Consider the following 144179-nt stretch of genomic DNA (forward strand, 5'->3'; position numbering starts at 1 on the left):
GGGGAGGGAATGTAAATTTCTCTGAAAACGAATCCTTTTATTGGTATTTGCTTAAGGTTGAAGAAAGTCATTCTAATTTTTGACTGACAGAAAAAAAGCCTAATTGAAAATTAAAATAATTTAGAAGAAAATACCATTTCTTGTAAACTAAATTCTCGAATGATTAAAGTTGAAATAAGACATGGAAATTGCCTGTAGTCAAGAGGAGTGCTTTGAATCTCTCGAGAAAATTTGATTTGATCGTATAGAAGCAAAGAGTCTTTAGAAGAACCACATGCTGTGAATGTGGGGAACACTAGTTTGAAAGAGGTTTCTTCCTCAAAGCTCATAAACTGTACAGCTATGAAATACTGAGCCATGCATGCATGAGTAGTTAGATTTCATTGTGTGGAAGACTGTGATATAAGGGTACTTTGCCTCTAATCCAGACTCTTCACAAACTTGCCTCCATGCTGAATACAGTGGGAATGGTCTCATTGTAAGAGACAGAGGACAATATTTAACATATCCTCTTAGCTTTTTCTGTGTATGCTTTTTATTAAATTACACAGCTCTTAAAAGTACAAATCTGCTTTTGTTACTGCTCTTGAATTTCATGCAGGAAGCTAGGGTAAAACTACACAGTATTGTGCAGTCTGATATATAATCTGAAAATGCATTAGGATGCATCGTTGCCCTCTTTTCTGATGCCATGCAGTTGTACTATACATGCAGTTTTTGAGAAATCGGTGAAGTGAAATTCTTCCTTTTGTAATTTCCATGAGCCACTGCTACCTTGAGGTTGCACACCTGAGAAATTCTTCATAGCTCATTTTTCCTATATGCACGCTCAGACCCAACATCCTTATCAAGGGAGGGTTAAGGTTGCATGCTAAATCATGGGCATTGTGTAGCTGTCTTCATTCTGTGAATGTTGTTTATCACTAATATTGTCATCTTTATGCATTTGCATGAATGCATGCTGTTTCTCAAAATACACACAGTGCAAATGTACACAGATATTACAATGCATCTTCCTGTGTATGTGTTATGTGCCAGCACATCGCATCTGACTTATGGTGGCCCTATAAATTAATGTCCTCAAAAATGCCCTATCACTAACAGCCTTGCTCAGGTCTTGCAAACTTGATTGAGTCAATCCATCTCATTTTGGGGCTTCCTCTTTTCCTTCTGCCTTCAACTTTTCCTGGCATTAATTGTCTTTTCAGTGTCTGGTCTTCACATGGTGTGGCCAAAGTACAATAGTTTTGTTACTTTAGGAAGCATTCAGGCTTGATTTGGTTTAGAACCCACTTGTCTTTTTATTGGTCCATGATATCTGTAAAACTCTCCTACGACGCCATGTTTTCATCACTCATTTTTGTAACTTCAAGTGATTATTTTGTGTGAATTGGCCATACCATCACATAATAATCAGTAGAAGTTAACTCATACACATTACTTTTAAATGGAGAGTGTTCACAATTTTAAATGGAGAGTAAACAAGTACTGAATAATCAAGAGGTAGGAAAGGGCCATGACTCAGTGATAGAGAATCTGCTCTGCATGGAGAAGGACCCAGGTTCAAATCCCAGAATATTTAAAAGGATCAGATAGTTAGTGATGGGCAAGATCTCTACCTGAGACCACTGCCAGCCAGAGTTAACAGTACTGACATTAACAGACCAGTGATGTGACTCAGTATATGGCAGCTTCATGCGTTTATGTGGTGTATGCTCATAAGCAAATGCATCCTCAAAATAATAGGGTAGATTTAATGGCAGGTATTCAGTTATCCAGCAGCATCTGAGGCAGCTGCCCTAGGTCTCATGCTGTTCACGGCTCTGCAGAAAACTGGCCTGAAGCAGCCCATGAGGTACAGGGAGGCAGTGCTGGCCGTATGGGGAGGAGGCACCCAGCCAGCCAAGTCCTAGAGCCACCCATGCAGCACAGAAAGAAGGCATCCTACCAGTTCTTCTCTCTTTTGGGGACTGGACACTTCCCCCCGCCCCCATGATTCTGGGGGCCCCATCGTTGAGTTCTTCCTGGGCCCACCACTGCATTCATCCATAGACTTTGGAGAAGAAGACTTTACCACTTCCCCCTCTGCAGGCCATTGAATTCTCTGACATTTTGTTCCTATAGGTCAGTGGACTCTCATGCATAGACAGCAAAGTACAGATCTGTAGCAGGAGGGGACAACCAACATAAATTGTTGCATCTTTTTTGCAAATGGAAACACCTTGTGGTTAGATACATTAGAATGACTAGTGTGAGAGAGTCCATTTCTTGCAGCCATTCTGATGAAGCTTCAGGGCCTCTTAAATTAATTATGAGTGAGGATGGACTGCCGAGAACTAAGTGTACATATGATGGCAGGCTCTCTCCTTTGTTCCAAACTGCTAAATAATATTAAAACAAGTATGTATATTTATATATTCATTTGTAGAAGTCTGTGCAAGAGTGACAGATACGGAAAACATGGGGTATGCAACTGAATAGTCTGGTTGACTCCACTGACAAATAGCATTAACCTCTAATTGAAAGAGGATGATGAGAAAACTATTTGCTGAACTTGGCAGAAAGGAGAGTGAGAGAGAGAGATTTGGCATAGTACAGTGCAGCCAATGGAATAGCAGTGGACAGTACGAATGAAAAAGGAATGCAGCAAATCTGGGTTTCACTAAAGAAACCTAGTTCTATTTTCACTGGGCACTTGCTACCTGATCACTCTTTATCCTTTCTGGTTTCCCCGCGGAGTCTTTTAACTGGGCTTCTGTTTCTTCCCATGCTAGTGAAGTAAGTTTTAAATTCATTTGAAAGACCAAGTTTTTTAATTTTAATTTGATATAAAGATGAAGGTGTTAACTATCACTTATTAAGGTCTGCATCATTTAAAATTTGAACAAATGTATTCCTTTAAGGTAAAATTCCTTTAAGGCAAAATGGCTGTTGTGTTTCTAAAATTGTAGTCCCCTCCCCCAATTTCAGTAGGACATACAGTTCCTGTTCTAGAAGAAGATGCAGAGTATTTCTTCTCTTTAAAAGAGTACTTGATATGCACTTGGCTCATGGACATAGATAAGATGACTTTGTCCTTGCCAAAAATCAGTAGGAAGGACACCAATAATATGGTTAGTACATTCTAAACACCATGCTCATGATTGCTCGATGATATACTACTGCTGATTGCCTCTCGGTTAGGTAGTTCCTGAGCTTTATGTTTGCCAATACTTTATTTAAAAATGAGAGACGGTATTGTGTCTATTACCGTGGAACTGAAGTACAGGAAAATGGTGTAGAGAACCAGTTTGGTGTAGTGGTTAAGAGCGCGGGACTCTAATCTGGAGAGCCGGGTTAGATTCCCCAGTCCTCCACTTGAAGCCAGCTGGGTGACCTTGGGCTAGTCACAGTTCTCTGGAGCTCTCTCATCCCCACCCATCTCACAGCGTGTTTTGTTGTGGGGATGACATACTTTGTAAACCGCTCTGAGTGGACATTCAGTTGTCCTGAAGGGCGGTATATAAATCGAATGTTATTATTAATATGGGAAATAAAATTGAGAGGCTTTAGGATATTCATTTCTGACTCGTGTTCTTATCTTCCATAGAAAACATTAACTAAATGTTACATCTTCACTAGAGACTTTTGACCTTTGAGGGTACCAAATGGTTTTTCTCATGATTAACAGTGCTATCCTAAGCAGAGTTACTCCAGTCTAAGCCCATTTAAATCAATGGGCTTAGACTGGAGTAACTTTGTTTAGGATTGCATGGTAAGTGTAAGCGTAAGCAAAGTGCATCCATTTTCTATATTATGTGGTTTAGGATACAATCCTATGCACAATTATTGGCTACGTCTCACTAAAGTTTCTGGAGTTTACACCTATATATATATATGTAATATATTTGGACTTAAAAATGTGTTTCTCCAATTGTAGACAGCGCTATCCAATTCCTAGCTGTTCCTTCAATCAGTTGCCCCCTTAGTCACAGAGGCAGCAAGGCTTTCCCAACTCATTGTTTCTGAAATTTATCCTTGTAAGATGTTGGCATAGGTATGCAACCACACACACCAGACAAAGGGAGGCAAATATTAAAAGCGCTTGTAGACTAGGACTGAAGACTAGCACCTGCTAAATAAATAGTATTTTGGATTCCAGTTTCAAAAGGTGGCATTTACTAGCTAAATTGAAAAGCAGTGTACCTGCTTAGCTGCCCATTGCATCTGCTTAACTGCCCTTTACACCTGCTTAACTGCCCTTTATCACACTGATTTTAAAGGCATGGGAACTAATAACAATAACAGTGTGTTTAACTTTCTTCATGTCATGAACCAGCAGTACATGTTGGGCAAATGTCTCTTTCCTTGCCTTGTTTCTAGAAGCAGCAGTTCGCCTCAAACTTCTGTCTATAATTATGTGACTAACCGAGGCTTCTTTGGCGCAACATTGGGGGTAAGTGCAGAGTGACAAGAAGAGGCAGTGAAAGAAGATAACATTTGACCATGAATGTGAGAGGCGATGAATTCAGTCTTACTTAGGATGTAGCAATTACTCCCAAGCTGCCAAATGTCAGTGCTTCAGTAAACAGCGGTATAATTTTTTACCATTCCAGTTTTAAAACTCACATCATCTGCCTTTACAGTTGTCTTGGTGAAAACCAGTACATAAGAAAGAAACAAAAACCAATCTGGGGGTTCAGCCGCTCTTTTTTGCAAGTCAGTTTGTAGACTGCAGATAATCAGCTTGCACACTTGGAGTAATCATGAAAAAAAAGGTGAATAGTATTAGGAATGGTTTGGAAGGAAGTAAACGTAAAAGTGTAATTTTCACTTACTGTTTCACAAACTGCTGGAATAGTCTTCTACAACTTGGATAATTTGTCTGGTAAATGGCTTATTAGGCATCATTTGATCTTTGTCTTGTTTAATTATTAAAGATTAGCACAGCAGTCTATGCATACTATTTAGCCAAAATAATTCTGTTCAGTCCCTAAAATGTGAGCATTGTTGGCTTATGAGCAAGTGTATATGCAGTCTACCCTAAACTTTAACACCTTCATTATGCTTAATTTTGCATTTTTGTAGAATACAATTTTAAAAATGCCAAAGAATGCAAGTTTTGAGAACGGTATTATTTAAATCAATATTATATAGTTAATTATAGAAAACTATGCTATGTGCATTTAAAAGTAAAATGGATTTCTTAAAATCAAGAAGATTTTCTTTCTCCTTACAAGCATATATTTTTCAAAAAGACTGTATTTTATCTTTGTTGCGTGTTAGCACAACTAAGATCCCAATCTATGCATATTTAACATGGGAGTGCCATTAACCTCAGCATGACATCTCAGTAGGCGTACATAATATTAGGTCATAAGAAACTACCTAGGATGGACTTAGTTTGACAGTGTATTTTATAAATGTTGATATCTGTCGTATATACCTGTATTCTGGTTATTTTAATAAATTTATAATTTAAAAAAGAAACTACTTAGGCTAAGAAAACAGAAATATGAAAATGTCCAGATAATAGTAATGTATGTTGAATTTTGTTGTACAAAGTATATAGGCTCAATGAGTAATGCTGTTTGGGGGCGGGGGTAGAAAACCTACTTAACCCAGAAACTAGGGTTACTGTGGGCATGTTTAGTTCCCAATTGCAGTGGAGATCCCAAATATAACCTCTGATCTTCCCAATAAGTGAATTGATGCCATACATCCAACTGGAAAATGTAAAGGTCTGCATTTGGGATAAAATGGATGAAAGGAGAATGATGCAAGCTGCTTTGAGTCATGATTGGGAAGAAAAGTAAGGTATCAATGAAAGGACAAAAATGGAGGGGGCATTGTTGCAGCAGGCACAAAATGGAGGGGGGGTGTCTCAGCTTTCAGCTAAAAGGAAGACCAGAAGGTATGCAATGGGTCTCAAAATGCAATTGTATTCTACATAGGTTCTTGCAGTTTATGAGCTCTTGCTGACCTACCAAAATGATGGTCATCTTGTTAGTAACATTATATACAAGCTAATTCTAAATGTTCTGTCAGAAACCAAGGGTGGTAATAGTTGTAAGCCTAATAACTGAAATATTATTCTTGCTTTCCAAAACTGTATTCACTTTAAGATAGCTATAGGTATATAGACATGGATATATAGATATGCCCTGACCTAGATAGCCCAGGCAAGCCTAATCTCATCAGATCTCGGAAGCTAAGCGGGGCTAGCCTTGGTTGATAATTGGATGAAGACTTCCAACAAAGACCAGGGTTGCAAGTACAGGCAATGAAAAACCACCTTTGTTCATCTCTTGCCTAGAAAACCTCAGCAGGGGTCACTATAACTCAGCTTTGGCTTGACAACACTCTCTAACACATAGATATAGATGTAGATATAATATGCTGTATTGATGTGGTTTCATTGTAAACAAGAATGTAGATAATACTTTAAGTAAAATTTTATGAATAGCTCTTCTCCCTCAGGGGTCTTTGTTTGAAGTACAGTAAGATGTTGAAGAAATTGTACTCTTAAAATTGAATCACAACGTTTTGTCTTAATGTAAACAAATTTTAACTTTCACAGAATCATACCTGTAAGAGGTGGTTATTATTTCTCCATGAAATTGAAATATATGTGCGTAAGTGTAAACAAAGCTACCATTTTATAGCATGAAAGACATGATGGTATTTTAAGGAATTTAACATAATTCTTAGATGTTTAAATTAATTTCAGAGGTTCACTTATACATTTTTTAATGGTGGGATCATCTTTTTCTTTATAGTGCAGAATGCTGACACCCTTCCATGATGCCTAGTTAGACAGCAATAGACTTCTTGCTGCTTCCAAAACATCCTTGAGATTAGTGTAAGAAACACTTCTCTGCTAGTAAGGAGATGAAAGGATCCCTGTTCATATTCATACTGGAACTGAAGTTCAGTACAGCATCACACAAGACCCCATCCCCTCGCTCTGGAGAAGGGCAGGGTTATGGCAAATTTTGGTGGGCTGCAAAGGCCAGCCCACATTTATGGGCCTTTGATTATTTAAAATTAATCTCTTTCTGTCCCTTTCAGCTCATTGCATGCAGCATGTTGACTGTTGGACTAGGATCTGGGAAACTCAAGTTTGAATCCCTGCTTTGCCACAGAAGCTTGCTGGGTACCCTTGGGCCAGTCACAAACTCTCAACCTCACCTACCTCACTGGGTTGTTGAGAGGATAAAAGAGAACCATGTAAGCCAGCCACTTTGAGTACTCATTGGGGAGAAAAGTGGCATATAAATAAATTAATCAATCTAAAACGTACTGTAAGCAAGTAGGGTATATTCATTTTTGTATTTGCAACACTATTTCTTCCAACCTTTTACATGGCATACCAAGAAGACAGCCGACTCCTTACGATGTTTGTAGGTGTACTTGCATTAAAAAAAAAACCCAACACACTGGTGAAAGGAATCAAAATCACTGCAGTGTAGGGTTGCCAGGTTCAGGCTGGGAAATTCTTGGAGATTTTGGGGGTGGAGCCTGGAGAGGGTGGTGTTTGGGGAGGGGAGAGGCTTTAGAATGAAATAATGCCATAGTGCCTACACCCCGCCCCCCAAAGCAGCCATTTTCTCCAGGTGAACTGATCTCAGCTGGAGATCACTTGTAATTCCGGGAGATCGCCGCCCACCACCTGGAGTGCCATTGTTAGGCCTGCAGTACTCATCACTGGCAGAGCACTGATGATAGCAGGAGACTACAGAAAGAAGGAGCAGAAAGAGCAGAGACATGGTGAAACAAGAATAAGGTTCTTTGGAACTCTGTGGGCTCAGATTCTCCTCCCTGTAGTTCAAGTTAAATGTGCCCATTGCAGATAGCCCCACACAACTGCTCCTTCTTTGTTCCCTCAATGCAGGATCCAGCGATTGCAGGAGCCAATCATAGCACAATGTCAGGTGTATATAAATTATGCCCAGTAAAGTAAGACCCCTCTTATATCAAGATGCTTAGTGTAGGTTTATTTCACTCTCCATGTTCAGATTACTGGGAGACTGTGGATATATCCAGAATTAAAACTTGGTGAAGAACATTGAAATCTTTCTGTCTTTGGACAAGTAAACAGTCAAGGCTAGCAACAAAGTAGAAAGCAAAAGTTTAAAAAACTCTTGCATGCTCTTAGAATCCATTCAGATAATCTTCCACTGAATTCCAGATGGAAACACCCAGTAAGAACCTAATCTCCAGTCCTGAAATGGGGGGGCTGGAAGGTTGAGGTACTTCACACAGGGAAGCAAAGGAGGGAGGGGAAAGTCATGCCTACGTAGGACTCCTGAGACTGTCCGCTATTGCTGTTTTCCTGAGTACCCCAAGATGAGCAGAAAAATTAAACATCAAAGTTTCTTCCATTCATCCCTCTTAAATATAAGGACATTCTTTTATCTGGTATAAGACATTCTTTCTTACTCAACAGTTAAGAGCAATGCTCTCACACAGAGGTTTTAGAACAAGAATTCAGTCTGTAGTAAGAAGGCCTCTGTTGGTCACAAACCCTGAGGTGCCTTCATGTGTTGGTGAACATCAGTGCACTGGTAAGCACAGCCACCTGTATTGGTAAACATCTAACCCTGGCCCCCAGTTCTCCTGCCACTGTTGAGTAAAATTTCATGAGTATATGTCCTTCCAGGATGAGAGCCAGAAGGCATGGAGCAGTACAGACAGAGATACTTCAGCACACAACTTCCTAAAAGGGACAAGTAAGTAACAGCTGTACTGTGTCCGCCAGTAAGATACAACTCAAAACGGTGACATCAGGAAGATAACAATGGGAGAATGGGGAGCTGCAGCCTGAAAAGCACCCAATTAGCACCCAAATTACTATCCTCGTATTTCTTGTGTCTCCTCACAGGCCTCCTGCCCGCCTGCCAGCAGAGAGGCATGAACGTCTCTCCAGCATCCCCCGTGCCATGCAGAGTGAAAGCCTACACCACCACCAGCCATTGAAAAGCTAACAGCTCTTCTATGGGATGTCTCTCCTTTTTAGCTGTACTCCTATGCCTTTCACAACTAATGTAATGGATGCAGCAAATCCCAGCATGGAGATGCATTGATGGGGAGAGAGAGGGGAGGGAGGGAGGGCTGCCTGCTACCTTTCGTGCATTGATCTCAGACACAGGGAGGGAGCCTGCAGGAAGAAAGTGGCAGGTTATCCCGACCTTGTGTTATTCTTTTGAAACTCACTGTACCAATCATGTCCTTCAATAAAAGCCATGACTGGCCCTAGCTGTGTCTCTTTTATCATAAGGTAAGGGCCCTCGATAATCAGTCAGCCATCTTGAGGTTGGGACACAGCACAGTAATAGCCTCAGGGATTCTCCTTCACAACAACCAAAGCTGAGTATCATCCACCGTCTGGTCACCACAGAAGGACCAGCAAAGTGAGGGATGGGCTCCAGCAGCTCATTTCTTCCTGCTTCTGCCCTTGGTTACTGTGGGTGTGATAAACTCTGCAGTTAGATTGCATGAAATGGAGGGCAGGGAGATGGATAACAAAGTCCCATAGAAAAATAGCCTGTACTCACCATCAATCCACCAGTGAAAAGGTAGCAGGTGTGACTGGAAAGAATAAAGGCGACACTATAAAATGAAAGGTGTCCTGGGGTCTACTTGGTGCTCAGATTTCAGAGGTCCAGCCCCCTGCCTCTTGTAGGGACGTAAGAGTTTCTGACTATGATGTAGGAGACCTGGGTTCAACTTCCCACCCTGCCGTGGAAGCTCGCTAGGTGAGCAGTCACTCTCCCTCAGCATAACCTATCTCAAAGGGGTGTTGGGAGGATAAAATGGAGAAGGGAAGAACAGTCTTGTGAGGTCCTTTGGGTCCCGTTTAGCCTGTACTCACCATATATTTTACAACTGTGATGATCTCCCTTGGCTCCTGTTTTAGATGGCGTGGGTGGTATGATTTGGTCTCCCTACCTCCATTCAAAGATTCCCCATGCCCAGATCTCTTTACTGTGGCTATCTGTGGCTATGTGCCTGGCTGAGCCCAAAGAGTTCCAGCCACCTTAAGAGTCTTCTACACACACCAGTTGAGGGAACTTTCTAGCCAATTAGAAAGTGCTTTACTGATTGCTTCTTCTATAACTAGGCCATGCCTAGAGGAACAGTGGACATGCTTTAAATCTAGTAGAGAAATTTTCAGTGTTGGAGAACTCCAGCACTAAAGGCCAATTGAATCACACAGGGATCCTACATGTATGGACCTAGAAGATGAGGAAATAAGGAGCAAATCTTCTGCCCCAGAAGAAACGCTGAGGGATATAACTATAGAGCTGGGGATATAACTTACAAGGACCAGTGGGATGGGCTAAAAATTGAGTCAGAAAGTGGGGCTTATGAATTTCAATAAGAGTCTCCCATGCCAAATTTTTCCCCATATAGTTTGAGCTCCAGGTACACTTGGGGCAGACAGCTACCTCAGATGTGTGAATATTCCTTTTCTAGTCCTTTCCTTTGGGCACTGTATGCCCAGGACTAAATATGATGACTCTTATTGATAGAGATTGTGCAGGTGTACATAACTCTCCTTTGATAGTGGACTGTAATGGCTAATGGGAAGGAAGGCAGTGTGTTACTGGTTTCACAAAAAGTACAAAGGTTCCGGTTGTGTGATCTACTGGGGTTCTACTTTGTGAAGTGAGTTGTAGATTCTGTTCCTCCTGCCCTTTTCCATCTGTATTGACCAGAACTGCCCCTCCCCCAGGTAGGCTTTGGCATGACATTTCCTTCCCCCTGGAATGGAAAGCATTTGAACTTTTCCTCTCCCCCTCCCAATCCTATTTCTCATTGCCCTGCTGATTCCTGCTGTGCTACTGGACAGTTTGCGGGGTTACATTCTGTGAGAGCGTAGATGCTATTTTTCATGTCCAGGTGGCTGCTGTCCTTGTAAAAAAGCTTGTTCCTTTCATACAGGCTCATCATGTTTATTGTTTGCTTCTTCTCTATAAAATATGCCTGAAGCAGCTTCAAATAAAATCAATAAAAGCACTGGAATACATTATAAAAACAATACACAATCATATTAATAAAACAGCGACATAAAAAAACGCAGAGAGCAAATTCAGCGGGAGTTACAAGGGTAATAAAGCAGTTCCTGTAGTAAAGCATTCTCATCCATGGACACAACACTATTAACAAAAAATTGAATGTTTTTCTTCCTTGGCATCTAAAATCTAGGTGAATCTCCATGGGGAGGGCATACTATAGCTGAGGTACCAAAGAGTCCTGTCTGTGACTGCCACCAGCCTTGACTCAGAATGTTGTTAGCATTCTTGGTATTGAATCCTTGATTCTACTGTTGGACTTAAATTGTTCTGGGTTTTGTGGGGAGGGGGAAGTGAGATTGGCTGTACATCTATATGCAGCATTTCTCTTAGCCATTGGGTCATAGAGTTGGTTGTTGTTACTGGAATGAGAACCCTTTCTTTATATATTGGCTGTTAGCCTTGCACAAGATGGTTCTGTTGCTGTCTGTGTTTGGTGTACTGGGTTCGGAAATTCTTGGAGATTGGAGGGTAGAACCTTTGGAGAGCAGTGTTTAGGGAGGGGATGAACCTCAGCAGGGTATAATGCCGTAGAATACACAATCCAAAGCTGCCATTTTGTTTTTTGGGTTTTTTTTGCAGGGGAACTGATCTCTGTAATCTGGAGATCAGTTGAAATTTCAGATCTCCAGGCTTCTTGTGTGACAGCAATGGCATTGCTGAAAAATATCCCCCCACCCATGTCTGAGGCTCTGTAGTATTTCTGTAGCATGCACCGTGCAGATCCACATAACCACCTGCACATTGTAGGGCATTCCATTTGTCATACAGAAAGTTGTTCATGGCCACGTCTGCAGCCCATGATAGATGAAGCGCTGGCAAAGAGACTTTCCATTTGAGGATCTTATTCAAATTGTTAGAGGTCTAGATATGTTATGGCCCACGCATGCTCTAACAGCTGTTTTTGTGACTGCTGTAACATATGAAGTGGCCTAAATCCGAAAACAGCCTTGCAAAAGCGATTAAAACATTTCATGTACAGAATCTGCTAATGTTCTCTCCTATTCAAATGTGATCCTCCCTCCTCACTGACCCTCTGCTCCTAGCTGCGAATCTGAATAGTCAATTTTCCTAAACCTCTGTGTTTTAGAGTCTCTTTCAGTTTTACTGTCTCTGTGCACCCCACCCCCCTCCAGCAGCTTCAGGTAGTCAGCTACCCACCTCCAATTAGGAAAGTGGATCAGTTATGACTTTCAGGTATCCTTCAGTGTGCTGGAGTGCCACTTAGTGGCCACATGTCAGTAATGTGACTATACTTTCAGAAATACATAGTGAAATGTTTTTTCAAAGATGCTGGTTTTGCAGTCTCAAGTGCTGGAATGCTTTATCTGAGAGTGAGTAAGTCAGCTGTGCTTGCATGAGTTGGGATGCTTTATATAAGCGGATGTTCAAACTGCTTCTGAGAGCTAAGAAAATACAAAAGACCTGCCACTATAGTCTCATATTCCTGTCTGAATTCTCAAAGGTGACTGGTAGACCTGGCTCTTTACCAATTGCCCTCCTTTTCCACTGCCTGCCCTCCCCCCCATAACTTAAATATTTACACTGGCACAGCAAGCAGAACCTCCATCCTGTGAAAGAACAGGCTTTGCACTGGACCAGGTTAAGAATCTACCTTAATATTTGAATTTTCTGTGGGCAGCCTATTGACAGGGTCTGTGCAGCCTCAGAATATCTCCTTAAGGAATATAGTGTCCCTTTCAGGAAGTGTGGGTGTGGGTGAAAACTTATTACAACATAGGAAAGTATGATTTTGAAGGGCTATGTGGATAATGTTTAACAGAACTCCAGGATGAGAAAATTGTTCCGTCTCCATCTCCCCTGTGCCAGTGTGCTTTCCATGTATTTAAGCCCTACAAATAAAACATTTCTGACAAATGCATGATTAGGTAAGCCAAGAGATGTGGAAAAGGCTTTGTGCAGTTTAGTCTCTTGAGTAAATAATCTACATTTTATGGGTTATGTAGGTTTGAGTCATAACTTTAATGTTATTTAAATGTAAGGATTTCTTGAGTGTGGTCAGCTATAATAGCATATTGATTTTTGAAGATGCAGCAGGTAATTGCAGGCACTTGGAAGCTTATTCTCCCTTTGATGTACTCTTGTAACAACCATCAGTGGTAGTCATGCATGCATCGAGCCAAGAAGAATAGGCTCCTTTGTAGCTGAAAGATTTTTCATTTTTATTTGCAGAAGTGGAAGGAAAAATCTAAGGCAAAGGAAAGTCCTGGATTTTATTCCGTCAATTTCTGCATTTAAATTTCTAAATGATGCAAAGTTCATTGATGTCAGTGACAGAAACAGATATGGGGGGCGTGTTATTTATTTCATTGTATTTTATTTATTTAAAATATTTATAAGCCTACTTTTCTCCCAGGCAACTCAAACTCAAGATGCGTTTAACATATTAAAAGCCAGAAAAAAACACAAAAAGTTTAAAATATCAAACAATTAAAACTGCCACCAGAAACTTTATAAATAACATCCTCAAGACTAGACATGGGCACGAACCAAAAAAATTTAACGAACCAGTGGTTCGTGGTTTGGTGCTGCCGCCGAACCCGAACTAACAAACTGAAATGAACATTTCCTGCTGATGAACCGGTTCGAGGTTCGTGGGGCTCAGAACGGCCCCCGTTGGACTTAGAGAACCCATATTCCCAGGGAGTGTTTAGCAGGCTGTCCTCCAGCCAGCACCCAAGTTTGGTCAAGGTTGCAATAGGGATCTTGAAGTTATACCCTCTCCAATCCGAGGCCCCCAGGAAACTCCCATTCGATACAATTAGAGGCACCAGTTGACGTTGGCCCAGTGTACAAGGGGTTGGCCATCAGAACTGCCTATCACGGTTTGCAGGGATGAGATTGGAGTGCCCATGGCTACAGAACACCCCCCTTCCCGCTCCCTCCCGCTGGGTGTCTTCTCCCATGTAACCAATTGTAACCAATTTGCAGCTCCATGGTTGGAAGGAAGACCTGCCAATCAAGGTAAGCTGGGCTTCAATTCAGGTTTCCAGGGCGACAGAAGGAGTGCCGAGAGTTCAGGCATTCCCCCAGTTCCGTTTCCAAGGGAACTGATTGATGGTGCCTGACTGTCTCGCTTCACAAACCGCGGGCGAACGCAACAAACCGGGCTTTCCAACAAATGCTGGTTCGTTGGCCATGGACGATCAGGCGGTTCATGGGGTTTATTTGTTTGTAATGCAGTTTATGCCCATGTCTACTCAAGACCCTCTAAAGTCCATTAGTTTACAGAAAGCATAAAGGGACTCTAAAGGCTCTCTTTAAAAGTTCCATTTTAGAATCCTTGTGAAATTGTAGAAGAGATTGGGGCCTTCCTCTGGAAGACTGTTCCATAGAACTGGAGACGCTACAAAGAAAGTCCATGGGCAGAAATACAATACCCAACTGGTTCAGGAGTCGCTTCATGGACTCATATTGGGAGAAACAGGCCTTCAGGTGTGTGCGTCATAGATCATGAAGGTCTTTAGAGGTAAGCTCCAGCACTCTGAATTACATTTAGAAACTAATAGGCAGCCAATACAATGACTGCAAACTAAATCTGATACGATCTCTGCAGTCCACCCCAATAACAGACCAATTGCTGCATTTTGCACCAATTATACACCAATTTTTGCATGTATGGCTGGTGTCAGCCATAGGTGCGCATGACTTCCTATAGACCAAGAAGATAACACATGAAGGAATTTCATGTGCCTATCCTGGTGAGCTGAGTGGTCATGTGAATTGACTAAAAGGATAAAATTTGTATAACTGAGTTATATGTCATTTCCTAGTCATGGGGGCATTATCTTAACTCCTGACCTATGCCTTTCTGTGAACATATAACCCAACTTGCTATGTGCGCAGTTATCACTGTGACTTAATTACTGCTTTTACCTAGAAGTTACGACATTGCCTTTTCTAAATAATTCAATTATTTATTACTTTGAGTCTATATCCTTTTATTTATTTAATGTATTTTTATCCTACCCTCTTCCATTTTTACCATCACAGCAGCCAAGGTTAGGCTGAGAGAAAAAGACTGATTCATGTTCAAGTAGTGAGTTTCAGTGCAGGTGGGGATTTAAACCTGGATCTCCTCAGAACTGTTTCAACATGTTGGCTGCAGATCTGCCCATTTTATTCAGTGGAGTTTGCTCTCACTGAATTAGGATTGCATCTGCTAACTACAATGCTACACTGGCTCTAATCATGAATACTTTAGGGATTGGATTTGTCTGAGGTTTTTTTATCATTGTGAAACTTCTAGTGTAGCTGTTCCTAAACTGTATGTTGAAAATACTACCATGTCATTGAAAATTATTTCTTTAATTTAATTTAATTCAAATAAATTAAATACTGGAATCCAGTGCAGTTATTCACAGAGGTTCATCTTTGTGTGATTTACTGCTGTGGCCAGCCTCTTTTAAATCCGCTGAGTGCAGGTAATTCTGCCACTGTTTTGCATCACTGGTGGGTAAATCATTCACTGTTAGCCAATGTAAAAATGCAGTGTCCTTAGAGGAAAATATGAGATGTCTTCTGCCACTTGGGAAAGTTGTTCAGAAATACAATGAATAACAAAAGGGACAGTTTTGTCTGGAGATAAAAATGCCTCATACTTTTACAATTAAAAAGTGGGTTTTTAAATGTTGGTTGCTTCATGTGGACCAAATAATCCATTAAGGAATGAAGCTTGCTCCCAGTTTTAATTTGCAAAAGAAAAATACTTTCAAGAGAAATTCTAAGCACGTGTACTCAGAATTCTACTCAGCTGTATTTAATGGGGCTTACTTTCCTCTGAAAGCATTAGAATTGTGCTGTTGGTATGGGAAAATACTAATCTAGAGTTTCTGATTTTAAGTATTCTGTTCTAGCTCAAAGTTTTAAAAAATGAGAAACAAACATTTCAGTCCTTTAGAATTCTTGCATATCAGTCAGCACAAGGTCAGCTTGTTTAATAATAGCTTGTTTAATAATTGTTTTTTCATTTCTTTATGAGCAGGCTGCTTCCACCATTAAAATGTACAAACAATCCAGTTCATTTTGATATAACAATAACATAATGATGTGAGAACCACAGTCCTAAATACATATGAACTGATAAGCTACTTTTGTCTCACTAGTATAAGTTTTCCTAGTGTGTTCAAATGCTAGTATATATTGTAGGTAATGAGGTGGTGCTAATGTAGCACACATATTATTCACTTACAGTAACAAAGTACCCTTAAATTAGTCAGAGGCACTAGTTTTTGCCAAGTAACATTAAAGCAAGTTTTAATTTTTCAAGTCCAGACATTTTAAAACTATAGTGAGCCAAAGGAAATTAGGAAATTGTGCAGAAGAGCATCTTATGTATTGGAACACTTTTATTATCAAATGCCCAATGCAATATATCTCAGTATTTCGGAAAGGAAAACAAAGCCCCAAATTTGTTCTGTTTCCTATCCTTTCCTGTAATGGTTTGTTGTTTGTTTTAATCTTAAACCTTTGCCTTTGGGCCTTTAGTCCAGGGCCTCCTTATATTACCTTAAATTTTTACCTGAGTCAGGAAGGCTCTGGTCACAACCAAGACTATTTCTGCTCACACAGAGTTTCAGGTGTTCTCTACCCAGGCTTATACCTCAGGAATGCCTTCACTTTTTTGTGTGTGTGATTAATGCCTCCCTCACTCCCTCAAAAGGTTCTCTTCTCACTGCCACCAAAGGCTTTCTTCTAGGATTACCAGCCTCCAGGTGATGGCTGGAAATTTCCTGGAATTACAACTGATCTCCAGCAGACAGAGATCTTTTCCCATGGAGATAATAGCTGCTTTTGAGGTGGACTCTATGGCATTATACTCTGCTGAAACTCCCCTAAACCCCACCCTCTCCAAGCTCCACCCCCCAAATCACCACGAATTTCCCAATTTGAAGCTGGCAACCCCACTTTCATCTTAGACCTCCTCAGTAGGGATGTGCGTTTCGGCATTCAGAATGCCGAAAGAATGCCGAAACAAAAGTATTTCGGCTTCTTTAGGGGAATGGCGAAACGTTTCGGGGAATGCCGAAACGTTTCGGGTAGCCGAAAGAAAAAAGCCGAAACGTTTCGGGATTCTTTCGGCTTTCTTTCGGCTTTTCAATGGGAAAATGCCTCCGTCTTCCCGGACGTCTGGGGGAGGCATTTTCCCACCGAATAAGCCCAAAATTGGTGGGGAACTTCCTCTAACCCTTCTCTAACAACCACCCAAGTTTCAGACAGATTGGACTTTGGGGGGCCATGTTATGGCCCCCCAAAGCAGGTCCCCCCATCCTCCCATAAGAAAGCGAAGGAGCAGCATATTGTTAGCATGCTGCTGCTCATCTTTCTTCATTATTTCCTATGGGGAAAAAATGAAGAGGCAGGCTTCCTTTGCCAGGGGTGGCATTTTGCATGCAAAATGCCCCCTCACCCTCAGGAGCCCTTCTCCCACCCCTCCTCCCACCCCCCACCAAGGCTCAGCCTGCTCCCACTTGGGGGGGGCCATTTCATGGCCTCCCCAAGTAGGTGCTCTAATCTCTACCACTGACAGCTGGGGGAGGATTGTGTTGCCAGGGGTGGCATTTTGCATGCAAAATGCCCCCAAGCCCTCAGGGGCCCTTCTCCCACCCTTCCCCCCACCCCCCACCCAGGCTCAGACTGCTCCCACTTGGGGGGGGGCATTTCATGGCCTCCCCAAGTAGGTGCTCTTTTCTCTACCACTGACAGCTGGGGAAGGCTTGTCTTGCCAGGGGTGGCATTTTGCATGCAAAATGCCCCCCAGCCCTCTGGGGCCCTTCTCCCACCCTTCCTCCCACCCCCCACCAAGGCTCAGACTGCTCCCACTTAGGGGGGGCATTTCATGGCCTCCCCAAGTAGGTGCTCTCAGCCCCTAAAGTCCACCCCTTACAGCCCCACACAAACCCAATTCCCCCCCAGCTGCCACACACAGACCCAAATCCCCACATTAGCCCCTCACAGACCCAAATCCACCCCCACCTGCCCCACACCCATAACCCCAGGAACAGGCTGGCAAAGGCCAGCCCTCTCCCTTTGTTCCCTATGCTGGGAACTTCTAAACTCTCTTTCCCTGGGCAATTCTGCACAGCCCAGGGGTGCCACAATGGTGGGCACACTTCTGAGTGCCAGCTGGTCCCTGTGAAAGAGCACCTGAACCACAGACACCCTCCCTCAAATTCCCCCACCACCTACAGAGATGGCTGGCCAGCCAGCCCCATTGTTCCCTATGATGGGAACCAACTGCACAACAAAGAATAAAACAAGAACAACACAAAATAAAGTTTTAAATTTTTTTTTCTCCCTTCCAAAGTACAAGTAGGCAAAGCATTATGACACATTACACCAGCAGTCCCCCCACACAGAAAAATTAAAACAAAACTCACTTAACATCAGAGAATCACAAAACACGATTCCTGTCAAAAACACTTTATTTCTTGAACAGCTTTAGGTTACACAGCAGGGGGGAACACCAAAGGGCATGGCAGCACTATCTTACACAAAAATAACACAACTCACTTAACATCAGAGAATCACAAAAACACAATTCCTGGCAAAAACACTTTATTTCTTGAACAGCTTTAGGTTACACAGTAGGAGGGCACAACAGGACATGATAGCAATGTACTACAAAAAATAATAAAACCCACTTCACCGTTTTTGACAGCAATTGTGGTTGTGTGATTCTCTGATGTGAAGTGAGTTGTGTTATTTTTGTGTAGTACATTGCTTTCCTTCTCTGTGGTGCCTTCCTACTGTGTAACCTAAAGCAGTTACAGAAATAAAGTGCTTTTGACAGCAATTTTTTGGGGTGATTCTTTAATGTGAAGTGAGTTGTGTTATTTTTGTGTAAGATACTGCTTCCATGCCCTTTGGTGTTCCCCCCCTGCTGTGTAGCCTAAAGCTGTTCAAGAAATAAAGTGTTTTTGACAGGAATTGTGCTTTTGTGATTCTCTGATGTTAAGTGAGTTGTGTTATTTTTGTGTAAGATAGTGCTGTCATGCCCTTTGGTGTTCCCCCCTGCTGTGTAACCTAAAGCTGTTCAAGAAATAAAGTGTTTTTGACAGGAATCGTGTTTTGTGATTCTCTGATGTTAAGTGAGTTTTGTTTTAATTTTTCTGTGTGGGGGACTGCTGGTGTAATGTGTCATAATGCTTTGCCTACTTGTACTTTGGAAGGGAGAAAATAATTTTTTTAAAACTTTATTTTGTGTTGTTCTTGTTTTATTCTTTGTTGTGCAGTTGGTTCCCATCATAGGGAACAATGGGGCTGGCTGGCCAGCCATCTCTGTAGGTGGTGGGGGAATTTGAGGGAGGGTGTCTGTGGTTCAGGTGCTCTTTCACAGGGACCAGCTGGCACTCAGAAGTGTGCCCACCATTGTGGCACCCCTGGGCTGTGCAGAATTGCCCAGGGAAAGAGAGTTTAGAAGTTCCCAGCATAGGGAACAAAGGGAGAGGGCTGGCCTTTGCCAGCCTGTTCCTGGGGTTATGGGTGTGGGGCAGGTGGGGGTGGATTTGGGTCTGTGAGGGGCTAATGTGGGAATTTGGGTCTGTGTGTGGCAGCTGGGGGGGAATTGAGTTTGTGTGGGGCTGTAAGGGGTGGACTTTAGGGGCTGAGAGGACCTACTTGGGGAGGCCATGAAATGGCCCCCCCCAAGTGGGAGCAGTCTGAGCCTTGATGGGGGGTGGGAGGAAGGGTGGGAGAAGGGCCCCAGAGGGCTGGGGGGCATTTTGCATGCAAAATGCCACCCCTGGCAAGACAAGCCTCCCCCAGCTGTCAGTGGTAGAGATGAGAGCAGAGCACCTACTTGGGGAGGCCATGAAATGCCCCCCCAAGTGGGAGCAGGCTGAGCCTTGGTGGGGGGTGGGAGGAGGGGTGGGAGAAGGGCCCCAGAGGGTTGGGGGGCATTTTGCATGCAAAATGCCACCCCTGGCAACACAAGCCTCCCCCAGCTGTCAGTGGTAGAGATGAGAGCAGAGCACCTACTTGGGGAGGCCATGAAATGGCCCCCCCAAGTGGGATCAGGCTGAGCCTTGGTGGGGGGTGGGAGGAGGGGTGGGAGGAGGGCCCCTGAGGGTAAGGGGGCATTTTGCATGCAAAATGCCACCCCTGGCAAAGGAAGCCTGCCTCTTCATTTTTTCCCCATAGGAAATAATGAAGAAAGATGAGCAGCAGCATGCTAACAATATGCTGCTCCTTCGCTTTCTTATGGGAGGATGGGGGGACCTGCTTTGGGGGGCCATAACATGGCCCCCCAAAGTCCAATCTGTCTGAAACTTGGGTGGTTGTTAGAGAAGGGTTAGAGGAAGGTCCCCACCAATTTTGGGCTTATTCGGTGGGAAAATGCCTCCTCCAGGCGTCCTGGAAGACGGAGGCATTTTCCCATAGAAAAAAGCCGAAAGAATGCCGAAATAATGCCGAAAGAATCCCGAAAGTCGAAAGCCGAAAGAGATTCTTGTTTCGGCTTTCGGCTTTAACGATAGAGAATCTTCTTTCGGCTTTCTACTTTCGGCTATAGCCGAAAATTTTTGGCTTGCACACCCCTACTCCTCAGTTTAAATGGTAATATAGGAAGGCTTGTTATAGATGATAGTTTGACAGTCAGATGTGAGGGTGGTTGAAGCTAAAAAGGAGTTTTTTTTCCCCTTAAGTAGTCTGTATTTATAATTCGGCCCCCACCCGGCTGGCAGCCAAGGGCATGAGGTTGGGGGCCGCATTTGCCACTGCGGAGGATAAGCGGCAGCGTTTCCCCCTGCCTCTCAGAGTCACATGGGAAGGGGGCGGGGCTAAGTGCCTTAACAGGACAGCCCTGCCTCTCCATCAGCAGGTGATGGGGGCCACCTTTTGGTGGCGGGCAACAACATATATATCTATTTATATATTTAGATAACCTGAGGCAAGGGCTACAGCTTACAGTAAGTCACCTGTGGGGCGCGAAGGCCTGAGCAGAGGCTCAGCCTTAGCATTGGCGGGATTTAGTTGGGGGGATGTTAGCAGGATGGTGAGTACCCTTGGCACATCCCCATTGGTGGGGATATTAGGGGCCTGTCAGGATCAGCTGGCATGCTTTGCGGCGGCCAGTTGAGAGGGCAGGCTGCCTGGTGGGATCTCCTGGACAAGTCCTTCCCTCATGCTCTGCGGCGGAGGTGCTTGGAGCTTTAAGGGGGAAACCATTCGCCAGGCCAGCCGGATCCCAGCCATGCATGTGAATGGGTCACATCCGGGGCAGCGGGTCTCCCCAGGGCTTGACCTGTACCACTGGTTAGGCCCTTGCCAGGGTTTTTTAGTTGTTGCAGTTCATGTTGTTGCCTAAATAAAAGTGGCCCTTTATTACCCAAGCCTTGTGTCTGCCTCTTATTCCGACTGCGGGGTGTGTGTGTGTGTGTGTGCAAATGTGATGGTTGCAGACTTTTGATTAATCTCTCACTCAGATATCCACAGACTGACCAAGGCTCACACACAGTTGGCATGATTTAGAAAGAGTTAGGCATTCAGGCTTCCACACAGTTTGCCTGATTTAGATAGAATCTTTTCTCTGAAACAATCAAAGACTGACTTAACCAGAATCTCCTGGCTGGTTAACTTTATTTTAGAAACACACAGACTCTCTCAGGCTCCACACAGTTTGCCTGACTGACTAGAACAAATACTTTCAACACTGACTAAAAACTGCCAGTTCACTCTGCCCCCTAGGGTACAGCTACTGGCCAATCACAGCACATGGCCATTCCCCCATCCACCTTCCCTTTTTGTTCCCTTAAACTCACAGTGAAAATATTAAAAACCTCACATTAGCAAACACAAATAAAATCCAAATTAAATACATTACATGCAAAACATTTCATTCTCTAGGATAAAACATTTGTGATTTGCATATCAAAACTGAGCTAGAATGATAGGTATTTCAATTCTGGCTCCATGGATCCTTGAAAGCAATTCCCACTCCACTGTTCTACATGTAAGATTAATGCAAATATAACAACCATTCTCTGTGAAACCAAACAGGGAACTACAGATTACAGTACCTGGAGCTTCTATCAGCTAATCTATTTATATCCAATTCCTGTCATAGAAACCTCAAACTTTTACTAATACTTTTAATAATTATATGTACAAAACAAGATACAATGCATTCATTTGCACCTTCTGGACCTCAGTATTTGTGCTTCATTTGCAACTGGGAGCTGGGGAAGAGAAACTAATTTTGCACCATTAAAAAGCACTAGTTGCAAACAAAAGCCAGATCAGGCAATGTTTAACAAATGATCAAGGGCTTTGAGTTGATCATGTCTTTTGATTAGGAAATTATTACATTTCGAAGAGAAGAGGGCGGGGAAGACATGATTGCAAGCTCTACTTGGCAGACAAGAATCAGAAATTGAGTATCAACATCTGCCTTGAAGGCATCAGAAAGCACAGGTGACAATGTGCAATTGTGGATCAGTGATTTTTAATTTTTTTTAATTTCTGGCTGAAAAACAAGAGGAAGAAAATAACACAAAGCAAGGGAGAGCATTTAAACTGCATTTATTTCCAATGTTTTAAAAAATGTATTTCAAACAACATTTCATGGCATCATGGGTTAAGATTTAACAACTGCAGTGACTGTCTCCAAGGGCCTCATTTTTGAAGTGTTATTTGAAGCTCATTCCTACCGAGGCTTCGTAGCTCTCGAGACTATTTTCAGACTTAGAACTCATGAAGTAGTGATAAAAGCCGGTGAGCATATACAGCATGATTTTCCATTTCACCCCACATCTGAACACCAAGGATTAGTGCAAAGGGCTACGTGGCTAAATGTATGATTTCCATACAAACTTGAGCTCTTTGGATAAAACTTGGCAAAGACTGATTCAGAATTGATCTTGGGGAAAAATAATATGCTTTTTCCTGGCATATATTTTTTATACACAATTATGGCTGATGGAGGGAGGGCCCAATCCATGCTCATGAAAATATCTCTAAGCCTTGTTATATGGCCAGTGACATCACTGAGTAAGCCAAGGGGTGTAGAGGGCTGATAAAAAGCTATAATGGCATTTTGGGTGCCTGGTTCAGATACCCCGGCTAGCTCTAGCTCTGTATTATAAAAAACCAAACTTAACAAAATCCACACACCTTATACATCCTGGATTTGATTGCAAATATTACTAAGAAATTGAGTATAGCTTCCTTTATTCAACAAGTTGTGTCTAGAAATACAGTTTCTCAGAAGAATTTTGAATTACACGTCACAAATAAGGTATTTCTGAAATGCTGTAGTTTTGAAAGTTTTAGCTGGTAGATGTTTATATTGAATAGGGATTGCATGTGCACAAAACAAGCAATAACTTGCATTGTAATCAATAGATCCAGAGGAGTTAGCCGTGTTAGTCTGTAGTAGCAAAATAAAAAAGAGTCCAGTAGCACCTTTAAGACTAACCAACTTTACTGTAGCATCTGACGAAGAGAACTGTGATTCTCTAAAGCTTATGCTATAGAAAAGTTGGTTAGTCTTAAAGGTGCTACTAGACTCTTTTCTATTGTAAGCAACACCTGCCTTACAAGATAAAATGTCTATAATTTCAAACTGTCTTTTCCAAATCCTTAGAACATCATCAGTCAGGGCTAACTTGATTTATTCAAAATACAGTTTATTTATTACTATTAGTGTGTTTCTTTACTTCTGTGAAAATAATGTTACCCTATGGTTCTGGATATCTATAGAGCATCTAGAATATTTATGGATTTTCCAAACAACTTTTGTCCACCTGTGCATTTCTCCATCCCCTTCATTCTACTTTGTACAATGGTTTGAGCATCCATATGCCAGTGCTGAAAAGTTCCACACAGGTTGCACTTTAGCTGTCCCCATGTAAAGTACAGTATTGAAGTTGACAACCTCTTCTTCCACCTCTGCACACTGCCCAGAGTTGTCCAAGGATGAAAAGTGTCTATTTAGTTGTTCATACTTCTAGAAATCAAACGTAGGAGATTAACATGGCATCCCTCTACTAATTTTATAAGAGGTTACAAACAGATACATCTCTGAACCCACCTGAACCTTCCAAGAAGGAAACTGTAATTCCTGCTGCTGGAAATGCTGGCTTCTGAACAGCATGCCTTTAGGCCTTTTCTGCTTAAGAGGTTTGAAAATACATTGTAATACTTCATCTGCATGTCCAGATTGTATGGAGACAGTGACATTTACACTGCCAGCATGCTGAGTAAGGCTGTAGCTTACCTTTTAATGGTTTTCACTGCTCATTATAGAGAGTGCAAACTCAGAACTGTGACATGAGTATTAGAGGGGTTGCTATTCACATCTAACGATACACTTTAGAAGGTCTTCTGAATTTTGTTGGTGCTTATTTAGCCTAGTATGCATCACAAACTTTTGTTTTCTGTTTGGTTTTTAAAAGAAGCCTATTAATCCCTGACACAAAAATTGAATTAATTAATAGTATGAAAACATGTTCTATGGTGAATTTATAATGTTCTGCTGTTAAAATATTATGTGAATGCATACCAGTTAATCCTTCAGACAGTAAAAGCTGTGTATAAGATAGCTTGATGGTGATGTTAAGAGATTTTTGAACTGGCTGTAAAGGCTTATATCTACGGCAGCAAAATTGTTCTTTTAAAAGTATAATTTTGATCATTTTCTTTGTGCTTAGTCAGGACTAGAGATGGGCAGGAACCAAAATTCATGACAAACCAGGCCAGTTTATGGTTCACGAACCAGCGGTTCATCAGATCCCACTTCTGACGAACCGCCACAAACTTTAGGCTGGTTCGTTTGGTTCGTTTTTTGGTTCGTCACTGCAGACAGCCTGGTGCCAATCAATCAGTTTCCTAGGCAACAGGGGATGGACTTCCTGCAGACCTTCTGCTGACCCGGAAGTGACCTTCTACTGGCCCGGAAGTGACGGTTTTCTGACCTGGATGTGATGTTTTCATGAACCAAATGAACTGGTTCGTGAACCAGGGGCGGGGCAGGTTCATGAAAGTTTGTGGTTCGTGGTTCATGAAATTTGACGGACCACGAACCACATGGTTCGTTTTTTTCTAGTTCGTGCCCATCTCTAGTCAGGACTTTCCTTCAATACATTTTAAAAATAGACTGCAATAACAGATCATTTCCATGAAACCCAAATAAGACACATGCTATAATTTCAAAGCAGCATTCCTTTTGTTCTAGTTCACTAGTTTTCAGTCATTACCGAATTAAAAAAAAGGTTAACTTAATAAGTTTCTTTGATCACCACATAGCCATGCTTATGATCAAAATTTAAAGCCGATGTTTTAAGTATTTTGCCAAAATGTGTTTTAGCTAATGAAAACGATGATTGAATCACGTTTGGTAACAGTCCATTTTTGTTACAGTAGATAGGAGAAAATTGTTAATAGCTACTGAATATCCACAGAAACAGAACTGTTTTCCTTCTCTGCATGAAGTTCTCTCTTCAGTACTCTAAATGTATAGCATAGTGATTTCGGTGTTGAACTAGCACCAGAGAAACTAGGGTTTAAATCTCTAGCACCAGAGAAACTAGGGTTTAAATCTCTGCTCAGACCAAGCATCACTGGGCCAGGCACTCTCTGAAGAATGGGACAATCATGTACTCCACCCGAATGCTGTTGGAGAGAGGGTAGGTTATAAATGGAATGAACTAATCTAAGCCATATCTTACATTTTAGTAAAGCATGAGAAACTGGAATGTACTAGTGCAATCTCTGGGGTGGATCCAGCTAGCTGTTTCGCTGGTGGAAAAGGTCCCTTTTGATCACAAAAAGAATACTATGATAGGGATCATGGGACCTGCATTTTCAAAAGTATATGTAATGGGAGCTGGAGTAAAGGGGGGATTAAATCAGATCGAATGGAAAAGCTTACTTGGCTGGATCCAACCCCTTAACTTTGTATATGCTTTTAAACATGGTCTTGCACCTTGTATTTGCCGTATTGCATAGCCTAATTAAGAAGCTCCCAGAAAGAAAATAGCTTTAGTTTACTTGTTTTTAATTGATTGAAAAAAGGGTATTGTACGCTGGTGGGAGTGTCTTTTGGAGGGTTCCTGTCTCAAGCCACTGTGAGTGGCAAGAGAATAAGAGGCATTGTCCTCGTCTGACTGAGCCTCTTCATGCTGATCCTGTAGTAGTCATTTATACTGTATAGCCGCAAGGATTTTTTTTTTTTAGCCAGGTAAGAACCATGACTAATCCTAGTGGCTTGTGTCAGGTTACATGTACAGCTGCATCACATGCAAAATAAAGGCCTCTTGATGAAAGGTTGGCTTAGAGTAGTAAATCACCCAGCCATGCATGAAACTGCGCCAGAAAGAGAGTAAATGTAAACATTAATACTACTTTATTTTCTTTGAGAAGGCCAAATAAAATATCCCAGTCAGTATTCATTGGCTTGTCATTAGCAATTTAGCCATATTGTGTGTTATTTTATTTATTAAGTTATACAAAATAAAAATAGCGCTCAAATCTAGGAAAGCTCAGGTTTCAATAATGCTTATTAAGTTGTTGGGCAACTAAATGGATCTTTTTATTTCATTTGGTAACATTCCTCTTCAATAGAGCAAAGTATCCCCTATATAATCCAATTCAAGTCAGGGATCATGGTCTGGCACTGATGATATGAACGTGTCATTTGTATGGTGGATAACATTTCCCCCCACAGGTCTGCACATTTCTTGTTTTTATTTGTAACAGCTAAATAAAGTGTGATCACAAGTGAGCTGGTAAATATTATAGGACAGGGGGTCCCCAGTGTGATGCCTGTGGATGCCACAGTACCTGTCAACACCTTTCCTGGTGTCCATCAAAGGTTTTTAGAAAGTGAGTGGGGCAAGGTGGGGCTCTTGCCCATCTGGACTTCTAATTGGCCTTTTGAAATTTGATTGGCTGTGCAGATTAAAATAACGTTATTTCGGTGGCAGCTGTCACTACAGTGTAGGTTTTATTCCCTCTTTTACTGATCTTTCCCAATGCATTTTTTAACATTATTCCTCTTGTTCTCTGCTCTCAGGCTTCTTGTGTGTGTAGAGGGGAGGGGTGCTCTTCCTCCCAAGGAAGCCATTTTGTGGTTGGCTTTGACTTCCACTGTGGTGATTTTATGGTTGCCGCCACTACCTTGTGTCAGAATTCCAAAGGTACCTATAAGGTCAAAAAGGTTGGGAATCCCTGTTATAGGGTACAGAGGAACAGGTCTGTGCCTGATTCCTCTATGCAGCTTGATGAAGGTTTAGTCAGGAGGAAATGCCACTTTGTTCAAAACATGTGTGCATGGGGTTTGCAACCTTAGTTTAAGAAAAGACTCAATAGTAGTAATGTCTAAAAAATTAAGATTACAACTTGCATTACACAAGTATCAATATTAGAAATTAGTGACATTGTCAATTATATTACTTAATTACTATTGTAATTAAAACTTTGCTATATATCTGAAAGCATCACCAGTGATGCTCTGGCTAAGAATAAGACAGAGGATTAGGGCAGAATGTTGAAATTAGATTCTCCAAAATTAATTCAAACTCAAGAGTCTGATTAATCTTCTGTTTGAAACTGAGCTATTGCCATCTTTTGAGAGGAACAGGCACAAAAAGAAAAGGCTTCAGAATAGCATTTAAACTATATATTGAAAGTTACATATTCGCAGCAATTTTATGAATAATAACAATAATAACATACGATTTATATACCACCCTTCAGGATGACTTAACACCTACCCAGAACAGTTTACAAAGTATGTTATCATTATCCCCACAACAACAATCACTCTATGAGGTGGGTGGGGCTGAGAGAGTCCCGCACTCATAACCACTACACCAAACTGGCTCTCAACACTAGGACTCAATAAGCATGTACATTTGGTTAGTAAGTAATCAAATCCAAGCTAAGCACCCCTTTTGTGTTAAACTTTAAAGATTAACCAAGATAAATTTTCCTCCAGTTTTTGAACCCAAATTAAACCAACTAGGTCAGTTCTGGCTGAGAATGGTGGGGGGAGTATTTTGTTGACATTTAAGTACTATATCTTCAGTTTCCATTCCATCATAATGTTTTAATGTTTCTGTTTCCTTGAGTGCTATGGGAGAGCAGCAAGGAAATAGAATGAGTCCCCAGATTGCTGGGAGTCTGAGAGTCCCAGACCTTACCTGGCATTGCAGGGTGGACTGTGGCATAGGATTACCAGACAGTCAAGAGGCATAGAGGTAAATTCTCATAAGCTATTGGAATCCAGGTCTGCTTTTGGCATAGCTGTTGGAAGTTAACGATGGTCACTGACACTGCTTGCCTGATCAAGCCAGGGTGTTGCCATGGCAACCATCTACAATGCCTCTGGACAGCCAGATGAGTTATGAGGGGATGACTTAAAGGGCCTTTTAAAAGTTTCATAAGCCTGGCTTAAGGAAGACCAACTTTCACAGCCAGAGAAGCTAGCAAGTTGGACAAGTAGAGGCCGGGAAACTGAAAGACTGAGGTACCAGAAACCTCTCCCCTTTGTGGTTCCATTCCATTTTGTAGAAGCCATGCTTGTCTTGTCTGAAGAGTGGGAAGGGTTTGGATGAGCAGCCCAAACCGCATTCTGATGGACAGACTGATAGCTTTGCAAAGGTGGGGTTGCCAGGTAAGGTTGGCAAATTGCAAGAGGGTTGGGGGTGGGGACATGTTGCATGGTGGTGTCACGGGAGTGAGGACATCACTTCTAGGGAAAACTCCGGAAGTGATGGCGGGAAACTCTAGGAATCACCGGAAGCTCATTACTAGAACTTCTTACTTTCTCTTCTGAGTTTTCACTAACTTTTTTTTTTAATTCCCCTGGTTCCCCTGGGAGCAGAAGCAGGTAACAGAAGCTTGCAGCCCTAAAACTAGAGGCTGTTAGACTTGCACTCTACATCAGTTTTTTTTTAAAAGAAGCACACACACACAGGGGCATGATAATATCAATAAAGTATCAGAAATTCATCTAAAAACAACCCTGTGGGGACTCAACTGTGTGCCTGCCCATTCATGCGCAGGTAGAAATAGGTGCATTTCTTATACAAAAACAGAACATGCAGGTGAACAGATAATTTGATTTACACGCCCATTTATTTTCTATATTTATACTTTATAAGTTGCCTTCCTGAACCTCTCTCACTGAAACTCAAGGTAGATTATACTGTGTCGATGCAGTCTATAAGATGCAACATCTAATAAGCAATGGACTAGAACTACAATTACATAACTATGAAATGAGCAAGAGACATAATACAGAATGCAAATACAATGCCCAAAAAAACTGGTAAAAACTAATGCAGTGCATAAATTTTCTTTTTAAAAAATAATGCAATGACAACAGGATAATAGATACAGCAAACAGATCAAACGTCCTGTACACAATGGTATAGTCCATCGTTCTTTTCCCTTTATAAGTTGCCTTCCTGAACCATTTTGTTATTGTATAACCTAATTACCTTATAGAAATGCCCTTCTGAACAATTGTGTTTTACATAGTTTGAAGACTAGCAGAAGCGTGGGAGCCATCCTGACTTCCTCAGGCAGGCAATTCCACAAAACAGAAATCACAATAGAGAATGCACATATACAAGTAATTGTTAGGGAACCAGCCATTTACCTTCTTTCCTGCCAGTTACTGGCAACCAGTGAGAGGTTTTGGGCCATCAGCAGGCATCCCAGAACACATACAGCATATGCACTCGTGGGTGTGTGTGTGTGTAATGACATCACTTCCTGAAGTGCTGCTGTTGTGCTGGCCACAGCTGTGCTCCCATGTTTCATTTGAGGCCAGATGAGCCAGAATTAACCCTGTGCAAAGCATGGGAGCATGCTCATAGCCGGTGTGATAACATCACTTTTTGGAAGTGATCACTTCTTGGAAGTGATGTCATCACACAAGCTCTGGGAGCGCACGTGCATGCAATGAAGAACACAGATGAGGCACAAGATAAGTGCCAGGTCCCCCTGCTCCCACTGGGAGGGTATAGGAACCTGGAAGCCCCATCTTGCCCATTTGCAGAGTGGTGCCCACAGAAGCCTTTAAACAGATCAACAATATTGTAGGACTGATATGTGTCCAGGGCTTAGAATCTGTCTTTGTGTAAAGGTAAGATGGGAAGAATTGTAGCTACTACTCCATTTACTTTCTCTCTAAGAGTCATTTCAATAGCTTGTAAAACAGGGAACGTTTCTCTTTATGTCTGCAGTTGGTAGAAAGGATCCCACTGTAGAGGTTTTCAGTTCCTGAGAATTTCAAGGTCCCCCCCCCCGGTTAGGGAGATTTACAAGTTGGAATATATTTCCTATTGAAACAGTAGAAATAACTTCCAAATTCATCAAGATCTTGAATATGTGAAATAGTCTTAAAGAACTGAAACTATTTTTTTTAATGAAAACAAGATGAACCTAAGTAAAATTGATGTGTACATCCTTACCATTTCATTTCTCACCTTATATTACTGCCTAGAATTGTGTGGAGAAAAAGGCTGAGTGCTTTTTTTAGCTCAGAAACAAAACACCCCGGATCTTTTTGAAAATTATAACTTGGTGGTTAAAATGTTAAATAGCATATTTCATATGAAAATTTCATTTCATTTCAACGTATCATTATATATTTGATTTGTCCTCCTCATAACTGTGTGGAAGCTTACTCCTATTCCTGTTTTACAGATGGAGAACTGAGGTTGATGGTGACTTGCCCCAGGCTGTAGAATGAGCCAGTGGCAGAAGTGTGTTCCATACCCAGCTTGCTGTCACTGGACCGCAGTGCCTTTCCAATATTCTGTATGCATAAAATTACTTTGAAGAACATTATCCCTTCAGGTTGGTTAGAATTCTGACTATGTATTCATGATGGAAAATAAATAATTTTTGAAACAATGTTTTCTTTGTTCTCATGGCTATAGATTTAAATATTTTTGTCTTTCGAGAAGCAATTTAACTTACCGGTCTCACCTGCATTTTCCATTGCTTTAATGCAAAGTAATCTAGCAACCACAAATATTTACATTTTTTTAAAAAAAAGAAAAGAAAGAAACCTTTTTTCTGTATTCTGAGAGCCCAAATGTAACCAGTTGCCTACAGGCTATGGAACTCTTTAAGGACCTGTAGTGTTTTTATTTCTAATAACAAACTATAGAGAGGCATGCCACTTACTGAGACCACAAATTTATTTATGCTGTTCAAATCTTTTAAGAGCCCAGAAATGTGTTATTTATTATGTGTTTCTTATGTGTATCTGAAGTTAAACTTAGAAGTTCATCCCAAACTTATATATGCCCATTTCTGCAGGTGTGATTAATGCAGTTCATAAAACATGCTGCTATATAGGCCTACTTTGACGCTGAATAGTTCATTCATTACCTATGTTTCTCCCAGCAACCATTTCTGGTTGTAATATAATATAGAATATTCCTCCAGTCACGCACAGTTACCCATGATGTCAGAGTAGAGGATCGTGCTGCTTTGAACCGCGTTTTTTAGCTCATCCACTCTTCTAAATTAAACGAACTAGACAGAGAGAAATTGGTTCCATGGGTGTAGGTTGAGAATGGAGCACAATTTCTTCCTCGACTTGCAAATTAATAATCATACTGTGTTAATTGACTTGTGTTTCACTTGTCCCAACCACAGAATACATAAAACACTACTGAACATTTCAGACACATGGCCAGTTTTGTACTAGAGGAACAAAATTCTGTTCACAGAAAAGTTGTAGAATAGCATGCACTTCCTCACCAGCAGACTTAATTAACCACAAAGGCTCTTGGACAGATGGTTGTAGCAGCAGCAAGAAAAAAAACCCAGATGGTGCCTGCCATAATTTTCACCCCTCCTGACCCCATACAGCTTTTGAATACTAGTATGAGTGGTCTTTCCCATTTTAAAACTGGGGATTGTTTAGTTATCTGGCTGGTTGACTGTGTGCTTCAGCTATTAAAATGGATATTCACCAGACTCTGAAATCCAGCAAATAACCAAATTATATTTGACCAAAATTTGTAAAGACAATTTGTGATTACCTTTGGAATCTGTTTGTTTTCAAACCCCAAAACTTCTGTCTTCAGTTTTGTGGAGTTAAGATTTTGAGTTTTTTAATTTAGGTATCAATGAAACAATAATAGCTAGAAACATGTATATCAGGACTCCAACTGAGACTTGTGTAACAGAATCCTCACAGAACAGTTTCCCTGCTTGGGAAAAAATTAACTTGAAATCAAGGTCGGATTGAAAGCCAAAAATGTCCTATGAAAGGGCCCCAGCCCTCGGCCTGCCCTCAGCACACCCCTCAATGAGGAGAAAGAGCAAAAGCAGCTGCTTGCCAAGTCACTTGGGCTCACTCACTGATTGTGGCTGCTGCTGTTCACCAGTATAGTCCAGGAAGCCAGTTTATTTACTACAGCAGATGCTTGAGAGTGGCTTGGACAGCCAGTTTGCTTGTTGTTGAAGCAGCTCACAGGCATCTGGCTCTCTCACCTCTGCAGTTGATTGCCCATCCCACATGAGATGATGGCTGCTGTCTCACTGCAGCTGTCACTGAGAGGGCTGGCCCAAATGGGCCAAGGTCCACTCCTTGATGGAGCTGGGATACTCCTAATATGGGAAGGGGGCTTGGCCATCAGCCCACCGGGACTTTTCCCAGTGGCCTTAATGGCCAATTCACATCTACTTGATAAGGAATTCTGTGAACCTCTTGCTAGACTGCTGTACTGTTGCAACATTGTCAATTAATTCAATAAGACTTCTGCAGGGTAACCTTATGGAAGGTTAGCTTCATAGTTTTTAATTAATTTTTACCTTGTATCCTAAACAAACAAACAGAAAAATCTCCTTGGTTGGTGATTGCTGTTTATTTGTTGTTCTGTGTCCCGCTGGTGTTTGCGTTTAGGCATGATGTTCAATGACCAGTTTAATGTCCATACTGCATTTACGTATTCTCCTGGAAAGACAGCAACCATAAATATGCTCAATGCTTTCTAAAGAAAGAATTTGGGTTGGCTTGCATATACGCAAACATCAACGATCTTTTATTCCTTGATTACTCATAATGTGTCTTCCATGGAAAAGTGTTCTATTTGAGTTGATATGAAATTTCTGTTGGTGTTTTTTGATCTGCAAATTTTCCTTATTGTTGTAGTCAGCAGGTAATAGGGCCTTAGAAATCAAACAATGTAGAGCGAATATAATTCTTTGGCTGAATGTACTGAACTTCCTCAAATTTAGGGACAATTTATATTGTACTTGAGTGGCAGAGGTGCCACTTTAGTATGTTGATTCCATTGTGTAGAAACTAATCATGTTGGAGGGTAAACTAATGTGCTTATAACAACAACAACAACAACAACATTTGATTTATATACCACCCTTCAGGACAACTTAATGCCCACTCAGAGCAGTTTACAGTTATTGTTATCCCCACAACAAAACACCCTGTGAGGTGGGTGGGGCTGAGAGAGCTCCAGAGAACTGTGACTAGCTCAAGGTCACCTGGCTCTCCAGATTAGAGTCCCGTGCTCTTAACCACTATACTGAACTGGCTCTGTCTACACCAGCTTTGCTTCTGTGCTACTAGAATATTGTATGTCTTTGGTTTAAGACCACACTCGTTCTTCTATATTTACTTGTACTGCTTTAATTCTTTGCAAAATTCTTCATAAAGTAAAATACTGTTATTGGAATAATTTGATAGGGTTTTATAATTTTTTTAGAAATTCATAATTTTGGGCAGAATATAGACTTGGGGGGAGCTTTGTGGTATTCTACATCTTAGTGTATTAGACCTGAGAAAAATTGCCGCCGTTCTTGCACTGAGCATTATAAATCAGATTCTGATTTGTCACTGCCTGGTATCCATAATCAGTGATAAAAATCACTTCAAAAGACGATGAAAGCTAAGTTGAATAAAGAAAAACAGTAGGTCTTTGTGAAGCTGAAACTTACTTTACAGATTTATGTTAATTTCACAAAATGAGAAAGGAGTATTACTTAGAAGGTGGAAATAGTGTTGGAGATAGTCAGCTGTCTGCCCTAAAAGTTGCAGAATGGCCCAATCTGATTCTTACTGTAAGGCCAGCCTTGATAAGCTCATTTATTTTATATATCCCTTCCTCTGTTACTTTTCACAGTTATCCTTGTCCTTGCATGTATTGTTATCATCAACATCACTGGAAACCTAATAAATTGTATTTTCAACTGAAATAATCAATTTGTGTTGTGGGAAAAAACCAGTGGCAATGAAACTTAGAGCAGCCTACTTCAAAGGAAGGGTCATCATATGGCAGATGGTATTAAAAGCCAAGTAGCAGCTGCACCACAGGTTGGATTTCTCTCTGTGTGTTTCTCTCCATGCTTCAAGATAAACCTTCATTTGTTTTGCTTTGTGCTGGAGAAGTTTCTTAATTCCTTTTGCTAGTTAATTCTTCTGAAACATTTTCTGCTCAATCAGGCTGCATAGCCTTCCCATCAAGTTTGAGTTTCCAACACCCTGGGAATGTCTGGCCACAAAATTCACAACCCTATGAACCCCAGGACAAGCCAGTAATTGAAAAGCTGCAATATACCCCCCTCTCTTTTTTCCAGAGGGGGAAAAGCACTGTTTAACATAACAGTGTCCAACGTAGAACATCAACTTGAACCACCCTGACCTTTAAGCAGCTTTTCTTTTATGTATTTTTTCTCTTAGCAATGAAGAACTTAACAATAGAAGCTACTGAAAAGGAGGAAAGTTTGAAAGGAATCAAGATTCTTCACTCTCCTCTTGTAATAAATAGGCCTAGTTTAGAGAAACTAAAAGTGCCTTCTGTTGCTAAACAATGGGAGTTATGGAAGAAGGGCTATAGTCAGCTACTTGAATAGGATCAAAGAAGAACTAAAGCTCCTTTGGTACAATATTTTCACTACAAAATGTTCTTTGTTGTAATACAAACCAGGAAAATATGTGATCAGTTCTTAAACAATGTACAACTTTTGCATGGGAATATCAATAACCTATAGAAATTGCTATTAAAAACCTCAGAATAACACCCAGTATTCAAATAACACTTAGTGTTCAGAGTGTTTCAGTTTTATTATTTTGTAATCCTGAGTACAACCCTGAAAATTTGTTTTCTAGAACAAACATAGTAAGGTGTGCCAGTATTAGCATACCCGTATTTCCTTTGGGCAGCCGAGAGAAACACTTGCCAAAGGTCACTAAGGAACCAATCAAAAGCAGATCTATTCAAGTCTTACTCCCAGGAAAGTGTTCTTAGGATGTCACTGTCAGTGAGTTTATGGCAGATTTGACATCTGAACGGAGACACTATACCAACTCTTGTCTTGAATTGGAGTTTGGTAAAGAAAGCCTGAGATAATCTATCAGGATCTATGTGTTATATGGGGCCTTTCTTTGATGTAACGAGTTGGGATAGTTGTCCTCCAGACCTGTTCTAGCCCTTTAATTCTATGATTAATGTAATTAAAATGTTCTAAGAATACATTTGCATGAGGCTTTTCGCTTTCAAAATTTGTGGACGTTCCAATTTATAGATTTTATTTCAACTGGATAATATAACAGTGGTGTGTAATGTTTGTGTGATGGAAGTGGGGAGAACCTGAAGTCCTTGGAGAAACAAGATCAAAATTGTAGGTAGATTTGCTGAACCACTTTACAAACGGATACCATGATACTAAGAACAATAGTACTGACTATTGTGAAGAGAACTGGGGGAGGAGGGAAGCAATTATGTGTCAATAGGTGTTTCTTATATAACTACTATTGCAAAGATCTTTTAGATTAGTTAGCTTAGTCTTTTTAGTGCTTTTATTTTATACTAAAATCTTGTTTTGCTTCCATGATACCTTCACGACAGTGCTTGACTATACTAAATATTATTTTCCAGGTTCGATTTTCCTTCATCACGCATTTAAGATACGGAGGAACTGGCACAGACATTGCCATGAAACCTAACTTGAAGCAATGGAAACAACTAATGCTGTTCGGAATATTTGCATGGGGCCTGTTATTCCTGGTGATCTTCATCTATTTCACAGACAGCAACCCTGCTGAAGCAGTTCCGAGTTCCTTCTCTTACATTGAGACTAAGAGGCTTTTGCCCATTCAAGGCAAGCAGAGAGTAATTATGGGAGCAATACACGATCCTTCTTTCTCTGAACCAATTGATGGGAATGAGGTGCTTCTTAACAAAGATATCTTAGATTCATTTAAATCAGGGAATGGAAACATTAAAAAGTGGACAGACTTAGAAGGTGGCTTTGAAAGTGAAGAAGAATTTTTCCCTTCCCAGTTAAAAAGAAAATCAAAAAGTGCTTTCTATCAAAGGGATGATGATTATTTATTTGCTGCTGGTCAGCCTCGGTCACAGAGCAGTGTTCAGCAAATAGTGAAATTAATCTCTGCAGAAGGAGAGGGTCAGAAGGGGAATCCTTTTCAGAATAACTGGCTCCCTCGAAAGAAGACGAAGAGAAGGCATACAAGACACAGGAGAAGCCAAATGTTTGAAGAATCTGATGAATGGGATGGAATATATTCCACAATGTCAAAGTCTTTTCTGTATAAGCTTTGGAAAGGGAATGTCTCTTCCAAGATGTTGAATCCTCGCCTGCAGAAAGCAATGAAAGATTATCTGAATACCAATAAGCATGGGGTTCGTTTCAAAGGGAAGCGGAACTCCAAGTTGACCTCCGAACAACTCTTCTGTGAGCTCAAGGCTCGAGTGAATATCAGGACCATAGATGGCAAAGAAGCCCCTTTTTCTGTGCTTGGATGGGAAAAACATGTTCCCCAGATATCTTTGAGTAAATTGTATCCACGTGGGTTTGGAACCTGTGCTGTCGTTATGTCTGCTGGTGCCATACTGAACTCTTCTCTAGGCGATGAAATAGGTGGGTGACACAATTTCATTAAAATATAAATATCATCACAATAGTCAGGATACCATCTGCATGCATGTGAGATTATTTTTAGTGTCTTTTTATGCTCCCGTGCCCTGACATAGATGGCCCAAGCTAGCCCGATCTTATCAGCTCTTGGAAGCTAAGCAAGGTTGATCCTGGTTAGTACTTGGCTGGGAGACAACCAAGGAAGTCCAGGGTGGCTACACCCTATTTGTCTCTGGCCTTGAAAAACCCTATGGGGCTGTTCTAACTTGGTTGTGACTTAATGGCATTTTTCACACACATCAAAAACCTCTCTTAAAAGTTGGTAGTCATTTTGGAATATCATCTGATGCCTTGCAGCAAAGGACCTGTTAGTGAAAAGAGAAAATCAGTAGTATTTGCATGTGTGCACTCTGGCATACCTACACAGGGATTTGGGGGGGGGGGGGCATAAAGTGTACTTAATGTGACTGACCTCTCGTGATGTCTCTCATGTTCTCAGGGAAATACAATAAATGTCAATGGTATTGCTTTGTTATTTTTAGCTGTTGGAAAAATACATAGGCAGCTTGTTCAATGGTTCACAAGCTTAGTTACTGGTCTGTCTATTTCATTCTATTTTTGGCTTGTTTACATGGTCAAAGGTCCTATCAGAAGCTGAATGAAATAGAAATTGAGAACAGAGGCGACTGTAGATCATTGCAAGTTATTGGCTCAGCTAAGCGGCTCTGTTTACACTCACACTTCACACTTACACTCACACAGTTTTGTGAGTGTGAGTCTGACCTCTCTGGGAGCATGAGAGCTATTCCTTGCACTATACATATTTTCATTATTGCTAGGCTAGTGTAGCAGCCTGAATAATCCAGAATAGCCTGAGATCTTCAGAGCTTGGAAGCTAAGCAGGGTTGCGGCTTGGTGGGAAACCACCAAGAAGACCTGGGTTACTATGTAGAGGAAAGCAATGGCACATCACCGCTGCTCATCTCTTGCCTTGAAAACCCCAACTTGCAACTTGATAGCACTTAATTGTTATTAGATGGCAGTGTCTGCTCTCCTACTTGTCTGAGCCAGCACAAGACAGAAATCTTTGACCCATTTGTTTATGTCGATTATTGTAGAAAAATGTGGCAGCTGTCTGTGTGTGCACATGCACGTTCATGTCCATGCATGTGCATTGAGGTGTGTGTTATTCTTACTTTCTTAAGAACTTTTGTGATGACACCCTGTCTCCAGATCTAAAAACGAGGACCTTAAATTTCACACCCTAAAAACTTACTCTTATTTTTATAATAGAGGTTTGGGGGGGAACGTTAAGTCTTCCAGTCCTCAATGAGGGGGCAGAGCTTGCTACCTAATATTCACTTGGCCAGTTATGAGGGAATTATAGTCTTGAAGGAACCACACATTTGATGAAAACAAATAAGAAGCAAGTTTACCTCAGTGGAATACATGTTTTGGTGGTTCCTTCTCCACCAACTTTTATTTAGAAAAAAGATTTTTGTATATATTGACTTGTATTTTAATTGTCATATATGGGGGTGGGCCGTTTTCCCATTCTGGGTTTTTCCCATCTAGTCACCTATTTAAGTACTATAAATTCCAATGAGAGATATTTATACAGTCCAGTCAAAATTTATTTATTTATTTTACATTATTTATAGTCCACTTTTCTCACTGAAAAGGCAGATTACACAGTGTTTGTTAGTACAGTCACTTTCAAGGTCTTCAACAAAATGCAATAAGGTCTGTAAATGCAAATTTGCAAAGATTTAAAACCAGCAAATATCTAATATAGAGCTGAAGAAATTCTGAAACAGAGCATAAGGAATTCTAAGACTGATACATTTATACTAGAGTCAAAGACTCTCCCTTTCAAGTTAGTAGGACTGGTCAGGTTCCAATGGCTGGTCCATCCACACAGTGCCGGATCCAGGTGCGCGGACGCCCAGGGCAAACCTTGCCTTTGGCAGCGCCGGGGGCAGGCTACCCCCCTGCCCCCCTTGATCCGGCCCTGCATCCACATTTACATACCATGTCATATACAGTGACATGTCATGAGTGATCATATCACAAAAAATACAGGATCAAAATGATCAGTGCATGATTTTTTGTAATCATTACGAGATCCCACTTTGCTCTGGGCTTGTCCAGGACAGTCCCCTACCTTTAGTAAAAAGTGGAGAGAATATAATATAACATAGCTAATTGATATAGCCTCAAAAAAAAGGATTGCTTGATAAATCAGAGTTCGAACAGAAAAATCATAATAGTATTTCATGGTATACATACCTACAATTAAAGAATCTAGCTATTCATATAATTCTAAAGGATATCATGAAAAAGCCAACAACTGATAGAGTAAAAAGTGTCTTCAAACAAAGCATTAATTTCCAAAATTTATAAAATCTTATTACAGATTATCAAACCCCAAACTTTAAGTTTTCAATTAAAATGGCATCAATACTGTGGCAAAATATTATCAGCGGAACAATGGGAGTGGATATGGTCATCCAAGCTACTTAATTCTACAACAGCAAATACCAAATTACAATCATGTAAGATAATAACTAGATGGTACCTTACCCCCCAAAATTAGCTGCCATATATTCTAAAAGATCACCTTTATGTTGGAAAGGATGTGGTGAACCAGGAATTTATTTACATTGCTGGTGGAAATGTTGTTATGGAGAAGAATTTTGGAAAGCAATTTTAAACCAAATAATTGTTTTGAGTGGATATAAAATACCAATTAAACCTGAGCTGATATTCCTAGATCAATGGAACAATTTAGATATTCCTCAAATTAAGCGAGACCTTATAAATATCTTTTCAATGGCAGCAAAAATGCAAATGCACTTACATGGAAAGATCATACTATACCTACAATAACGAATTGTTATTCAAAAATCTGGGACCACTTCATATTTGAGAAGATTAATGATGGAATTTATAAAGCTGAAAACTTCCCCAAAACAACAAATTTTATGGGAAAATGAGTCACAAATCCAGAGGAGTTAACTGAGTTAGTCTGTAGTAGCAAAATAGTAAAGAGTCCAGTAGTACCTTTAAGACTAACCAACTTTATTGTAGCATAAGCTTTCGAGAGCCACAGCTTTCCTTGTCAGCGCTCTTCATCAGCGTCTGACAAAGAGAGCTGTGGCTCTCGAAAGCTTTTACTACAATAAAGTTGGTTAGTCTGAAAGGTGCTACTGGACTCTTTACTATATGGAAAAATGGTTTCCTTTCTTTGAATTTATTAGCAGCAAGAATCTACCACCACCAAATAAAACTTATCAAACAATTTTGAATTTATAAAATTAGAGTATACCAGCTCAACCAACTTGAGACCTTTTAGTATATCCATAATTTAAAGCAACAGTTTACTGTAATTATATATTATTATATAATTATATAATGTAATTGAATATATTATTATGTAATTATATATATTATTATATATTATTATTTAGTAGTGTATTTAATAAGTAAGATTGGATTAACAAGATATAGCTGTATGAATAATCTGTAGTTTATTTACATTTGAAATAAATATGAAAAATTTTTAAAAAGAAAAAAGAACCAGAGGCATCTGCATTTCGAACCTATCCAACCCTAGACCTCCATCTCTAACACAGACATAAAACAAGCTCTTAGTGGTACACATGGGGAGTTGACCTGAAGGGTGGTATATAAATTGAATGTTATTATTATTATTATTATTTTAATAACTATCACCACATACAGGGCAAACAAGAGCATAATTAGGCAAGGACACAAAATGTACCCCCTGCTGATCTTCTACCACTTCCTGGCTCTCCCTTGGAAGTGAGTAAAGTTGTGCGTCCAACAGTCCTTCACAGTCATTACCTCCACGTTCCTGACCATAAATCCCCACCTGTCACTCTACCTCTTCAGTTCCATCCTCATCCAAATTACTACTCACCTGGAAATCAACCGTATACTCACCTGGAAATCAACCGTATCAGTCATGTCCAGTAAAACATTGTCACATCCAGGTATGCTTGTCTCACTTAAAGACACAGGCTCATCAGGGCCAATAACCTGAACCTCTACCGACACCTGGCTGTCAACTTACGTAAGAAAGGTTGCCGTACATTTGCACTCCTTGACCATGTCAATGCGAGTATGGTTCCCCATATAAAATAATAGGATCATTGCGAGCCACATAGATTACAGGCTGCCATACCAATACGGTAGATTAGCCTGATCACCAGCAGCATTAATTAAAAGATTAAAAAGGGAGTAGCAGGAAACATATTTGGCCAGAGAGTTACCTCTATTACCGGCGGGACCACAACATAGAACTACCTGGTAGGTTCATATCCAAAGCAACAAACAGCACACAGTAGCAAAGTCTATGGCCCCTGTCTCTCTACTGAGGCATCCTCAGTACACCCCTCCTATCTGAGTAAGAAAGTTTTCTTAAATAATTCTGTTTCCGATCGTTTGCAGAAAGCCAAGAGAGTGGGAGCTTCCCTCGCCTCTTCAGGTAGGCCATTCCATAAGGCGGAGGCCACCCCAGAGAATACACCTGTATGGGCAACTCTTGAATTTGCCCATGTGCAAGGTGGCACCTGAGGAAGGCCCTGTTCAGATGAGCAAAGCTGCTGCGGTGGAACATAGGGGGAGACGCAGTCTCATAGATATGCCAGACCAAAGCCGTGAACAGTTTTGTATGTGATAGCCAATACCATGAATTGGATCTGGTAACTGATAGATAGCCACTGGAGTGACTGCAGAATGGGAGTAACATCCATTCTTCTCCTAACTCCTGATAATAACTGAGCTGAGGCATCCTGCACCAACTGGAGCCTCTGACTTAGCTTAGAGGGGAGTCCTATGTACAAGGCATTGCATGAGGATTAAACCATTCACTTTTGCAGGCTCATGTCTTTGTGATTAAAGTTTTGACAAATATAGGTAACCCTAAATTTTACTGTGAAACTGAAAACATTGTAGTTAATTACCCCCTCCCCCAAGTTCTAACTTTCTTTCTTCAACTTAATTGCTTTGAGTCTCCAGTATCAAGGACTATTCTTCCCCTGTACTGTTTAAAACATTAATCCTCAAATCATTTAGAGTTTCACACATGAATACTCTGCTTCCTATTACAGCTTTGATTTTTTTTTTTTACCCAGATGGTTTCCCTGTATATCTGTATAACTGCTGTCATCATCCAGCCACTTTAATTGGCTCCCTGCTTAGCACTAGTGCCCTGCTGTCCTGGCACTAAAAGTCAAAATAGGGGTAACCTCCAGTTTCTGAGAGATGACCCACTGCTTTAAAAATGTTTTAGGTGGAATAGTTCCTGTTTTCCCAAACTGTGCTGTCACTAAGAATAAAACTAAACCATATCTCAAATTCAGGGAAGAAATGCAAATGCCCAACACCTCTTTTCTGAAATATGTCCCTGCTGTTTAAAGATCCAGCCGTGCCCCGTTTACTCAGTGCCGTTTCATGACTGTGTTTGAGATGTGAAGGGTTGGAGTATGCACTGACCTTCATGTAATGGGCTGATGAAAGGGCCCTGTGCCAGTGGCCTTTGCCTCTTAATAAGATTTGATATTTTGTCTCCAACATATTCTGCTGCAGGGCTTACCCTTTGCTTTCCTCTGAGTCTGTTGATGGTATTGTTGATGAGCCCCTGCTTGTTCATATCTACAGCCTTCATTGCGCATTCATAAGCATCCATTGCAGTCAAGATTTTTGGGGATTTTTTTAAAAAAGCTAGTTTAGTGGAATAGATTCCTATGCAGGGTTTTTTTTTCCTGGGAAAAGAGGTGGTAGAACTCAGGACCACACAATGACATCACAATGACTGGAACAAGGGGGGAGTTTTTTAAAGTTTAAATTGCCCTCGGTGAAAATGGTCACATGGCTGGTGGCCCCGCCCCCGTGCCACTCAGCAGCACGGAGGGCAATCTAAACTGCCCTCTGTCTGGAGATCAGGGGGCGGGGCCACCAGCCATGTGACCATTTTCAAGAGGTGCCGGAACTCCGTTCCACCGCGTTCCAGCAGAAAAAAAGCCCTGCTCCTATGCATTATTGATTCATATTGGGAAAGGGCAGGTGGTCGTTTGAGAAATTAATCTAGTATTTTTAAAGTCCTCGACTTTCACATATGCACTATAGCTTGGATTTTGCATCTTATTGCTGCTAGCTTACTAAGGGCCATTCACAAACTGTATTGTGTTTTAGCTCCTCTTCCTATTGCAAAGGTGCATGTTCATGATGGACTGCCTCGCTCTTCCCCTAGGAACCTGGATCAGTTGCTAGGAGAGTTCTGTATGAGGGGAGAGCTACCTTGTACATTGAGGGGCATAGGAATTGCAACTATAAGCTAAATGAGCAAGATACAAGACCGTTGTGACTTTGCAAACAATTGACAACCCATTAGGGAAAATGCATGCTGCCACATTCACTTCATGGTACTCTGACTTGTTTGCTCTCTTCTATTTTTGCATGGTCTTTGATTTTGTTTATCACCAGTGGCGATAAAAATACACTGTAGGTGTTGTGCTTTTTAAAATTTACACAATCTAATATTTCGATCATTACCCATTCTTGTAGAAAGAATTGCTTTAAATGTTGTTTACTTACGTAATTCCAAATTATTGTTAGTAGTAGTAGTACAGTAGTAGAAGTAGTCATATTTATGTAGCATGTTTCAAACATTTAAAGCACTGACATTGTTCCAGGGATAGCAGTTAATAGCTCCTGGTAAATGTTTATCCTTCTGTGAGAATCTCAAGGCTTATAACAGCCCAATTCTCCCACCTTTGCAGCCATCTTGATCCTCCTTCTGCCATCCTTCTGTTTCCTTCATAGACTGCTGCTCTTTGCCTTCCATTGTTGGTTCAGACAACTGTCCCTTGGGGACCTGTTACACTGGGGCATTGCACTGTTGTACTCTTCTTGTCTCTGCCACATGCTTTTCCTGTTTGTCTGCCTCCATTTCTGTGTCATGGGATAGGGTGCTGAAGAGGAAGGAAGACAAGACTTTGTTGCGCCAGCTGCACGTATTATTTATAGCCATTTTCTTGCATTGTGTAATTGAGCTAGCCTTAGTTTACATCATACACAAGTATATCTTGCTGCTTGCTGGCTGGGACATAGTCCAAAGGTTACGGTTGGATTCTTCCCACAACAGTGCCCCACAGAGGCTGCTGTCGCTGACACTGGTGATCCTGCCAAAGTAAATGATTCCGCATATAGTCATATATGACACGAGAGAAGGGAACCTCAGTGAAGCACAGTCAAGCTGAAGAGAGAACATTGGAACTGGTTTATCAAAACTCTGTTAAGCCCTTCTGTACCACATAGAAACCTGAAATGCATGTGGACAGAGACACCCTGAGTAGCTGACAATAGGATGTTTTTATATCTAATGGCCAATTGTAGGATACAGAACTGCTGCACATAAACTTCATCAAAAAATAAGCATGTGATACTAGGCTTGGCAATCTATGCAAAGAGCTGTCCTGGTATACTTATTCCATGGCTGTTTTCTAGTACATTGTTGGTGAGCCTGATCATATTAGTTAAGTCCAGGATTTGGAGACTTGAACATAGTAGCCAGAATTGGGTATATAGCATTCCATTAAAGTCCTGCGAAAGCAAACGACCTGATTCACAGATTAACTACCATATGGGTTTTAAAGTGTGCCAGTAAGCTACAGGCTCCCCCTTCTGTATTTCTGTTAGAAATGCTGGAATTTGGTTTTGGCTTTAAGGCTTTTGTTTTAATGATTTGACGGAAATGTGCATGGGTACAGCTCACACTTTGATGTCAACGCCAGTTTTTTTATTCAAACAGATATGGTTACTGTAGACTTAAAGGCTAACAGACATTGATATAAGAAATTTTGAATGTGTTGTGCTAATATTACTCCCAGTTTACTGATGTACTGGTGGTGGTGATGCTGTTGAAACGGATGCTTTTAAAAATGCTAGTTTCAGTAATGCAATGAGATTTTTTTGAATAAAATATATTGAAATTAAACCTTTAGTAGCCTGATCTAAATGCCTAATTATATCTTAAGGCAATACATGGTATTTAGTCTTTTCTAAACATGGAGCACTTTGATGTCTCTAGTTTAAATTCAGGAAGTGTTTGTAGAAAAAAAGGAGTGTAATCTCATTGGAATAAGTCTTATGCAGACTCCCAGAAATCAGAGTTGCCAGTTTCCCCCTGGCAACTGGTAAGAAACTTGCCTCACTGAGAGGTGCCTTGCCAATGCTGTAATGTCGCTAGTTGATGTGTTGATATCACCAGAGACATGCTGATGTCACTTCCTGCATACCCAGAAGTGACCTCAGTGCATTGCTGGAGATGCTCTAGCATTTGGGCAAAACTCTATGATTAAACTAAAATATTAGTGTCCCCGATGTCCCCCAGTGATGCATTCACATCACTTCCAAGCACACATCGAGATGCTGCCAATGTCCCCCCAGTTTCCCACCATTTTACCGCCTTCCAATCATGGGGTATTCATCTTTCAGACAACAAAATTTAAATGATTTTTAAAATGACATTCATTTATTTGCGTAAAAACACATCTAATATGTCCTATTCTGCTTTTAGATTCCCATGATGCAGTTCTACGATTTAATTCTGCTCCAACACGAGGTTATGAAAAAGATGTTGGAAATAAAACTACCATGCGTATTATTAACTCTCAGGTAAGTCTCTTGAATGCCTCCATGTTTTCAGTATCTCCTTGGGATTATGATTTTATTTCTGTTAACATAAAGGAACTTATCAAATGATTTTACACAAAAAAGGGCTCATCAATCATGCGTTACTGGCGTCAGCCACACAGTGTAGCATCTTATGCCAGCAGAGAATTTGTTTTTCTATGAAATCGTGCGTTTTGTTTTCTAGGATAGTATCTTTCCCTTAGGATTATGGGAAAGGAGTTTTAAAACGTTAAAAAGAAATTTTAAATTGCGCAGACAATGTTTCTTGGCATAAAAAGGAGGCCAGTGGAGTAGGGAGACTTACATCTGTCCCACCGCTTTCTTGGCCTTTATTTGCTCATGCTTTTAAAATACACAAGATATAAAATTCTGTTGTTGTGCAGTTTGAGAAGAAAAAGCCAGAGATAACATTCATGTAAAGTGAACTTTGGAAGACAGTGTAAGGTGTGGAAACTAAAACAAAGAAGACCGGCACTATTTTTTCCAAATTCTGGGTTTGAGTAGATTAAGATTTTTGAATCTGCAGTGCCCTCTTGTGGTTATTATATTGTAGGTGCGCACTTCAAAATTATTGATACGTATTTTTCATCAGTACAATGACACAGTTAATATCTGCTTCTTACAGCCCCTCCTCTCCCCATTCCAGTGATTCCCTTCTCCCATCAGCAGGAACATTGGACACACAGATTGGAAGTTCCATATGTGTGACAATACCAATAGGATCTCTATGCAAGTGTAATACATCAGGTTCATTATTTCTCCTTCCACTCACAAAAACACCCATGGGACTTCTATACATGGGTAACACATGAATTATATGGAAGTTGGTTGAACAGATTGCCAGAAATATTTTCATATATGTATACTAAAGCAGGCATATTGCAATGCAGAGCAGGTGGCCCACATACTTCCTAAACAGCTATCCTCATCTTAGCATAGAAAGGAACATCTCCATGGCCAAATGTTATGCCCAGTGTTTCCATAGAGTGAATTAATATTTGTAATGACCATACTATGAACAGATCTGAGAGTGAAAGACAGGAATATTGGCTGCACCTTCTCCATCTCACCTGAAGGCTGATAGCTTCGTCTTGCCAGCCACCTAGCGATGCCTGATCTTATCTGATCTGGAAAGCAGAGCAGGATTGGACCAGATCGGTACTTGGATGTAAAAAGTCTACAGGAAGAAGCACAGCAATCCCCCTTATTATACAATTAAGCCATTCACTGAAGGGCAGAACTATACGTTACATGTTGTTTTACAATTTTTTAAGGCATTTGGGGGAAAAAAACTTTTTAGAAAATGCAGCCACCAGGAAATTAGAAGGATTGCATTAAAAGGGATCTCCAGCAACTTGGAGCTGAAAAAAACCCCCACATTGTGCTCTTTTACCAGAAGCTTCATATGTGGAAATGGGTGGATGAAGCTCTTCATGGCACAGAGCAAAATAATATCACCTGGTCAATAGGATCAGGTTAAGCCTCTGTTTAAAGGGGCAGGCCATTTTTTTTCTCCAGGTCTTTGGCAATCCAGATCATTGGCAACCTTTTGCCCACAAGCTGTGAGAAAACAGCTTGTGGGCAAAAGGTTAAGAAGCACATCTCTGCACTGATCCACACTATCATAGGCAGCGTCAACAACAGTATTTCATTAAAATAAAACCCATCCCTTTAAAGTATCATTGAACTACTTTTTACACGTAGCTCCAATGTAATTTCCTGCCAAACTCTACTTCCATAGTAACAGGGACTATGTGAGCGTTTATTTTATTTTCATTATGTTCCTCCTCCACGCAACTAAGGGTGGGGTTCCTCAATTCTTTCTTCCTCTCTCATTTTTTCACTCACAACAATACTGAGAGGTAGATAGGCCGAGTGTATATGACTGGCTCAGAGAGCTTTCATGGCAGAGGGATTTGAGTCTGGGTCTACCTAAATACTAGCTTGACACTGTCCTGTTTCTGAAGTACCTAAGGGAGAATTTTCTTTTGTGGGTCACCCTGAGATAGCGGAGGTTAAAGAGTACCTTCCTTGTAATGGGGCTGAAGTGCATAAGAAGAAAGGCATGTAAGAAGAAAGACTTTCACAGGCTGGGCAGAATTGCTGCCCTAGGCAGCTTCCCTTGTTAAACATGCATAGCTTTTAATGGCAGGTATGCTGATTTCAGTAGTGTTGGATGGAAGCAGATTATAAAAATTATAATGTTAATGATATTGCCGTGATAGGTTTTTTCCCTCGTGAAACGTAATAACACTAAAGCACCACTGATTGTTACCTATGGGGAAATGAAAATATAGGCTAATTGATCAGTAGATGTGCTCAAGCATCTTTACTCAGAAATAAGCCCTGCTGAACCTGAAGAAGCGGTGATGCTTTTATGCCTCATAGATTTCAGTGGTAGAGTTTCAAACATCTATTTAACTCTCCCATTGATATCTCAATGGGATTTTAAATTTGACTGGATCAAGTAAGACTTCTCTTTCAACTGACACCAAAATATGATGACATAGCCCATCTTTTTTCTAAAAAAAAAAAAATGAGGTAAAGCTCATTTGGGTGGTAACCAAGAACTGTGGAGCTCAGAGTACTCCAAGATGTGAAAAGGTAACCATTTGGAGAATACAAAATACATTAATCTTTAACTCTTACTGATAATTTACCAAGAAAAAGAAATGAAAATGTTGGCGTGATAACCTGTCCCCATGTAACTGAGTTGAAAAGAATATACTTGCAGTCTTGAAATAGCCTTTTTTCAAAAAGAATGGAGATAGTTTTCTTTAAAGATATGCTGGTAGAGATACAGATAACAAGGTGGAGGTGGAAATATTTGGTATAAGAGTGGAGCCAGAGTCGCAAAATGGTGCCTGGCATGTTTATATTTCTTTGTCAATGTCACAAGTACTAATTAATAGTCTATTAACTAGCTCAGTGAGCAGAACACTTGTGCTCATATTCATTGCTGCGGGGGAGACAGAATGTTGCATTTGTTGAGACTCAGTATTTCAAACTGAATACTAAGAATGTGATACTCTCTCAACCAATACAGTTGTAAATAAAATTTATTTATTTAGGAAATGCTGTTTCTCCAGAACTTGTTTGAGGCGGCTCACAGCAGAACGATAAAAATTGAGCCAATAAAAATTTCAAATGAGTTAAGCTCATAAAACCAGTAAATAAAAACCTGCCGGAACATAAAAGAAGCATAAAATAAACAAAGCAGTCTAAAATGATATTGATTAAAAAGTTGAAGACCATAAAATAGCTAGAAAAATAAAGATCCTCTTAGTTTAAGATCCTGAGTAAACAGAAGTTATGACATAAGCCCCAGTCATTCAGTGAGGCAGGTTTTTTCTCCAAAACTGTCAAGATTGCTTGCTGAGCTGGGCGGCCTCTGGTAGTATGTCTCTGAGTGTAAGTTAAAGGTCTTTTTTTCTCACACTTTAAGCTTATGTATTTATGGCTTATATCCCAGCCCATATTTGGTAGGGACGAAGGAAGAGCCTGTGTCTTCTTCAAATGAAATGGCACTAGAGGCTGAGTAAAATTCAAAAGGAAACAGCAGGTTTATTAAACAGGCAGGGTTGGTATATAGGTAGGCAGGGAAAATAAAGCTGAGGTACACCTTGATTGTAGAACAGAATACTTCACAAGCATTAGGTACAATAATCTTCTTAGTTTCAGTAGTCACAGTAGTTTCAGACTTGGCTTACTTTAACAAGGTTTCTTCATAGATTTCACTTTACAGCTTAGATGTTCTGAGTTCAACACAGCACTCTTTACCATCTACATCAGATCCAGGGTCATCCTCAGAGTCAAAACCCACTTTTAGACACTGGCCAGGAATTATTCTTCTCCAAAAGACATAACTCTGATCATTTGGCTGAAAGGGAGTCTCCTTTCACTACCCGCTTCCTCTGCCAGCAACACACCCCCAGTTCTATCTTGTCTGTGTAAATCAGTGCTGGTTTTCACACATTAGTTCCTTAACTGAAATATTTCCATAAACCTAAAACTGTCCCAGTTAGGGCAAACATTTTCCTCACATAGAGGATTACTAGTCTGACTCTTTGTCAGACTCCAAACTTCAACTCCCTCAACAATTCTGTCAGCACCAATTGTTACTTTCTCACTGGCCAACCACAGAGAGGGGGGAGCAGCCTGTCAATCATTCTCCCTTCAGGCGGTTTTTAAAAAAAAAATAACCCTTTCCCTTCCAATCTCTGGGTCCTACACTTAGTCCCTTTCATTTAAAAGCCCATTCCGTCACATAAGTGTTTTGTCCAAAAAGAAAGTAAGCTAGGTGTCAGGTAAGACTCAGTGGGGAGGTGTTCCAGGTGCCACCACAAAAAAAAGACCTGTCTCTGTTTGCCACCCACCTTACTTCTGCAGGCAGGGACACACTGTGGAAGCTTGAGAAAGGGATCTTAATTGGTAAACTGATGGGAGAAGGAGTAATTTTTTTTTACTAGAACATGTTAGAACCATATTTAAACCATAATCATATATCTTTTAAAATTAAAAGGAGATTTTAAAAAAAAACTCTTGTGCTGCTTTTTGCCATTTTTTATCAGAATGATTATACAGATTATTTTGTCAGGTTTGTAACATGCATGTTTTTTATATTTATAGATTCTTACTAATCCTAACCATCACTTCATTGAGAGCTCCTTATATAAAGATGTTATTTTAGTAGCTTGGGATCCTGCTCCGTATTCTGCTAATCTGAATGTGGTAAGTTGAGGTGGTGATCCAAGTTCACAAACTTGGATCCCATCCCTCATTTCCAGTTGCGCTCCTCTTTATCTGCTGCGGATCACCTTCCTCTTGTGCTAGGTGCTTTTCACTTCTTTGAAAGGTTTCTCTACTTTTAGTCAGGATGTGGGACTTGTCCAAGCACTTGTTATTTATTTACTGCTCAGACAGAGCGGTACAAAAAGTGATTTGTATAGCTCCAGGGAATTGTGCAGTTCATGAGCTATTGATTCAGAGGGCAAGAGAAAATTGCAAGCTTTGGGTACCAAGAGCTCTAATCATTTCTAGCTAAGTTCAAGAAAGGTCCCTGACCCTCTATAAAGCAGAGACCCTTTACATATTCCCCAAATATTAGAAATGGAGGTGAGGTTAAGAAGGAACAATATAGTGAAGAACAGCCAATGTTAGGAACCAAGAGAACCCTTGGGGAAAAGCTGAGAATTTACTTCCTGAGAAAACCCATAAAAACAATGCCTGTTCTAAATCAGATAACAGGAAGTTTGCCCACCAGTAGTGGTAAACCACTAACTAGAATGCTTCTAATTTTGCAGTTCTGTTGGGTTGGATTCAGCCAGCTTTTTTGATTATTATAACAGGTGCCGTCTCTTTTGACTGCCTAAAGAAGATATGCTATTTATCATGGGACCTCCAAGGACAAAAGGCATGAGAAGGGGGCTGATGTAAGAAGGAGAATTTGGGGGCCTTGACCAAAAAGGCTGTCTGGATCCAACTCATTGTTTAAAAAGATGGCTCTATCTGTTTCACACTTAGTGCTTCCTTTCAAATTGAAGAAATATGAAGGAACTTTTCCCGTAGATGACAGCAAAAAAAGCAATGAGAACTGCAGTAGGTGAGAGTTAATGCTCAGTTCAGTAATTCGGCACAAGTAGGCTAGCAATAATTGGCACAGATATTGGCTGAGGGAACACGCAGTGACAGTCTCTCTGGAAGCATCATAAGAGCTAGGCAGTGTCAACAGCATCAGTTTTAAAAGCCATTGGGATACAACCTTTTCTCACCCTTTGACCAATTTTAAATTTGGTCATCATCAATGAAAAAAACACGGGGGCGTCAGCGTGTATGCTAGACGCGTGAGTTTCAGGCTCCTGGATCTTCCCTTCCCCCGACTGAATTATTAGCTCCTTAAAGTGATCCTAACAAGCTACAACTATGGGCAAGACAGGAGGAAATAAAAATAAATCTTCAGAGCCGATTTCACAATCAGTAAAAACCTTTTTTTCGGCGGGAGAGCACAGAAACAGCGCTGCAGCTGAACCCCACTCTACAGCCAAAATGGCCTCCGTCATTGCTGAGGAAATAACTGACACAGAAACCCAGGTACAAGAAACAAACCTAAGTATTAAAATAGATCAACTGGAAGATAAAATTGCCAATAGAATGGAGAGACTTCTGAAACCTATGAAGGATCAATTGACTGCAATATCTGAGTCTCTCCAGCAAGTAACTCGCACTGCAGACTCTGCTTTAGAGCTTAGCTTGTCCTTGCAAAAAGAAACACGCACTCTGCAGGCTAGCGAGAGCTGGATGAGAAATAAAATCATGGACCTGGAAAATAAATGGAAATCAAATAATTTAAAATTTCGCGGATTCTCAGAATCAGAAGAAGGCTCAACTGAGTTAATAGTCTTCCTTTCAGGATGGCTGGCTCAGGAACTACAATTGGAAGACGGTGTGGCACCAAATATTGTAGCTGCGTATAGGATGGGCTCCCTCCGCAACTTAAGAAAAAACACTAACAGAGATATTATTGTTACGTTTATGGACTCACGTACTAAAGAGAAAATCCTTCAAGTGGCTAGAAAAAGAGGCTTTTTCCTTTTTCAAGGGCAGAGAATTCAAGTTTTCCAGGACTTGTCAAGCGAAACCCTTTTGCAGAGAAGAGAGCTTAAACCCATAACCACTCAACTAAACAGCGCAAACATCAGATACAAATGGGTGGCTCAGGAACTACAATTGGAAGACGGTGTGGCACCAAATATTGTAGCTGCGTATAGGATGGGCTCCCTCCGCAACTTAAGAAAAAACACTAACAGAGATATTATTGTTACGTTTATGGACTCACGTACTAAAGAGAAAATCCTTCAAGAGGCTAGAAAAAGAGGCTTTTTCCTTTTTCAAGGGCAGAGAATTCAAGTTTTCCAGGACTTGTCAAGCGAAACCCTTTTGCAGAGAAGAGAGCTTAAACCCATAACCACTCAACTAAACAGCGCAAACATCAGATACAAATGGGTGGCCTCCTCTAAACTCCAAGTAGTACATCAGGGAAGAACTCTTCAAGCAACGGATCTGTTATCTGGCACATCTCTTCTTAAGGAACTGAACTTATCCTCACCGGATCTGAACAAAAGCTCTACTGTCGCACAGAAATCCTCCACTATGACGGGATGGGCCACGATACCGATGAAAACAACTGCCTGAGGGAGAAAATGCATACAAGCAACCATCATTTCTTAGAGTTTTTCTCTAGCGTTTCTGTCTGTCAATATTGTTCTTGCCCCTAACATTTCTTCTTCTTCTCTATCTGTAGCTTCAGACCTTTCTGTAACTGTAGTCCTCATCTCTTTTCTACTTCTTCAGTCGGGGGGGGGAGGGGGGCTAAACCTGGTACTCATTTTAGTTCCCAGTTGTATAGGATCCTCCAGAAAAGGGGAGAACCTAACCATTCTCCTTATTTGTGTTAACACAGGCAGTTTAGACCTGTGCCTCTGGAGAGATTGCTCCTTCACACGAAAGAGCAGTATTATGTTAACTGGTGTTTTGTTTTTGTTCAAGGGGGTGGGATGGGGTTATTGTATTAATGTTACAGTTCTGTTTGACAACATATATTATGCAATATTGGAGGAACCATACAGAGTAGCTGAAAATAGGTTATCAAAGACTCAGAGGATGCCTTATTTCCTCATGCTCACAGAGTTTTATCTGTCCGTTATATCATTCTATTTAACACATAACTAATGACAGATAGAATCAAAATTATTACTCTAAATTGCAGAGGATTAAACAATCCTATAAAACTTAAACGTGTTACTACAGCTTTAGTGAAGCAAGGGGTAGACATACTGTTTTTGCAAAAAAACCATTATAGGAAAGAAATGCCTCAGGTATTAAAGTTTAATCGTTTCAATGTGCACTTTCAAGCCCCAGGCTCATCCAGTGCCAGGGGTGTTGCAATCTTAATCTCAAAGAATGTTAGATTCCAATGTGAAGACTCAAAAATAGATCCTAGGGGACGCTTTATTTTTGTCAAAGGGGTTCTGGAAGAAACAAAAATAACCTTGGCATCTATTTACGCTCCAAATGACAAGCAAATTGAATTTCTTCATGAAACTCTATCTAATTTAAGGTTGTATGCGGATGGTGAAATTTTGGCAGGGGGGGATTTTAACTGCATAGCAGATTCAAACCTGGATCAATCCCAAAACAACAGGGTACGTCAGAGAAACAAAGTAAATCGATCAAACCTCAATTTACTATTTGACAAATTTGAGTTTAAGGATGTGTGGCGCTCACAGCACGGCCTAGAGAAAGACTTTACCTATTTTTCTGCCCGTCATCAAATCCATACTAGAATAGATTACATATTGGCTTCCCCCAAAATTTATCATAATATAATCTCTTCCACCATAGGCAGTAAAATCTGGACGGACCATGCCTGGGTAGACTGTTTTTTGACCTTTCCGGAAAAAATAAAACAAGACACTCACTGGATACTGAACAAATCTCTTTTATTACACCCAACAATTAAAAAAGAAATTGAATTAGAACTGGAAAATTATTTCAAAGAGAATACAGAAGGTGAAGTCTCTCAAGCAATAATTTGGGAAGCCATGAAGGCTGTAGTCAGAGGTAAAATCATATCATTAGCCTCATTCTATAAAAAAGAGAGAGAGAAGACTAGATCAGAAATTATATCCAAAATCCATGCTCTTGAAAATAAACACAAAAAATACTGCAATAAGAAAGACTATAATCAATTGACTTTAGAAAGGAAAAAGCTAGAGGCACTTGAGACATCCTCCATACAAAAGAACCTACTGTTCTTAAAACAGAGGTACTGGCACAAAACCTCTAAAACGTTACGCCTCCTAGCTTGGAAAGTTAAAAAGAAATCCTCTTCCAACCAAATTTCTTTAATTAAAAGAAATGGTAAATCTCACACTTCCAATAATAAGGAAATCCTAGATATATTTCGTGACTTTTATTCTACTTTATATAAATCAAAGAATCCAACACCATCTGGTATTGAGGACTTCCTAAGCTCTCTTACAACCTTGAAACAAATTACTCCAGAGCATAAAGCTTCCCTAGATCTACCGATCTCCTCTCAGGAAATCACTGAAGTCATCAAAAATCTCAAACTAAATAAAACTCCCGGCAGAGATGGCTTCCCTGCCGAATTTTATAAAAAGTTTATACACATTCTGACAGAACCCCTTCGCCAAACTTGCAATGCAATCCTTTTAAAAGGCAACTTCCCAAAAACATGGTATGAAGCTACAATTATTGTAATCCCTAAGCCAGGGAAGGATGCCACCCTCCCATCTTCTTACCGTCCCATATCATTACTAAATCAGGACGCAAAGATATTTACAGCAGTACTGGCTAATCGTCTGAATAAAATCATAAGTCATTACATACAATCTGATCAAACTGGCTTCATACCAAACAGGAGTATTACAGATAATGTAAGAAAAACTCTAAACATTATCAATCACTGTAAAACCAATCAAATAGAGTCGATCCTGCTCTCATTAGATGCTGAAAAAGCCTTTGACAGCTTAGAAACAAATTATTTAATAAGATTGCTCTCTAGGATGGGATTTGGCCATTCTTTTATTCAGATTATCAAACTATTATATGCTTCTCCTAAGGCCCAAATAAAACTCAATGGATTGAAATCAAAAGACTTTGAGCTCACAAGAGGAACCAGACAGGGATGCCCGCTTTCCCCATTATTATTTGCCTTATCCATAGAACCTCTGGCTGAGGCTATACGGCAAAACAACGCCATTAGTGGCATCACTATTGGAAAACGCGTTTATAAAATTTCCCTGTTTGCGGACGACATGGTCCTTTACCTTGCACATCCATGCACCTCATTACCAGCCCTGGAAAAAACCCTGCATGATTTTGGTTACATTTCAGGTCTTAAAATTAATAAAACCAAATCAGAAATTTACCCTATTCACCTAACTCCAATCATTAGGTCAGAGATGGCTTCTAATTTTACATATCAATGGACCCATAAGCAATGGACTTATTTAGGCATTAAGATACCAGTTGATTTACTGGATATAAAAGAAGCTAACTTTAAACCGTTACAAAAAAAGATAAAAGACAAAATTAAAGAGTGGGCGGAAATGAAGTTGTCGTGGGCAGAAAAGATTAATCTGGTAAAATCTATGATTCTCCCACAATTTTTATTTAATTTCCGCATGCTACCAATTAAACTTACAGATCAAGATTTCCAACATTGGCAAAAAATTATAAACAGTTTTATATGGGATGGCAAACGCCCTAGGATAAACTATTTAACCATGAAACGGTCTGCTAAGAAAGGTGGATTATCAGTCCCAGACTTAAAACAATACTACATAGCTGCCCAACTAGCAAACATCGTAATACTATTAAATACTGTAGAAGGTTCAGGTTGGCCACAAATTGAATCATCACACATCTACCCACACGACTTACAGGATGTGATATGGGCTGAACCTAAGAATAGACCACCTCAAATTCATACTAACCCCTTTCTAAGAACCACCTTAGACATATGGGACAAGTTAAGGCAACATCTTGCTCCAACCATCTCGCCATTATCATCTTTTATAGATCAGAATTGGTTCCCACCTGGCATGGACTTAAATTCTTTTAAATTATGGAAAGTAATTAAACAAAACAGGATTATTGATATAACCAAACATGGGATTATCCTGAACAAGGCTCAAATAGAAAAGGATACAAATGCTACGATCCCATGGTTTCAATACCTCCAAATCAGACACCTACTAGAAAGTCAGCCACTTGTAACCTCATTAAAGCGTGAACTAACTGACTTTGAATATTTACTTAAATTAACACAATCTCATAGGAAAGGTTTAATAGCTAAAATATATGCTATTTTAAACTCAAGGAATGATCAGCTCACATTGAAATACCAAGCAAACTGGAGCAGAGACTGTAATACAATCTTATCTGATGCTCAGTGGTCTTCCATCTGGTCAGGAAACTGCTTGCAATCTAAAGCAGTGAGCATCAGAATGACATCCTTTAAAATAATGGCGAGGTGGTACCTGTCTCCCACTCTTCTCCACCACATTAATCATGAAACGAATCCACTATGCTGGAAACAGTGTGGACAAAATGGAGACTATATTCATCTATGGTGGTCTTGTCCTAAAATTCAGTTGTTCTGGGATCGAATCATACAAAAAATTAAAACAATAACAAACTATGCAATTCCCAAGTGCCCTGAAGTAATCCTGCTAGGACTCTGGGAGGATCAGACGGTCCCATCTACTAGGAAAAATCTGATATTTTTATTGATTGCTGCGGCAAAATTGCTTTTAGCCTCAACCTGGAGACAGGAAAAAACTCCAAGTGTATCACAATGGCTCAGAAAACTATGGGACATTTTCATAATGGAAAAAATAGCGGATCACCTTAAAGGCTTAGATAATCCACAATATCAATCGTGCTTTCTTGTACAATGGCTACCATTTTTAACCTATTGTCATAATACCAATCAGTTACCTAACGTAGATTTACATACACTTAGCTTCTTTGCTATAATGTGACTTCTTATACTCAGTGTATTGTTTTCAATGTTAATATTGGCTGTTTGTTAAAACATCAAGGTTTTCATCTCTTCCATGTATTGCCCATTATGCTGTTGTTTAATTTGGTTATTTGTAGTTTTGGAAAAAGTTATATAAAAATGCAAAATAAAAAGTTTAAAAAAAAATCAATGAAAAAAACACAATGGTTTTTAAACAAGAAAATGCTGCAATACACAGTTAAATTCTAGCCAGTTTTCAGTTTAATTGCTTTTGGAAATTTCCAGTTCAAATGATACTCTGAGATCAGCAGAAAATAATTACAGAGGAATAGATAGGAATAGATAGCAGCAAATGTGGCATTACATTTCATATAGAAAGTATGCCCTTTGGATTAAATGACTTTTCATCCCTTGCAGCTAGGAGTTGTGAACTGCTGTGCATACTTTATATGCTCCTGAGACCAATACAATAGTAGGGAAGTTTAGAGCTAAGAATTTCTAGCCCTTACACCTATGGAAAAGATTCTGAAATGTTGGAATTTATGTATGCAGGACACAAATTGAAGCGAAACACTGAAATTCACATTCCCAGCAATCAGATTATTCTCTTGCTGTGGCTTGCAATCTTGTGTTGTATATTCCCCATGGCTCCTGATGATATTAGTCTTTTTGTCCATGTACCTACCCATGCATGATACTCTTGTTTGCAAATTTGTTTCTTCAGTACAAATATGGCAGTTAGCATGAATTAATTTCCAAACAATTGCAGTGGTTGTAAGTACGCAAGGGAACACTTGCCTGACAGCGTTCCATTTGGGTCTTCTGAATGGCCTATCCATACACAGAATATAACTAGAGGAATGGAAGAGTGAATTCCTGTACCACAACAATATCAAATTCTGTGTTTTGCTGCAGTGCCTGCCTGCATAGGATTAGTTCAGTCTCATCAGATCCCAGAAGCTAAGCAGGGTCAGAACTTGAACGCAGAGCCACCATGGAAGACTCTGCAGAGGAAAGCAGTGGCAAGCCAACTCTGTTTCTCACTTGCCTTGAAAGCCCTTCCCAGGGTTGCTCTAAGTAGCAGCTCTAAGTAGCAGCTTGATGGTACATACATACATACATTTGCCTGGATCACAGTTCCTATAGTGGTCATCGCCCTCTGTATAAGCCCAGTACAGTCATAAGTCAGGTATTCACCAACTTTGCACTAGTGGCGGCTAGTGCAAAGGATTTTACCTGGAGAATGGACTAACTGGGTACAGTTTTGCCCACAGTAAGTGTAATCCTACAGGCCTCTTCCTAGCTTGATTTATAGTAGAACAAATTTATTTCATGCACCATATAGATGATAGAAGGTTGTTGTTATTCTGAGAATTACCTGTTACTCTTCGGTGGAGACATTATCCAAGACCTGAGTGGCATCTGTGGGCTCTGATTGTCCCAGATTCCTTAGAGATAAATGTCTAGAAAGACCACAGGGACATTTAGAATAGATATCGATAACCTTCCATACTTGAGACTTAATTGGCAGTCATACAAACTCCATCAGTTCTGCCTAAGCTTTTTGTTGACAGCGGTGCACCCTAATGGAAAGACTGGCTTTCGGATGCAATTTACAGATGCTCAGATCTTTTTCCTGCAGATCGCTGTGGTGTGTTTCTATATTGAACAGACAGCTGCCAACGTAATGCTTTAGAAATGCAGGTTTATTTGTACTGAACACTCTAAGGAAAAGTGTCTTCCTTCTGTTTCCCCTACCAGTGGTATAAGAAGCCAGACTACAATTTGTTTACTCCCTATGTTCAGCATCGCAGGAAGAATCCAACCCAGCCATTTTACATTCTCCATCCAAAGTTCATATGGCAGCTCTGGGACATTATTCAGGAGAACACGAAGGAAAAAATTCAGCCCAACCCTCCTTCTTCAGGTTTTATTGGTACGTGTGTCTGCATCTTATAGGTGTATCATTGATGGATTTCAGTGCTGGCTGTGTCTGAAGAGTAATTGTGTCATTAGCATGTGTAATTTCATGGTGGCAATAATATGATTGGATTAACTCCGAGGTGACAGATGGAGAGCACGCTCTGTAAGCAGAAAACTCTTGTTTTTTCAAAGCCTTATTAATATATATATTGTCAAGTGTGCTTGCTTTATGAACTTTTCACAATACTGTAGATTTTATCACAAGAATTGTGCTAAACAAATGCATATAAAAACAACTGATTACTAAAGCACACTCTTGAAATTATGCAAAGTGGAAAGACAGGGTTTTTAATCCTGGTCACAGTGCTACCACTATGGCTAAAATGAAACCCAGTACGTTCCTTTTATTGCAGAGAGCCTCAAGTATACATGTAGTTGGGGCCTCTTGTTGTCAAACCCACTTTCTGTTTTCAGAGATTTATTTTATTAAAAAAAATGTTTTGTCCAAGTTCTGAACCCAAAGCATTTGTGTACATTATCCTACCATTTAGAGGTTTGTTACATCAGTTGGCTATGCATCTTCAGGCAGCTGGTTGTTATTACCATAGGAAACCTAGAATCCAGAGAAACCAAATGCACACCTGTGAGTGATGGGCTTACATCATGTGAGATTTTATTTCCATTTTCTACTACCAGAGCCCAGTTAGGTGATCTGAATATTGCCGATCAACTGAAAAGTGAGAATGGGCAGGGAGGGAAACGACATCCTAAATGGTTGGTGGCTGATCTTCAGAGTATCTTAAGTTTGGAGGTACCTGAGCAGTTGCTTGTTGCACACCGATTCCCTATGCATGTGTATGTGAGTCCTACCTGGCAGTCCCCATATCCTCACCTTTCTCTTTTACCCACCTATCAATCAACCTACCTTTATCTGCCATCCGTCTTCTGCTGTATTTATTATTTCATTTATACATCTTTTTCCACAACGGGGACCCAAAACAGCTTACAGCACTCTCCTCCCCTGTGTTTTATTCTCACAACACCTCTGTGAAGTAAGTTAGGCCGAGAATATGTAACTGGTCCAAGTCCACCCAGTGAGCTTCCGTGGCAGACTTGAGATTCTACCCTGGGTCTCCCAGATCCTAATTTGAAACACTAACTGCTACACCACACTGGCTTTTGTGGGGAGGCTGCTGTTGAACTGTAGTGAGCAGTTGGGACTGGGTGAATCTTGTAAGTCGCATGATAGCAAGTTGCCTGGTGGTTGCTACCACACCTGGCCTTGACCTTTCTCAAAGGTCAAAACAGCTCTGGAAAAGACTGTTTTGACCTTCTTCCTTTTTCACAAGCTGACTTATCTTTCAAACTGTTTATTTATTCATGTCATTTATAGTCTGCTTTTCTCACTGAAACTCAGTGTGAGATTAGTACAATCAATATCAGGAACATTTCCATAAACAATGCCATAGAGTAAATAGATACAAGTTCACAAAGACAAAGCATTAGCAGGAATCCAATACAACATAGTGGTGCCGTCTATGGTTCCTAACTCATTAGTGGATCATCTGAGATCCCCTCCTTACAATACAGCCCTCCTAAGTAAAAAGTCTTTTTGAGTCATTCTGTTTTGCATCATTTGTGGAAAGCCAGGAGAGTGGAGGCTCTCCTGACCTCCTCAGGCAGGCCATTCCACAAAGTGGGGGCCATCACAGAATAAGCCCATGTATGGGCTGCTGTTGATTTCATCAATATGCAAGGTGGCACCTGCAGAAGGCCCTGTTCAGAAGAATGAAGCTGCCATGGGGGAGGATAGGGAGGGAGGTGGTCTCATAGGTATGCCGGACCAAGGCCATGAAGAGCTTTGTATTATGATTGATTGATTCTATTTCTAGCCCATCCTCCCCGCAAATGGGCTCAAGGAGGTCACAGTAAAATGCTCAATGAGCATTAAAACATATAAATTACATATAAAACCAAAAAACACATACAAAAAGATGGCAGGCCCCCTGTAAATGATAACCAATACCTTGAACTGAGCATGTAACTAATGGGTAGCCAATGGAGCAACTGCAGGATGTTCATGCTCCTGCTCGCTCCTGATAACAGTCGAGACACAGCATTTTGCACCAATTGGAGTCTCCTAGTCAGTTTAGATGGGAGCCCTATGTATAGTGCATTACAAAAGTCTTGATGTTACCATAGCATGAATGTGAATGCTATTCATGCAAACCAATGTTCCTTAGAGGAGGGCAGGAAACAAAAATGATAAAATAAATGATGAAGGGGTGAATATACCTTTGATTTCCTGATTTAAAAAATTAATGTTACCAATCAGTAGCTATAATACTGATTTGAAAAATAAAAGACACTAATCAGTTTTCTCATCCTGCATCTTCCTATGAATGTCATCTACTCTAGTGTTCCTTTAGAAGCAGATACATGAAAAGTTTCCCCTCTGCAAGTAAGAATAAGGGATAATATAATGTAGAGTAACTGTGATCTCTGTGCTTTATTCACTTGCACATTAGCAAGCAATGAACTCCTATGGCTTGAATCATAAATGGATTCACCTATGTGAACTTTTGAGAGTTATGAATTGGGTCTGAGATTCCCCAGAAAGAGCCTTCTGAGACACCCCTATAACATCTTGAAGGCCACTTATTCCATGAAATACCCCAAAATAGTTCCACCTATCACCTAACTTTACGTTGAATCTAGCTAGCTTTTTTGCTTAAGCTCATCAAATTCCTCTCCTTATAACAGCCCCTTTCCCACATGGTTTCGTCTATGCAGCTCCCAAGATCTCTAGCATAGCCTTTTTGGGTGGTCAAGGGAGACCTCTCCACCTATTTTCACCCATGGAGAAGTTTGTTAGAGGCACACATACATTTTCATCATTTGATGTCTCCTTGCTTAACATGTTGAATTTTAGTTAGACATACAGAAACCAGGTTCTAAGTGTAGTTGATTGGTGAAGGCATATCTACACATTCAAGCAATCATCACTGGACACATAAATGAGTGAGGAACACAGAAGATTGAAACACATCTCATTTCCATAGGTTGTGCTTTGCATGCCAAAATGTCTCATGTTGGTACTTTAATTGCCGGCTGTTGTATCTATCATTCAGCTTTACGGCTTTGCCTTCACTTATTCTTATCTGTAGATACTATTCATGTACTCTGCAAAGTTTCTTTTGGTATATGTGAGTGTAAATATATAAGCTGAAGTCAGCTTACAAATTGCTTTTATTGCATGGTTAAAACACATGAGGGAAAAATCTGCATCTCATTTCAAGAACATTTATTTCTGGGCCACTCAAGATCCTGCTCACATCTACAGAGATGTCTCCCAGGTTCACCTTACCATTGGGCCAGATGTACAAGAATTTGTTTTTTTGATTTATAGCACAGCAATGAACAGAAAATATCATAATATTTGCTACCACTTGCAAGAGAGACTGGAACAGTTCACCAAAGTAAGTTTGGAAAGACATTTGTCTTCAGGAAAATGAAACAAATATGAACTAATGACAAAATATTTTACAGAGCATGAACTGTTTCAATATTCTACAAACAATATGACATAATAAAATAGAGGCTGACATCTTTGTAGATATTCCATAATATTTTGACATGAAGATAGATTAGCCTGATAGAACAAAGAAGAAAATTAAAAACTACTTTGTGTGTCTTTTGAAAAAATAGATCTAAAATAAATTCAGATAATTTGTTGATAAAGAACAGGTTTGGGTAATATGTTCAGAATCACAAGTCACACTGGAAACACAGCTGCAGACAAGTGACATTTAATCATATATAACATTGACTTGACATATATATAATGGGCTCAGTTTCCACGTCTTTGTCATCAGCATGGTGAGAACCAAGCCGCAGATGATGGTTATAAGTGACAGATATATAAAGGTAAACAAACTAGATGTCTTAATTAAGTAATCTCGTTTCATTTCATTTATTAGATTTATAGCCTGCCCTCCCCACAAGCAGGCTCAGTGCAGGTTACAACCATTTTAAAACATATGAAGATAATTTACATTAAAATAATAAAATCCCATCAATATCAATACATTACACATAGGTTCAAATGTTTTAAAAGCTTATGAAGCTTTGCTTTTTAAAAAAGATAACAGCTCCCCCCCAAAATGTTCATGCAGTCCTCGAGTTGAAGCCTCGTTTGTAAGCAAAACAAACCACAGTTAGTCATTGAAACTTTATTCCAGCAGCGTGGCTTCTCAAAACTCCACAAAACTTTCAATGTGTGAACTGCACACAATGGAAGAAAAGAGGGAAGCAGAATGAATGCAAGAGTTCAAGGACTTCACAGACTCATTCCTAGAACAAACAAACCATGGTTGAATGCAGACATTTATTCACTACACTCAGGTAACATGGAATTTTCAACTTAAAAAAATAACAGGTCATATACATTTTGAGTCTGAGGCTTTACTCTCAGCGCACCTGGCTAAATACAATTCTTGTATATTTGTATCTTCTTTGTCCCTTTGATTTTCCAGTACACCAGTTATCTTCACAGGTAGATTTTTTTCCCCACTCTGGCCAAAAATGTTTGCCTTCCCCTGCTCTATATGCTTTTATCAGCTTAGGGAACTGAGTGTGTATTTTAAAAGATGTATACTTATTACTGTATTTGCACTTCCTTATCAGGCTGACACATGAAGTTTTGTAGGAGCCCCGTGGCACAGAGTGGTAAGCTGCAGTACTGCAGCCCAAGCTCTGCTCATGACCTGAGTTTGATCCTGGCAGAAGCTGGGTTCAGGTAGCTGGCTCAAGGTTGACTCAGCCTTCCATCTTTCCAAGGTCGGTAAAATGAGTACCCAAGTTACTGGGCATGTGTAGATGACGTGGGAAGTCATCCCCCACCCCATAACAAAAAGTCTGCCAAGAGAACATTGTGATGTGACATCCCCCTATGGGTCAGTAATGACTCGGTGCTTGCACAGGGGACCACTTTTACCTTTACTTGCAGTTCCTTATCAGACTGACACATGAAGTTTTCAACATAGAGACATGCCCTTTTAAATGTTTCCCATTTTCCCTGAATCTGGCTGTATATTCCAAGTTAGACAACCTTCTGCAACAGCTGATTCAATTGGGCTATATATTAGTAGAGATAAGCTCAGTTAGATTAGTATTTTAAGTGCACAGCTACATGTGCATTTCCTCTCCCCAGTCAACTGGTCAAGGCAACATGGAGTCTCCTCAAAGGGAAGTAATTATACTCAATAACTATGAGACTACTGATGGATTTAGTTTCCTCTTTCTTCCATTCCCCTGAAACAAGTCACTGGTAAACATACTGGATTGCAGCAAATGGATTATAGATCCTTTTTTACCAGCTGATCCAAAATAATACCTGTTCAGTCATTAAAATGTTGCATATATTTTCACAGAATGCATGACTAGAGGTGGGCACAAACCAAAATACAAACCAGAATTCATCACGAATCCGCCAGTTCGTGGTTCACAAACTGGCAGTTCATCAGAGACCATTTCTGACGAACAGCCACGAACTTTTAGGCTCGTTTTTTGGTTTGTCACTGTAGACAGCCCAGCACTGATCAATCAGTTTCCTAGGCAATGGGAGGGTTGGCTTTCTGCAGCCCCAGAAGTGACCTTTTGTTGTCCTGGAAGTGATGTTTTCATGAACCAAACAAACTGGTTCGGGAACCAGGAGAAGTTCGTAAAAGTTCATGGTTTGTGAAATGCGATGAACCATGAACTGCATGGTTCATTTTTTCCCTGGTTCGTGCTCATCTCTAGTCATGCATTCTATGAAAACGTATGCAAATTTTTAATAACTGAACAGGTTTAATTATTCTAGCTTTCATACCACATTGGTTATATCAGAGTCATATATTACATTACAATGAAAGCCCATTTATTGGAAATGAATTTCTACTTTAATTACTGCTGGGTTTGTTTTCCTCTGCTGATTTGAAAGTGCCCTTTCAGGTTCTGAGTTGCTTATTCCTCAAGTAGCCCAAACAAATATGAAATACAATTGTTCTAAATGAAAAATAGCAACTGTGTGAATTACACAAATTACAATCCTACATCAGTTAACTCTGTTTACCTCCACTTAGCAGAGCACCGGTAGGCAGCTTTAGCTTTCCCATGGATGTTCTGCATTTCATGTCTACCCGTATTTCTGCTTGCATAGCACTTTTCAGCAGGAACAAATGTTGCATCAGATCACTAAACACCAGTAAAATAGCTATTTAAATCTTAATATGATTTGACACAGGCATCCAAGGTACACTGTAGCAGTAGTTTTAAAAACTTTTATCTCTGTGTGAGTATCACAGTAACATACAAGGGACCATTACTTTTACTATCTGGATTATCATTTGGGGATACTAAACATACAGTTGTTCATCTGCAACTGCAATTTCAAATGTCTTCCAGCCAGGCTAGGTTTCTTGTGCAAGATTATTGCATCATTATTGCTTTCAGAGGAGGAAGACATACTGATTTCGGTAATCTTTCCCATGCTGTTCAGGAAGCAGAGTATTGAAATTACTTGTTTTCCCCAGTCTTGCCCCATCTCTTCTGCAAAAGAAGAGCTAGGATGGGCTGTCCCTCACTAAACTAGTTATGTAAGTGAGCAATGTAAATAGTTTGGCTTTCATTCAGTTTGAAGTGAATGCATGCCCACTAAGAGATGTAGCAGTAGCCCACCACAGCAACACAGAGGCTGCTCATCACCGTCCCTGAGATTATGGGCAAGCCACTTTCCTCTTTGACCCAGGCTATTCTCCTCACTCAAATTCCTTGTCCAATACAGGTCAGGACCAGTTCATCAGAACTCCGAGGCCAATTCCTAGAGATACCTTTCTTGAGCTCTAAAAGATGAGTGAATTCTTCCTAGAATCTTATCGGAAGTGCTGTTGGTAAAGCTCATGAGGCACTGGCCATCTCCATGGTGTAATTATCAGTCTAATCAGATGGACAGTGCCTAGGATATGAATATGAACAAAGGCTTTCCCAGACAGCTTTGCTTAGTATCAGAACAAATTCCTGGTGTTCAAAAAAAGGCTATTTCCTGTTTTTGTCTAAATTCTGTGCTGGAATACTCTCTACAGAGTCTGGTTTCTCATCAGTCTCCCTACAATAACTGAACATGTATGCCTGTATCTGTCAGACCTCTGTATTGAATAGTGAGGATCGTGATGTATACATAACTCCTTGGCTCCAGTAGTTAACTCTTGTAGTTAAACAGGTTTTTCTGTAAGTAAGTTTGATGTGAAACGAAATATTTCCAAAATGCAGAAATGTTATACATAACTTCCCCCCCGAAAAGTAGATATTTGTGTCCCTCCCCCCTCAACGGTATGTCTACTTCATAATTCTGAGCAAGAATGAAAGAACTTGTAAGTACTCATCACTCTGAAGAAACACATTTTACTGAATTTTAATTAACTTTGGAAGCTATTGCTAAACTAGAAGCTAGGTTAAATTTTTGATAAACCTTTGAAGTGCATTATTGTTTTTAGCTGACTTTGGACGACAGTTGACACAAAGCAAATTAAATTATTTTTGTGTACATCTAGACTTCTGAAAATGGCTTTTTAATTAGTTTGTTAATTACAAAATCAAATTGCTGTGCACAAAAGATGCACGTTGTTAGCTGAAAAGCTCTAGAGCAATTGTAAATGCCGAAAGCAAAACGAATTTTGATTTAGAGTTCTTAATATATGTTCATTTATATATATATATATATATATATATATGTCCATGCAAGGATTTTAACATTGATTTTTCTACTAAAAGATTTTCAGCACAGACTGCAAAATACCTAGAGTTGGATCTGAGCTAATTATGTTGACTTTTGAACCAGACTTTTTTTTTTGCCATGCATTGTTTTGGAAATAAAATCATCAACACCAGAAAATAATTCTACACCTTTCTACAAAAGTAATTTATGCACAGAAGCATGCTGACCCTGAGTATAGGCCATGAGTTCTTTTTAGCAGTGGACTTATTTGTGGGGTCTGTAAACACAGCTACTGTAGAATGATTTAAAGAATGGCTTGAATCTCATGGTAACTTGAAGATGAGGGGGTGATCATTTTCACCAATGACCTTTTCCCATTGCAGATCCCAAATCTCTGTTCATACTATTGCTACAAGTCTTTTGTCCCCTTCTTTTGGGGGCATTTCAGGCTACAGCAGGAAAAGAGGGGAGAGGAGTCTCATTCCACTGGCAGAAATGCTTTCAGTTAGCAGAGATTTGCCACAGGATCCAAGCCAATAAGGTTTTGTTTTAAAAAGGTGCCATTCTTGGCAACCATCAAACAGTATGACCCAAGGAAACAAAAAGGGAGTCATCCTTCCATAAAGAGGGAGACTAGATGAGTCTCCATATCCTGCTATTAGTTCAATAGGACAAGATGTTTGAGAAGGAGCAATCCCTGATTGTGTTTAGACTTCTTGGGGAAGGCCTGCACAAACCTCTCTGCTAGGCTGAACATAGCCTGATTGGGATTAGAGATGGGCACGAACCGGGAAAAAACTGAACCATGTGGTTAGTGGTTCGTCAAATTTCACGAACCACAGACTTTCATGAACTTGCCCCTGGTTCACGAACCGGTTTGTTTGGTTCATGAAAACGTCACATCCAGGTCAGGAAATCATCACTTCTAGGTCAGCAGAAGGTCACTTCCGGGTCAGCAGCAGGTCTGCAGGAAGTCCATCCTGTGTTGCGTAGGGAACTGATTGATTGGCACCAGGCTGTCTGCAGTAACAAACCAAAAAACGAAGTAAATGAACCAGCCTAAAGTTTGTGGCGGTTCGTCAGAAATGGGATCTGACGAGCCACTGGTTCACGAACCACGAACTGGCCAGGTTCATGCTTAATTTTGGTTCGTATTTTGGTTCGTGCCCATCTCTAATTGGGATTGTGAGAAGAAGAGGGTTTAAAAAATCTTACCTATAACAGTGCTGGATTGGTGAACTTTCCTGGATTCAAAGACATTTAGTGTTTTGCCATGTTTTTCAGCATAGAAATAAAATCATTCCTTCTGTCTGAGTTAAAATAATAGCCGCAACACATTTTGTTTCATTTCTGTTCAAAGCACAGCAGATTCCTTCAGGGAAAATAAAACAAATTGGTAATAAAACTGTAACATATTGTGATTATATGTTGGTGACAGCTTGTGCTCATTTACAAGAGTACATTTTCTCTGGACATCTGTGGTATGTTGTCTGAAGCGGGCTCCATTCTTGATTTTGGGGTCCGAAGACCAACTATTTTTTCATCTGTTTGTGGAAGTACTTGGCTATCGCACGTAGCTCTGCCTTCTGTTTTCTGGTTTAGCTGGATGACCATGACCTTTGACTGACATTTGGTTTCTCCATCAGCTGATGGTTGACAGTGAAAAAGCATGAGAAAGTATTTGTAGAACTGAAAAACAAAAACCATCCATTTTAATTTTGTTAAATTGTAGTAGTCTTCTGTATATTAATCATTAGACAAGTGATAAAGTTAGAGAGTGTAGCATACTACCATCATTATCATCCCACCCCTATTTTCAGTACTTTTCATGTTAATATATTTCCTCTAAATCCATAAATGACAAACAGATTGAATGCAAGCATATGACTTTGTACATAGTTTGATTGGGGAAAAGTAAAAGAGATCTTAGAATTTGAAGTCTGATGGCTAATTGTCACACCACACATACCTACATTACATAGGAGCCATACATTGGATATGAAGTTTTTGTAATCATTCACCTCCTCAGTTTTTCTGTACAGGCAGTCTCTTGAAGCATGTCTTTATGCACTATTGATAAATTTGAATCCATTAATTTATTGTTATAAATATAAGAATTTAGTGCTTCCAGTGTTAGTTGAAATAAGAGTTTATCAAAAAGTTTAATTGTATTAACCAGGGCTTAAAACAGCTGTAATTTCCCTAAGTTCTAGTAAATGTGGTTATCTTTTATATATGTATGCCACAAATTATTCTTCTGTATTTCATGACTTTTTAACCCAACTTCGCAAGTTTGCTGTGTATGTATTTTTGCTGACTGAAGTATTACTTCAAGCATCTCCTGGAGTTATAGCACACGAAAACTGACACTACAATAAATCTGTTGGTCTTTGAGGTTTTTGTTGCCAGCCATAGACTAACATGAGCATCACAATGGAATTAAGGATGAGGAGGAAAAAGATGTACTGGCAGTTTTACATTCATATTTCTAAACTCAGTTGTAAACTCTGCGCAGCCTAGAAAAGCATGATCCCTTCCTGTCTTGTGAACCCACCCCAGAAATAGTTTCTGTTCAAATTACTCTCTGTCCAGATGTGCCAAAAGCACCATGCCTATGAACCCTGCAATTGATTTAAGGTTGAAAAATGGTCCCTGTCCATTTCTCTGAATTTTAATTTGGAAGAGAAAGCACTTCATAAACTTTCTTACAAATGGCTTCTAAATGGGTCCAGTAACAATTGGTGAACAGGTTTCATGACCTACATACAGACTTGTTTTTAAAAAGTGATTAGGGGGGGAAAAGCAATCCTGAGCATACTTATTTATCAGTAATAATTTATCTAATAGCCCCAGCATGCGGATACTTTAATCCACTGCTCCAGGCCACCTGGCTGTACAAAAACAGCCCGGGTTCTACAAAGATGGAGGAACCCTCAGAGAAATCTGAAAACCTAGAAAAATTACATTGGGGAGGCTAACTCCCCACCCCACCCCTAAACCAAAAGTATCTTCTGTACATGTATAGAAAACACACCTACCTCCTATCTGAGGTTTTGAGATTGGGGCCCACAATTCATGCACTGAAACAATGCAGACGGGTGGTCACCCTGCCACTTCACTGCCTCTGCCACTGTCCTAGCCACCTGTACTGCTTCAGTGCATGAACTGCAGAGGTGGGGTTTCCAAGTGCATAAACTCAGGCTATAAATCAGTTAAAAAGAAGAACAGTATCTGTAACCATAATAAAGATGCATTCATCTTCAAAGTAGCCTGATGGTGTAAGACTCCCCCCACCTCTTAACAGTCCAGAGTTACACCTTTCCTTTCCCAATTGACTTGAATACACATAGGGTGTTAACTCCGCTTAGGATTTCACGGAATGCTACCTGCAGGAAAACAACACAAATGGAATTTATTATGCTCTTCCACAGAATGTAAACATTTAACTGATTTTTGTAAACAGTTTCTTCCTAAATGATTATGAGAAAACCATCTGATGCAAATAAATATTTAACACACAGGTTGCTTTGTTTGCCCACGGGTACAAGGTGGGAATATAGGACCACTAAGGATCAGCCATGTCAGAACAAACTATAACTCTGTGTTCTTTTTTTTAATGGTGCATGTGATTAGCTGCACTGTGTATAAAATGCTGTTTCTCTACCATGTTGCAATGGTCAGTGGTTTTTATTAAATAAAGCTTAGCAACACTTTTGTAAATGCAACAGATGGAACTTGAAAGCATTGTCACAGTTTTATACTATAAATACTTGATTTTTTTATTATTATTTTTAGGAATACTCATCATGATGTCAATGTGTAGTGAAGTACACGTATATGAATACATTCCTTCAGTCCGACAAACTGACCTTTGCCACTACCATGAACTCTACTACGATGCCGCTTGTACCTTGGGGGCTTACCATCCACTGCTCTATGAGAAACTGTTGGTGCAAAGGATGAACAAAGGATTACAAGATGATCTGTACCGGAAAGGGAAAGTGATTTTGCCAGGGTTCAGGTCAGTGAAATGCCCTGGACAAAATCGATTCTCCTACACTTAAGAGTGAACCTTTCTGAAACAATGTGCAATAAGGTGCTACTGTCGTAATATAAACAACAAAAAATACTTGAAAAAATGGATCCTAGATCAACCTAGTCTTGCATCTATAAACTGTAATTAGGTAGCAGGCACGGGGTGGGAGGGGGAGTTCTTGCTTCTGAGGCCTGAATATTTATTATTGCTTTGCAGATAGAGAGTTTTTTTAAGGCTTAGCTTTTGAGAGATGCAAAGAGTCATGGGCAAACTATCAGTGAGTATTTGTATGTGGGGCCTGTCAGAAAATGTCGGACATTTATAATACCACTCGTGCCAGAGTGCTGTTCTTTAGAAAAGGTATTTTAGTAGCTAAGTCTAACCTACTGAAGAAAGGAAAAAAATGGAGACGTTCTAACCGCATCTTAGGATTCTCCACACACGTAAAAACAACACAGCTGTACTAGGTATGTACTGCACATTATGAGCCATACTCAGTTAATTTACACTCATTTTATTTATACTCTCCTGGTGGCAAAGCGTGGCATCCTGATTTTTTAAAAAAGTTTGTGCTAGTCGATTTTAATGTGCATCAAGACTGCATGTATTCGGTTGTATAAATTGATGCCATGTCATGGAAAGGCAATCTACTTGACTACTCCGAAGAACAGCATGTTAAATTTTGTGCCTGTGCAGCATGCTGTGCTTAAGTAAGACCGAACAATGTTTGCTGGCCTTCTATGTTGGGCTGAATGTAAAAACATGAATGTGCCATACTGTTGTGAGTACAGGACTACAGATTAATTATATCAAGCAGTGCATCGTGCCACAAGAATTTTACCACATGGGAGCTTTTTCTTCAGGTACTGCTCTTAGGTATCCAGTGGTGAGCTATCATGTGATGAAATATTCAAGTAATAAGGTTATCTAATAATTGTATGTTAATGTTGAATTAAGGTTGGTCTGAGGGCAACAATAAGCCAGAATAAGTTTGCACTAAATAAACTGCTTACAGAAGCAGTCTACTGACATAAGCAGTGTAACATGGGTTCTAAGAACTCTTGCATTCTCTTGGTTCTTTTTCCATGAAATGAGGACTAGGAAGCTGCAGTTTTCTTGGAAGGAAAGAAATATTCTTGCATAAATTCACAACTCTCATGTTGTACTGCTCACAAGAGTAGACTATTTAAATTAGCATGATGGTACGGTCTAGATGTATTATCAAAATCAATTCAACTCTGGGGTTTTCCGCACTGATTTTTTTCATTGGTTCTGGCCCCATTCTGCTTTGGCTTACCACTGATTTCCACATACACTTTTTGCCTTTCGTTTTTACTTTGCTTTTTTTCCCCCATTTTTTTCCCTGGTTCTTTTGAGTCTACTTTTACCCCAATCTTTTTCTGGAAGCCAATTTTTAGTTGACTTTTTACCTCATGCGTGATGTTTGTTTCGGTTTTGTTCCTCCCACCTGCTTCCACTGACCTCCAATTAACTTTTCAATTATTGGATATTTTTCATTATTGAACCACTCCTCTCTTCTCACCATCCCCCCCCCCCGTTTTGTTTTCAAATTTTTAAAAAGAAATCATCAATTTCATATTGCTATATCCAGGGCTCTTTTTCTGGGAAAAGAGGTGGTGGAACTCAGTGGGTTGCCCTCGGAGAAAATGGTCACATGGCTGGTGGCCCCGCCCCCTGATCTCCAGACAGAGGGGAGTTTAGATTGCCCTCCACGCCGCTCAGCAGCGCAGAGAGCAATCTAAACTCCCCTCTGTCTGGAGATCAGGGGGCGGGGCCACCAGCCATGTGACCATTTTCAAGAGGTTCCAGAACTCCGTTCCCCCGCGTTCCTGCTGAAAAAAAGCCCTGGCTATATCAACCTTCCCTTGTAATAATAGGTAAAGCAGGTTATCTGTATTCCCAGCTTTCATTTTTTTTAAAGTAAGACTCTAGTCCCTTCCATTGCAAAGATATGCCTTCCCCCCACCCCTATATCTCCACAAGAGGCTAGAGACTTACTTTTTTTAAAAAATGGGAATTCAGATAACCTGCTATACCTATTATTACAATGGTAGACTGAAAAAGCAATATAAAATTAATGATCTTTTTTTAAAAAAGCTCCAGTAGCCCTGGTGGCCCGGGGCAGGGATGGAGACTTCTGGCACCAGAAGATGCAGCTTGGTTGGAAAAGCACATCACTGTTGCTATTCCAGGCTCCATCCCAACAAAGAGCAGCTTGCCCCACCGGTGCTGACCTCTGCATCTTAGCTCTGGGTCAGCCCAGGCAGGGCTCTCTGTTTTGGACCGCAGCAGTGGGGAACTTACATATGGGTGGTGGAGCTGCTCCCCTTTTAGGCTTCCCCATGCAAAGATTGGAAGCATATTCATTTTCTATCTTGTAAAAAAATTCAGTCCTTATATCACTATATTGATATAAGCACGTGTAAAAAATAAGGGGGTGGTGGTGCTGTGACATCATCAATGATGCCACCGATGACAACAGCTCCCTCATTTGAAAATCTTGATTGTTTAAGGCACATAAGGAATAAAATAAACCATCCTCACAACAGTAAAAATGCAAAGGGAGGGCAAACAATGCAGAAGAACCATTTCCATGCAGAAAAGCCTTCTGGCATAAAGAAATTCTTATTGAGTTAGGAAGGACAAAGTCCAAGTTTTTAGACTAATATTTTTGTTGAAAATGAAATCCGGCCCTCAAGTAACTGTTCTGTCCAATGCAGCACAGAGACAGTTCTTGGAGGAATCACCACAGAGCATAGCAAGGCCTTTTCTAGTGCAAGCACAAAAGCGTATGGGCTAGTACCATACCAGCCCCTTATAGGGAATAGAAGGCCTGCACATCCCTTCTAAATCCGAGCCACTCCTCTGCTTGGTCACTGTTATCCCCATGACAATACCTCAATGCACTGGTGCTCCAAAGTCAGTGAACTAGATGAAACCACAGTTTTTAATATGGCACGTTTTTATACTGCCCACTTCAGATCCCATAGTCAAAGCTTTTTGTTTCTCATTAAAGTTCACTTAAATGTCTTGATTTCATTTACACACCCACTGAGATAAATTCATGTTTTTATGGCCAAACTAAAGAAGATGGGCATCCCTAGGGGGACATGCCACCATTTTAAAGAATGAGTTCCAGGCCAGGAACTCCTTTAAACTGTACCACGGGGGCCCAACTCTGGTCAAGACCTGCATGGGAAAGGGGGAGGAGGGGATCCTGCCTTCCTGTATGCAATTTTGCTGACCCAAAATAGCAACCAGGAGACTTGTGGGGAAAGGCCTCCTGAGGACATCTGGAGTCAGAGGAAGAGCATGAGGGTGAAGGCAGGATCCCCTTCTCCCCTTGCAGTGGTCCTGATCAAAATTCCACCCCTCCCCCACGATTGGCATAGTTTAAAGGAGTTCCCAATTTAGGTCTCTTTAAAATGGCGGCGTGTCCTCTGGAAGAATCCAGGGATACCCATCTCTTCTAGTTCGGCCCTTAGTCTGTGCTGTGTTTAGAAATAAGATGGGGACTGACTGCAAGAGAAACATTACTGTTAACCCTGGCAGGATTTATGGGAAATACTGTAAAATCATCTCTGTATCTGCATTTGAACACACACACACACACACACATGGAAGAACTGGAAGCAGAAATATGAAAGCCTTGCTACTGGGGTTATCAATCTCCAGGTGGTGGCTGGAGATCTCCTGAGAGTCCTGAAATTATAACTGATCTCCCTGCAACATAGATCAATTCTCCTGGAGAAAATGACTGTATTGGAAGGTGGATTCTAGGGTATTATATCCAGCTGAAGTCTCTCTCCTCCCCAAACCATGCCGTCCCCAAGCTCCACCCCAAAATCTCCCCAGAATTTCCCAACCTGCAGCTGGCAACCCTACTTGCTACCTCTGAACATTAAAGAAAAAGCAGCATGAATTCTTTCCCTGAGATATTTAAGTAAAACACTGTCCTTCAACATTTTCAACTAACCAAGTACAGAGAAATATTTATCACTCATGCCTGCATGTAGGGGCTTCTGTTTATCAATACTATTTCAGCTATTTTAACAGAGATATTTCTTACATGATAGCGAACCATTCTTTTGCTACTTTTATCTGTATTATTATTTTCATTAAAGCATAGTCTTGGACATTGTTGCAAGAAATCTTAACCAAAATTTATGCTGTTCCTATAGCATCTTTTCAAAAGTAATTTAGAAACATCAATCTTCTCCCAAAGCACAGCGTTGTGAATTCTACACATTTTCAGTCATACTCTAAAGAAACAGCTTCCCAATGCAAGTTTCTCACCTTTTAAGTATTCCAACATAACCATAGCAATTTAAGTCATTCGTTTATTCCACTGACTTTAGCAGAATTTGGAGTGTAAAATTTTAAATGTTAGCAGTTGTTCTGGGGATACTTAAAATACTAACAGTGTTGTCATTACAAAGTCAAACAGATGAAGAACTCCAGTTAAAGTGAGAGATGGAGAAGGAAAAATAAGTACTGGGCTACTACCTACACCAGTCTACCATTCTGTTTCTCTAACGTAAAAGGAAAGCATTAGCAGAATCAATAATGGCTTATTGAAAATTAAAACAATCCATTCAGTTTAAGACAGTGAATGAATGTGTATTAGATGTCAAACAGATTTTTATATTTTTAGACCAGCTTATAGTATATAGTGCATTTTAGATCTAAGTCAGATTTATAAATATTGTCTACAACTCCTACTTGAAAAATCTCAGTTAAAAGCCTGTTTAAACTTTTGCTTTATTTGTTGGTTAAAAAGCAACCAACACTTTTTTTAAAAAGGCAGGTGGGAGAGGTGAATTTTGACTGGTATAAGAACAGTGAAGCTTTCACAGTTTGTCTGCTTCGAGGGCTCAGCAGATGAAAAAAGTTGCACTCGGCATCTCGGGACAAGCATGCTGAATGTCTATTATTATTTGTTACAGTCTGTGCTTCCCACTGTGAATTTAACATGGTGCTCCCTCAATTTTTATGCATAATGCCTTTAAATGATTAAATCAAGGCATTCCTTTGTTTATTACTGGGAATTTCTCTGGACTATTTGAGCCAATCTTTATTATTAGACAAAAAGTGATTTCTTGCATTCCTTCTTATTCTTGTATGTAACTGGGGCATATTCAGTGAGTTATTAGTCTTTTTTATTTTTATTTTTGCTTGAACATCATTAATTCTGTTTTCTTACAAGGGTTCACACGCACGTCTGTGTTATGCTATGAGGCTGTGGAAGCACAAAAAAAATATAGAACATATTACAGAGCAGGATTCAGCTTTCTGAGAGTCCTAGCTTTCAGCAGCTATTTCTTGAAAAGCAAGTTGCTAGCCCTTATGACTGCAAATATGCTTGAAAGTGTGCCTCTGAAATCTTGGCACCTAGAGAGGTACAGAACAAGATCTCAGTGACCTAGAGCAATGCTTAAGGGCCCTTTGCCCTCCTCCCTATGGATTAGCAAAACCAGAATAAATTATGCAAAACAGTAACAATTGTGGAATAAACTATACAAATTCAGAAATTATGCAAGATAGTTTTAATTTGCTCACAGAATTCAGTTCAGAATTTGGATTGCTTTACAATCCAAAATGTTAATGGATGGGAGGGCATTCTAAGCTTTGAGTCTACACAGTCTTGTTCATACCTTAATTAAATCTTGTTACAGTTGCAACATTGATGAATGTTTCTCAATGATCTGGGGTGGCTGATGCTAGCGGTTGAGGTTTGTTGAAGTGCATTTCAAGTTGTGTTCAAACTGATGCATCTTTTACTCCAGAGTAATCCAAAATACGCTGTAGTAGTTATGGTCCCTAATGTTATTGAGAATTGCACTCCATTCTTAAACAGGGATTGAAAAGTTTTTTTTTAAAAAAAATCTACCCTTCTCCATCCTTTAATCATCCTGGCCACAAGTACGAAGTAGTTAAAAAGATTCCACATCATGAGACTGAATACACACTATAGGACTGTTATCGTAGGTATACTTAATGGGAAGTAAATGCTGTTGCTGTCAGTAGAAAGTCTGCCAAAGACAGTGAGATTATGCATCTATGCATACATTGGTACAGAGAGAAATGCATTTGTATATAGTCAGAGAGCTTGGGAACTAGACATACTTAAGTTTTATTGACAAGCATCAGTCACCATTCAGCTACTATACTAAGACATGCTGACAGAACCATTTAAAATTTGCTCTTATTGTTTCCCTCAGAATTCTCAACTTTGCTTTTAGTTTCTCTTTGCCCCACATGAGTCTCAAGAGGGTACTATCATAAACCTCTGGGTTTTCTTTCATTCCAACTCTGGTTAACATCCAGAGGTGTTTCAGTAATTTTTTGCAGCCTTGGGTCAATTAATATTTTGTCTCTCTACTACACACCTGAAATGTAAACAATATAAGGATAGGAGTAAACAAAGTACATAAGAAAGGAGAGGATTGTACTGTTTATGCTGTTCTGGTCTTATTTAAACATGCTTGGGTGTTAGTTAACCAAAACCATAGAGATTTTTTCAGTCTGTGCATAAAAGGAATTACATTTTCCACAGCTGGAAAGCAGATGTAATCAGGAAGGCAAAGTCCATTTCTGCCTTCCAGTTCACCGCTCAGCTTATACCAGCCAAGGACTATCAAGTCAGTCCAGTGGCTATGTGAGCACTCATCCCCAAAACATAGGGGAAACACCAATCGGTGTCACACATCTCAAGTGAAAGATGTGAACATTATCTATGAATGCAGCTGTCCATAATTTTTGACCAGTTCACATTTACAAATCAATTTTCATAATCCTACTTTATCTTGTGGATAGTGAAGAGTCAGCCCTTTGTATGATACACAAAAAGAATTGAATATCAGGTATATTTTTAAAGCCACATTCTAATATTTCTTTCTTCAAACTTTACTGCTGGAGATATTATATATTGGCTTTATCGTATATCCATTTTGACCTTTAAAATGTACTCTTGGAAGCCGTAATTCCGTAATTCTACCACCTTCTGAGCAAAGAGGACACTTGGTTTAACTCTTTTGATTTTAAGTGGCTCATTTCTGGTGAAAGCTTATTTAATTAAAATCCATTTTTGACATCACAGATTTCTCTTTTTTAAGTTGTCAACATAAATTTGGGTCTTTGTTCCTGAATTATCATCCTGCGCACATGCCTTAGAGTCATGTGTATCATGATCGTTTCATTTTCTGAAGCTGTAGTTGCTGAGCTGTTCAAATAGAAGACTGTGTACTTTTTAATAGCCTTGAGAATTATTTTGTATGATGATTTTTTAAGTGAATGTGCACTCTTCAACAAATGAAAGTTTGAGATTTTCCAGGAGTCACATTTTTAAACAGTGTTTGTATACATTTTAACACTTTTGTATTTTCTATTTTGGTTTTATATATTTTTATGTATGCACAGTGTACAGATTTTTCTTGTAAATAAAGTTTGGTTTTTTATTTGATTAGTAGTACTGATTTGCTATTGTTATTTGGCTTATACTGCTTATATTATAAATTGGATGTCACTATTAAGTTTTTTTAAAACTTAGGTAATTGGATTTTCAATCATTGTTGGTCTGAGAACCCATAATAACTAATCCATAGATTCGGGTGGGTCTCTGGGCAAGATTCAGGTCCTGTAGCACCTTAAATCTCATTGGTATTTAAGGGGCTACCGGACCTGAATCTTGCTAATCCACAGTTTGTTACTGAAACCAAATTTAGTTTCTGCTGTCACGGCTGAAAGCTTATGAGGAAGAGACAAAATAGGGAAGTGAAAAACCTGCTTAGACAACTGCTTAGATATAGGCTGTGTCTACATAGCGAAGATTCTCTATTTGCATTCATCATTGCAAATGTAGAGGTATGTATAAAGGAGCTTCCACACAGCCGTTTTCTGAGCACATTTTTCTGTCAGCTGCTATTTTGTGTTCATTTTTTTCCTTACTGTGCCACTGAAGGACTTTTTATGGATTATAAAATTTGGTAAAAGATCTACTGCTATAGTAATTTATAAGACTGCTGCAAATACTGATCTTTTAAAATAAGGCCCTCCAATGTGGCATGAGGGAAACAGTGGCCATGAAGGGCTGATGCACACCTTCCAGGCAGAATGATATTATACTCAGATTGCACTCTTCCCAAAACAATTGTAGCTAAGGCAGATTTGGGAAGAAGCATATTCGGGATGGGGGAAAGACAACTGGATCATGATTAGAGCATGATGCCGTGTGCATGCTCCAAAATATAAACCAATCCAGTTCCGATACCAAAACGGACAAAAATCTTCATATGGAAGCAGCCATATTCTATTTAAAACAACAAACTAGGACCTGGATTCAGAAAGAGAGAGTCCTGCGTGTGAGGAGGCTTCCACATGTGCAGCTGATGCTTATGTGGCTTCCAAAAGCTGTGCCATAGTGAATTCCCTGTATCCCCATCTGCTAGTTATTACATGCAACTAGGGATTACTTATATCCCAGTCCAAATCATGGCACATATGATGCCCTCTTCTACTAGCTGTTTATGTCAACGGAGGGCAGAGAAGGAAGTGATTTTGGCCGTCGTCACACGGGCATCTGTTCCGTTAAATTTACAGCATATAGCGTCATCGCTGATATCGGCACAGTAACGTTTCTTTGGGTCACCTCACGTTTCTTCACGCTCCCAGCTGTTCACACCTAAGCGCTCTGTTCCGTTCTCTCTAATGGGCGCAGAAGCAGCTCCCCCCCCTTTTTAAAAAAAATTTTGGCGTTTAATTCCGCTATAACGGAATAACATTAATGTTAAAAAAAAAAATGGAAAATGACTGAACACGGCCATTTTTAGCGAGGTGTGGTTTTGGGTTAAAATAAAAATTTCTCTAATGGCAGTTCAGTCATTTTTACTTGTTTTCTTCAGCAGAAAATTTTCATTGTGTGATGTCGTTATAGCGATATAAGGACATTATTACAAAAAAAAAAAAGAGGGAGTCGCGGGAGAAATGGATTCTGGGATTGAGGAGAGAAAAAAGGGTGGGCCTATGGCATGGTGAGGCGAAAAACGTCGATGTGAGGCATTCACACTGAGGCGCAAAATATCGCGACTATCAAGCACAAAGCAGAAGAGAGAAAATCGCATCAGTGTTGGAATAAGGTGGGTGTTTGCTGGGAAATTGCGCCATTTTCGCGCTAAATAGAAGTCCGTGTGACGACGGCCTTTGTCTGATTCCCCCTTGCTTCAACATACTGTGGTATATTTTGCTAGTGAGGCTCTCCCAACCCTCTGAGAGGAATTTCAGAGCAAACAGGAGAAGTCAGGGAAATCAACTTTTGTGAACTTTTTTGAGGGATCCTTTGCTTGCAGTTAATGATGCCTGTTTGTGAACTGATCGCATGATTAGGTAAGTTTATTGGCAGATTAAAGATGCATGGGGAAAAAGTAGTAAGTCTTAACTAAAATTCAAACGAAAGGGTTTTTAATCACATGCTTTTAACAATTAGAGGCAGCAGCAAACAGACAGACAGCACCTTCAAGATAGCAGTCTAATCATTCAAACGAACACATCCACATTTGTTCAGACACATCCCAACAGCTTGACAAATAATTGGTTCCCAGATCAATATCACCAGACAGAACACAAGCTAAAGCAGTGAGTGACCTAGCATTTCTGCTAGAGATAGATCAGGCCTTTATATAAAGATCAAGCAATCTAAGGCAAGGTTATCACTTTATTAACCCGGTTAACTAGTAATTTTTGTTTCCATAACATACTGTGAACACCTAAACCCCTACAAAGGCAGTAAGTACTTTTCCCTTTCTCATATTTTAGAGTCACAACCAATGCGACTTGAACATAGATCCTTCTGTTACCTTCTGTTTCATTAATTGACAGTTTGAAGCGCGTCAGAAGCCCTGAACTGTTTATATTCTACTTATTTTGTTTTATGAATAATTGTAAGCTGTTCCAGGGAAAGAAAACAATTCTAGTTGATACCAAAGCAACACAAAGCATGAAGTCTCAACACAACTCAACACAAAGCATGAAGTCATAACAGTTTTAAAGGCTGGTGTGCCATTTAATTCCCTTACTAATTTGAAATTCAATTTAAGATTATAGAAACTGAATATTTAATGTATTGTGCAAAAGAACAGTATGACTGAAAGAGATGCAACAAGTACTATCCTGTAAGTACACTTGTGTAACTGTTAGACAAATCTGTATGTGTTTTATTGAAATTACAAGCCTTTCAGATAGTTTTACAGGTTTGTGAATAAAATTTTAAATATGAAAGAAAATAATCACAAAAATCCCATAGGCTACAAGGCAATTAATTGGGTTATTAAAATTGTTAACTTAGCCACAGGCTGCCACACTATACACAAAATGAAAATAACATAAAGGTTCAGCAGAACATAATTTTAAATTACACGGACAGGCATCAGTGAAAGCAGTAGCATTTAAACAGAGGATCTCGGATTTAAAATTAATTCTACCAGACTACTAAAACCATCACCCTTGGTGGGCTTATAAAAAATGGCCCAGGGCTAGACTAATTGAAAATTCTATTAGAGGCCATTATGAATCATTAATCATTTCTATCTAGGCTGCATCTATAGTCCCATAAAGTGTTGAGCACAGAAATTCTCTCAGGATCGATTCCAACATAATGTTGGCTCCTTGGAGTGTTTCAGAATGACGGCCACTTTGATTTTCCAGGAAAAAACTATGAACAAATGATTACTTCTCCTGCCAGCTCCTGCTCAGAGATCTTTCCCTGTAAAATCCATTTGCATTTTCATTTCTGATTAAACTATTCCTATATGTATGTATTAAAAATGTATATGAATATATTAAAGTAATTCTAAAATTACTCCCTGGAAGACAGCCGCTAAAAATCTGAACTGGCCATCAGCTGCTACCATTTAACAAGTTCTGAATGAGCTGGTTCTACAAGAATAGCTCAGTTGTTAATGAGGCACAGGGGGGGATAGTTCTGCATTTAAATGCTAGTACCACCATAAGAGCAGCATCTGCCCACCACAGCTTTAACAGCATCCTATATTTGTTCAGTGGGGCATATCCGTGCAGTTATAATATCAATACACACGTCAAAAGTGATCACAGAACTGTTAGCAATACTAAACACACATGCCCTAATGCATGCTGTAAGAAAATCTCTGCTGACAGAAGAGAGCCTGAATGCTTGCCAAAACTTTGGCAGAAGGGCAATTTCCTTTCCCGTTCCAACCCCTGATCCCATGGTAGTTAATGAACATGTTATTTTGGATGACTGGGGAGCAGTGTTCCCGCTAATGCGAGCACGTGAGCAATTGCTCACAGATTCTGACTCCTCCGCTCACAGCTTCTCAGATGTAGCTCACAGATACTAACCCTCAGGCGGCCCCACCCTCCCAGTCAGCCAGCATCTGCAGGTGGGCCCTATAGGGATGGAGCAGGGATGGAGCCTCATCCCACTTCTCTCCTCCCTTCCTGGCTGTGGCTGGTTTGGCCCCCAGGGTGTTGCCAGAGAGCGCCTCCAGCCACTGCTGGCTCTCTAGCTGGGGAACAGAGCAGAGTGATCGGGTCTGGTCTGACCCATGCAGCCTGAAATCGCTAGGATCCCCTCAGCCCCAGAGAGCTGAGGAGAGGAGGTAGCACCTCAGCGGCCACCATGGTGAAGGCGTCATTTAACTTGGCCTTGGCGCAGAAGGAGGCTGAAGAAGTAAGCACTGACTCACAAAAGCTCATCTTGAAATAAATGTGCTAGTCTTTAAGGTGCCATTGCATGTCTGCTTTATTTTGCAGCAGCAGACTAATATAACTACCCCTTTGTAATCAGCATGGACATATCCATTTTTATACAGACGTATACTCTGATTTTTGTGGCCCTTTCACCTAATGGCTTTTATTGTTAAATTGTTTTGATTGTAATCAAAACAATTTCATTGTAATTTTTTTTTTAAAAGAGGTGCACTCAAAACTTTAATGAAAGTTGTTGTTTCGGCTCACAAAGTAGATTTTTAGCTCACAACATTGCAAAGCTTAGAGGGAACATTGCTGGGGAGGAAGGGATTCACTGAGTTGTTAGGGGAAAGTGTCTCCCCCTCACACACATACTATTTAGGGACCTGAGCAAGGCGTGCCACTCTGCCAACATAAATAAGCAGAGGCCACACTTTCTATGTAAATATAGACCAGGAAGAAAACAAAATTAGTTAGATAAAAAGAGCCCTGCTCAGAACAATGGAGCACCTAGTCCAACATCCTGTTTCACATAGTGGCCACCCAGTTGCCCTGCAAGGCCAACAAATGGCATACAGAGGCCAAGGCTCAGTCTATACTCGTGCTGCATTCCAGCACAGGTACTCAGAGCTTTGCTGCTAGGTGAAAGTTTCCTTTAGACATCTTGGCTAATAGCCAATGGCAAATATATGCATCATGAATCCTCCTTTTAAAGCCATTTATGCTGGTAATTTTATATACCGTGTCAGTAATAGGTAATTTTTTTCCACACAGATGGTTTCAGATTTTGTTGATGTGGAAAAAAACTGTTTCTTTTTAACATACTATTCTCATTTAATGTTTCACTGGAGGTAGGGGAATATCATTTCTGTATATATGGCCACTTGTGGCATCTTGCTAGCAACAGGTACTTCCTACCAAACCTTCCCTTGCCCTTTCTTTGTCATCTCAAACCAACCCAAAATGCAAGTCAACCTATGCAGGCATCCAGAATGGCTATATGCAAGTATATGTCAATAAAATGAGCACATTGCAGAGTTTTGGCTTTGACGCTTTTAATGTTTAATCATCCTTTATAAAAAGGCATCCCACTGAAAAATATTATGTCTTCAGGGACATTGTCTGGATCTTTAAGTTGCGGGGAGGGGGGGCCTTTGCAGATCGGTTACCAACCTCTAGGTAGGACCTGGGGATCTGGAATTACAATTTATCTCCAGACTACATAGTTCAGTTCCCCTAGAGGAAAGGGCAGCTTTGGAGAACAGAGTCTATTGCATCACATCCCAGTACGCTGCCTCCCCTCCTTAAATTCCACCTTTTCCAGGCACTGCCCCCAAATTTCTATGAATTTCTCAAGCTGGAGTTGGTAACCCTATTTGCAGCCCTTCTTTTTATTTGCAGTTGAGTGGCCTATGTTCTGTTCATTCAAAGAAATGTCCTCATGTATTTAAAAACACCAGGTGGCAGTATGAAGCCTCTTTGTGTAAACCTAGAGCTGATCTTGGACAAACGTTTTCTTCTGTAGCTATATATTAATCTCCTTATATTAAAATGGGAGGGACTTAACAGCTAAAATGATAAAAGGAAAAAAAGCTGAATTATATAGTCTTCTTCTGTCTATAGTCTTCAATCTATCTTTCCTCATCTCCACTAACATCACCTGCCTATCATTCACGACTAGCAGTGGAAAAACAGGAGTGACTGTCTATGCTTATTACTATAACACACAAATACTGTGTAAATAAACAATAATGAGATAAACTCACAGTGGACACTACTTTAAATAATATATTAGTCAGCGAAATGTTTCTTCCCCTGACTTTCTAATTCCCACGGAACAATTTATATGCATGCTATTGGTATTGCTACTGTCTCTCTTGAGAGACTATTTTGGAAATACATTTTGGAGATAACGAAGAAAAAAGAACAAATCTAAAATTTGCTCCTTGCATAAAAAGGAAAAAAACCAGTCTGGGTACTTCCTTTACTCCCGGCCATTCTGCCAGACAGTGGGCTACAATCATTACATTAGCCCGTTTATATTAACAGTGGAATACTGGGGTAGAGTTTTAAAGTGTTCTAAAGTCCCACTTCGCAAAAGTCAAAGATTTATAAAATTCTAACATTGCAATTCCAACATTTTAGAACTGTATCTGCAGTGACAGTATTCTTTTTTAACAGAATGCACATGTATTGTCGAAGGCTTTCACGGCCGGAGAACGATGGTTGTTGTGGGTTTTCCGGGCTGTATTGCCGTGGTCTTGGCATTGTAGTTCCTGACATTTCGCCAGCAGCTGTGGCTGGCATCTTCAGAGGTGTAGCACCAAAAGACAGAGATCTCTCAGTGTCACTGAGAGATCTCTGTCTTTTGGTGCTACACCAAACTACAATGCCAAGACCACGGCAATACAGCCCGGAAAACCCACAACAACCATAGAATGCACATGATTCCCACTCCTATGACCATCTCACTGCAGCAACTTCATAGGAGTGTGTTCAGGGTCTCCCACCAGTCGAGGGCACGGACAGTTGCTCCAGTGATGGGGCCGTTATTGGGGACAGAACTGGAAGAAGCATACTGAAGTATCCTTCACAATCTCCCATGACTGCATGCCTCTTGTCCTTTCTTTGAACTCATAAATATATGCAACTGGAGCCTGTTGCCAGTGAGACTAATTAGAGAGAATGAGGCTTCAGGTTGCCAACTCTGGGTTATGAAATTCCTGGAGATTTGGTGGTGGAGCTTCGGGGGGGGGGGGGCTCAGAAGGGTATAATGACAAGAATCCACTCGCCAAAGCAGTCATTTTCTCCAGGGAACTGATCTCTGTAGTTGTGTAACTCCAGGAGATCTCCAGATCTCTGAGGCTACCAGAGCAACTTCGAAGCAAACAAACAACAAAAAAACATAGACAGGCACTGTGTTTACAGCAACTCTTACCTACAGTTATTGTACCAAGCCCCACTACGATTGCCAACCTTCAATCAGTTCCTTGGGAGAAAATGACTGCTTTGGAGAATGGATTTTAGAGCAATTATAGCCATCTGAGGTCTCTCCTCCTCCCCAAACCCTGCCTTCCCTAGGCTCCAGCCGCACATTTCTAGGAATTTTCCAACCTTGATTTGTCAACCCGATCTGGGAGTAGAGTTTAGCTTACATAAAACTATGCATGCCTTTACCCCTTTGGACTTCACTGGTGTACATGCAGTCATGGCTCAAGGAGTTTATCTGCTGTTGAATCAGAACCCCGGTACCTGAAAGGATATTGTAAGCCCTTTCTTTGCTTTAGCTTTATTATGTATCACCTTGCTGTAGACATAACTATTATCACAAGCAATTTCTTTTTGGAACTCTGAACTTGAGAGCAAGGTGCCACCACTGAAAAGTCCTCTTTCAACCATCCACCTCACCTCTGCAGGTGGAGTCACAGAGAGCAGGGCTTATGAGAAAGATCTTAACTGGCAGCATAGACAGCCTGATTATTCCTGACCATGCCACTCCTTTTTTTTTAAAAAAAAAGAAAGTCAGTTATGTAAAAAAAGCTTCTATGCCGTTTTCATCATATAGCCAGATGTCCACTTTTGAGTGTTCCTGCAATGTAGGAGAAACTGGAAAAATAGTATCATGACACAACAGCCTGCCCTTTCACAAGAGTCTGACTAAATAGTACCAGGTCTGCTTATCACCCTAACTGGGTACTCTGTTCTCTCCCAAAGGTAGAATTAAACCATTTTGTCACAATGCCAGGAAGACCTATACACAAAATTATCTGCTCTCTTACTGAGGGCCAAGCTACAAGAGATGAATGACACTTGAACAGCAAGTGGATCAAGTGGAGAGCAAGTGAACAGGGAGGAATACACTTGCCGTTCAAGTGTCATTCATCACTTGTAGTTTGGCCCTATGGCAGACCTGAACCGAACTACTACTGCATTTCCTTCCAACATTCCATCCCCCCTCCAAAAGATGATTAGATGCTGGGGCAGCACTTTCATAGGTTCAGGGATGAAACAGCTGAATAGCTGTTCTACCTTTCAGGAGTAGGACAGCTGCTTGTCCATCGCACTAGAGTGGCTCCATTTTATGAAGGACTGAGGGTGCGCAGGGATGTGGCAGCATATGAAACACTCTGTATTAAATACAAACAACAGTGAGTAAGTTGGATCGTACCAGATTTTCCAGTGGTAAAAATAAGACGATAAAGCTATGCTGGGGACTGTTAGACTTCCATGGACAAAAGCTATGTGGGACAGGGGCTGAAATAAGAAGAATTTGAAAAGACTGAAGGAGGGAAAGCTGGCTGGATCCAACCCAGAAACTAAGTTGAAAACTGTTCTCACCTGTTTATTCATAAGTATGTAGATGATTGGATTATATACAGTGCTGCACTTTGCCAGGATGGATGGTATAATACTTGCTACTGGAGTCAGTGAGCCCGGCCTGCTGAACGTTGCAAGCAGTGCTATAACTCCATAGGGCATCCAACAAATCAGGTAACAGATGACAGTAGTAATCACCATGAAGAGCACATGGAATTCCCGTTTACGGGCAGATGTTTTCCGGATTTTTCCGATCTGGTAAAAAGCACATAATGTCTTACAAGTAGGAAGTCACATATTTTATTAGAAGGTAGATTTATTGAACACATCCTTCAAACTCAAAATTATTCTTTTAAATTCTTTTTTCATGTAACATTTACTAAAAAAGGATCAAAAATATATGTAAAAGAAAAATCATAACATAGTCACTGAAGAAATAGCTGCAATCCTGCACAGACTTGAAGTGTCTAAATGCCAATGTTTTCCTAGAATTTAAGTAGCCTGTGTTCAATATGGTAATTTAAATTTTTCAGTGCCAATCAAAATCAACTGGTGGGATGGATAGTACCACAAAAATCTGGGAGTTGTACCACCTTGTAGCCTCATTTCCTTTTCCCTGCATTCAGAGCTTCTGCAAAACACTTGATAATAGCTCCTCCCAAACGATGTACAAACCCAGCACATAACTTACCTTTCATTAAAAAAAACTTTTCTTGCAGCAATTAAAATCAAAGGGTACAGAAATGTGCAATTATTCCAGTGATGTGGACATTAATATGCTGTCTATGGCTGGATCTTTCATAATGCTGATAAATTTTAAACAAGTAACTGCTAATCCAGGCTGATTTGGGCCCGCATTAGGCCCAAAACAGCCCAGATCGGGCTCAAATCTATGTTGAGCTCAAATCTATGTTATGGGTAGAATTACAAATAACTTTTTTTTGAGACCAAGAAAAACTTCTCTCTTCAAGGGTATGAAGATACATGGGCTCCTGTGGTACGTTATTTAAATGACCAAGAAATTATATCTTCGTGTTAGGAACAATTTCAAATAATGAAATGATGATGTGACTAAAAAATTAACAATAGGTAAAGGTACAAGACAGGGTTTCCCTTTGTCACCATTGTTGTTTATTTTGGTTTTGGAAATATTGATGATTCAGATACGGGAAGATGATGCAATCCGAGGAATAAAAATAAAAGAGTTTTCCTACAAGGTCAGAGCATTTGCGGATGATATAATGTTAATTGTGGACGACCCAATTGAGAACATGCCAAAGGTAATGGAGAAAATAAAGGAATTTGGAGATTTGGCAGGATTTTATGTAAATAAAAGGAAGTCAAAGATATTATGTAAGAATATGACTAAACAGAAACAACAAGAACTAATGGAAATAACGGACTGTGAAGTAACAAATAAGGTGAAATATCTTGGTATTGAACTAACTGTGAAAAACATAGACTTATTTAAGAATAATTATGAGAAATTGTGGATACAAATAGAGCGAGATTTGATAAAATGGAATAAGTTGAATTTGTCATGGTTGGGAAGAATTGCAGCAGTAAAGATGAATGTATTGCCAAGAGTGATGTTCTTGTTACAAACAATTCCAATTATCCGAGACTCCAAACAATTTGAAAAATGGCAAAGGAAAATATCGGACTTTGTGTGGGCAGGCAAGAAACCTCGTGTGAAAATGAAAGTATTGCAGGACACTAAAGAGAGAGGTGGAATGCAGCTGCCCAATCTAAGACTATATCACGAAGCAATATGTTTGGCATGGATAAAAGAATGGATGACGTTGAAAAATCGCAAGTTATTGGCTTTGGAGGGATCCAAAAAAACATTTGGATGGCATGCATATTTGTGGTATGATAAAGTAAAAGCAGACTCTATGTTTTTACACCACTATATCCGGAGAAGCCTCTTCACAATTTGGAAGAAGTATAAAAATTACCTACAAGATGGAATTCCTTCTTGGGTGGTTCCGTATGAAGTAATAGATCCGAGAACTGTTGATAATGAGCAGCAATGTTTAACCTACAAGGAGATAACTCGAGTAGAATTTTCAAAATTGAGAATAAAAACAGAAGAAGAGCTGTCTCCATGTTATGGATGGTTTCAATATAGACAGATCAGAGATCTTTACAATTCGGACCGTTTGAAAGGAGGAATAAGAATGGAGAATTCAGAATTAGAAGATGTAATTTTTCAAGAAGGTAAAAAGGAAATTTCAAGGATTTATAAAGTACTTTTAAAATGGTTTACAGAGGATGAGACAGTAAAAGTCCAGATGGTGAAGTGGGCTATAAATTTTCATAAAGAAATAACAATGGAGGTGTGGGAATACCTGTGGAAAACTACGTTGAAGATTACGACATGTACAAGTATTAAAGAGAATGTCTACAAAATCATTTATCGTTGGTACTTGACACCAAAGAAAATTGCATTAGGAAATATTAATATGTCGAATAAATGCTGGAAATGTAAAAAACATGAAGGATCATTATACCATATGTGGTGGACTTGTGAGGTAGCGAAGCAATACTGGGGAGATATAATTGAAGTAATTAATGAGGTTTTGCAAACCCAAATAAATAAGAACCCAGAATTGCTGCTACTGAACTTGGGAATGGAGGATGTTCCAATGCAGTATAAAACATTGTTATTTTACATGATTACAGCAGCAAGACTTTTATATGCGCAGAAATGGAAAGTACAAGAAATACCAACTACAGAAGATTGGATCTATAAATTGCTGTACATGGCTGAGATGGACAAAATGACAAGAAAACTTAAAGATCTTGATCCAGGACAATTTAATGCAGATTGGGAGAAATTGAAACAATATCTAGAAAAAAAATGGGACGTGAAAGGGGAACTGTGGCAGTTCGAGAATTACTGAAATGTAATAGAAGAAGAAGAGAGAAGTGACTTTACCGGGAAAGGGGGAATACAATTATAGAAATCTTAGCTACCATTGGGGTTATGATAAAATTAAAAATTATAGAGTATTAAATAATAGATGTTTTACTATGGATATATAAGATATATAAGATTAAGCTAGCTAGATATTATGTACAATATATAGTTTAAGTAAAGAGTATATAATGGATATTTGAGTATAACAGTTACCTTATAGACTTAAAATAAGCTCAGAACAAGAAAAAGTAAAAGATGGGTGTGTAATAGAATATTAGAGTTTAAGTTAATATTAGAATTAGGAGGATTGTGGAAGGTTAAGAGTTTAGATAAAGTAAAATGGATGTAATGTTATATTTTTAATATCTTGATTGCTAATATATATGATTATGCTAGCATTATCTTAGGTAGAATAGATGGTTTATCTGAGGTATTTAAAGGGAAACTTGTACCATAGAGATATAGAGATATTTTTAGTAGAGATTTAATAAGCTTAGAGAAAAGAGTATTAAGTGTGTGTTTAATAGGGTATATGAGATGCTAAGTAATTAAGTAATAAAATAGACTAAGGGTTGGAAAACTGTTGGAAGTCAACTAAAAAGGGGGGAGGAAAGGGAGGGGGTTAGAAATAGACTTATAAGGGGGTAATGAATGTGCTGAATGATATTATAATCTAATCCAATAAAAAAAAATTTTTTTTAAACGATTTCAAATAATATAAGGGGAGATTTGGTTATTAGGATGTTACTTATTAGAATGTTACATAAGAAATATTTAAACTTTTATCGCATGTGTCTATTTTTGTATTTGTTATATTGTATGTGATAATTTTTTTAACTAGAAAAAAAAGTTTCCAAATGGAAAGTGCAAGAAATACCAACTATAGAAGATTGGACTTACAAATTGTTGTACATGGCAGAAATGGACAAAATGACAAGAAAATTGAAAGATCTTGATCCAGGAGAATACATTGCAGACTGGGAGAAGCTGAAACAATATTTAGAAAAAAAATGGGATGTGAAAGGAGAACTGTGGCAGTTTGAGAATTATTAATATGTGACTTTATAAAGGGGAGAGAGAAGTAACTTTACCATTAATGGGGAAATTTAGTTATTAATTAATCAATCTAAGCTAATATTAGTAATAAAAAATTGTATTAAAAATAGATAGTTTAAACAGTGAAATGTAGATTGATATATTAGAAAATTGGAGATATAGAAGAATTTGAATATGCTTAGAATAAGTGATATAATATATATAAGATTTAGAAAAATTATAGTTAAGAGTAATTTAAATAATAAGATGGGTTAGGGGTTGGAAAGCTGTTGGAAGTCAATAAGGAGGGGGGGAAAGGGTGGGGGCTGATATAATTTAGATAAGACGGGGAATTTGTGTATTTAATAATACTTTATGTACTCATCAATAAAAAAAAATTTAAAAAAGAGTTTCCTATGAATGGGGACAGTCTGAGCCCAGAGGCACAAGGAAGGCTATGTCTGTGGCCTATTTACTTGGTTTATTTATTTTATTCGATTTGTATTCTGCCCTCCCTGCACCAGCAGGCTCAGGAAGGACACCCAGGTCATTGAGACTACTGGGGGGGGGAGGAGTTCAGTCAGCTGGCAGAGAGCAACCTGAAGTCCCCCCCCCTTTTTTTCTATTTTCCATGAGATATTATCCCCAAGACTCAAAAGCACAAATATTATACAAGTCCTTGATTGTTCCTAGGAAATACAGCCTTAACAAGATCAAATACAGTTTATAGTTGTGTTTTACAGTTTTAATAAAATTTTATTTAAAAAAAAAACAAGATCAAATGCTTCAGCAAGACTCCACTGAAAAATCTGGCCAATCCCTAACGCTGCACATCTCTGGAATAATGATCATCTACTGATGAGAGGAAATTATTAGCTATGCTCCTTTCAATCAAGTCTCATGAACATTAAATAGAAAATTAGTTCATGAAAAGGGTCAGTCAATGTGCACACAAATGTACTCCCTGCATCTGCTAAACTGCCTGTTTTTGTTTAAAGTATGCTTAAATATGTTTTGTGTTCACTAAAGGCAAAACACCACATTAGAAATCACATGGTACACATTTAAGAAGCATTGCCTGCCAGTTTTATATGCCCTTTTCCCATAATAAGCATCCAACCAAGGGATTGCCTGTAATATTCCAAATGCAGTTGAACAGTTCAGACCTTGAATTGAAATAATCAACGCTCTCTTCCCTCTTATATTTATTTTCCTCTAAAACCACAATGCAGAACTAAGGAAGAAAGAAGCATACGGTGTTCTGTCTGCACTAGAGAGCACATCCAAGCTGGAACAATTTCTTAAAGCAGCATACGCCGGATCAGTTTAATACATCACTTAGCACAATGTATTAAAAGTTTTGGGACAGAACAGAGTAATGCAAAGCAAGGACTTTACAATGTAGTTGTTCTGAAATGACTCATGAAACTCTCAGGGTTTGACTAACAACTCCTAGCAGTACTTTAGCCCAGATACAGTGGTTGTTTCTGAACTAATCTGCATTGTTCAAAAGCAACTGCCCTTTACTAACCATAAGGTAGATGTGAAGAAAGAAAGAATGTTTCTGGGGGGGAAACCCCAATAATATAACCCACAAAAGTCCTCTCAATTAAATCATAATAATAAAGGAGTTACCTTGCCCAGAAAGTTCTCTTGCTGGGCTGATAGAGAGCAGAGAAACAGGATCACTAAAGACTCAGGGTCAAGCTACAAGTGACGGATGACACTGCCTGGCAAGTGAACAGACTCACGTGTATTCCTCTCTGTTCACTTGCCATTCACTTGATCAAGTGGAGCACAAATGAATGGCAAGTGAACAGGGAGGAATACACGTGAGTCTGTTCACTTGCCAGGCAAGTGTCATTCGTCACTTGTAGCTTGGCACTCAGTTTACTGATAAATAGACTTTTGAGCCTAATTGTGGAGACATCACTAGGTGACTTTCAGCACTGGCCAATGAATGTGGACTAGTTATGTTTGAAGATCTAGACAGTAAGAGGCAGAGAGGTAAACTGTCAGGCTTCAGTTCACTAACTGGGTTGCTCACAATGTTAAAGGGTTAGCTGTGAGTTGCAAAGAACACCAGTGAACCTTTTAGAACAGGAACTTGCAAGACTGCATCTCAAAGGTGCAATTCCCTTTAGACCCACCCAGAATGTTTCATCTGCCTTAAAGCAAAACAGAAAAATCAATGTATCTTGCAAATAAGCTCATTTCATGAATCACTGGGGAGACACAAACTGCTGGGATGTCCTAGTGCTGTAGATCCTGTCACAACACATTCAATCTAGCCATGCTCAAGAAACATTGATGTTCTTTCTAGTTTTCTCATTCTAGCAAAGGCTGGTTGCCAAGCAGGATTACACAAGGCACGTTACATCTAAAACACACACAATTTTACAATGCTTCCTTATGTATCTGAACTTCCCTTCTGTGGGGAAGTTATACCTTGGCTCCTGCAAGCCATCCCTAGATTCTTCTTGACAGAATCTCCAAGCAACAAAAAAGAACTGTGTGAGCATTTTGGGGAAAAAATTATCAAGGTCCAGCTCAAATAGTTTAAGAAATCTGCAATGTGAGATATCATATAACAGATGAGCTAATTCTTTTCTATGAGGAGTTTATGGAGCAATGTAGAGTGGGTTTTTTTCTTGAAGATCTTTCCCCCAATCATTGGAATTCATAAGTTTCCAAGACCATCACCGCTGGAGAGACAGAATCAGATCCAGGGCTTTTTTTTCAGCGGGAACGCGGTGCAACGGAGTTCCAGAACCTCTTGAAAATGGTCACATGGGATTCGGTTTCGTTTTCTCAGTCATGCCGGACGCTCCTCTCGGCTGGTCCGGGAGGAAACGACCGGGCACCCTGACCGGGCGGCTGATCCGCAAGGATTAGCCCCCAGGACTCCCAGGGAGGGAGCCAGGGTCCGGGATGCTGCGGGAAGAACTCCCCGAAATCAATGCGGGGGGGGAATTGCCCGTTTGTCCCTATGGAGGCCGGCAGACGTGCGCGGCGCCTTGAGTGCCGCCGGGCAACGAGAAACGGCAAATAAAAGAAACAGGCGGAAGCCCGTAAACAAGCGAATCCCTTCTGTTCTACAAGCGTTCGTGAAGGAGAGGTTGATCTGAAGAAGACTCGTTCTTCCCCTTCGGTGAGTTCCAGAATTTTGTTGGCGCCCCCCCCAAAATGGCAGCAAAGAAGCAAAGTCCCGCTCTCGGTAAGTCAATCTCGGCTACCTTGAAGGGAGAGTCGCTCGAAGAGTTGGTGCGCAGGGCGGTGGTGGAAGCCATAAAACCCTTTGTTGACAAGCTGAACGAAACTGATCAAAGGGTGGGCTTAATTGAAAGCGAAGTGAAAACCATTAAGCAAGCAGCGGGGGGGGCAGAGAAGTCTGCTCTGGAAAGTGCGTCACTTGTGAAGGCTACAAAAAAGGAGCTGAAGTTGGTTGAGAACCAGCTGATCGGGCTACAGATGGAACGAACGCAGACAATTTTGCGTCTTCAAAACGTGAAAGAGGAGGAAAATGAGGATCTGTGGGAGGTGGTCTCGGAACTATTGGCGATACCCGCGAGGACGACTAAAGAAGAGGTTAAAAGCGCCATTTTGGAGGTCCGTCGGGCTTCTTCAAAATATGCAACAAAGCGACAGTTGCCTCGTGAGATCATTATTGACTTTTCATTTAAAAAGATTCGGGACACCATCCTATATAACTCATACAATGCGGATTTGGACTTTATGGGTTTGAAAGTCAAGATTTTGAAGGACGTTCCATTTCTAGTCCGGAAAAGGCGTTTTAAGTATAAAAAGTTTGCAGCTCTTCTGAGGGACCATGGAATAAAGTACAAATGGTTATTCCCGGAAGGAATATGGTTTAGATATAAAGATCAGGCCTATAAGATACTATCAGAAGATCAACTAAAGGATTTTGAGAATAAAAACCCGGAAATCTGCTGCACCGAGAATGAAGAAAAGGAGAAGCCGGAGGGGGGGGAGGAGGAGGAGAGCACCGCAACAGCGGTTGCACAGAGAGAATTGCGTCCGAGACCTAGAAGGGGGAGGAAAGTTTAATCAGAATTTGAAATGTTTATTCTCTGTATGATTAACCACTCCATCATTATCCTATGGAGCTATTTTTGTATTATGACAGTATGAAGGGAAAACATTGAAGTGTAGTGTTTAGTGTTTGTAGTTCATTCCCCCCCCCTCTTCTTTTTCCATCCCCCTTTGTCCCTTCCCTCTCCCCTTTCCTTGTGATAGTCTTGTGTAGTGCTGTGTAGTGTTTTGTAGTTTGAAAAATAAAAAATTTATATTAAAAAAAGAAAAGAAAATGGTCACATGGCTGGTAGCCCCGCCCCCTGATCTCCAGACAGAGGGGAGTTGAGATTGCCCTCCGTGCCGCTGAGTATGTTCCTTTCTTTTATATAATTTAGAATCATTGATTCCATTTCAGTCTGCATGTTATCCTTCAACAGTTGCAAGATACCATCACACATTTACGCTGGCTAGATTCAATACATTACCCTTGACCATGTTACCTGGAAGATGTAAGAAGATTCCAGCTAATCGTAGAATTCGTCTCTATTCATCTGATTCAACTGAAACATTGTTACATGTATTGTTTCACTGTAAATTTAACAGATAAGCCACATTTGAACTTACTGGAACATGCTACGGGAATAAAAACCATTGGGGGGGGGGGAATTCCTGAAATGTTACTGAGTGGGTTAATCAGAGTATTACTGTGTAAGTTGCCAAATTTTTCTCCATTGCCACTGCAGAGCTAAGTCCTAGAGTACAAATTGTATGTTAAATTTAATTCTATTACACATATAATAATTGTATAATACAGGTGAGCGTGGGGTGTAGTATTAATGTTTTAATGGTTTTATTGTGTACATTGCTTGTGGGTGGTAATAAAGACTGACTGATTAATTATTAAGTCAAAATAAGCAAAATGCATGCTTGAGCAGTGAGCAAATTATTGATAAACCACAACAGATAATTATTATGCTAGAATATGATCATAGTCTTATTAACAGCCATGTGTTGAGGAGTTTTGTTTTGCTAGATTATTCAAAATCTTTTTAATCTTGCATTGATGAACTGAAAATCCTGCAGCATTCACTGGTATAAATTCATATTCTGTTGATCTAAATGGACCCAGACAGCTTAACACTGAAAGAGAATTCAGACCTAACAGTAATGTGCAGAATCAGAATTTTGTTAAATAACGAAGAACGTTTTAGCAAACTTGTCAATGTGATAGAATAGGATGTCCATTTGCTGTTGTGCATGTATTTTGCTCAGAGGATAATTTCCTCCTTTTCCCCACAGAACTGCCTAGGGTTTCCTCTGCTTTTCTCTGATCTTTCAAAAACCTGCTTGCTGCAAAGTTTGGGGAAAGTTTGCAGCAAAGGCTGGGCAGCTGCCATGGGGGTAGGATTTTCCTGGTGCCTCCCACATGGCAGGCAGACATTTTTCCTACCTCTGTCCCCATAGTAGCTGTTGACTCTCCTTGCCACCAGGGGTCTTTTTTAAAATCAGCAATCAACTATCATTAAATCATTATAATGTTATATAACAATCTGTGAATCAATCACTGTGAAATCCTAGCTTTCATTTTTAAAAAGTTAAGTCTCTAGTAGAGGTGGGCACGAACTGGAATACGAACCAAAAAAACCCGCGAACCAGAAGTTCATGGAAGCTCGTTTCCATGAACTGGTCAACTAGTTCGTTTGGTTCGTAAACACTAATGCCCCTTTCCCTGCCACTGCAAAGCAGCAGGGAAAGGGGCATTTAAACCCGCCGATCAGCTGCCCCTTTCCCTGCTGCTGAAAGGGGCATTTAAACCCCATGAACCAGTTTGTGAACTTGCCCCTGGTTCATGGAGTTTGTGGTTCGTGAAAGTGCCATGAACCACGAACCACACAATTCAGGTTTTTTGTGGTTTGTGCCTATGTCTAGTCTCTAGGCCAGGGGACTCCAAGCTTTTTGAGCCTGCAGAAAAATCAGTAGTGTGGAAGCCCTGTTGCCACTATGCTGTATTGACAGCTGCAGTGGCAATGTGGAAAATGTGGAAAACTTCAGCAGTTCCTGGTTTCTTTTTCCAAATATGGGTTCTGTTTTCTATAGAAAATAAAATGTAGTTGACTGCATGAATCTGACTTATTTTGTTTAACAGAAACCAGAGAATCCTGATCAAGGCTATGTATAAAATACATTGTATAAAATACAATTGCAAGAGGAAACAGTGCAGTTACCATGGACCTTTCAGAACAGTAACTTGGGATTTCTTTGCAGAACTATAACTATAACCCAGTTATCCTCTGACCTTCTAAATTCCTTTTCCCTTCCCTCAGTTGTTTTGCCCTGAACTAGCCATTAGGGATATGCATTTGGGGGAGGGGATTCATATTTTAGAAAGAGTTTCCATACCAGTATTTTGAATTATTGTGGTTCCCAATACTATTTCAGGATTCAGATTCAGGATTTTCTCCCCAGAAATTTTCTGGTTCATTATTCCGGGGGGGGGCTCTTTCCATGGGGCTGATGAGGCTGTTTCTCAAGCAAATGGCACCAAAATTGCAATGATCCTAGTCCTGCCTGTCCACTAACAACCCCTTCCCCAATGTTTAAAGCAAATTGAGGGATCCAGTTCTACAGTCCCCTGAGCAAGGCACACCCAGGCTTCTGATTGTTTCCTATAAGGTGAAAAATTGCATGTTTTCCACAGCAAAGAAGCCAATACCCAAACCCACAAGAGCAAATACTGGCCTCCAAGTGTAAACAGAACCAACAAGCTCAACAGAACTGATGTCAGATCAGAAAATCCCACCAGAGCAATCAGTCAATGTGGCAAACCAATGCAACCAACATTAAACCAAAGAATTCAAGCCAAACTAACTTAAGCAAGGGACACTGTTGAAAGTCAAAGAGAATCCATGTCAAATCACATAAGCCAAGCAGAACCCAGGGCCAACGTGGCAAGCCCAACAGAATCAATGTTAAACCAGAGAATTCAAGCCAAACCACTCTTCCAAGACACTGACACAGACATACACACACACTGGCATCATGTCCTCAAGGAAAGCCTCAGAAAGTGAGAGGGAGGGGGCTTAGGGTGCTCCTGTTGTCCTCTCTCTGCAGCCTACATCATTGGCTTGTAGGAGGAGCTTCAAGAGTTATAGCTGCCCTTCATCTCTCGTGCTCCTGTTCCCTCTTGCCCTGGTAAAGAAGAAACACAACACTAATGTAGCATGCATCAGTTTTAGGTGCTTTTGTGGGTTTTGCTTGCTTTTATTGAAATATTTGTCTACTTTCCTAAGATCTTTTGTTCCAATTATATTTGTGGGGGTTTTCCCCTTTATGAGAGTTGCAGGAACAATATTTTTGTCAGCATATTTATTTATTTTCTGCACAGAATTGTACCAAGAGACACTGACCCCTGCCAACATCCCCTTGTGCTGCACAACAATGAGGGTTCAGCTGAGAGTTTTTAAAGTTTTTTTTTTTTAAAAGAACACAATTTGGAATGTAGATAGTATATAATACCAATCAAATTGAGCATCTACTAATATAAGCCCAATTACATGAACCTCACATGAGGTTTCCTCTAAAGGCATGCTGCAGACACCTCTGAGCACTGATGGACACATTCCCAAGAATAACTGCTTCCGATTATGTTCTGGTCATTGCAAGATTTATTCTGGATATGCAGCCATCTATTCATGTTTCTCAAGGATGGGACAGAGCAATGCTGAAACAGCAAAAACAAACATATGGTTGCAGAAATTCACAGGCTTGCTGTTCTATTCCATTAACAATCATAATCCATAATGGAAGGGAGCAGAAGCAGATGCCCAAGGAAGAAGGGTTGAGATGGCAACACCTCAGGATGCTCTTCAGTCTCCCTCTCCTCAGAAGGCATGCTGGATTGGAGGAACCAGTATCTCCTCCAGTTCTTCCAGCCTCCTCCAGGTCCTTGGAGTAAACTTGAGAGCCTGAACACACTCATCCCCCAAGTTCAGCCCAAAAGACAGCCCAGGCTGCTCCTGCTACTGAGTAATAATAGCTGGAGGAGGGGCAACCTGAGCGGCAGACCCTTGCCCAGGAGGCACTCCAGCCACAGCCTCAATGAAGAGGACCTTGTGAAGCCTCTTCTTTGCACCATCCCAGCCAGAGTGTGATGTGGGGCAGGCCTCCATACAGATGGGAGGAAAGCCGCGGCCCTCCCCTCCACCCTACTACTCATCTGCTTAACCTTTCCCTCAGGGCCCCACCCCACTCCACTCATATTGCTCATTCTGTCCCTCTGGACTACTTTACCAAAGTAAGTGGGGCTGCTATACTTGGCTACACTGTGACTGCAACCACCTGCTCTTGAACCTGATGCACTAAACTGCTGCTAGGGGTGTGCACTAAAAAAAGGTATTTTTGAGCATTTGGAATACCATATATATTCAGTATTCCCGATATTCGGTTATTATTACCCACAGTAGAAAAAAACCCATTATCCAATGCTTTCTCCAGGTCAAAGATAGAAGTCTTAACAAGAGGGTTGGCTCTTTACACAATAGCAACCACATTGGCCAATCCTCCCAATGCAAACAGAACCAACAAAGCCCAACAGACTAATATCAAACCAGAAAATCCCAGCCGAATCAATGCCAAACCAGAGAATCCCAGCAGAGCCAAATTGAAGTAAGGGACCCAGAGGGACACTTTTACAAGCCCAACAGCACCAGTGTCACTCCCAGATGCCAGGCAGAACCTAGAGCTAATGCGAATCCAACAGAACCCATGCCAACCAAAGAATCACAGCACCCAAGCTGGCAAGCCAGTAGTATCAAGGCAGTCAGCCAGACCTGACAATGACATAAGACAAGCAAGCAACACCTGTGCAGACACACACAGTAACACTGCCTCCCTTCCCCCTCCTCTTCTAGCCTGGGAAAACTGTAAAGGGGGGGAAAACAAGGTGCTGCACACTCAAAACAGTCTAATCTTTTTCATAAAGCTGCACCTAGGTTTATTTCAATTGAATTCTTTGGAAAAACCTGATTTTGACTTTCTAGCCTAAAAGTTGACTTTTTTTTTGTAACTACAACCTATGATGGAAATATGGAATTCTTTTTAAAAAACTTTTCCAAGCCACAAGTGAAGCTTATTTTTCCTCCCAAAATTAATCTCATCTAGGATCTTATCTAAGGTCTGTCTAAACCCTGGGGGTTTTTTTAAAAAAAAAAACTGGCTTTAATTGTTTTGAAGCCCAGGTCAACCTAATAATGCTTTTTAAAGTAAATCGTATGCTCCAATTAATTTCTTTAAAAGCCACCTGGCTTATTTTTTTGGAAGGTGCATACATGATTAAAAAACACAGAACGAAGTTAAAAAATCTTGAGCCCTAGTAACTTCAGTTAAACAAAATTGTTGGCACATATACAAGAACCAAGTCACAAAATTGATTGCACATATACAGAGACCAAATGTGTTGCAGCCCTCTGGGGCCTTCCTCAGTAGTCTAATTTGTTATTACACACACATAAATTATGGCTCATAAATATAAAATGTTGCTGGTTCAGGAGAGGTAGTATAAATATGTAACAGTTATAGCCCCCAGTACAAGTCACCAGTTGTTAATATCTAGTTGGGGGGCCTCACTCCACAGAAGTGGTGCTCAGGTAGCATTCTGCCTTGAGCCAGAGTTGCATTCTAAGTGCGCAGACTATTTCTTCTTTCCCTTCCCTGGAAGTCTCCCCTTTTCCTGCTTTCTTCTCTCATTCCCACCCAGTATCCAATTACCTTCATCTGCCTCATATTCATTCATGTTCCACCAGGCTTAGGGGGGGGGGGTGAGGCAGGCAGTCTCTTCAACTGGCCTTCTGCCAGTGTGGGGGAGGGGACATGCACCCTCCCAATTTAGGCTGTTATCAGATGGATGGCACTGTTTGATGTTTTTAACATAATGTAATTGCTACCATTGTTTTTATCTTTTATGCATGTTATTGTGTTGTGCTCCACTCTGAGCCCGCTTGTGAGGAGAGCGGACTAGAAATCTAATTTAAAAAATATTATCTCCTTCTCTATCCCAGCAGCCTCTTCCTGGGAAAACTCTGGCCCTGTAGTGCAGTGCTGACTGAACCCTCCCATATTCAACTACATTTATTATTTACTTTATCTACCATAGGGACCCAAAGGAGCTTACAGCATTTTTTTTCCTGCATTTTATCCTCACAACACCCCTGTGAGGTAAGTTAGGCTGAGAATACATAAGTGACCCAAAGTCACCATATGAGCTTCCACAGCAAAGTGTGAATTCAAACTTGGATCTCTCAGATCCTTGTTGGAAGCTCTAACTCCTATACTGGCTTCATGAGGTGGTGCTATTGAACACCAGCAAGCAGCTGGGACTGGGTGAGTCACGCAAGCCACATGATAGCAACTTCTCCAGGAGCTGCTGTTAGGGCTGACCCCAATGAGTCCTCCTCTCAAAGGCCAAAACAACCCTGGAAAGGGCCCCTTCCCTACCTGGCAGAAACTAAGGCTTGAAGGCTGACAATACTATTGTGGTAGCTTGGCAACAACCACTGAGTGCATCTCTTTCTTAAAGCTCCATGAGTTCATTTGAAGGGTTTAAACCTCCCTCCCACACACACACACACACATTTTTATTCAGCTTGTTCCTGTGGCTTTTCTCAAATTTGTAGAAAGATCTGACTTATCTGTCCATGATTGCAATCTCTGGATTAAAGTATCCACAGATGGGCCACCCTGAAAATTAGATATTATGATGCTTCTCACATTAGCAGAAAGACAGGAGCAATTCTGGCCATTCTGGGCCCGTTTCAGCCATTTTGGGCCCAGTTCAGGCCCCAAAGGGCCAGGATTCAGTCCCAATCTGGGCCGGTTTGGGCCCTAAATGGGCCCAAAATGGCAAAAACGGTGCTGAAACGGCCTGGATTAGACCCAAAACGGCCTAGATCGGGCCGCTTCCCTTGCCCAGCACCTGCCTGATCCTGGCCATTTCGGTCCCGATCCAGGCCGTTTTGGCGCCGGCCAGGTTCGGGCTGCTGCCCTGCAGGGGAGCGCTTTCCCATGGGGCAACAACCTGTTCCAGGCTGATCCAGGCCATTTGGGGCCCATTTTAGTACCATTTTGGCCCTTTGGGGCCTATTTATAGCCCAAAACAGCCCAGATCAGAACCAAAACAGCAAGGATTGGGCCAGTGCCAGGTGAGGGAACCCTCCCCCACCTGGCAGCAGCCCGATCCAGGCAGTTTTGGGCCTGATCCAGGCCCAAAATGGCCAAAATAGGCCATTTTTAAAATACCCACGTGACACTAGTCACGTGGGTATTTTAAAGAGTGCCAGAACACCATTCCAGGGCATTCTGGATCAAAAAAAGCCCTGTATATTCCTTTGGGCTTCTGTGGTTGCTATTTTCGTTATATAACACCTTCTATGCTTTACCAACTGCTGTGCTAATCTGTTTAATTTTACATACAACAATTCTGTTTTGGAACAACTGGTGAGTGACGTTTATTGAAATTGTTTCTCCTAAACATACACAAAAATGAAATCAGACATCCCATATGGCAAAAACCAAGCAAAAAAACACCATATTAATTTTAATATAAACTTCTGAGTTTCCTTTCATAATTTCACGGTTAACCAACAGTCTAGAATGTAATCCAAATTAATAAGGTTATTACATTATAGAGACATTCTTTCACATATTTCTTAATCCTAACTGGTAATCCTTGCTCAGTATACAAATTAGATCATGAAAGAACTTCAATTTCCCTCAAGAAAAAGAATTAACGAAGGATAGCTACTTAAGTGTACTTAACCGAAGTAATTATCTGCATATGTGTCAGATAAGTCTCTACAAGAACAGACCAGGAATTCAGTGTACCCTATTGCCGTCTCCTTCTCTTGCACGAGAGACCTTCATGATGACTTATTTCAGGAAGCTGGTCTTAGCCAAGGGGCAACAGGTGCAACTGCCCTGGGCCCCATGCTGGAGGGGCCAACCACCCACCTCAATATAGGGGAGAAAAGAAGAAAAGCAGAAGGCCCCCACTACTGCCACTCATTCCCAGCCTGCTCAGTTCCATCTGGCTGCAGTGCCAGCTATTTGAGCCCATTCCACCTGGGGCTTGGGCAGCTGGCGAAGCAATAGCCATACATACCTGCCATGTCCATGTCTCAGGCAGCTGGCTTCTGGCAGCAGCCCCACCTGAGGGTACCTGACACATACAACTGAGGGCAAGTAACACATGTTTTCCTAGCAATAATAATCCATATCAGTACATAACATGTTTCACCTGTGGCATCACTTACCTGTTTGACAGCACAAAAGAGCCGTCCATAGCTGTATATCATGACCATTACTGGGATGACCAAGCAGAATAGGAAGAGGCAGATGATGTAGGATACCGACTCTAAAGATTCAGAGCTCCACTGAACTGAGCAGCTGGTGCCTGCCCCTTCAGTCCCGTAGCTGCTCCAACCAACGAGAGGTGGTATAGTCCAAATCAGAGAATAGAACCAGGCACCAGCAACTCCTAGCAGGACCTTCTGATAATCAGAGACATGTTTATTGGCAAGTGTGAGTGTACTGTAACGCTCATAAGAAAGGATGGCCAATGAGATCAGGGACACAATGCCTGCAACAAGCAATAACAAACAAGCAAAAGCACATAGGGAGTCAATATATATTTCACACAGTACAGAAAGCTAAAATAATCATTTTGTGCATTACTTAAAGGTCAAGAGACATGATTATCAATCTCTGTATTAATTGTCAGAACAAAACAGTTTATTCATTTCTATTTTGCCTAATTTCCTTTTAAAGCCTTTAACAACCTCAGAATTATTCTTGTTCAAGCAACATCTACCAAACTCCTAGGATCTGTTGAAAAGAAAATAATTCCTATTTGCTACCTTGGATGCCACACTTTCAATGGAGGCCCAGGTCGTGACCATTGCCAGGTTTGCCTTTTTTCATCTTCAACAGGCCAGGCAACTGGCACCCTATCTTTCGCCCCGGGACCTGGCCACAGTAATCCATGCAATGGTCACCTCCAAGCTAGACTACTGCAACTCATTCTACGCTGGGCTGCCCTTGGGCCTGACCCAGAAGTTACAGCTGGTCCAGAACGCAGCAGCACACGTCCTTACTGGAACGCCAATTCAAGCGTACATTCATCCTGTGCTGTGCCAGCTGCACTGGCTCCCAGTGGAGTTCCGGATCCAGTTCAAGGTGTTTAAAGCCCTTCATGGACTGGGACCTGCATACCTGGGGGACCGCCTCTTCCATTACGTCCCCTGCAGGGCATTGCGCTCTACAGACAAGTAACTCCTGGTGGTCCCCAGCCCGAAGGACATCCGTCTGACCTCAACCAGGGCCTGGGCTTTTTCTGCCCTGGCCCTGGCCTGGTGGAACGCTCTCCCATTGGAGATCCAGACCCTGCGGGACCTGTTACAGTTCCGCCAGGCCTTTGGCTAAGTGCCAGCATGTGTCCCCCTTCTTCCATCAAAGACCACCACTTTTTCTGGGAATGCCCTCAGCCATCTGCTATGTCCACATACAGACTCCCAAATATTTATTTAAATAGCCTGCACCTGGACTATTTTAATGACTTTTAAAGATTATTATTGATTTTATGGTTTTGATTGATTCACTGTGTTTTATGAAGGTTGTTAGCTGCCCTGAGCACATTTGTGAGGAGGGCGGGGTGTAAATCAAATCAAATAAATGAAATAAATAAATACTACAGGCACTGCAAGTTCTTGAGTGTGAGTCCTTGAGTGTGAGGTAAAGGGGTCTTGGGTCTCAGCTTTTTAACTGAAGGTTATAAACTAGTAAGGGAGGAAAGATCTGATCTGCATCAGTCACTCAAACAGTATTATTTTAATCTGCATAGCCAATCAGATCTACAACACCCCCCCCCAAACCCATTCAATATGTAGGAAACCAAGAAAAGAAAGAACTCATAAACAAAAGCTCTACCAGCTAGTGGCTGTTTTACCTACATTTCCTTCTTGCTTTTTACAACATCATCCAAGTTAAACTGCCTCTGCTCATTCAACAAGCGAAGACAGGGAGCTGCAAGGCAGTATCCCAGGTAACTAATTCTTAATTTGTTAAATAAAAAGCAAGAGAAACAAGTATAGAAATAGTAATGCTAAGATTTCCACATAGCTGAGAGTAAATATCTTCTCTGGGGCTATTAATGAAAAGTTGACCATGGTGCAGCAAACATACCGCTGGAACTCCAGCAAAAGGGACAATCACCTCCCGTGTCTGGGTTTGACAGCACATGCCTAGTTCAGCCTCAGGTGTATACCTACAATACTTGTGCCTGATAAAAGTTGCATGGTTCAAAGCTTGAACAAAAATAAACAAGTTAAGCCTTAAATCTAATTTACCTAGAAGAGTGTGATAATTTACTGTGCAATCCTAAACAGAATTATGTCCTTCTAAATCCACTGACCTCAATGACCTAGGAAGGGTATAACTTTGCTTAGGATTACACTGTTAATTGCATTCCAACATGCAGCTTCAGAAAATACAATTCTATGAAATATTACAATATTGCATGAAGCATCAGTATTACAACAGCAGTGAAATTTTAAGATCTTGGAACTCTTACCAAAACAGGAATTGACAAAGCCGTACCATCTGCAGCCATACTCCCCTCCAAGCCATTTGCCATAGATATTGGATGCAAAACTGATCGTGGTGCCAGAGATGCAGACAAGCATGTCACTTAAACTGATGTTAAGCAGTAGCATGTTCACAGGATTACGCAGAGCTTTAAACTTGCAGAAGAGAATTAGGACAATCAAGTTGTTCCAGAAACCGAAAAACATTATCAGTCCAAGAAAAACTGCCACAATAGTGTGCCCCCTTCTAGAGAGGCCAGTTCCCGGCTCATCTGCAGATGTGTTCAGGCTGAACGTCCAGCTGGCATTCATTTCAGGCATCATAGCGAGATAACGCCAAACAGCCTCTTTTCAGGTTTATCAGTGTCTGAAGATAGATATCTTGTAATTTTTAAGCATACGCCAGTCATGACAGACTAGCTGTTAACATCAAATACTGTGCTACAAATAGCCAAAAACGCATTATGTCACATTTTCTGCAACTGACTTGTCAGTGTTGAACCGATGATGCTAATAATCCAAAAACAAATTTAAATTATGCCATTACAGCATATCTTCTTTACATCAAGATGGTATCTTTCAAAACTGCACAAAGCACTTGCTCCTTTCTCCCTACAAGTCCATTTTTTTCCTTGACAGTGTGCTGTTGCCAAGTTATTCTCTCATACCAATTCTTATATTCTGCACATAAGGAAAAGGAGGGAGGGCATTATAATTAAGACAGTATTTTTATAATAAGGAATTATATTTATTGCTAGTTTTTGCTGTAATAGTTCTTACCATCTTTTTATATCTTTCTACATGTGGTAACAGTCAAGACCAAAATAGATTATGCTGGGATTTCTTTTGAAATAACAGATCTGGGTTACAAATGAGAAAGGGTTTAACCCTTATCCTCTATACCATTTTGCTAATAAAACCCATCTTCTCCCTCTCTCCCACACTTTGCCATGGAAGCTTGCTGGGTGACCTTGGGCAAGTCAGACACTCTCAGCCAACCTACCTCTCATGTTGTTCTGGGAACAAAATGGAGGCAGAGAGAACTACATAAGATGCTTTGGGTGAAGTATAAATGAAGTAAATATGTTAGTAAATTTGGTCAGGAAAGAAGGGCTACATATCCTCTTCTCTGGCACCATGGTCCCAACCTAAACTGGATCAATGATCCATGCACGAATCTCAGTTTGGCATCTAGTTTGGCCCCCTCATAACAGGTAACAAGGTTTTCAAAAGCATAGAGAATGTCAAACAAACCAAATATAGCCAATCTCAAGATAAAGCTAGAGTTTCATAAACTTCCATTATAAATATGATAAAAGCTCAAGTTTCTTTGATGATAAAATGTTGCCATCCATGTCATATTATCATGGTATAAAACCACTTCCAATTATTTGTTTTTCTAATATAATGTAATACAATCGCACAGACTTCATACAAATTATAATTGCTTAATAATTAATACCTCAGAGTACAAACAAACCAAATATACTCTGGGTAATAATTACTCAATTAAACTTTTATTCTAAACAAATCTTATTGCCGGAACCATGAACAGCTGTTCAAGACAGGAGGAACAATGTCCCTAATCTCTTCTTACATTTATGGCACCCATCTGCAAAACACCAGCTTTCATCATTCTTGCTCTCTTATCTATCAGTCGCAATCTTTGAAGTGGGATGAAGATTCCCAAAGGCTTTTGCATGGGAAAAGACTATTTCTATGTATGCAGCAACTGGCCAGACATGCATGTATTTGGCCACAGCACTGTGGGTAATGCCAGCACAAATACTAATGTATGCCCATCAGTTGGTCATTATTATAATATGTAATGTTTATAAATATACCCAACAGCTGGGCATAATATAATGAGCAATGTGTTTAAGTTGTTTCTCAGCTGGTTTATGCTACATAATTTTCTCAGGTTCTCTTGCTTCAATTTTGTCAGCTGCAAACCAGGCTGCCACAGTCACATGTTGGAAACTGTATCCTGCAATATACAGAATTCCAACTATTATTTTAACAAAACATGCCCTGGTCATTTAAAAAGAGAATTGCTCTTCTTTAAATATTGTACACACTAGTATACTTTAAACTGTAACCTATCAAATATTTATCCACAAAAACTGAATTATCAAGTATTTTTGCATGTAGAGTCTTAATGGGAGGGGAGAGAACAACATTTAGCTACACTGCACATTTTAGCAAATTTAAGTAACCAAAAACTATTCTCTGCAGCCACTTATGCAGTATTACTTAAAAGTATTTGTATAAAACTAGCCATAATAATTCATGTTCTAGAATTCATATTTTAATTTTTACATTATCTCAAGATATTAGTTGGTAATTAATCAAAATCTAAACTGAATACATCAAGTTCTTTAATATAATTATCATGCTGATCTTTATAAATAAGTAGAATAGGTAATTAATCTTCATAATTCTGGTAACTTGCTGATGCTGTTTCCATTTAACAGGAGGAGTGGGATGGGGGATAGAGAGGAAAGGAACAAGCAGATAAGTGACAAGGGACTTTGACCCACTAGCACAGTGTATCGATTTTATCCCTAAAGAGAATTCCACTTATACGTTTTTGGGAACTGCATTTCCAACACTCTTTGCAATGTCTGAGTGGCCTAGGGAAGGTTTTATAGGTCACACATAACATTCCTTTGTCAAGTATATATTTTGAAAGTCTGTACCTTTGTGGATTCTCCATCATTTGCTTTGCTACTGCAGTTGAAAGTATGCAACTGATTTGTGATGGAATGCCTTTATTGTGACTCCAAGAGTCAACACTGCCTGTTCCTGCAAAACTACCTGCTTTCAAGGGGTACCAAACACTTCTCATTACCTCTTTCCAAATGCAACATGATTTCTTGGATTGCCTCTAAACTTCTTTAGCCATGTTTCATCTGCCTTTACTGGACTGCCAAATACCTCCCTGTGCTTACTATGCAGTGAAGAGCTGCTGTAGCGTAGTGGTTAAGTGGGATGTGAGTTAGCACTCTGCTGGTCAGACTCCCATGAGCTCAGCTGGTAGCCTTGGATAAGCCACTCCTCTCCGCCCCCCTCAGTATTGTCGGATTTAACAATAACACTGACAGTTCACCACTCTAAATCCGGCACTAATCTGTCCAGAAGGGCAGTATATAACCATACTTGTTGTTGTTGTTGTTGTTGTTGTTGTTGTTGTTGTTGTTGTTGTTGTTGTTGTTATCTATAAAACCAGGATCCTTTATCTTAACTGCCTAAAATTTGGCAAGAAGAATCCCATGGGTAATTTCAACCTACTGGAAAGTGAAATATAAAAGACAGCATATATTTTGTCTTTAATTGGTTACTAAACAAACCTGTTTCCTTCTACCCATCTGAAATCTGGCAGATATGATCCCATGGGCTGTGTGCTATTAAAGTCTCAAAACTACATGCATATTGGGTAGGAAACTAAAAAGCCAAACCATAAATGTAACCAACAGAACACAAGAAAATGACTTTGTGAAATAACAAAACAATTACCAAGGAACAAAACAAACCAGAAGCAATTCAAATAGAATTTTGGTGCACACTGGTGGTTCTCTTGAATTTTAGATAACAGGTAGTAAAAGATTTACAAGACCAAGAAAATCAGGGGGCTGCAACCTATAGCTCTAGAGCCAAATGTGGCTCTTTTAAAAAGGAAACTAAATATTTAAGTGAAAGTAGACTGGAGGCATAGATAGAATAACCAGTATGTGAAGAGAATAGTAGTCTGTAGGGGGGAAACAGGCCAAGATTTTTATGACATTTCAGGGTTTTTTGTGACATTTAATTTAAAGGGAAAATATAAGACTGAGCAGATGCTAGTAATCCACATGTAAACAATGCACAGGTTTATGCCACTGCACTAGAACAATCCTGTAGGATGCTCCTGTATATATTTATTTTCACAATGTGCCACTTGCAACAACCAGAACCTGTAGAACCTTTCTAGATTCTAGATTCTAATCACCATGTTCTAATCAATAATGTTAAGTTGTATATTTTCAGTTATACAAATGGCCTTCTTATACAGGCTCTTGGTTGAATATCAACATTGTTTGGCTCTTTAATCATAAAAGATCACTGACCTCTGTTCCAAACCGTTCCTTGGGCAGCAACATGAAAAGTTAAACTCAGACTCAAGATAAGGATTTCACTTTTTATCTGAAGTAGTTATCAGAATATCCAGATGACATGAGATTTAAATCTTTGATGTATTATATCACAATAAGAAAACTCAAGATACATACAAATGTTTCAACATTACAGGTCACATCTGGGCGACATTTGGCTGCTTTAGAACAGCAGGGAATGCAAGTGACAATTGAAATACGTCACAATTCATGTCCTCTCCAATGATAGGCACAATTGTCTACCAGAGCATTTTCATCTGTAGCTCTCTGAGACTATTTTACAGGTTAATAAAAAAATCTTTTGAAGCTCAACTTCTTAAATATGCCTATGCATTCAAACAGGACATAACCAAATGCAAAGCAAACCTTTCAAGTCAGGTGTTAGAAAAATCCTAAGTAATCTACAGACGTAACTACACAAACATGTCTAACAAATTCTCAGCGGCCAGGCAACCACTGCTCCTAAGAAAAGCGGCTTCTGCAGAGAGGCATTTGTCACATGGAGAAATAGCGGGGGAATACTTCACCATTTCTTCCTCAAAGGTGCTTTTGCTTAAAAATGGAAGTGAGGGGAGGGTGTTATATGTATTTGTGTAAAGCGTAGACAGGCCTAGATTTTGCTTTTGTCTTAACCAAAACAAATAAAAATGGAGGAAGGCTTTCCTATCCTGCTAGAATTTTAATCCAGTTTCATTGGTAAATGTTTTTAAAAACGATTTTCCATAGCCCTCCTTTACGCATAGACCTCTTTTACACATTCTAGTTTCAAACACAGAATGCTACATACCCTATTTTTTTAAAACCAAATATGCCTCTGAACTGCATTCAATGCAAACTCTGCCATATAAATCCCTTATGGGATTAAACAAAATTAATCAGAAGTCCAGTAGCACCCGGGTGACTAGTAACACTTATTCCAACAGAAGTTTTCATGAATCACAGAAGCTCGCTTCTTTAGATGCACAGGAGTGTCCATCAAAACTGCTTAACACATCAATGTGTGCTATTGTGCTCAAGCTAATTTTTTCTGTAACAAGAGTAAACCCTCTGAATGGATAAACCAAGATTCCAGTCCACAGGAGAACAAATCCCACACACAAATGTCTAATATATTTACAGTTAAATCCATTTCACATAATTTTTTTTTACTCCGGTGTCTGCACGGATGCACCCAGAAAAGCAAGTCTAACATTGTGTCTGAGTTCTATGCCTTTAATGACTCTTTATACAGGTGGCACTGTTCCCTGATTCTACACAAGCTTATGGAAGAATGACAAAAGCCATCCGGAACATGGTTAAGTGTATGCAATTCACACCTTGCACATTACTTGCAAAATGGGAGGATAGAAGTGGGGTCCTAAAAAATTAGAATACTTTTGAATCAGCCCCATGGAACAGACTTGAGTGGGATTCTGAGAGGATCTGCTTAAGAGCAGGTCCAGTAGCACCTTAAAGATCAATCAAATTTCCAGAGTATGAGCTTTCGAAGGTCAAAGCTCCCTTTTCAGATATTCGACAAAGATCTTGGTATCCAGCGAACGGAGCTTTGACTCTGGAAAGCTCAAACCCTGGAAATCTTGTTGGTCTTTAAGGTGCTACTGGACCCAAATCTTACTCTTCTATTGCAGACCAACGCGGCTACCCAGCTGAAACTCTAAGAGTTCTAAAAAGAATTCAAATTTAAGCACAAAACTGCCCTCACGGCCGATGAGAATATTAAAAGTAGGGAGAGGTTTAAGTTTCTTGCCAGCGGGTCCTCGTCTACAGCCAAGTTCTCTAGGAATTTGGTTGGCTGCTCTGAGGGATTTTGAGGGAGTTTTGCTGGGGTCAACAGCTCCAGGCAGAATCTCCTTTTCTGCCAAGCACCTCTCGGTCTTCCTTGTCCCTTTGCGACGTGGGCGCGCCTATGGGCCTCGAGGCAAGCCAGAAGGCACAACCTTTGGCGCCAGAACCGCTGGACCTTTCTAACCTGCCTCCGCCCTTGCGGTCTTCTCTTCTCCTGAAACAACCAACCTGCGGCGGCTCCCCTGACGCGACCCACACGAGCCACCCTCGACCCACCTGTTGAAAACCACGAGCTCGGGAAAGCGCGCCACGATTTCCAGGAGTCCAGCGCAGCAGACCAACTTGGAAAGCGCCTCCCTCCCTGCCGACTGTTGCGCTGAGATGCCACCGGCTCGTCTCCCCGCCCTTCCCAAAGTAGCCCCAACTTCAGAGCCATCCCTCCGTTCTCTCAGGCACAGGCGCGCCACGCGCTCCGCCCCTTCTCCAACGAGCGGAGGCCGGCTGCTCCGCGAAGCGCCTCGATCTCTGCCGGAGGAATCCCCACAGCGCCTCGACAGAATGCGATGGCCGAGTCCTGCCGCGTGTTGTGGCTGGGCAATAAAAGGAGGGAAAGCGTGCGCCCCGGAGCCCTGTGGAGAACAAGAAGCGCTCCCCGTCGGGCGATTCTGCGGAGAGCGTTCTGGGTCGGAGGGCAACGTTGGTCCCCTCCGCACAGGCAGCCTTCCACTGCTCAGCTTCTGCTGGTGAGACACCTGTTACCATGGCCCCAAGCACCATTTAGGCACGACCTAGATAACATACCGCCCTCCATCCTATAACTTCGTAAGTCATAAAAGAAAATGTTTCGTTTCTAAAATGTCATATATAAATAGTGCTTCACAGGTTCACAGTCCATGCTGGGCCTCTCTAAGTCCACTCTCCAGAGTAAAGTGTGAACCTCTGCCTGCTGTTTGTCCCTCCCTGCCAGGGGTTGCCTTCAATTCCTGGCCCCTTCTCTGATCCAGTTTCCAAGTCTCCTCTTTTCTCTTTCCCCCAACTTCTTTCTCTCCAGTTATTGGAAGAAACTCATGCTAGAATAATCGTTGTTAAGGTGCCAACAGACGTCTGTTTTATTTTGCTGCAATAAACCAATATGGCTACCCCATTGGAATTATCTTAGAGAACAGTTGGCTAAGCCACTGGATTTCAACAGATGCAATTGGTATTCCAAGGTGAACTATGTCCTAACCTAAGGTGATTTCCACTAGTGGTTACCACCACCATTTTTTTAGTACTTTGTGCTGTCTTTTTATTTAAAAAAGGAAGGGAAAAGCAGAAAAAGTGTGCTTCTGAAGAGGGAATAGGTGAGAAAAATGGATAAAGAAGAGATGGGCATAATTTTGTTTGTAAAAAACAGAGCGTGCATTTCAGGTTGAGATTGAAGCTGCAAGTAGTCCTACACACACTTGGATTCATGCTGAATTTATGATACTGTTTTTATTACCTTGCTTTTAAAAATTATGCAATCTGTCTTGAAACTCAGTGAGAAATTAAGTATAAAAAATACATGGCCTATTTGCATAGGTCAGTCCTGGACCTGGTTACAGCTATGACCAACTGTAGCCTGTGGTAAGCTTATTCTTTTCCATCACTAAGAACCAAGTTATAATTTCTCTGGACCTAGTACAAACTTGTGGCACTCACCTAGCCGATACCATACATACATCGTTTCATAGTTAAGAAAGAAACATTTCTATACTTTTTCTGAAATGACAGATACAATACCTTGTAGCATGGACTACCACTACCACCCTACGATCCAGAATGTGGTGTTCCTTGACCAAGTGCCACCACCATCCATTTCACCATTTCAAGTGCTTCTGGGGAGAGGCCAGAGATAAGCAAATATTCACAGCAAAGTCCAAATTTTTACTCTTGGGTATGTTGACACACAACGGTGAAGGAGGATAATATTTTCAGACCGTTTGTTGCAGTATACATCATAACAACATATAGGGTTGATGGTAGAAAAACTAAATGTGGTCTAAAATATGGCCCCATTGCCCTCCTTAAATATGATCGTTGCCATTTCTTCATCCATTCTTCATTCTTTTCTCTCTTTCCTGCTCCTTTCCTCTGCTTCTGTTCTGCATCCTTCTTCTCTCCCTGAGCCAGTTCTTTGGCCGAGTCATCTAAGCAACTGCTTGGGGTGGCACAACAAGGAAGTTCCCCAGGGGTTCAGCTTGCCCCCAGATATCAGCTGCAGATGAGGTGACTTGCATCACCCGCAACACCATCTGCCAGATCCAAGCCCCCAGCAGACAGCAGCATGACATGCCTAGGAGGAGATGTGTGTACCTTGTTTGGGGGGTAAAATACCATGAAGAAGACTTGTTCTATCTCTTCTAATTTCATTCCCTTTTGCTTCTCAATGGTTGATGACTGCTGCTTTGGTACAGCCTCTTTACACATTACAGAGTACACAAGTTGGGTTCATGTACATTCATGTACAAAGGGCTTCAGTTGTATCTTCTGCCATTTTCCTAACCTGAAAAGGTCCAGGAGGGCTCTATTTAGCCTGCTGGGTAACCCATATGTATGTAAGTATATACTTACATTATTTATAGTCTGCCTTTCCCATTGAGACTCAAGGTAGATCACACAGTGTAAGTCAATATGATCAAAAGCTTGGACATTCAATAAACATTACAATGGAGTATGGATTGCAGCAATTTGAAAACAGCAGAAATCTGATAAGAGACCTAAAACAATGCTGAAACTAAAGCAGTAATATATTAAACAATGCAGAAACTATCTAGTAGGAGCATACTTGCAGCAACAGACAATACACAGTAATATAGTCTACAGTAATATAGTTTGCCAAAGCAGCTCTTGAAACCATTTCCTTACAATACAACCTGTGACTGTTTCAGGTTAGGAAAAGGTACAGGCGGAAAAGACTGAAGCCCTTTCTTCATGTGCATGATAGTTACTGTCTGAACTGGGCACCATGCATGTGGGAAGTGAGAACCACAAGTCACATCTGACACAGGACACAGGTTGGACACCTCAGATCCAACCTGTGTACTCTATAATGTGTGAATACAGGATTACCAAAGGCAAATGCCTCCCAGAGATGGAAGAGGTGAGAAGTGGAAGGGGAAGGCTGCTGCAATCTACTTTCTTCGGTAATTTGTACAAAATTGACAGATGTTTGCACATAAGAGCCCCTCCAAACCCTCTGCATTCTTCACAGGTGCTGTGATGAGAGAAGACTTCCATTTTCAATCAGGGCTACACAGTTAATAAGTTGTGTTTTGTTTGTTACTGCTAGAAACAAGAGGACTGCTACTTTTGTTTGGGTTGCCTCTTTTTCCTAGCTGCAATCTCTAAAGACCTCACGTTGCCCAGATTCTCTACTCTTTCCTGTAAGTTAGGCACCCTAGAGAGATCAAAGCATATTTCCCCAGCTCTTTGCCTGTTCAGTTCCCTGGGAGGGGGCGACTACGGGAAGGCTTCTCTTCTTGTTAATCTCTGTATTCTCTGTTGGAATGATTGCACCTGCTACTGAGAATCTACAGAAGTCAAATATGGATGCCAGAGGGTTTATTTAACAGACTGAGCATCTCCAACAAATTTACTAAGTCTGTTTAAGATTTCCTTTGTTGGCTTCTTATGCTGCAGCTTGCACTGGTTACTACAGAGCTGAGTCCTGGAATGTATTAGCAATGCAAGGACTGAGCTTGAGAAATGTGGAAAACAAACTTAAAGCTTGTGTCTGAGCAGAATGTTTCCCTACCTATTCACCATAAACAGCTGTTACATAGCTAGATTTGGAGAGCAGGACTCTTTGTGTAGCACTTAATATGTGTTTTTCTACTATCCCTTCCCCAAAACAAGAACTTTGGAGAAAGTAGTTTCTGCCATACAGGTGGGATACAGAACAATAAAATTAATGTATATGGGGCGTATTCTGGAAAGAAGCAGCTTTTCTTTCAGTTAGGGCAGTTCTGTGTTCACCAGAGAAAGTCCAGTATATGGTCTGCCATTCTTTGAAGGTATGTTTATCTGCCATCATGACAGCCAGCATGGGGTAATGGTTCAAGTGTCAGATTAGGATCTAGGAGATCCACGTTCAAATCCCCAATCTGCCATGGAATACTTGCTGGGTGACCTTCAGCTAGTTGCACACTCTCAGCCTAACCTCCCTTACAGGGTTGTTGTGAGGATAAAATTGAGAAGGGGGGAATGTCATAAGCCATGACACAGAAGGATACCAAGTTACATGAAAACAATGACAGTCCTTTGATGCTAATTGCATTCATTCCAACAATACCAATGGGGAGGGGGGTGATGTACCAATTTGAATCACATTGAACACCTCTTCAGCAGTAAATTCATCCTGCTGCTCAGGACCACTGTTTTCCTCCAGTATAAGCCAACTATGAGAGGGCTTCCATATTACAGTGCTTCCCTATTATGAGCCCTAACCTGGATAGCCCAGGTGAGCCTGATCTCAGAAGCTAAGCAGGGTCAGCCTTGGTAAGTAATTGAATGGGAGACCTCCAACAAAGACCAGGGTTGCAGAGGCAGGCAATGGAAAACCACCTGTTAGTCTCTTGCCATGAAAACCCCACCAGGGGTCGCCATAAATCAGCTATGACTTGAGGGCATGCTCTACCACCTCTCCATTATGCGCTTCTAAAAACATGGAAGGCTTCATATTTGGACAGAATCTATCTTCAGGATGTCTTTTGGGGATGAAAAATGGAAAGCAAATATATATTTTGAACGACATAGGAAATACTGAAACTTCTTAACTCCCCCGAACAGATTCAGAATTTCCTAGTCTGTTTTGGCATATTCTTAAAAATCTAGATGAAATCCTTGCTCCATTTCCATAGGCGTATCAGTGAAACTTCCAGATCTGGTTGTGATTATACTTGTTCCAATGGGGAGCAGGATTTCTTCTAGGAGGACATTTGATTCTAAACCGGCCCAGTGGGCACAGCAAATTTGTCAGCCTGGGAAAAAAAGTATAGTGATAGCCAGCAAACCCAATAAATTAACTGACTTCTCTAGGTTAGGTAATCTGATTTGCTATTTTAAGGTGATTTATATAACCCTTCACTATCTTGTATGTCTGCACTATGTAGCTGCTTCCTTGAAGAGGTCACATTTATCACAGTTTATCTGTAGACAATCCCAGGCCACACTTCAGAATTCTGTACGGTCAGGATTTATTTACAATAGAATATGCTAAGATCTGGGTTATTACTTGCAGGGATTCAAACAGTTTCTGTTGCACAAGAACAGCTGTTTTTCTAGCAATACAATTTTACAGATCACACAGGATAACACTGTAATTCAAATTTAAATCTAAGCTGGCGGAAGTTTAATTGTGTCTGATTTCTGTGTTTGTGATGTATGAGAGAAGTTTAGCACAACAGTTGTAGGTGTTCTTTGGTGTGATGATTAATTTAGCTGCTTGATAAGCACTGAGACAATCTTCCAGTATTCCGTTTAGCATATACAGGAACCAGAAGGCCTCTCAAGGCAATTGCATTATGTACAATAAATGGTCATGCAGGTATTGTAGAAGATTCCAAATGTTATCACCTCTGTTGTAAGAAAATAACGTTTCCCCAAAACTGAAACCACAGTCTGTTGTTGCTGGAAAAATACAGGTTTTACCCAACAGGAATAACTATCATTATAGTGAATGCTGGAGGCTGATATTTTGTGACCATTGATTGGATAGTACCCATAACATCAGTGGCCATGCATTTTAGAAGTGTGAAGGACTTTGCACTGTCTCAGTCTCAAGTTTCAGAGGGGAACTACAAAAGAGTCCGCAGGTGAGGGCAGCAGCAGGGCCCGCAGGTGAGGGCAGCAGCAGGGCCCCATTAGGTCTCAACAGCTGCCCTACCTCAGGGGATGCTGGCACTAACCAACCAATGTTCACAGTTCAGTATGTGGCATTTTGAGTTATAAAGAACTCTTCTTGGATGTTGAAAACCTGGAACAACAAATTATCCATTGTGAGACAAGGATCCAGTACTGGATGAGCTCAGTAAGAACTGGGGCTCCAACCAGAGCCAGATGTTGAAATTTGGGAGCAATTAATTTGTTTTTCTACCTTGCACAGTTTTAAGATAATTTTATACTCCTTGGTGATTAAACAGTTCCTTAAATTAAGGTTGGGGAATATGTTGAGGGAGAAATTTTACTGTCATGCATGCCACCCTGAGTATCCATTTTTAAATATGAAGGCAGAGTATAAATATTTTAAAATGAAAATGTGGATTAGTTATCCAAATGTTTTTTGGAAAAGATATCATGATTAGAAAAAACAAGATGTAAACTACCTTTGGATCTTGAAGTTTTTTTTAACTAAGAGCAGAACCACAAGTGACAAAAGGCACAGATTGGACACTTGTCAGCTTCCCTCAAGTTTTGATGGGAAATGTAGGCAGCTTGGCGGAATGTTGGGCAAGTGACAGTTGAAAAGTCCATTGGACAGCAGTCAGAGAGCCAAGCTGCAAGACTAGGATGCCTACATTTCCCATCAAAACTTGAGGGAAGCTGACAAGTGTCCAATCTGTGCCTTTTGTCACTTGTGGTTCTGCTCTAAGAAACATTTGACAGTAGTTAAAATATTGATATTTAAATATCTTTGATATTATATTTTGCAATAGCTACAAACATCTATTTATTAAAACATGAAAAGATGTAACAAATATAGCTGTCTCGTTAAAGAATCTTAAGATCTCATGATAACAGGAAAAAATTACAATTAAGAGGAAAGAAATGATTCGCCCATTTAGTATAAGATGGCACCCTGAGAGCTCCTTCTTGATGGACAGTGAACATCAGTGTGATCTCAAAAACATAGTTCTCAATACAGAAAGGATTTTAGGCTTTTCTTAATTATGTGCTTTATGTATAATTAATTATCTGTGCTTATATTACATTATTTTTAAAATGTCAATTTCCATTTTAAGATGTTACATCCATGTATACTGGGAGCCTGCCAAACATGTTTATCAGGAGTACATACTACCCACAAGACTTCCAGAATGCATGACTGCCATGTTGTCTGAACCAGGTCAATGTTCATGTTTTTCATGCGCATGCAGCTTCAGTAAATGAAATCAGATCCCTGAAAAATCTAGTGATCACTTCACATGTACTGATGCTGTACGTAGATGCAAAATACACACATTTCCCCTGTTCAGACAGCATGGTGCCCAATCGTATCAAGAAGATCTATGCCCAGTTGGATGGCTCTTAGTACATACGGAAGTCATATTTGAAAAGGGATTTTGACAGATGGGTTCTTAGAAAACTTTATCATAATAAATATTCTTGCTTATTCATAGCATATCACCTCCATTTTAAATATAAATTGAACAAAGAATTTACTGTTTCATTCTTTTCCTCATTCTTGTCCGCAACAACTTAATGGACTAGGCTTACCTAAAAGCTGGTGGCTTCCCACGGTCAACAAATGAGCTTCATGGGTGAAGGAGTCAAAACTTGGACCCTGTTCTCCCAGTCTCTGCCAAATACACTATCTATTATACTACACCATAAGTTAGTCAAAGGGCCTTCCTGTATATTCCATTTATGACTGGTCAGATATAGAGAAGGTGGTCAGATCTGCAGTTAACTGCAGTCTAAGCTGATTGTCTGAAAAGCATAATATCACCTTAAGCATCCCCCATTAATTGGCAGCTCTGTTCAGTATAGCAACCACTGGTCACCTGGCTGCTGTACCAGGAAAGTCCAGAAATTTGATCCATACAAGAGTGTTGGACACAGCTTGAGACAACCAGTGCAACCAGCAAGTCATTTTACTCAAGAACTAAACTGTGGGCAAGATATTTTACTACTTGTAATAAACTGACCCCCAATGTAATCCTACTATATAAAAGGCAAGTCGTATTGGTGATGACTCACTTTTTATCCTTGCACAGGCACACTCTGGCCTCGAGGCCACTGCAAAGCACCTGCTTGCCACTGGCAGAAGGTGCACCCAATTGACAGCCTAAGCACTCCTCCTCATGTCTCCCCTCAATGCCCTCCCGCTCTGGCCCCCAGGCCATTGCAAAGCACTTGCTTGCCACCAGGAGGAGTGATCAGGCCATCGATTTGCCGGGCACCCTTGCGGTGGCAAGCAGGCATTTTGTGGCAGCCCCCAGGTTAGAACAGGAGTACCCTGAGGGGAGGAAGAACAGAATACAAATTAATCTTCATGCAGGCGCATTGCCAGGAGGGCGCCCACCAAATCAATGCCTAGATATTCCTCCCCATGCCTCACTTGAGGGTCACTGAGAAGGTGGAAGCCCCAGCAATGCTGGATGCCTGCCCACGCTTGCCTCAGAGGGGTCCCCACTGAATCATATGGAGATTATTCTCCCTTCCCTAAAGAAGACTGGCTGCAATTCTGAAAGCAGTTTCCTCAGAGTAAGCTTTACTGATCGTTATGTTCCATGAAAAAAAAATTTTAAATGACCAACAACAGTATTTTTTCACACAACAGGCTTCATTGCTAGTAATAATTAACAGTAGATGGCTAGATTAACAGTTCATGGCTATACCAATGCAGAGTACCGAGGGAAAGCAAAGTATGAATATGGGCTGCTATTAAAAGCAGTATTGTGAAGTGAGCTCTGATTCATGATTATGCAGATTATCCTGGAATACATTTTGTTAGCCTTGGGGATTCCACTGGATTCCTATTTTATTTACCCATTAAGTACAAGAGCAATGTATCTACATTTCTCACAGTAGCCATTCATACAAGGTCTAAAGGCAATGTTCTGATGTTATCTCTTTGCTCAGTGAGGAATGATTGGAAAAAGCAGAAGAGCAGTCTGTGTGGTGTCATATCGTAAAAACCCAGGAAGTTGACTGGGCATGACCTTCTGGGTGGGTAAAGCCTATTAGCAGTTCCACATGAACATTTTAAAGCTTGGGGCTGTGGCACAACGGGAAGAGTTATTTAAACCTTTTCTCTCATGCCATTTTCTTTATCTAAATCTTCTCATACAAACCTGCAATTAGTTCCATAGTGGGTAAAAAGACAGGCAAAACTCATAAAATTGAGCTGTAAACATAGGCTATGGAAAAGTGCTTTGGGTGGTAGCCCTGTGTGCATTATGATGTCTAGTTCTGTCCTCAGTGAATCAATAGTGTATCTAAATTTAGTAGATGGCATGCTGGCTCCACCCTCTGCTGGGTAAGCCTTGAATTGTATTAGGCTCCTCCTCACCAGAGGTGTGAAACTTTGGTGTGAGCCAAAGGGTGAGGACACAAGGGCCCTAGCCCTGGGGCTCTTAGCTTGGGGGTCTGGTCTGGGGACTCTGTTAGAAGCTGAGTAGCTCTTACATCCTATAGGTGTTAAGCTTTTTTTGTTTCTGCAAGCCTTTCACAAGTAGTCCTGTGATATAGTTTGGCAGAGGAGTTATCGGGGAAGTACAATAAAAACTGAACCACTTCTGCAATGGATTGCAGAGGGATGGCTGGTGAGAGACCTGAGGTAGTGACATGCAAAGTCTGTGGCATGTTTGTATTCTTACCTGAGAGTAACAGCAATTATACTTGCAGCAAGTGCAAGTTGGTAGCCCTACTGGAGGAGAAGATACAGGGACTTGAGGCATGTTTGTCCATTTCATAAGGGAAGGTAAAGAGTTCATGGACAGAACACATGAAGCACTCTTGAGAGAGCAACAGGAGGAGGGAGGAAAGGTATCTCGGGATTTGGAGGAGCACCCAACACAGGAGGTAGACACATGGAAGAATGTAACCCATAAGAGCAGGAAAACCAGGAGACATTCTGAGCCTCTGATACTAAGCAATTGGTTCCAGGATCTTCCCATAGATATTGATTCAGGACCACTGGATCAAGGGCTACTCCCCCAGTCTCCTCAAACCTTGAAGGAAATTTCTAAGGTCCCCGTGGATGAGAGGACATGAGTTTCTGCTCCCCAATATAGGAGAAGGTGTGTGCTGGTAATTGGGGATTCCCTACTGAGAGGGATAGAGGGTACAGTGTGTCAACCAGACTTCTTGTCTTAAGAAGTATGCTGTCTACCAGGAACATGCATCCAGAATGTAACAGAAAGGGTAGGAAGACTCATCAAGCTTGCAGATTATTATTCTTTCTTGCTGATCCATGTGGGAAGAAATGATATTGCCCAGCAAAAAGAGACTATGTGCCTCCAGGTAAAAAGGTTAAGGACCTAGGAGTACAGGTTATGTTTTTATCAGTTCTTCCTGTCGGAGGCCATGATTTAGGAAGGGAAAGAAGAATACTTAAAATAATGGACTGACTGCATAGATGGTGTCATCAGGAAAGGTTTGGTTTTTTGGACCATGGCTTACTCTTTTGAGATGAAGTTCTTCTATCAAGAGATGGTTTGCACCTCACAAGAGTAGGAAAACATGTGTTTGGTAAGAGCCTTGCAAACCTGATAAGGATGGCTTTAAACTAAAACCTATGGGGGAGAGATACAAAATTTCAAAGACTATAACTGAAGATGAGAACACTAACGATTTGCAGGGAATGGCACACATGCTGGGAAACATTAACTCCCCAATAAGTACAGAAACAAAAACCTCAGGGCATATAACTCATGGATTCCGATGTCTCTATACTAATGCACAGAGTATGGGAAACAATCAGGAGGAAGTTGAATTCCTAATACAGGAAGGGGACTATAACATAGTAGGCGTTACTGAAACTTGGTGGAATGACACTCACAATTGGAATACTAGGATTGAAGGATACAACTTGGTTAAAAGAGATAATCAAATAAGGAAGGGAGGAGGAATAGCATTATATGTAAAGGAGGTATATACTAGAAATACATGTATCTGAGCATGGAAGTTCAGTTGAGAGTCTCTGGGTAAGGACTCTGAGTGATATTATGGTGGGAATCTGCTATAGACCACCAAGCCAGGCAGAGGACTTGGATGAGACACTCCTGGAACAAATTCCAAAGTTCTCAAAGAGACGGGACACAGTGGTCATGGGAGATTTCAATTACCCAGATATCTGTTGAAAGTCTAACTCTGCTAAAAATGAAAGGTCAAATAAATTCCTGACTTGTCTTTCTGACAACTTCATTTTTCAGAAACTGGAGAGAGAAACAAGGGGATCTGCTATCTTGGACTTGATTCCCACCAACAGGGAAGAACTGGTTGACAAGGTAAAAGTGGGCACTGTGGTAGTGTGTGGTGGAGAGTGCCCTCAAGTCATAGCTTATGTTCAGAATAAGAAAAAGAGCAAGGATATGGTAGGCCCATTGCAGAGACTGGAAAGTGAAATTGTAATAGGTAATGGAGAGAGGGTAGAACTGCTCAATTCCTACTTTTCCTCAGGCTTCTTCTGCGAGGGGAATGGTGCTCAATATGGCAATAACAAAACACATGAGGGAAGGGAGTTACACAGCCTAGGATCAGCATAGAGGTAGTACATAAACACCTAGCTTCTTTAAATGAAACCAAGTCCTCAGGGCAGATGAATTGCATCCAAGAGTATGAAAAGAACTCACAGGTGTAATTTCTGAGCCTCTGTCCAGAAGTGGCAGAAAATTAGAGGTGTAGTAGAAGATTAGAGGTGGGCACAATATGGCAGAAAATTGGAGGTGGGCATATCTTTAAGAAGGGGGAAAAGGAGGATCAGGATAACCTGTCTGCTTGATGTCTATATCTGAGAAAGTTTTAGAACAAATCAAACAGTCAGTCCTTGAGCATTTAGAAAGGATGGCTGTGATTACTAAGAGCCAGCATTGGTTTCTCAGAACAAGTCATGTCAGACTAACCGTATCTTTTTTTCAGAAAGTTGCTACCTTGCTGGATCAAAGGAATGCTATAGACATAGTTTATCTCAATTTCAGTAAGGCTTTTAATAAGGTTCACATAATATCCTTGTTGACATGTTGGTAAAATGTGGTTTGGATCCTGTTCATGTTAGGTGAATCTGTAACTGGTTGACAGATTGCACCCAAAGAGTACATGCTAAATATTCCTCATCCTCTTGGAGAAGAGTGACAAGTAGGGGTGTGCAAGGAAAAAACTTTCGGCTTTCTTGTTTCGGGATTACCCGAAACAAGATTCTCTACCGTTAAAGCCGAAAGCCGAAACAAGAATCTCTTTCGGGATTCGGGATTCTTTCGGCATTCTTTCGGCATTCTTTCGGCATTCTTTCGGGGGGTTTTTTTGGGAAAATGCCTCCGTCTTTCAGGACGCCTGGAGGAGGCATTTTCCCACCTAATAAGCCCAAAATTGGTGGGGACCTTCCTCTAACCCTTCTCTAACAACCACCCAAGTTTCAGACAGATTGGACTTTGGGGGGCCATGTTATGGCCCCCCAAAGCAGGTCCCCCCATCCTCCCATAAGAAAGCGAAGGAGCAGCATATTGTTAGCATGCTGCTGCTGATCTTTCTTCATTATTTCCTATGGGGAAAAAATGAAGAGGCAGGCTTCCTTTGCCAGGGGTGGCATTTTGCATGCAAAATGCCCCCCAACCCTCTGGGGCCCTTCTCCCACCCCTCCTCCCACCCCCCACCAAGGCTCAGCCTGCTCCCACTTGGGGGGCATTTCATGGCCTCCCCAAGTAGATGCTCTGCTCTCATCTCTACCACTGACAGCTGGGGGAGGCTTGTGTTGCCAGGGGTGGCATTTTGCATGCAAAATGCCCCCCAGCCCTCTGGGGCCCTTCTCCCACCCTTCCTCCCACCCCCCACCAAGGCTCAGACTGCTCCCACTTGGGGGGGCCATTTCATGGCCTCCCCAAGTAGGTCCTCTCAGCCCCTAAAGTCCACCCCTTACAGCCCCACACAAACCCAATTCCCCCCCCCCAGCTGCCACACACAGACCCAAATCCCCACATTAGCCCCTCACAGACCCAAATCCACCCCCACCTGCCCTACACCCATAACCCCAGGAACAGGCTGGCAAAGGCCAGCCCTCTCCCTTTGTTCCCTATGCTGGGAACTTCTAAACTCTCTTTCCCTGGGCAATTCTGCACAGCCCAGGGGTGCCACAATGGTGGGCACACTTCTGAGTGCCAGCTGGTCCCTGTGAAAGAGCACCTGAACCACAGACACCCTCCCTCAAATTCCCCCACCACCTACAGAGATGGCTGGCCAGCCAGCCCCATTGTTCCCTATGATGGGAACCAACTGCACAACAAAGAATAAAACAAGAACAACACAAAATAAAGTTTTAAAAAAATTATATTCTCCCTTCCAAAGTACAAGTAGGCAAAGCATTATGACACATTACACCAGCAGTCCCCCACACAGAAAAATTAAAACAAAACTCACTTAACATCAGAGAATCACAAAGCATGATTCCTGTCAAAAACACTTTATTTCTTGAACAGCTTTAGGTTACACAGCAGGGGGGAACACCAAAGGGCATGGCAGCACTATCTTACACAAAAATAACACAACTCGCTTCACATTAAAGAATCACCCCAAAAAATTGCTGTCAAAAGCACTTTATTTCTGTAACTGCTTTAGGAAGGCACCACAGAGCAGGAAAGCAGTGTACTACACAAAAATAACACAACTCACTTCACATCAGAGAATCACACAAACACAATTGCTGTCAAAAACGGTGAAGTGGGTTGTATCATTTTTTGTAGTACATTGCTATCATGCCCTGTTGTGCCCTCCTACTGTGTAACCTAAAGCTGTTCAAGAAATAAAGTGTTTTTGCCAGGAATTGTGTTTTTGTGATTCTCTGATGTTAAGTGAGTTGTGTTATTTTTGTGTAAGATAGTGCTGCCATGCCCTTTGGTGTTCCCCCCTGCTGTGTAACCTAAAGCTGTTCAAGAAATAAAGTGTTTTTGCCAGGAATTGTGTTTTTGTGATTCTCTGATGTTAAGTGAGTTGTGTTATTTTTGTGTAAGATAGTGCTGCCATGCCCTTTGGTGTTCCCCCCTGCTGTGTAACCTAAAGCTGTTCAAGAAATAAAGTGTTTTTGACAGGAATCATGCTTTGTGATTCTCTGATGTTAAGTGAGTTGTGTTATTTTTCTGTGTGGGGGACTGCTGGTGTAATGTGTCATAATGCTTTGCCTACTTGTACTTTGGAAGGGAGAAAAAAAATTTAAAACTTTATTTTGTGTTGTTCTTGTTTTATTCTTTGTTGTGCAGTTGGTTCCCATCATAGGGAACAATGGGGCTGGCTGGCCAGCCATCTCTGTAGGTGGTGGGGGAATTTGAGGGAGGGTGTCTGTGGTTCAGGTGCTCTTTCACAGGGACCAGCTGGCACTCAGAAGTGTGCCCACCATTGTGGCACCCCTGGGCTGTGCAGAATTGCCCAGGGAAAGAGAGTTCAGAAGTTCCCAGCATAGGGAACAAAGGGAGATGGCTGGCCTTTGCCAGCCTGTTCCTGGGGTTATGGGTGTGGGGCAGGTGGGGGTGGATTTGGGTCTGTGAGGGGCTAATGTGGGGATTTGGGTCTGTGTGTGGCAGCTGGGGGGGAATTGGGTTTGTGTGGGGCTGTAAGGGGTGGACTTTAGGGGCTGAGAGGACTTACTTGGGGAGGCCATGAAATGCCCCCCCAAGTAGGAGCAGTCTGAGCCTTGGTGGGGGGTGGGAGGAAGGGTGAGAGAAGGGCCCCAGAGGGCTGGGGGGCATTTTGCATGCAAAATGCCACCCCTGGCAACACAAGCCTCCCCCAGCTGTCAGTGGTAGAGAAAAGAGCACCTACTTGGGGAGGCCATGAAATGGCCCCCCCAAGTGGGAGCAGGCTGAGCCTTGGTGGGGGGTGGGAGGAGGGGTGGGAGAAGGGCCCCTGAGGGTGAGGGGGCATTTTGCATGCAAAATGCCACCCCTGGCAAAGGAAGCCTGCCTCTTCATTTTTCCCCCATAGGAAATAATGAAGAAGATTAGCAGCAGCATGCTAACAATATGCTGCTCCTTCGCTTTCTTATGGGAGGATGGGGGGACCTGCTTTGGGGGGCCATAACATGGCCCCCCAAAGTCCAATCTGTCTGAAACTTGGGTGGTTGTTAGAGAAGGGTTAGAGGAAGGTCCCCACCAATTTTGGGCTTATTAGGTGGGAAAATGCCTCCTCCAGACGTCCTGGAAGACGGAGGCATTTTCCCATAGAAAAGCCAAAAGAAAGCTGAAAGAATCCCGAAACGTTTCGGCTTTTTTCTTTCGGCTACCCGAAACGTTTCGGCATTCCCCGAAACGTTTCGGCATTCCCCGAAAGAAGCCGAAACACTTTTGTTTCGGCATTCTTTCGGCATTCTGAATGCCGAAACGCACATCCCTAGTGACAAGTGGAGTGCCTCAGGGATCGGTCCTGGGACCTGTTCTGTTCAACATTTTTATAAATGATTTGGATGAAGGAATAGAGGGAATGCTTATTAAATTTGCAGATGGTACTAAATTGGGATGGGTAGCAAATACAGTAGAAGACAGAGTCAAGATACAGGTTGATCTAGTTAGTCTTTAAGGTGCTAAGGGACCCAAATCCTGCTCTTAAAAAAATGGGTAATTGCTATTGTGCTATAGCACAGTAATTTCGTCATGATCTACTGCTACAACCTACTAGTTCCTTGGAATTTCCAGCTTTTGTTTAAATGTAAGATATAAAGAGGAAGGTGCAAGCAGTTTTTGTCTAGATTTTCTGTGAAGGAATATGAAGGGGACGCTGCAAGACAGCTGGAACAATGTGGGAATTAATTGATCCACCAATTCTGGGGCTGACTGTTCAACTCTATGTGTGGCCACTGCAAATTTCTCCATATATGTGTGGTGTAGTGGACTGGAATCTGGGAGAGCAGCAAGCGTGGTGTAGAGTTAGAGTGTTGGACTCGGATCTGGGAGTGCCAGGTTCAAATACCCACTCTGTCATGGAAGCTTGCTGGGCGAACTTGGGCTAGTCACACACACTCAACCTAAGCTACCTCACAGGGTTGTTGTGAGGATAAAATGGAGGAGAAGACAACAATGAAAGCTGTCGTATATAAATAAAGTACAATAAATAATAAATCCATTTGTGGCAGCAATTTAAGTAATACAGACAATCATCACCATGTGGATGCAGCCCTAGTGTGATTCTTTGGATCCTGGCTTACAGTGGCAGGTGACAGGCATGGCAGGAGACACCTGACTTGCATATAATGCCATCATAACGATAGGAAAGCTAAACTGGGCAGATTTTACCAGTTTTGTATGATATAAATCAGTGGACACTTGTTTAGTACACTTTCTGGCTGCCTAGCTACTTCAGTTAAAGGAGCTCAGTTGCAAGATCCCAAAGCACTGCTGCCAGTCAAAGCAGACAATTCTGAGCCAGCAGGACCCGTGGTCTGAATTGGTATAAGGTGGCTTCATATATCCACTTGGCCACATAAGTCCATGTGGCATGCCTGGATTTATCCAATGTTATCCAATGTTATTACCTCTGTGTAATAAGTTAGGCTGAGAAACAGAGAGTGGCTGGCCCAATATGCTTTGTGTCTGGAAAAGGGTTTTATCAAGATCTCTACTTTAAGTTGACACTTTAACCAGCTAACCAACCACAGTGTCTTGTCAAATGATATATTTGAGAAAGACATAACAGTTTTTTAAAGTTAGAGAAAGATACTGATATGTTTTACTTAGTTAGCATATGTACTTATTATTACTTATGTAATCTTTATATTTTTAACTAAGATAAGTAATATAGTTAGACTAGATAGTAGGCATAATATAGATATATATTACATTAGTATTATAGATTTTATGAATTTATATGATATACTTTTTAGATTAAGTTGGGTATGGAAAACTGCGGGGAGTCACCAGAAAAAGGGGGGGGGAAGGATGGGGAAAATGCAATGGGGTGAATAATGATAATGATTTTTATGTTTATGTTTGTAAACCCATCCAATAAAAATTCTTTTAAAAAAAAAGAGAAAGATACTGACATGTCATGTGAGGTCAGCATCCCGTAATCATGTAGCTTACACACACTTTAATTTCTATCAGTTTGTATGCTTGGGAAGAGGAGAGAAAATGAAAAAGAGTGGAGGTTGCCCTGAAGCTCAGTTTAAAAAGCTTTTCCTTTGGCTGAAATCTTTAAACAGCATAAGCTGTGGGGCATGTATTGAAATAAACAAATCTGATTTGACTATAATATATAATTGAAGATGAAGTCACCAACCAAACATCTACATAATTCTCTTTCAGTATTTGCCTACAAATGACAATTTCCAGTTTCTCCGGGGGCTAGAGTAGGAATAAAATATGGATTTATGATACCCAATGCAATGATTAAATGCTCATGCAATTTTTGCCTACTATGAAGAATGAATGGACCGTATAAATGATCATATTACACTTGGATCACATTTTCTGAACAAACAGTTAAGGCTTTTGATGCCTTCTAATTTTATTTAGGAAATTATAACTATCTGTAAAATTAGGGAGTAGACCTCTCATTCAATGGGGCTGAATCTAGACGGAAGGCCCTGAGGAAGCTTGGTTTCTGAAACTAAGTAGGAATAGGTCTAGGAACTACCTTGATAGGAAACTCAAAAAAGTAATCATGTAGCTAGGACAGGACACAGGGAGCTGCCCTTGGCAAGAGGTACAAAATACTTGCACTGTGTAATCCACCTTGGGTTTCAGTGAGAATGGCAGACTGTAAATAAATTAAATAAATAAAAATAGACATATACTTATTTTGCAATGCTGTTAATTTGTGTGAAGTTTTTTTTTTCAATTTTGAATACTTATACCTCAGGAAATGGTAACAAGCATATATCAAACTCTGAATTTGAAATCATGATTGTATTCAGTTTAATGTTTAAGAAAGTAATGTTTTTCATTTCCAAAGTGGAAGAAAAATTATGCACATCATTGTAGTCTTTACATCTTGAATGTGGTCAAATAAAATTATGCTAGCAAAGTATTAAACTTCAAGAATCTTTCCATAATTATATATCTAAGTCAGTGCTTATTTGTTTCATATCAATACATTTAATGAGCCATGTGTAATTGTTTCTGGAGAAAGATATTTTGGTGCTAATACTACTGCTATAAATTATCTAATCTAATTCAGGAAATATGTTTAATCTTCCTCAATATTTATATGAGATATAATCCTGTACATCATTCAGCTGTCTAGATCCCATTGGAGGCAAAAGCCTAACCGTGAGCTCTCATCAATATGCTCAAAAGAACGTAAGTAAATGTCCTTTGTTAAAAACACACACACAATTGCCTGGCAAATTATAATCAAACAATTGGCTAAAAAAAATCAACGGTTGATAACTACTTATATCTACTGCCAGTGTTGATCACACGTAGACGTATGTAACCAACCACAGACATACAACCAAAGACATACAACTATTTTAGCTCTACATACCCCATAAAGCACTCCAGACGAATGGGTTCTAGGGCCATTTCTGAGCAGTGAATTCTGTCACAAGCCAAACACTTGATCTGGCTCCTATTGTATATTGCCCTGATAATATGAAATGATATAATACAAACTCAGTTGAAACAGATGGCACTGCTGTTGAATGCACAGATGCCCTGTAGTTTCTGCTGATTTGATGTAAACCTTCATTGCCAAAAGGGATTTGACACTCATGCAGAGATAAACAGATCCTTTTGTATTAAGTCCCTCCTAGCAAAATAAATCTTCCAACTTCTTCTAATGAAGTATTTCTTTCATACAAACAAACCGAGACTTAGACCTTACAGCACTCCACTGTGCAGGGGAGCAAAATAATTATTGGTGTATTCTTGATTTAACCACTAGAGAAGGTGCATGACAATTCATATGCTAGTGCTAGTCTAGGATCTAGGAGACCCAGGTTTGAATCCATACCCTGTCAATGAAGTTTTTCGGATGACCTTGTACCAGTTACACACTCTCAGCCTAACCTACTCCACAGGGTTATTGTGAGGTTTAAATGAAGGAGAGAATGATGTAAGCTGCTTTGGGTCCCCATTGAGAGAAAGGTGGGGTATAGCTGAAGTAAATAAATAAAGAAGAAGAGTCTCCAGTGCTTAGCCTATTCTAGGTCTTCTCTAGCTTGACTGCTGCTCTCCTTCATTCTTACTTTCTGTGACACAACTTTTCATCTTAAGCTTGTTGCCAAAACATTCTTGGACTCCAAAGAAGTTTTATCTGTGAACAACCTGAAAATCAAAGCTCCAGTCCTCATCTGGAAAAATTGGATGCTCCAGATTGTTATTTCTTTAATCTCTAAGGCTCTGTGTATCATATTTATTAACCAACCTCAAATATTTATATATGTACAAATATTGTAAATTTCATTTTCTATATTATAGCAATTTTAATTTCCAATACTTCTTCAAATACAGTTCTACAAACAGCATGTTGCTGTAGTCCAGTCATAATATGTATCAGTATGAATAGAAAACACAGCAATGCTATTAATTTTATCTTTGTCAACAGATTTTACTAATTGTATTTATAAATGGGAGAAATGTATTTTTGAAACACCCTACCTACCTATGTCCTAACAGTTTTCAGAGTGGAGAATTTCATTATCTTCTGGGGGGTGGGGGTGGAACCTTTATGTAATATGAGAAAAACAAAAAACTTTTTCTCACTCACCAATCCAATTGACCTTGACCCAAACAGGAAAATGAACTAGTTAACTCAATCAAATTATTCTCAGATGGCTGTTTTGCCTAAGCTAACAAAACAACTAGCTCTTTAATATTTTGAGTTGTAACAAGCAAAGGCTTTGCAAGAAATCATTCCATCATAATTCTTTTGTCTACATTTTATGTTGCTGCCATGATTATAAAAGATGTTAGGGTATTGGGGCAGTCAGCTACTTTACATCTGCAAAAAAGTGGGGGGTTTTATGCCCTCCATTCTTAAAAACCAATGAATAGTACATTTGTTATAAAACGGTTCTTTATTAGGAGATAAGAAAGTAGAGAGATGATGGCTGAACTTGCATTAAGCATTTTAACAAGTTATAAACTTTTATGCTCCCAGAACCAGGATTTGATTTTGTTAAAAGACTGTCTGAAAACCTGTAGGAACTAAAGTAATTCCAGTCTATACTCTCGTTTTGGATAATCAAATTTGGCCAGAGCTCTAAACTACCGATCTCTGCAGGGATTTATGTGTTGCTGGATATTGAGGAAGCCAATAACTGCTTCCCTTTTCCTCCCGCGCAATAAGTATAGGCTTATATAAGAGGAACAGAGGCAGAATGCATTATGCATGTGCAGGGTGGCATGGGGAGAAAATTATGACTTTCAAACAGTCAAACAAATTCAAATATAATTTTTTTAAAAAAGAAACCGACAGCAAGTCAGTCTTGGGAATGAAGCTGTACACTGCTGTGTTTTTATTTAATGTGAGACAAGAAGCATAAGTATCCCCAAGCCAGAAATTGCTGTCCTGGAAAATGGGTTCCATTAAGGGGAAGTACATATATTAAAAGGTTATCATGTGTCAGTTCTTCAAGATTTCCACAAGACTGAATTCAGTGCTGCATCCAGAGAGGGCCTGAAAAGGAGGTCAGACAACTCGTGCAAGACAGCTTGACAAGTAATTCTTATCCATGATAGGTGCACTGTACTTATCACAGTGTATCTTCACAGGTAGTAATACTGCTATCCTAAGAAGAGTTACTCCAGTCTAAGCCCATTAAAATCAATGGCCCTAGACTGGAGTAGCTCTGCTTAGGATTGTGCTGTATATCTTTTAATACCAACCAGATGATGATGTTCACAAAGGGAGGGGCTAATGCCATCACTTCTGACTTCAGGGCTTCCTGGAGACACCGGGTTAGGCACCTGTTTTGAAGATCTGGGACAGCTTCAGGTAGTCCCAGATGAAAAAACTAGGCATAATCGAAATTTCTCACCTCCTTTCCTGTCCTGGCAAAGGACAGGAAGATGTGCCTAAGGATAAATATTTCTAAAAAGAAAAGATATCACCAATATAGGAAATTCCTCTAGCCTTGCGCCCTTGCGTGAAGAATCCCTAGGAGTGGGGAGCTGTGTGTGGGTGAATGGCCCTAGGAAAAGGTGGTGGAGAAGAAGTGAATTTCCTAACCTGAAAATCCTTTTCCATTCCACACCTTTGTACATCCCCAGCCACCCTTTGAGTCCGGTATTCCCATCTGCCACATTCTCAATTCCTTTCCACCCTACAAGAGATTTAGATGATGCCTCCATTTTTTAATATCCACTAATTTTAGTTTTTTAAAATATGTGTAAAAGCTCAGAATTCCACATATTATATTCCATAAAATGAGTACTTGATCTTAAATTAAGATTTGTATTTGATAAAGATTTGTATTTGATAAAGTCCATTATGTACTTATCAAAGGTGTGGGGACTAGCTTGATGAATCTTTTTCAAATCAAGTATAGGACTGTGAAAAATACTTGTGTATTTATTTATTAACAATATTTCATACATTTTGAAAACCAAAAAAAGCTTTTAAACTGGATTACAATTTCAAGTCCCTTAAAAACAATAGCTCTTTAAAACAGTAACTTACAAATTTAAATGGATATTGCAATCTCTGTTGAGAGAGGGGGAGGGAGATGTACAATGTATATGTAAGTGTATGTGTGTGTGATATAAATAAATAATATGTAATATTTAATATGTAATATTATGATGCATCTGATGAAGAGAACTGTGATTCTCGAAAGCTTATGCTACAATAAAGTTAGTTAGTCTTAAAGGTGCTACTGGACTCTTTTTGATTTTGTAATATTTATGTTTTGTATAAAATTCAGAAAACTAGTATGTTTTTAACATATGCCTTGAGCTCCTGCATGTGAAACATCTTGTTAGACCTTGCTATCCATTCCCCAAAGATATCCACTCTTGCAACAAAAACAACAAATGGCAATGCTTTAAAATACTAACAGCATTATTGTGATATATATACACAAAAATAAGTCTGTTAGTATTTAATGTGTTATAAGATTCTGCTGTGGTGGTTTCCCACGTGACTTTTCTGCAGCTGAAGTGTGACCTTATATGAGCCAAGAACCTTGCCTTGGGATCTATATTGCACTAATCAATGGCAGCAAAGCAATTCTGTGTATCTGGGTTTCAATAAGTAGCTTTATGAAGACCAAACATTGGTATTGGCCTGAAGGTAATTTTTTAAAAAACTCTTAGAAGCCTAACACTTTCACATCAATGCATTAAAGTCTCTTCTCACCTCTAACTATAAATGGACTAGGGGTCTCTTCAGGGAGACAGTGATTTTTACAGACGTGAAACAAATTCCCTCCAGTATGGTAAACATTGACAATCTGTTAAAAGTGATAAAATTTTTGGAGGTCATGGTAATGTAAAGACTCCAAAGCCTTAAAAGACACAAGGACGCTTCTTGGAACTCCATTTTGTTTTTAGTAAAAAAATGTTTGAGGCAAGAAAATTTTGGAGGTCCAGGCCATGGAGGAAATTGAGTGAGAAGTCGTTTAGATTGACTGGAGCAATTCATTCAAGCATTAACTGGAGACAAAATATTTTTCCCAGTACTCTATAATGTTTTGCTGTGACTCTAAGCCCAAGGATGAATAGAGGTGAAACATTCTCCTTCAGTATTCTGTAATGGTTTTTCATTCTGGGATACATCTGCACTTAAAAATCTGTGGGCAATGTTCACAAGATCAAACACCTCAAGAATAGGTATTGCTAACCATAGTAAGGAAAAACAACTTAACTGTCAGAGAAAAAAAATCCTGGTAGGGAGCATGGCTAGTGAATCTTAAAATTAACACCCATGTGTCAGCTGATCTACAATGTCTTCCTTTATCCTGGATAGTTATTAACATAAGTTCTAGATCAATGAGCCCCAGTGTATTGCCTGTGGGTACCATGGTGCATGCTAGTATATTTCCTAGTACCCATTTCCTTCTTCTCTCAAGCAATCGTGGCTGTATTTCACCTTGTTGGAACAGGAGGTCCTTCAGAATACTACAGGAGGCATTATATTTCTATTTACAACAGCATCTGTTTGGGGGGGGGCGAGGGGAACCCTGCCTCCATCATAGGAACGTCCCAATATATTGTGATTAGTCCTCGCCCCACTGGAGCTATTTTGTGGTTCTCCATGCCACCCATGATAGCCATTTTGTGGTGGCACCGGCTACATGTTTTCAAAATTCCAAAAGTACCCATAGGTTCCACAAAGCTGAGGACTCCGACATTAGACTTTCTTCCACAAACTTGAGGTATCAAAGGAAGTATCCCTCAGTAATAGAGGGTTGCTTAACATTTCCAGCTTTGTCATACATAGCTTTTGAAAAATTGACATACTGAGTGGATTATCTATGTTTTTGAGTATTTAACATGCTGGCTATCTGTTTTGAATGCGGCAAACCTGTGTTCAAATCCCCATAAAGCTTGGAGAGTCACTTTCTAATAGCTCAGGTAGCAAAAAAGTAGCAAAAAAACTGAGTTGCCTATTAAACTTTAATTACAACACAGAACAAAATGAGAAACTATTCTAACTAAAGATCAAGGTAAGCCAAATCAATTGGAACTACTCATGGGCAGCCCAGATCTTTTTGTGTTTTAAGATATGCCTTTGCCTAGATGAAGAACTTGTGAATTAGGGATGTGCAATTTGGGTTTGGAATTCCTTTAAGAATACCAAATTTTACTTGTTTTGGTAAAATTCAGTATTACTGAACTTAAAAGGGAATACCAAACCAGATTAGATACTCTTGAACTCAAGTTTACCAAATTCAGTAAACTTTGGAAATAGAAAGGTTTTATATGTTTCTCCATATGTGCACATTCTCAGGTCAGCTTGCATACAGGGTGAAGTGCTGTATGAATCAAACCTAGACTGTTATTAAAATGTGCCATCGAGTCACAACCGATTCATGACATCCCCATGAAATTCTACCTCGTGGGGTTTTCAAGACAAGAGAAGAACACAGGAGGTTTGCTATTGCCTGCCTCTGCATAGCAACCTCATTCCTCCTCTATTACAATTCCTTTAATGGGAATTCTTGAGTGGCAACTGTACTAATCCACTGCACCCAAACAATAAAGAGATCTGTGGCACTGTTGAGAAGCTTTTGTGACCCCCTTCTGGTTGTGATGCACTTTGGTCTCTTGCATTTTCATCTCACTCTTTCACAAGAAGCTCAGAGGGTGCACTTTGCACAGTTCTCCTATTAGGTTGCCCACTGTGGGGAAATTCCTGGATATTTTATTCATTTATTTATTTATTTAACTTATAGTCTGCTCTCCCGTAAGCAGGCTCAGAGCAGATAACAACATAGTTTGAATCTACATTAAAATTAACATTAATAACCATAAAAACTTACAATTCAGCAGCTCATATTACCCATTTCTAAAGTGTTTCTATGGGTGGGAGGTGAGGGACAGCAATGGTCCAGCAGATGAAAGAGAGGGTTACAAATTTGGGGAAAGGGCCTGAGGAGGTTGGGGTTTGGGGAGAGAGGGACCACAACACCACACAGTTAGCCTTCCAAAGAAGCTATTGGGGGGGAGGGGAGACTGATCTCTATATTCTGGAGATCACTTGCTGTTTGAAGGGGGATCTCCAGGCTCCACCTGGAGGTTGGCAACCCTATATCATATGCTTGCAGTAAACCTTTGGATAGGTTTAGCTGAAAGAGATTGTTTGGACCAAAGCCACACAGTGAACTTCTTGGCAGAGTGAAGATTCAAACCCTGTCTTCCCAAGTCCTAGTCCATGACATCATACCAAATCTCATGTTCTCATGCATCAGAAGCATTTCTTCATGTATCCAAAGAATCAGACTGACTCACAAAAGCTTAGACCAGAATAAATGTGTCAGTAGTTTTAAGGTGATACAACAGGTATGTGATGAACATTTTGGTAATAAAACTGAAATATGGACATCTTAACATAGGGAGGCTTTGTGTATCTCTTTAAGACTAAAGTCCATCACTTCAACGTGTAGCATGCTGCAGTGCCTCTTCAATGGTGTGGCATCAAAAGTCATGTTACTAGTAACACCTGGAAGCATGCAATTTAACCAAAAAAGCGGAAGAGCAAGTTGTCCTGCATGAACTGTAGTAGCAAATATGAATTACCTGAAATGCACATCGACCAGATAGATGTGAGTTTAGTCCTGATCATCGTATGACCCCTGCTGGCAAGAAGCAGAAGTAACTGTAAATTAATGCGTTCGGCCAATAAAAATACATTCATTGGTTAAACTAATAGAATTTAAAGAGGGGGGTGGTCCAAATCGGAAACATGAGTTAACAGAGCGCATGTAGGTGCTCTAAAGAAATGAAGAAAGGGAGACATCATTGAACACATGAACCTTCCTAATACTGAATCGGGCTCTTGGTCCATCAAAGTCAGTATTGTCTATTCAGAGTAGCAGCAGTGTTCCGAGGTCTCAGGCATAAAGAGGTCTTTTAACTGGAGATACCAAGAATTGAACCTGGGACCATTTGCATGCCAAACAGATGATCTACCACTGAGCCATGGCTCCTCCCCAAACAGACCTGATTCCATTATCTTGATTCAACCAAGTAAAATGCTGTCCTGTATGTAAAGTATTTTTGTACACACACACAAATACATATACATATACACACACACGCAGACAGACAGACATAACATCTATACACAATGGTTGGGTCTTGAGATCCAGCTCAACCTGTGATACTTTAAAGGTGTCACATCACATGTTGGGTTTGTGGTGTACCTTTATGTGTACCCTTTGTGTGTTCTACTTGTTAGCCCGTATCTTTAACAGTCTTCACCCAGTAACCGAAACAGCAAGGCTTTATTGGTCATGTTGAAGAGAGAAATTCAGCTTGTGTGTCTCATCATTTTTTATATTTTTTATTTATTTACAGTCTCCCTTTCTCATCGAGATTCAAGGCAGATTACACAGTGCAAGCCAATACAATCAACAGCTAGGTTATTCAATAAACACTACAATAGGGTACAGGCTACAGAAATTTGAAAGCAAGCATATATCTGAATACAGAGATCAAACACTGCTGAAATAAAGTATAAATAACTGTGACTTATTTAATGATCGAAAACTACCCAGTTAAGAGCATATTTACATCAACAGATAGGACCCAGTTGTATAATCTACAGTCCCTGTCCCTTTACCAAAGAGTCACTCTGAGCCATTGCCTCACAGCACAGCCCTATCACCAAGCTGTCCTGAATAATTTAGTTCTGTATAGTTTTCAGAAAACCCGGAAAGTGGGAGCTCTCCTGAGTTCTTCAGACAGGCCATTCTATATGTGTATGAGCAGCTGTTGATTCTGCCCATTTGCTGGGTAGTATATACAGAAGGCCCTGTTCCAGCGAGTGAAGCGGCTGTGGTGGAGCATAGGAAAGAACTCAAGGAATCCCCTTTTTATTTAGAAATTTACATCCCATTTTTCTTCCCAAAGCATCTTACAGCATCATTCTCCCCTCCTCCTTTTTATCCTCACAACAACCCTATAGGGTAGGTTAGGCCGGGCTAGAGTGACTGGCCCAAGCAGGTTACCCAGCAAGCTTCCATGACAGAGTGGGGATTCTGAACTGTAGTGCCCCTAGTACAAACTGAACCTAAGGTTAACTCAAGCCAAAGTCCTTCAAAGTGTCCGTATAATAGAACAACATGATCTCTTCAGGAATAATTTTAATCTCGGTAGAAGTTATAGATTGAACGCCTGAAGATACTATGCACTCAGACAAGAAATTCCATGCATACCAACTTGAATTGTGGTGTGCCATGTTCCATAGCCCCAGTGAAGCTGATCAGGAGGAACTGAGTCAACCAGAAGTGATGGAGGCTTAACCAAAACTTAATTAGTCTGAGCAGGAAAGGACTAAATTTTTACAGTGTCTGAAGGAGGGGGATATATAAAGGAGACACCAAAGGAACCTGGAAGAAGACAGGAACTTGCAAGGGAGTAGTGGAAAGGAGGTCCTGGCTGCTGGACGGGGGAAACAGCCAGCAAGTTCTTGTCCTTGCTCCCAAAGCAGAATTTTCCAAGGCCACTGAAGCACTGGGATATGGCAACAACTGCAATATGTGGGTAGAAATAGCAGCATCCTTCCCCTCCATGATTTTTCTACTCTGTAAACTGCCGCTATTGGCTGTGTTGTGAAATTTACATGCAGTAACATGGAAGTATCATGACTTCACAAAGGGAGCCCATAGCAGCTCTGTGAGACACTCCAAGGATGAGAAAACAGAGGGGGAGGCAGCCACTGAGGAGAGAGGCTCTCATGAGTCTGAGAGGCACAAAACTCCCTTTGAATATCTGATTCAAAATCTTCATGTCATTTCCCAGCAAGCACGAGGACTTGGTTGACAGGTCCTTTTACCCTCCCAGCAGAGAGCCCCTGTGAAGTGTGGGAGCATGCGCGCTGCTAGGTGCAGTGATGTCACTTCTGGAAGTGATATCATTGTGTCCAACAGGAGCATGCCCGCTGTGTGCTGGCCCAGGATGTCTTTTGCCTTCCGGGCCTGTTTCCCATGGCCTCTCTGCCCCGCCGGACAGGTGAGTGATGATAGGGGCAGAGGTTGAGAGCACAGGATCCTCCACCTCCACCAGGACACCTATTCCTGACACGTGGGCTGGGGGACTGTGAAGGCACAGAGGGTGATGTAAAAGTTGTTGTCCTCAGATCCCTTAAAGGGGCTGAGCAAAAAGGCCACAAATGACCCAGCAATGAGGAAAGCCCATGATCCAAGATGGAAGAGGGGCTTGGGCACCCCAGAGCTGGGACTAACATCTCTAAGGCATGGTAGTGCCCCTGGCAATGAAGGCAATAAACACAACCAATAAATGCAACAGAATGCCTGTGGCCTGGAAAGTTACCCCACAGTAAGAGAAAACCAAAACGTTTTTAAAGCAAATGTTACAGTGATAGGAAAACTTGCTAATTTTTTAATTATCCTCCTGGGAGCCAAAGTTGTTTGTTCGTTTGTTCGTTTGTTTCGAATTTCTATTCCACCGTCCCGTGAGTGGGCTCAGGGCAGATAACAACATATTAAAATACAAAATACAATAAAAACAACATATTAAAATACAATAAAATCCATACACATTTTAAAAAGGATGGTGGACAGCCTTCACAGCTCACAGTTTTAATTCATGTGGTTTTTAGTTTATCTATTATTCGAACAGTACTTTTGATTTTTTTGGCCTCTTTGTGAATCATAGATTCTAGAAGAAATTGTTGAGTAAGAAAACAGAAAAAAACAGTTTGCCAATTCTCGTGGCAACCTAATATAACAGAATGAATACATGAGCAGATTTTTTTAAAAAAATGTGAGTTCTAAAAGCTGCCCTCTCTTGTTGTAACGGAAATATTTTCATTGATTGAAGCACATCACCTCTGGCAGCTCAGTTTTCAATCTAATGCACTGAAGCAAACTTCAGTCCTGGCTTTAGTAGTAATCTGTGCATGGACTTTGGGACAGGAGGAGCAAGAGGCTCAAATCCCTCTAGACTTGACCAGGAAGAGTTGAGCCCCAATCCCACACATGATCAAGTGAAAACCAGGGTTACCAGGTTGCCACTGCTGATCTGAAGGCTGGCAGGATGAAAAAAAAATGTGTTCAGGCAACAGCATAACAGCTGCCGCATGCCCATGCCCACGCCCGCCCACTGAGGTTTTGGGGAGTAGGACAGGCGAGCCAGGCATGCCCACTATCATGCACCCCCAAATCCCACCCCACCCCGATCATGACTTTGGGGGCAGTGCAGGGGAGCCAAGCATGCCCACAACTGTGCGCCCCCACCCCTGCCCCCAATCATGGCAGCAGGTATGCCTGGCTTGCCTACACTATTGGGGCCTTTCAGGGACCTCCAGAGAGCCATGCCAGGCCTTTCCTTTGCTGGGCAGGAAGGCAAACCGTGTTGCCACCAACTAAGTTCTTATCCCTGCATACTGCACCTGAGTAGGGATAACAGGTGAGTCTTCGGCAACACAGTTTGCCTTTTATGTCTTAGGATGTTGCAGGACCCACATTTATTAACAGCCATGACGGTCAGGAGAATGCAGGGAAAGTGGGAAGATGAAATCAACCTTTCTCCTTTATCAGTGCGACTCCTCTCTCCACTGCACTGTTCCCCTCTCCCATCCCACACAGGTGTTGCAATCTCGAGAAAGATCCATAATCATCAGTGCTGATGGATCACTGGATCCCCAAGGCCCTTGTTATTTGCCCTGACCACTAGGAGTTGGTAGTTGGAGATATACTGGTTCTAAGAGGTTACATCTGGCAGGTGTGGTTAACGATGTCCATGAGTTTTTCAGTTTAAAAGATCTATATTAGATAATGACCGTAACATCTTGTAATAGAGAATTCCTTAAATATGTACTGTATGACTTGGTACTTCTTTTTGTCCATTCTGAATCTGACTTGTAATTGAAGAAAGGAATTCCACCCTCTTTTTTCTACATCATGCCTAATTTTATAAACCTCTTTGCCTTGCTCATCTTTTTAAAAAGTTCTGAGCTGTTATTTATTTAAGCCTTTTATAAGACCACCTTTCTCCCAAACAAGTGGGACCCAATATAGGTAACAGATTAAAAATTATATAAAACACAGAAAGCTTAAAACCAGATGTGACGGAATAGGCATTAAATGCAAGGATTACCAAATGCCATCTAGAGAATGGAAGATTAAGGGTTAAAAACAACTACCTGAAGGGAGGATGATTGACATGCAGCTCCACCCTCTCTGTGATTGGCTAGTGAGTAGGTAATTAATTGGAGCCAACGGGATTGTCAGAAGGAAGTCAGACTGAGAATCCTCTGTGTGAGGAAAAAAGAAGAGAAAAGTTTGTCCTAACTGGGACAGTTTAAAGTTTATGAAAAGCTTTTAGCTGATGAACTAAAGTGGGGAAGTCAGCACTAATTTTACTCAGACAAGATAAAACTGGTAGTGTGTGGTTGGATAAGGAAGTGGGTAGTAAAAGGAGACAATCAGGGTTATGTCTTTAGTAGAAGAATAATTCTTGTCCAGTATCTTGAGGGCGGGGGGTTGGCTCTGTGGAGTACCCAGGGTCTGAAGTAAAAGGAAAAGCATACTGTGTGGCAGTCAGAACACCTCAGCTGTGAAATGACATCTATGAAGGAACTTTGTTTACGTAACTTAAGTCTGAAACTACCAACCTCTCACTTCTAAGATCTGTACCTACTGAAACTAAGCTTTAAGAAGACTATTGTGCCTAATGCTTATGAACATTGTTCCCACGAACGTGTGCTTGTGCACATGAGCACACGAATTTTAACACACACACACCCCCGCACACAAGCTGAGAAGCCCGGCACCCAGAGGGATGCCCAGGGTCTTGCCCTCCCTGTTTCCCACCCCAAGGGCCTTGGAGTGGCCCCAGCCTGTTGCACCTTGTGCAGCCCCGGTTCCAGCCCCACCCCTGGTGTCCCTGTTTCCTGCCAGAAGAGCCTAGTGTGGCCCCAGCTATGGCATGGAGGAAGGGGGAGCTGTAGTCAGAGGCAGCGGCGGGTGGGCAGCCTCAGAGCCTCTCTGCAATCCGCCACATGCCCGCAGCTCCAGGAGCTGGCAGCACCATGGGGCGGGGGCCGCGCAGCCTGTCCGCTTCAGCCCTGCAGCTCCGGGAGCCGGCAGTGGTGATGACATGGGGCTGGTGGCCTTGGCAAGTGGGTGACCATACAGCCTCCCTCTTTCCCCTCATGGGGAGCTAGAGGAGGTGGCAGCAGTGGGCAGGCAGCCAGCCTTGGGCCTCTTCGCCGCATGCCTGCAGCTTCAGCACCTGGAGGTGGCAACGGCGCAGGGGCCTCGCAGCCCATCTGCCTCAGGCCCATAGCTCCGGCAGATGGCAGCAGTGGCGACGTGGGGCGGGGTCATCGTGGCCTGTCCGCCTCAAGACAGCAGCTCCAGCAGCCGGAGGCGGCGGTGGCACGGGGGTCTTGTGGCCTGGCTGCCTCAGGCCGGCAGCTCCAGGAGCCGGAGGCGGCACAGGGCGGGGGCCTCATGGCCTGTCTGCCCCAGCCCTGCAGTTCTGAGAGCTGCTGGCAGTGGCGATGTGGGGCTGGTGGCCTTGGCGAGCAGGTGCCCGCATGGCACGAAGCTGAAGTTGGTTCCCAGTTCCCAGTTCCTTATTCGCAGTTCCTTATTCCTTATTCGTTATTCGCAAAGCCAAAGAAAAATATTGTGGGAAAACTGAAAAGCTATAAAGTTTGCAGGGGCACATATTACACACCTCCATATTCATAAGACTCAGCACTCTAAGGGGACCTATACTGGGTCATCCTACAAAACCCAGATCTTGAGTAAACAGCTTCAAAATAGGATTCCCCCAGAACATTACAATAAGAGGAAAGGGGCGGCAGCTGCAGCAGAAAAATACTTTGGATCACCCCAAATCACATAGATCTGAACTCGAGAGATTGTCCCCTACAAGAGGACATGTGCTGTTGCTGATCCAGTCTCTGGTTCTGGACCTAAGGCCTCCTATGTGGCCTGCCTGGAAAAAAATTGTTTTAGGCATTGCTGTAAATAAGGAAGTGGGGACCTATAAGCCCTCTGAAAGCCAAAACAATCTTTGGATCACCCCAAATCACACACCCCTGAACTCCAGAGACTGTCCCCTACAAGAGGACATGTGCTGGTGCTGATCCAGTCTCTGGTTCTGGACCTAAGGCCTCGAATGTGGCTTGTCTCCAAGCACCCTGTATTAGACATGGCTTTGAATAAGGAAGTGGTGAAAATATAAGCCCTCTGAAACCCGAAATAATCTTTGGATCACCCCAAATCACACACCCCTGAACTCCAGAGACTGTCCCCTACAAGAGGACATGTGCTGGTGCTGATCCCGTCTCTGGTTCTGGACCTAAGGCATCCTATGTGGCCTGCCTGGAAAAAAATTGTTTTAGGCATTGCTGTGAATAAGGAAGTGGGGAACTAATAGCCCTCTGAAACCCCAAACAATCTTTGGATCACCCCAAATCACACACCCCTGAACTCCAGAGACTGTACCCTACAAGAGGACATGTGCTGGTGTTGAACCAGTCTCTGGTTCTGGACCTAAGGCCTCGAATGTGGCTTGTCTCCAAGCACCCTGTATTAGACATGGCTTCAAATAAGGAAGCGGTGAAAATATAAGCCCTCTGAAACCCCAAACAATCTTTGGATCACCCCAAATCACACACCCCTGAACTCCAGAGACTGTCCCCTACAAGAGGACATGTGCTGGTGCTGATCCAATCTCTGGTTCTGGACCTAAGTCCTCGAATGTGGCCTCCCTCCAAGCACCCTGTATTAGACATGGCTTTGAATACGGAAGTGGTGAAAACATAAGCCCTCTGAAACACAAAACAATCTTTGGATCACTCCAAATCACACAGATCTGAACTCCAGAGACTGTCCCCTACAAGAGGACATGTTCTGGTGCTGATCCAGTCTCTGGTTCTGGACCTAAGGCCTCGAATGTGGCTTGTCTCCAAGCACCGTGTATTAGACATGGCTTTGAATAAGGAAGTGGTGAAAATATAAGCCCTCTGAAACCCGAAATAATCTTTGGATCACCCCAAATCACACACCTCTGAACTCCAGAGACTGTCCCCTACAAGAGGACATGTGCTGGTGCTGATCCCGTCTCTGGTTCTGGACCTAAGGCCTCCTAT

General features: G+C 40.8%; 2 protein-coding genes across 2 annotated transcripts; one reads left to right on the top strand and one right to left on the bottom strand.

Moving 5' to 3' along the window:
- The first annotated feature begins 36001 nt into the window (after positions 1-36001).
- Positions 36002-70959, top strand: ST6GAL2 (ST6 beta-galactoside alpha-2,6-sialyltransferase 2). Its single transcript, XM_054975138.1, has 5 exons — positions 36002-36947; positions 45550-45647; positions 50295-50396; positions 58978-59152; positions 70691-70959. The coding sequence occupies exons 1-5, from the start codon at positions 36002-36004 to the stop codon at positions 70957-70959; spliced, it is 1590 nt and encodes a 529-aa protein (XP_054831113.1).
- Positions 68345-105945, bottom strand: LOC129326793 (vertebrate ancient opsin-like). Its single transcript, XM_054975139.1, has 4 exons — positions 105609-105945; positions 103294-103619; positions 87016-87249; positions 68345-68584 (listed from the first exon to the last, which is right to left on the bottom strand). The coding sequence occupies exons 1-4, from the start codon at positions 105943-105945 to the stop codon at positions 68345-68347; spliced, it is 1137 nt and encodes a 378-aa protein (XP_054831114.1).
- Positions 105946-144179: the final 38234 nt, after the last annotated feature.

Source organism: Eublepharis macularius, chromosome 3, assembly GCF_028583425.1.
Source record: "Eublepharis macularius isolate TG4126 chromosome 3, MPM_Emac_v1.0, whole genome shotgun sequence".
NCBI lineage: Eukaryota > Metazoa > Chordata > Lepidosauria > Squamata > Eublepharidae > Eublepharis > Eublepharis macularius.

Bases quoted from the DNA above. Each gene is read 5' to 3' on its own strand.
- ST6GAL2 (XM_054975138.1), top strand. From the start codon at position 36,002: ATGAAACCTAACTTGAAGCAATGGAAACAACTAATGCTGTTCGGAATA. The intron at 36,948-45,549 runs GTGGGTGACACA...TTCTGCTTTTAG, and splicing joins TTCTCTAGGCGATGAAATAG to ATTCCCATGATGCAGTTCTA. The intron at 50,397-58,977 runs GTAAGTTGAGGT...TTCCCCTACCAG, and splicing joins ATTCTGCTAATCTGAATGTG to TGGTATAAGAAGCCAGACTA.
- LOC129326793 (XM_054975139.1), bottom strand. From the start codon at position 105,945: ATGATGCCTGAAATGAATGCCAGCTGGACGTTCAGCCTGAACACATCT. The intron at 103,620-105,608 runs GTAAGAGTTCCA...TGCTTGTTGCAG, and splicing joins CTTTGTCAATTCCTGTTTTG to GCATTGTGTCCCTGATCTCA. The intron at 68,585-87,015 runs GTGAGAACAGTT...TTTGTTTTTCAG, and splicing joins ACATACTTATGAATAAACAG to TTCTACAAATACTTTCTCAT.